Source organism: Lactuca sativa, chromosome 8 (genome assembly GCF_002870075.4).
Source record: "Lactuca sativa cultivar Salinas chromosome 8, Lsat_Salinas_v11, whole genome shotgun sequence".
Taxonomy (NCBI): Eukaryota; Viridiplantae; Streptophyta; class Magnoliopsida; order Asterales; family Asteraceae; genus Lactuca; species Lactuca sativa.
Window position 1 is genome coordinate 107,615,226 of NC_056630.2, and position 144,179 is coordinate 107,759,404.

Below are 144,179 nucleotides of genomic sequence, written 5' to 3' on the forward strand. Positions count from 1 at the left end.
ATAATAGCAATATGAAATAAGAATTAGAAGTTTACCTTGAATCACTTGCTTGATCTTCTTGTCCTTGGAGCTTTAGAGTCACAATTATCACTCCTCTAATGGCTTACAAACACCAACTAGAAAGAGGATGATTTGAGAGAGAGGAGAGGGGATCAAAATCGGCCAGGGTTTCTTTCTAAAGCACAAGTGCCGATTTTCCTTCACCCTTGGGGTCTATTTATACTTGTAAGGCTCCTAGGGTTTCACCCTTAAACCCTAATTGGATAACTTAGGCCCTAAGCAATCCAATCCCCTTCATGATAAGCCTTTGGACAATTTTCAAGGTCTATCCAAAGTCCTTAAAACCGTCCACCATTATCCATAAGGTATTTACAACCCAAAGTACAACTATCATACAATTGACAGTTTATGCCCCTTTATTCAATTAATCTCTTTAAGTCACCAAATTAATTCTTAATTAATTTATGACTTATATTAATCAAATAATAATATTATTATTCCTTATATTATTCTTATAATATATTAATAATATTTCTTCTCTCATAATAAATCATCCTGTCAAGTTGCTATAGTGAAGGCAACCCAAAAGGACCATGCACAACCGGGTCAAACACTTGCCTAATATAGTTGCAGCCTTAGACACTATTCCAACAGAGCAACCATGGGAACTTCGCCTAGTGGTGTTGGTGTCATAAGGGATGATAAGCAAGAAACTATAGCAAGGAGGTTTATTCAAAAACCCGACATATATGTGGGATGTGTCAATTCTAGTGATCTTGACTCCATTGCCTTTGCTTTAGCAACTAGAGAAGAAATTGACATTAAGGAGCCTTAATCATACAATGAAACTATGGTGAGTAAAGAAGCAAATGACTGGTTGATGGCCATGAACGAATAAATGCAATCATTATATAAGAATGAGAGATGGGATCTAGTTCCATTGCCAAACGGAGAAAAACCAATGGGATGAAAATGGATATTTAAGAAGAAGGAAGGGATACTAGGAGTTGAACCAGCTAGGTTCAAGGCAAGGTTGGTGCTGAAAAGGTTTTCTCACAAAGAAGGAAATGACTAGCACGTGGTATTCTCACCGATCGTAAAGTACAAGACAATCCAGGTTCTTTTGGCCACGGTGAGTGCATTTGATCTGGAGCTTGAACAACTTGACGTGAAAACTATATTTCTTCATGGGAAATTAGAAGAGAAGATTTATATGTCCTAGCTAGAAGGGTTCCTTGATTCTAATAAGGATCATGTATGTTTGCTGAAGAAATATTTGTATGGTTTGAATTAGTCTCCAAGAAAATGGTACAAGAAATTTGTTTCTTTCATGATCTCACATGGCTACACTCGAAACCAGTTTAACAATTGTGTTTACTCAAAGGACTTCTCACCAAATTCCTACATATATTTGTTGTTATATGTTGATGATATGATCATCGCAGCGAAGGACATGGCTGGAATAAATGACTTGAAGGTGACCCTGAAGAATGAGTTTGAGATGAAGGATTTTGGGAGCAGCAAAAGCAGGGCAGTTGTGAATTTCTAAAAGAAAGTGTGTTGAGAAAGTTTTGTAGTCATTCTATTGTGATCAGTCCAAACTAGTTGGAACTCCTTTAAGAACTCACTTTAAACTTGGTCATGATGCTATACCTACAACAAATAAAGAGAGGAAGTACATGAGTAGGGTTCCTTACTCTAATGCTTTTGGAAGTATCATCTAAATAATGGTCTGTACCAGACCTAATTTGGCTCATTCAATTAGCATGGTAAGTAGGTTTATGAGCAACCCAGGGAAAACTCATTGGGAGGCAGTCAAGTGGATCTTGCGATACTTGAAGGGAATGAAAAATGTTTTCTTGGTGTATGGAGCTAATATGGAAAGTGACTTGGTTGGATATGTTGAATTTGATCATGGTGGTAATTTGTTGAAGCACAGGTCATAGACATGTTATATTTTCACTTTTTTTGGATGTGCCATTAGTTGGTAGTCAAGGTTACAAGATATTGTTGCTTTACTTACAATTGAATACGAGTACATTTCCCTAACGGAAGGAATAAAGGAGGGGATATGGTTGCACGAGCTTATTCAGAGTCTTAGTCTGAAGGCGGAGAAGCTTGTCTTGTATTGTGATAGTCAAAGTCCTTTGAGTCTTGCTAAGAACTCTGTGTATCACAAGAAGACAAAGCACATTAATTTCAGGCTGAATTTCATTCGGGATATTCTGGAGGAAGACAATTTTTTAATACTGAAGATTGATACCAAGGTGAACCCAACAGATATGTTGACAAAGTCGTTACCCACGGAGAAGTTCAATCTTTGCTTGGACTTGATTGATGTTCGTAGGAGATAAGTCCCTTCGGGGATGAATGACAGGAAGGGAGAGGAAGTTCTTGGTTAAGGTGGAGTTCAAGGATGCTTAAGTCAAGCTAAATGTGAATTGATCATTTGGAGCATTTGAGTTCAATGGAGCACTTAGACTAACTTAGAGCAACTTGAAGCAACTTTGAGCAACTTGGAGCACTTGGATCTGATGGGTATTATGAAAATTTGAACAAAAAATAAGAAACCCTAGGAAATATAGCATATTTTCGAAAATTACTAATGAGGGTTAGGAGAAACATACCTTAAATGTTATTGACTAATAACAAATATCCTTGTGTCATTGAAGCCTTGAGAGCAAGCACCACACATGTCGTGTCTCTAGTGGTTCACACCCAACACTAGCAAAAGGAAGAAGATTGAGAGAGATGATGGAGGTCAGAAATTCGGCTATCTCTTGAAAAGAACAGGTGGCCGAAATTTCTAGGGTTGAGGTTCTTTTTATAGGGTGTAGTCAGGAAACCTTAGATAAACCCCAATCCAACATTATATTGAACCAGGTAATTATCCACCTTCCTGATTATCCACCAGTGATAATTCTAGAAATCATAAGGCTCCTTGAAACCGTCCAAGCCTTATGGAAGGTTCTAGAATGCCTCTTACTTAACTATTGAACAATTACACTTCAGGCCCTGCACTTTTAATTAATTCTTTTAATCCCAAAATTAATTCCAATTAATTTTTGATTAAATATTAATTAAATATTACTATTTCTAATTAATACATTATTTCCATAAAATATTAAAAAATTATTTATTTCAATTTATTAATCAAATAATAAATCAACATCTCTCTCAAAAAATCACCCTGTCAAGTTGCTAGTTTGAGGGCAACCCAAATGGACTATGCTATTATCAATTCAAGTATATGCTAATTATAGTTATAGGATTAGACACCTAATCTAACAATCTCCTACTTGTATAAGTCTAATAACTATAATTTCCAGTATATTCTTCTAAACTGATCAACAAATTATAGTTCTCAAAAGCGGTTGTCGAACTCTGACCTAGTCAGTTACGTGTCCTAAGATAAGTGATCATATAATCCTCCGTTCTACAAGATATCATTCAGACATGAGACATGGAACATAATATTTCATTGTCCAATACTTTGTTTCTGAATTTCTGATTTGCAAATGAAATAGAATTTCAAATCGAACACATCAATCAAGTCCTAGTCGGGCCCGACACTTTAAGTCAACAAAAAAACACCAAGGGGCCCAAAGATATCGCTTTTCCCGTTAAGAAAAAAGGAACGTATAAGCTTTGACTTATATGCTTGCACTATTTACTTATCAAATTATGCACAACAATATATTTTATAACATCAAGTTACTGATGTGTTTAATTATCATCAACGCACAATCAATTTGTAAACAACAATTCATATTTAAAGATTATAAGATATTATCGTCTCAGAATTACTCGTAACAAATTCCATGAAGTAATTCTATGAGCGTGGGTTAATCCAATACTTAAATCTCCATTTCAAAGCACTCATGAATATTACAACAACACTATTTCCATGTCCAAAACTCTTTTGATAATCTACAATTCAATTCATGATAGTCTTGATTCACTACTTACTTCAAAAAGTATGATTGAGTGTGGATGTTTGAACAATCTAATTATTCTGGAAGTAAAACATGCAAAATGAAACACAAAATAAATAACAGACAGAAGGTAGTAATCCAACTCATAAATAAATCTCCATTATGTAATCACCAAAAGTCAATTACATTTATTTTGCTACAAGTTTCAAAACTAACCATCTAAAACTACTAAAACTAATATCATCTTTCATACCAATGCTCCTAACATGTTGAACGTGCTTGACCCTACTCAGACCCTTTTTGAGGGGATATGTTGGGTTCTCTTCTAACGATACCCTATTCACAATGAGGTGATCTTCTTCTACCTTATGTCTGAATAAATGGTATATTTTTGTCGATATGTCTCGATCTGCCATGATCTCTTGGTTCCTTTGTTAAGGCAACCACCCCTTCATTATCACAGAAAATCTCCATTGCCTCCTTAATGGTTGTAACAAATCCAAAGTCTGTGATGAAGTTTTTCAACCAAATAGCCTCATTCGATTCTTCGCTTGCTGCTATGTACTCTGATTTACAAGTAGAATCAGGCACCATCTCTTTTTTTGGAACTTTTTAGGTTACCGCTCCTCCATTAAGGGTAAACACACAACCAGATTAAGAACGTAAGTTTTCTCTATCTGTTTGAAAGCTGGTGTCACTATACCCGGTTACTCTCAATGTATCACTGCCACCAAGCACAAGGGCCTAGTCCTTAGTTTTTCGCAGATACTTGATAATATTCTTAACAACTGTCCAGTGAGTTCCACCTGGATTTCCATCATAACGAATGACCATGCTCAAAGAAAAAGTCACATCATGGCGAGTACATGTCATAACATACATGATAGTTCTCCTTTCTTGGAATTCTCCATACTAAAACGATTTAGCACCTTTTCCAAGTATATACTTTGAATAATTCCAATTAGCCTTTTACCCATGTCTCTCAAAATCCTTATTCCCAGAATATAAGTAGCCTCTCCCAGATTCTTCATGGCGAAACACTTTCCAAGCCAAGACTTAACCTCTTGCAAAGTTGAAATGTCGTTTCCTATAAGAAGTATGTCATCAACATACAATACCGGGAAAGTTACTACACTCCCACTAGCTTTGACATATATAGAAGATTTATCTTCACTTCTAGAGAAGCCAAACTCTTTGACCTTCTCGTCATAACAAAGATTCCGTCTTCTAGAAGCTTGTTTCAATTCTTAGATTGTTTTCTCAAGCTTACACACTCTATCTGGATACTTTGCATCAACAAAACCCTCTAGCTGGCTCATTTAAACATCCTTAGCCAACATCCCATTAAGGAAAGAAGTTTTGACATCCATCTGCTAAACTTCATAGTCATGAAACGCAGCCATGGCGAGCATTATCCTAATAGATTTAATCTTAGCTGTTGGTGAGAAGGTCTCATCACAGTCAACCAATGGGGTTTGAGTAAATCCATTCACTACTAGTTGATCCTTGAAAGTGTGTATCTTTCCATCCATGTCAGTTTTCTTCTTGATGATCCATTTGCACCAAAATGTCTTTCGACCTAGTACATTATCAAACAAATTTCAAACTTGGTTGTCATGCATGAACTTGATCTCGCTGTCCATTGCCTCTTGCCATTTGGAAGCCTTAGGGCCTACCATTTCTTCCTTGTAGTTAGAAGGTTCATCCAAATTTACCAGTATACTATCACTGAGAAACATATCACCCTCCATAGTAATATGGAAACCATAAAACTCAGGTGGAATTCTAACTCTACTGGAACGCCTAAGAGGTAATGACTCGTTAATTGATTCAACTAGAATTTCTTCCTCAGGTTGAGCCCTAGTGTATTCAGAGGTTCCTTCATCGTTTGATTCCTGAATCTCTTCAATATTAATTGTACTCCCATTTTCCTCTTTGCATATGAGCTCTCTCCCGAAAGACTCCCCTTCGTGCTACACAAACAACATTTTCACTAGGTCTGTAGAACAAATATCTAAAAGAATTTTGTGGATAGCCGATGAAAATACATCTCTCACTTCGAGGTTAAGCTTTTTGTGAGTCTTTCATCTAACGAAAGTTTCGCAACCCCAAACCTTGATATGTGCTGACGAGGGAACCTTACTTGTCCATATTTGGTGAAGTGTTTTGACAACCTTCTTGGTTGGGACAAGATTAAGAATGTGGGCGGCAATCTCTAAGGCATACCGCCATAATGAGATTGGAAGTGAAACTCAACTCATCATGGAATGAACCATGTCTAAAAAGGTTCGATTACGCCTCTCAGCCACACCATTAAGTTGTGGTGTCCTAGGAGGTGTCAGTTGTGAAACTATTCCACGTTCCTTGAGGTAGGCGTACAACTCGATACTAAGATACTTACCGCCTCTATTGGATCTAAGCATCTTTATCTTCCTGCCTAATTGATTCTCAACTTCACGTTTAAACTCTTTGAACTTTTCAAAGGTTTCTGACTTATGTGTAATCAAGTAAATATAGCCATATCTTTTATAATCATCAGTGAAAGTCACATAGAATCAATTTGCATCCCTTGTGGTAGATCTGAAGGGCACATACACATCTGTGTGTATGAGATCCAAAAATCCTTCACTTCTTTCACAAGAACTAGTGAAAGGTGATTTTTTCATATTTCCCAATAAACAATGCTGGCATGTATCTTCTGACCTTAAGTCAAATGATTCCAACACTCCATCCTTTTAGAGTTGGGCATTGTATTTCTTGTTAATTTCTCCAAGACGACAATGCCACACGTACGCTTTTTCTATACCATTATACGAATCAATTTTAAAAACACTATTACCTAAATTGTCTACAATCATCACAGTTTCATACACACCATCACAAGGTAAAGCTTTAAAATAAAAAACACCATTTTTATAAGCAGAAATAGAACCATTCTCACCATTAAAAGAATATCTAAAACCTTGCTTAAATAAAGCATTAAATGAAATGATGTTTCGTATCATCTCTGATGATTAGCAACAATTTATTAAATCTAATCCCAACCTACTAGTAAGCATTAAGCCATAAAATCAAATCTTGGTGACATGTGAAGATCGCATATTCCCCATGATCAAGTTCATCCTTCCATGCTCCCCATCCTCAGTTCTTTTTAGCCCCTGCAAATTAGAACAAATGTGAAACCCACATTGTGTATCAAGGACCCAAGAACAAGAATATGATGAGTTATTAGATAAGATAGTGTAAATACCTATCGAGGTTGGCTTCACCTTGCCATCCTTGATATCCTGCAAGTATTTTGGGCAGCTTCGTTTCTAATGCCCCTTGTCATTGCAATAGAAGCAAGTGGCCTCTTTGGGATTAGAAACAGGGGAGCATTAGAACTAGATTTTCCTTTGGGTCCTGTGCTTGATGATCCAACTTGGGACTTTCCCTTCCAGTTTTATTTAGGAGGACCTTTTCTCTTCCTCCCTTTCCCTTGCCCTATGGCTAGAATATGAGCACTACTATGAGTGGAGGCAATAACTTTTCCCTTCATTCGTGCTTCAACTATTCGCACGAGGTTGTGCAATTGAGACAAAGTAATTTCATTGTTGTTCAAATGATAGGTCAATATAAACTGGTCATAGCAACTTGGCAGAGAGTTTAACACTATGTCGATTGACAACTCTTCATCAAAATTCACATTGAGCTTGATTAGTCTGTCCACGTATCGTTGCATTTTCTGAACGTGGCTACTAACAAACTCACTCTCCTTCATTTTGCTAGTAATAAGGGACTTTACCACCTTGTACTTTTCCTGACAAGCTCGCTTATGGTATTTCTCCATAAGGTCCTTGTTCATCTCGCACGACCAGTAATCCTCATAGTGCCTTTGCAATTCTGGAGTCATTGTATCCACCATGATGCACACAAATTTTATGGCATGATTATAGTGTTTCTTGTAGGTGACCATTTCATCAGGAGTGGCCTTCTCTTCGTCAATTTCATCCAATGGTTTCTCGAGGACATATTCCTTGTCCTCAAAACGAAGGGCCATTTTAATGTTGCGCATCCAATCGTTGTAGTTGGTGCCATCTAATTGCACCTTTGAGCATATGTTCAACAGAGAGAAGTTGTTGTTGTTGTTGGAGGAGGAGGAACAAGCAGAATCATTAGTTGGAGTAGACATCTGAAAAATAGGAAAAAAGTTTTAGTTAGATAAGAATAATCCTCAATATAACACCCAAAATGAAATATCAAGGCTAGGATCCAACTAGATAATTCACAACTTAGAAAAGGGATGTCGTAATCTAATTGTAAATTATATAAAGGTAGATAAATGACGATTTACCAATTTCACCATCGAAAAACAAAATTCGAACGAATTAAGTTTTTTTAGTGAAGTTCCTAGATCTTTTGAGATTCACTGAAACTCTTCAGTGTCGTGTTTAATCTCGATTATGCTCTTCCGTTTGTGACTGGGATACCGAGGATCACAAACAAGATGTGAATAACCATGCAAATTAGCTTGGTACTCTCGATGTCATTTATCATCTCATTTTAACGTGTCGGTTAGCCACACACGCTCCATTAATCAATGATAATTTCCGAGACACCTATTTCCACTCTTTATTTGTCCCTATTAGTGTTCCGGTTAACCACACGCGCTCCACTAACGACTTATAAAGTACAATGTGCAATTTCATAGGTTAGCATACAAATTCATATTTTTTCCTAAAGTAACTAAGATTGAGAATTTTTTTGAAAAAAAATAAGTTTAGTTACTTTATAATTCATTATACATATTAATGAGGATTAGTTTGTCCTATCAAACCTGTTCGGCTAATGATTCTCCACCAATCAAGGAAGTGGTAGGTGGGAGTGGACACCCATTTAACCGTCATTTCATAAACAGCTTCCTTATACCCCTTATAGATCGGCTTCGTGAATGAGATGTACTAGCAGTTCGAATGACTGTTTTATACATATAGTAATATTAGACTTTTAATGTTATATATAGTATAGGGGTGTATTTTTAAAACTTTTCAAAAATACTAGTTTATATTTTAAATTTCAAAAATTAAGAATTTTTTTTTTTAATTTAAGATTAAACCAATCATGAATTCAAGATAAGGATATCAAATTACTTAGATAATTATTTAGTTTTACATAATTAGAACATTATTTAAGGTAATTATCCTAATAAATTCATGAGATAAGCATTAAAACAGATTTTTTTATGGATTTGTCAGTCCACCACGTCGTGTTAAACAATTACCATGTCGTGGTTGAACAAATCGCAGGTCACTACGTCGTGGTCGAGGTACAAAATGACGATTATGTTTTGCTTCTCCTTGTTCAATTTCAACAATTGTAACAATTTAATATAAAACAAAACCCATTCTCTAATACCACTGATGAGTATTATGCAAAACATAAAATTTCCTGTGTGTGCATGCAACTATATTACTTGATCTGTGTTTTCTCTAATTGAACATACAACTTTGAGCAACAAATAAGAAACCCTAGGACATCTAACATATTTTCGAAAATTGACTATTAGGGTTAGGAGAAACATACCTTGATTGTTATTGACTAATAACAAAGATCCTTGTGTTGTTAAAGCCTTGAGAATAAGCACCACAAATGTCGTGCCTCTAGTTGTTCACACCCAACACTAGCAAAAGGAAGAAGATTGAGAGAGATGATGGAGGCTCAGAAATTCGACTATTTATTCAAATGAAGAGGTGGCCGAAATTTATAGGGTTGAGGTTCTTTTTATATTGTAGTTAGAAAACCCTAAATAAGCCCAAATCCAACATTATCTTGAACTGGGTAATCATCCACTAGGGATAATTCTAGAAACCCTAAGGCTCCCTGAATCCGTCCAAGCCTTATGGAGGGTTCTAGAATGCCTCTTTCTCAACTATTGAACAATTGCACTTTAGTCCCTACACTTTTAATTAATTCTTTTAATCCCAACATTCATTCTAATTAATTTTTGATTAAATATTAATTAAATATTATTATTTCTAATTAATACATTAGTTCCATAACATCTTAAAAAATTATTTATTTTAATTTATTAATCAAATCACAAATCAACCTCTCTCTCAAAAAATCATCTTGTCAATTTACTAGTTTGAGGGCAATCCAAAAGGATTGTGCTACTATCAATTCAAGTATATACTAATTATAGTTATGGGCTTAGACACCTAATCCAACTGGAGCAACATAAAGCAACATGTTGCACCATGCAAGTTGAAGTTGCGCCATCCATGTTGAAGTTGCGCACAGATGATAGATGTCGGGCTAATTGGAAGGATCTTGCGCCACTCTTGATTGATGTTGCACCAAAGTAAATACCTTGCACCACATTGGAAGGATGTCGTGCCAAGTGAAGAAGTTGCACCATCCTTGGGAGCATGTTGCGCCAAAAGGAAGAATCTTGCATCACAAGTGAAAATGTTGCGCCACAAGTGATGGAGATGTGCCATGAGGGAGGATGTTGCGCCATCTTGGTGTTGGATATGTCATCATGAGCCATGTATTTTACAAAGTCTTCTATGATGATCAAAAGTTGAAGATGCTTAAAACACCTTGTTGTGCCACCATGATGGATGTTGGTGTTAGATTATGTGTCTAATCCAATAACTGAATTAGTGTGTGTGTGTGTGTGTGTGTATATATATATATATATATATATATACACACACTTGAAATATTAGCAAACTCCTTTTGGGTTGCCCTCAAACCTAGTAATTGAATCGGATGACTTTTAGAGAAAGAGATACTGATTTACTCCTATTAATTTATGTGATTAATAAATTAATTAAAAATAAAAATGAATTTATTCATATGTTATGAAGATAATATATTAATTAGAAATCATATTATTTAATTAATAATTAATAATAAATTAATTAGAATTAAATTTTGGATTAATTAGATTAATTGAAAGTGCAGTGACTGTTTGGTTATTTATTGAAAGTTGAAGCAGGAAGGCTCTAGAACTCCATGGAATGGGGCAGACAAAAGTTGACTAGATATCATCTAGAATTTTCGTCCAAGGGTGATTGCATAAGAGATAAGGCAGTTTGTTTATTATACTAATTAATCTAGGCCTTATCCCAAAACCGTAGTTTTGGCCCCAAATTCCAGTAAGCTATATAAAGGTCCTATACCTTCATATTTTGACCACTCCTTCTTCCATAAAGAACGTTGAAATTATACTCACCTCTCTCATCTCTCTTCAAGTATTCTAGCTTCTAGGATTGGGTGTGAACCATTAGAGCCACGACACTTGTGGTGCTCGCTTCAAAAAGCTTTGAAGAAAGGATTCTTGATTGTTTACTACAACAATCAAAAAGGTATATATTCTTCCTTATGAATTCAAATTTTATGAGGAAAATTTTGTTTTTTTGATAGTTCATAGTATGTTGTCTTTATGTGAAAGACATAGATCTTTCTTAGGTTGCATGTACCATAATCATTTAACTGTTAAATGTTTTTCTGCTTAGAGCATAGTTTTGTAATCTATGTTTTCGATCAGTGGTATCAGAGCCTATGGCTATCTTTCATGTAATTTCACATTGGTGAATCGGTCCAACAAATTTTTTGATTTTCTGCATCTCATGACTTAGGCACTGATGCTCATGACGTGAGATCTAAATAGATCAATTCTTTCGAGTTTTTCTGGCTAATCTATTTTGGATGCTTTTATTTGGTAATTATCTAATCTAAATATCTGCCAAATCCGAATTTGGTGAATATTTGATGATAAAATAAAAGTCTATAAGTTAGGAGATAAATCTTTGACTTGATTAATTATTTTTATTGATTAATATGATTAATTTTAAATTGTGTAAATAATTAATTTTGATATTAATTGATCCTAATAATTAATGTCAAATATTAATTGGTTTATTTAAATTAAATTAATTATTTAATTTTGAAATTTTAATAAACCTAGTATTTTAGAATCTTTTTTTTAATACATCTTATATATATATATATATATATATATATATATATATATATGTATATATATATATATATATATATATATATATATATAACATTAAAAGTTAATTACTATATGTATAAGACTAAGTCAGTCGGATCGCTAGTATGCTTCATTAATGAGGCCGAACTATAAGGGGAATTTAAGAAAGTGGCTTATAAAATGACCGTCATTTGGTATCGACTCTTACTCACCGCTCTCTTGTTTGGTGGATGGTCGTTAGCAGAACGGATCTGATAGGACATTAACTCTATTAAAAGTATAATGCTATTAAAAAACTACACTATTTTATAAAACCCCACTCTTAGTTATTTTAGGAAAAATGTGAAAAGTATGCTAATCCATAAAATAACACATTATGCTTTATAGTAGTTAGTGGAGTGCGCGTGGTTAACCGGCACACTAATAGTGACTATAAAAGAGTAATAATGGGCATCTTGAAAATTTTGTTGATTAATGGAGTGTGTGTGGTTAACTGGCACACTAAAATGAGATGATAAATGACATCAAGAGTGCCAATCATATTTGTATGATTATTCACATCTTGTTTGTGATCCTCGGTATCCCAGTTACGAATAGAAGATCATAATATGAGATTAAACATGCTATTGATAGTTTCAATGAATCTCAAAAGATCTAGGAATTTCATAGTTCGAAATTGGTAAATTGCTTTTACCCACCTTCATTAATTCGCAATAAGATTACGGTATCCCTCTTCTTAGTTGTGAATTGTTATTTTGGGTCATAGCCTTAAATTTTTTATTATGGGTTAAATATTAAGGAATATTGTCATCTAATTAAAACTTTTTCTCTATAGATGTCTACTCCTGTTAATGCTTTTGCTCCATCATTATCTACCTGTCACTCGGGTTTCTCCCTACTCTCCATCATCTCCAAAGTGACCTTTGATAGCTCTAACTACAATGATTGGATGGGCAACATCAGAATGGATCTTCGCTTCGAGGGAAAGGAATATGTCCTTGAGGAAAAGCTCGTTGAAGTCGATGAAGCCATTGTTAGTCCTAAACAACTAGCCTCTTAATAGAAAACACTACGATGATGCAATAAAAATTGCTTGCATCATGGTCGCCATAATGAATCCTGAGTTGTAAAGGTTCTATGAGGACTATTGGCCGTTTTATATGAAGAATGAACTTGTGGAAAAGTACCACAAGAGATCTCATCAAGAAAAGCTTGAAGTGGTCAGGTCCCTCATGGCTTGCAAGATGAAAGAGGGAGAGTGTGTCTGCAGCCATGTGTAGAGAATGCAAAGATACGTGGAGCGCCTTATTAAGCTCAATGTGTACTTTGAAGAGGATTTGGTCATATGCATGGTATTAAACTCTTTGCCAATCTGTGATGATTAGTTTATATTAGCTTATCATTTGAACAAACCACATTAACACAACTCCATAACTGGCTACAGATTGCTGAGTCAGGAATGAAGGGTAAGAGTCAAGCCCCTACCAATACTGCTAGTGCTCCTATTCTTGCCATTGGTAAAGGCAAAGGGAAGAAGAGAAAAGCTTCTCCTAAATCTAACTAGAAGAATAAGGCCCAAGTTGGGTCTTCAAGCAAATGGCCAAAGGCGAAGCCCAACTTAGACATTCCAGCTATTAGTGATCCCAAAGAGGCCACTTTTTACTATTCCAATGAAAAGGGTCATTGGAAGAGGCTCCGCCCCAAATACTTGCAAGACATCAAGGATAGAAAGGTGAAGCCATCATCGGCGGGTATATACACTATTCAAACTAATAACTCACTATCTACTCAATAATTCTTGGGTCCTTGATACAGGAAGTGGATGTCACATTTGTTCTGATTTGTAAAGGTTAAGAGAAAGTGAAGAGGTGGAACATGGGAAGATGAATATGATCATGGCAATATGCTATCTTCTCCTGTGACCAAGATTAGGACTTATCATCTATGCTTAGTAGTGACGTTAGTTTAGATTTGATTAATTGTTGCTATTCAACAAAAATGACACATAACATTATTTCTTTTCATGCATTGTTTAGACAAGGATTTTGCTACATTTTTAATGATTTGAATGGTTCAATTATAGTTTATAAAAATAACGTTTTTTTTTATATTTGAAGATTTACCTTGTAATGGAGTGTATGAAACTGTGACTTGTGTTGATAGCTTATGCAATAGTGTATTTCACATTGATTCCTCTAATGGTTTAAACAAGACATGATTATGGCATTGTCATCTTGGGCACATTAACAAGAAACGCATCGCCCAAATCCAAAAGGATGGAGTGTTGAAATCATTTGACCTAAGCCCAGATGATGAGTGTGAATCTTGTCTTTTGGGAAAATGACAAAATCATCTTTCAGTGGATCTTGTGAAAAAGGTGAAGTTTGTTGGACCTTATACACATAGATGTGTATGGGCCCTTCAGATCCACCACAAGAGATGCCAATCGGTTTTATGTAACGTTTACGGATGATTATAGTAGATATGGCTATATTCAATTAGTCAAACATAAATTAGAAACCTTTGAAAAGTTCAAAGAGTTTAAACATGAAGTCGATAATCAATTAGGCAGGAAGATAAAGATGCTCCGATCTGATAGAGGAAAAGAGTATCTTAATATCGAGTTCCACGCCTACATCAAGGAATGTGGAATAACTTCACAATTGACTCTTCCTAGGACACCAAAACTTAATGGTGTGGCTGAAAGGCGCAATCGGACCTTGTTGGACATGGTTCGTTCCATGATGAGCGATCCACTCTTCCTATTTCCTTCTGGGGGTATGCGTTAGAGACGGCTGCCTACATCCTCAATCTTGTCACTAATAAAAAGGTTGCTCAAACACCTCACGAAATGTGGACAAGGAAAGTTCCCTCGTTAGCACATATCAAAGTCTGGGATTGTGTAGCTTTCGTTACACGAGAGACTCAAGAAAAGTTAGAACATAGAAGCGAGAGGTGTATTTTCATTGGTTACCCACAAAATTCCTTTGGATATTTGTTCTATAGGCCTAGTAAGAATGTGGTCTTTGTAGCACGAATATGAGTCTTTCATAAGAGAGAGCTCATATACAAAGAGGATAGTGGGAGCACAATTGACCTTGAAGAGATTTAAGAGTCGATAAATGAAGGAACTTTATAAAACATTAGCACTCAACCAGAGGAAGAAATTCCAGTTGAGCTAGTTGACAATTCATTACCTCTTATTCGTTCCAATAGAGTTAACGTGTCACCTAAGTTCTATGATTTCCATACAACTACAGAAGGTGATATGTTATATCAGTAATCAAACAGTGGTAAATTTGGATGAGCCAGCTAACTACAAGGAAGAAATGGTAGGCCATGAGGTAGCCAAATGGAAAAAGTCAATGGACAACAAGATCAAGTCCATGTATGATAACCAAGTTTGGAATCTGGGTGATCAAGAACCTGGTCGAAAGACAGTTGGTTGGAAATGGATCTTCAACAAGAAGATAGACATGAATGGAAATGTACACGCATTTAAGGCACAACTAGTTGTGAAGGGCTTTACACAAACCCCAAGGACTGACTATGATGAGACCTTCTCACCAGTGGCTAAGACAAAATCTATTAGGATATTGCCCGCCATATTTGCTTTTCATGATTATGAAATTTGGAAAATGGATGTCAAAACCGCTTTCCTTAATAGGAATTTGGTTGAGGATGTTTACATGAATTAGCCAGAGGGTTTTGTTGATGCAAAGTTTCCCAATAGAGTGTGCAAGCTTGAGAAATCCGTTTATGGATTGAAACAAGCATCTCGCAGGTGAAATATTTGTTTCCATGAGAAAGTCAAAGAATTTGGTTTATCTAGAAGTGAGGATGAGTCATGTGTGTATGTCACAGCTAGTGGGTGTATAGTAACTTTTCTAGTGTTGTATGTTGATGACATACTACTTATAGGAAATGAAGTCCCAACCTTGCAAGAAGTAAAGTCTTGGCTTAGAAAGTGTTTCACTATGAAGGATCTAGGAGAGGTTGCATATATTCTCGTGATAAGGATTTTGAGAAATAGAAAGAGAAGACTAATTGGAGTTAGTCAAAGTACATACATGGACAAAGTGCTAAGACGGTTTAGAATGGAAAATTACAAGAGAGGAGAGTTACCTATTTAAAGCACTGCCAAATTAAGTAAGACTCAAAGCCCAAGTACAGATGAAGAGATAGTTGATATAAGTCGACTCCCTTATGCTTTGGCTGTAGGATCGATCACGTACGCTATGACATGTACTCGCCTTGATGTGTCCTTAGCTTTAAGCATGGTCGGTCGCTATCAGGGAAATCCTGACAGAGGTTACTAGACAACAGTAAAGAACATTCTCAAGTATCTACGGAGGACAAAGGATATGATTCTAGTCTTTGGATGTCGTGATACCTTGAGAGTGACTGGGTATTATGACACCAACTTTCAAATAGATAGATATAACTTTCGTTCTCAATCTGGTTGGGTATTTACATTAAATGGAGGAGCAGTTACTTGGAAAAGTTTTAAGCAAAACACAGTGGCTTATTCTACCTGTGAATCAAAGTACATAGTAGCAAGTGATCAAAGGAAGCATCATGGTTGAAGAACTTCATTGGAGATCTTGGAGTTGTCCCAACCATTCAAGGACCAATGGGACTTTTCTGCGATAATGAAGGAGCGGTTTCTTTAACCAAATAACCGAGAGATCATGACAGGTCAAGTATGCTGCCTTTATATGAAAGACATAGATCCTTCTTAGGTTACATGTGTCATACAACAATGAAGGAGTAGTTTCTACAATAATGAAGGAGGGGTTTCTATAACAATCAACAAGGTATGTATTCTTCCTTATGAATGAAGGAGCGGTTTCTACAACAATCAACAAGGTATGTATTCTTCCTTATGCATTCAAATTTTATGAGGACAATTTTGTTGTTTGATAGTTTATAGTATAGTATATTGTCTTTATGTGATAGACATAGATCCTTCTTAGATTACATGTGCCCTAATCATTTAACTATTAAATGTTTTTCTGCTTAGAGCATAGTTTTGTAATCTACGTTTTCCTCATTTGGATCACTAGTGTTCATGATGCGTCACATATGCATCATGATGCTCTACTATGGCACAAGGTGCTCCATCATGTGCGTTGCTGATACTTATGTGTTGTATGTCATGGATGAATGTTCCAGAAGCTACTGCATGGCGGAATGTGATTGGTTGACACCTTTTATGGGCCTATGGGCCAATGGCCTTGGCCCACTAGGGTTTTAGGTTTGATCCCTCAATTATAAATAGGGATGCATGCTAAGTCATTTGTGTGTCTTGTATTCTAGAGTGATAGGAGAATATTTTTGAAAGTGTACTTGTAACCTCTATTTGAGAGCTTTGAAATAAAAAAAATACTCCCTTCCTGCCCGTGAACGTAGGCCGCCTTAACCAAACCACGTAAATACTGTGTCTTGTGTGCTTTTGGTTTTAGTAGTTATCTACTTTACTTCCTAATAGGATGTCATTTGTGCAAAGTATATAACTTAAATTCGCAAAACTGTACTTTTAGGAGATTAGGAGGTTCCAAACGCCATGTGTGGAATTTCATGGCAAACCTACACGCTCCATGTGGAAGCTACTGACAAGATTTTCAACATTTTGAGAACCTTTGCATTCGATCTCTTATTGATCCCAACATTTAAATATAAGCACATACGAAGGAAATAAGCTATTTGAGGATGTGAAATGTGTCAAGAACTCTCTAAAGGTATTTTAGTCATTTTGTAACAAATTGTTGTTAATGATAATAGGTGGTGTTTAAGAGGTGTACAAGCTTAAGGATAGAAGAATAGTTTGAATTTCCTTTGAGGTGGGTAATATCGAATACATGTTCCATAAAAACAAGATTATGATGTTTTTATAAAGAGAATGAGTAGAGAATTTTGTTAATTAAAATTTATGTGTTTATTTATATGCTCATATACTTTTGCCTTTTGTGAAAATGATGTCATGAAAGAGTTTAATAAGATTAAAGAGTTAAGATGCTTTGAAAAGAGTTTTTAGCATGAATATTTATGCATTCATGTAAAAATGGGGAATGACTTGTGTGTCCTTTCAAAGTCCATGATAAACGAGATTAAGAGACCAATGAGTAGTGTGATATTTTAGACTTGCCCACTTGTCTATGAGGCTAGCTACCTTTTGTATGAAACCGATGATTTGTTAGCTCACTCGTACCCATTACAAGGCTAAGAGAAATGAGAAAAGTCGTGACATGGGGTGCTTTGTGCTAACTATGACATAGTCTTCAATGCTATCACAATGAGTAGGACTATGAGATGAATGATAATGAGTGTAGTTCCATATTTCATTGCATTCTTTCTATTTACATTGCATTTAAATGCTTTTATACACACACACACACACACACACACACACACACACATATATATATATATATATATATATATATATATATATATATATAATGAATTGAAGAATTATGAGTAGTGAGTTTCAAAACTTTAAATATTTTATGGAAAGATATTTAAAATGATTTTTGAATTTAAAAATATTTTAGACAATCACTATTGGTTAAAGATTGAGTTAATCCTTGACTATAAACGTGGTGAAGTCTCGATACTACTCACTAGACATTTTTAATGCGTAACCTATTATTTTTAACATGTATTCAGATTTCGAAGGCCCCTCTGATGTAGTTGTTACTTTATCTTATGTATTATATTTGAATTGTGAACCAACTTCTACATTTTTTCTAAAACTTTTTTTTTGCTAAAGTCTTTAAGACCTTTGGGACCGAATTCCATAGATGAATTTTAAAAATTAAGTTAACGGGTTTCAAAAAGTGAATATGACTTATTAATGTAATTAACTTTTCGATTTGTTCATATTTGGGTAACTATTTTTTTTGTATATATCTAGGTAACAAACTTGTTGGAAGTGTTCACATATGACCATTATGACCTGCTGTAACAGGTTACATCCGGCTACAACAGGTGATAATGGTCATATGTGAACAATTTCAACAAGTTCATTACCTAGATGTGTACAAAAAAGTAGTTACCCAAATATGAACAAAACGAAAAGTAAGAGTAAATTACACGAATGGTCCCTGTGGTTTGGGAGAATTTGTGCTTTTGGTCACTAACTTAATAAGTCATATTTCGTATTCGAAAATATAAAATCAAAAGAAATGTGTTTCATTTTCCACAGATTTGTGCATCTCCTTTAAGGGGGTGTTTGGATTAGTTTATTATCTTATTGCTTATTAGCTTATTTGTGGTGGAAATAAACAATAAACAATAAGCAAAGGAGGAGATGCTTATTAAAATTAGTTTATTTAGCTTATTTCTAACACAATAAGCTGATTTTTAAGGATTTTATCAAAACACTTAAACTTAGGTTGTGTTTTTTTTAAATCCTCTTCTAACCTCTTAGTGCTGCGCGGCGCAGCACACACGCAACACTTTTAAGTTCGCAGCAGTTTGATTTTTAGAAGGCTTCGGGCTCAAAAACCTCTTCCCGTCCTCTTCCCCACGCATCATTGGGCTTGCCTCTTCTCACCAGTTCTAAACCTAATAACAAAAAAAAAGACACGGACAAAAGCAGCCGCAATGTCCTCCTTTGTTCTCCCTTCGTTCTCTCTTGGCGTCGACGCTGTTGAAGACCGGAAGAAATCCCAGCGCCGCTCACCGCTGCTGGTCGCCGCTCGCTGCTGCTGTTGCCCATCGGTTGTTGCTGCTGGTCGCCGATTTCGCTGCCCGATCCTCCATCTGCCATCGTCTTCAACCTCACATCAACAAGTTCGTTTTTTTCCTGATTTCTTAATTGATTACCTAAATATGATGTAGCTGTGAAATAAGCTTTGAAATTGTGAAATAAAATTGAAGTTGTGAAATAAGATTGAAGAGAGAAGCTATGAAACTGTGAAATACTTTGAAACTGTGAAATAACTTTGAAACTTTGTTATTCTGATTTCTTATTTGAGTGACTAAAGATAATCTTTTGAGTTTTCTGATTTCTTATTTGATTGACTAAAGATAACTTTGAAACTGTGAAATAAGATTGAAGAAAAAGATGATAATCTCATGATTTTAATGGTTTCATAAGGGCATAATTGGTTGTTTTTCATATTATCCACCATGATCTATAAGAAAGAAGTTTGTGTTTTGTTATAATTCTAGCACTTAGAGATATTAGAGCCATAAATTGAGTTAAAATTCAGCTTTAGTGCTTTGTTATAATTCTAGGAGTTTGTGTTTTGTTCTTTAGTTAGAGCCATGATTTATGTTTAGGGCCGTGAATTTTTTTGTTGAATTGTTATGAATGTTGAGTAAAATCATAATCCTTGCTGAAATCATATGCTAAACGTATTTGTTCATTATGTTGAAATATGATTAATCTTTGTTGCTGAAGTATGTATTCTATAATTTTTTTTGTTATTAGCAATGGGAGATAAACATACATGGACCAATGAGCAAACAAAATGCTTATTGCTCACTTGTATTGAAGAAGTACAACCCGTGGGTAGAAAAGGTTTGAGTTTTCACAGACAATCATGGCACAAGTTAGGAACAACCATTAAGGAAAAGTATGGCGTGGATTTGAATCAACGACAATTAAAAAACGCCTATGATAACCTTAAAGCCAAATACACAGGATGGTTATACTTAAAAAACAAAACTGGAAACCTTTACAATCCACAAACAAATACTTTTAACTTAACAAATGAGGAGTGGGAGGACTTTAAAAAGGTATATATACACACACATATTTATATGTATTTTTTTTTATATAGTTGCCATTTATTCTTATATTACTTTTGTTACATTGATTGCGTTTAGGGACATCCGAAAGCCGCTTCTTTGAAAACCGTCCCATTATTGTTTCCAGAGCTTTGTGCAGAACTCTTTGATGGAAACAGTGCCTCTGGTAATCTCAGCTATGCCACATCCCAAACACCATCAGGACATGTATCATCTTCTTTCCATGTCGCACAACTACATCTTATGGACGTCCCTTCCATTAACATAGATGAGGATGATTTCTTCTCCAATCATACTAGTGAACATTTTACTCAGCCTCCACCTTCTGCTGATTCACCTTCTGCTGCTTCACCTTCTGGTAACCCTAACAAAAGGGCTAAACCCTCAACTCCTAGACCTCGAGCTCATAGTGCCTCACCTGATCCACCTTCTTCTTCCTCGCCTAAAGCTTCTATTACTGCTGATGATTTAGCACTGGAGATGCAAAAGGCTCTACGCCATTTGACTCAAGGGCCAACAATTCCCCAATGTTTAGAGAAGCTTGAGTTGCTCGAGTTAGACCCAATAGACCCTCTACGATTTGCTGCGTATCACATTTTTGGAGGGACCATGAATATGAGAGAGATGTGGGTAAATTTGCCTAATGATCCACGAATATTAAGAGGATGGATCGAGATGACAGCTACAAGTTTGGGAGTTTTAAAGGATGGAAAGATTGTTCGTTAACTTTATATGTTTGAGTTGTTTAGGTTTTAATTGCATGTTTTGGAACTATATGGTTATGTTTTTTGGTTATTTGCTACTTGAATGTTATTTTTAGTATTTGGTACTTGGATGTTATGTTATTTGGTACTTGAGATTTATGTTATGTTAATTGGTACTTGAAATTTATGTTATGTTTTTTGGTACTTGAGATTTATGTTATGTTTTTTGGCACTTGAAATTTATTTTATGTTTTTTTGTACTTGAAATTTATGTTATGTTTTTATCTTATGTTATGTTATGTTTTGTTGATTAATAGGTTTGTTATGGATCACGACAAAAAGATACTACTCATAATTCTTATGTATTTGTACGTCCGCTACTTTTGGAAGAGGGGTGTCAAACGAGTGCGGGACAACGATTCGGAAATGACGGGACATGAATTTACGTTAGAGTTACTTCACCGTAATCCTTTACAATGTCTTGAAGTGCTACGCATGTCTCGTGAATCATTTGTTCGGCTATGTGCTCATTTTAGAGTAAACTACGCATTAAAGGATAGCAAACATGTGTCGGTTGAGGAGAAGATGGCTATGTTTTTTATGATGATCGGTCATAACCAACGTTATGTGATTATCAAGCGGAGATTTCAACACTCAAAGCAAACAATTCATAAGTTTTTTCATGAAGTGTTGGACAAAATGTTGCTTTTCGCACATGACATTATAGTGCCAACTTCTTTTAATCCGAATCCAAACATTCCGGGACATAATAGGAGGCTACGGCGGGTGTTCAAGGGAGCAGTTGGTGCACTTGATGGCACTTTGATACACGCTGTTGTCCCTGCAAACAAACGGGATTTATATAGAAGTAGGGGAAAATGCGATTGTTACCAAAACGTATTGGCAATATGTGACTTCAACATGAAGTTTACGTTTGTTGTGGCCGGTTGGGAAGGGATAGCACACGATTCTAGAATTTTATCAGAAGCATTAGCAAATCCGCATGCACCATTCCCACTTCCACCACCGGGTAAATTTATGGTTATTTAAATAGTTTTATCTTAGCTTGAAAAAATAAATGATTTTTTTTTTGTTTTTTTTACAGATAAATATTATCTTTGTGATGCCGCTTATGCAAACATTCGAGGTTTTATGGCACCGTACCGTAATGTGAGGTATTGGCTTGGAGATTTCCGTCGAAGACGTGCATTAACAAATAAAGAAAAATTTAACCATGCACACGCAAAACTTCGGAATGTCATTGAGCATGCTTTTGGTGTCTTGAAAGCACGATTCCCTATATTGAAGAGGATGACACCATTCTCGTTGGTTACACAACGAAACATTACCCTAGCATGTTTTGCGCTTCATAATTTTATAAGAAGAGAGGGACTACGTGATGAATATTTTGCACGATATGATGAACCAAATGTCTCGGTTCGGAATAACAATACAGTCGTTGATAATGATGAAAATGAGATTCCAACACATGGTACTGCAGCGGACCGTGAATATATAACTCAGTTACGAGATGAAATTGCCGAACAATTGATGCAAAATATTGAATGAGAATTATTAAAGTTTGGTTGTATGAATTTTATTTAAAAATGTTATTGTAAGACTAATTTGGTTGTTTGAATTTTATTTCAATGTTTTAATACTACAATTATTAAATTTTTGGTATTAAAAAACTATTTTCGGTTTATTAAATTATTTTATCTTAAATTTTTTAATATCTGCAGCGGTAAAAAAAAACATGCTTCTCATTACAGTCTGCAGCACTTTGGTCCACCTTTTCTGCTGCAGAGGGCTGCAGAGGTGGTCCGCAGACTTCAGACAGTTTCACTTCGGAAAAACAAACAACACCTTAGCTTATTGTGATGGAAATAAACAATAAGCACCATCTTTTCTTCCTATCAAAAACACTGCTAAAATTACAAAAAAAAAATCCTGTTAAAAGTAGTATACATGTAGTTGTAGTTACCCATCGCTTCAACCGGACCCGTACCCAGAAGGTGGAGTGCCAACCATATTGCATACATACACATGCACAGAGAAGAGAAAAACATCGTCGTCAATCTACAACTGTACGCGAAGCAAACTATAGAAATTACGTAATCATCACCCTGCCATGGCGGTAAAGATTCTATTTTCAAGATACCCTTTTGACATTTTCATCATTTCATGTAAAGTTATTTGAGTTCCCAAAATCAAAATAATTGATTGGGAAGTTGTATAATTTCAATTTATTTTTCAGCTGCCTTTTACAGGACTCCTCCGGGAAGGTTTTGATGGATCTGATAAGCTCCGATCCGAAGTCATCATCCCCATCTTCTTCCAAAACGGCACAAGTTTCATCCCCGTCGATTCAGTCGCCTCGGAGCCCTTTTAAGAAATCGGCAACACCAGTGACGATGGGGGATCGGAAGTCCAAGAGATCTTTGACGCATACTCAAAACGCTCCCGTATCTTCTGGTAAAATTGCTGTTCATGTTCCTGATGGGAAAAAGGTAAAATTTTTGTATTACATTCTTTTGATTTCTTCAACTACAATACAATTATATATCAATTCAATGTAGGTGTGTGAATCGTTATTAGCAAAAACGGTAACGACTTTAGTAATTCTCCAGTAATAGCTACACATTTATCGTAGAAACTGATCTCATATCATAATAGCTATTGTAACTTACCCTATGAGAAATATCATATCATACCTAAATTTCACTGGATTAAATAAAGATTTAGTTTATTGAGTAAAGCGATTTCTGTTTTGATGTTTTCTTACATTTACTTGTATACAGCCAGTTTCTTATGCACTACTTGCAAGGAGTATCCATGAGCTAGCTGCTACATCCGACCAAGTATATAGGAGTCCTTAACCAATTTCTATTGCATTTATTAATCATGTTCTACCTCTTAACATATCTGATTGGATATAATCACTTACTAATTTTTCAGTTTCTTTGACTTTGTACAGAAAAAGTCTCAAAGGCAGTTAGTGTATTATGTGTTCCCCAAACTTGCAATCTACAACTCTGTTGATCCATCTCTGGCACCTTCTCTTCTCATGGTGCGAATTTGTATATATTTATTTTCTCATTTCAAATGCACTTTGTTTATAATCATGATCTATCATATCTATACTATAATGTGAACAAGTGAAAGTTTAATACTTGATTATATATGTAGCTTGGTCAGCAATGCAAGGATAGAACTATTCTCCGTTATGTATATTATTACTTGGCAAGAATATTGTCAGATAGTGGTGCTCAAGGGCTAACTTCAGGTGGTGTGATTCCTACACCTAATTGGGATGCTTTAGCTGACATTGATGCTCTTGGTGGTGTTACTCGAGCAGATGTTGTACCTAGAATAATAGATCGGCTCGCTACTGAAGCCCTAAATGATGATGTTGAATGTAAGTAGTTCCCTAATTCAAATCACAAGTTTCTAGTCCTTTAAATCTTTTTTGATCTGAAGTGTAATTGTTAAAAAAGAACTAGCTAGATACTTTCATCAATATCCGAGTAATGAGTGATGAGTGATGATGATGATTCAATATCTTTTTGAAGTTCATTCACGGAGATTGCAAGTAGTTAAAGCTCTTACATATGCACCTACAACTAATCCTGTGATCTTGTCCAAGTTGTACGAAATTGTCTTTGGTATTCTTGACAAGGTTTGTCCATATCAATCTCTCTTTTTAATTCTTGTTAGTTTTCACATGATATAATATTTCTCATGTATGTATGTTTTCATATTCTAGGAAACTTAACGTGCATGTTTCGGACGCATTTTTATTTTTTTTCCTCTTTGACATTTTCATGTATTGATCAGGTTGCTGATGCACCTGATATGCGTAAGAAGGGCATCTTTGGGGCAAGTAAGGAGGTAAGTGTGAAAAAATGTAGCTTGTATTGCTAGGGCATTTATTGTCATTCATAATAGTTAAATAAAAGTACAATAAATGTTGCTTTCTTGAATGATCAGTCTATAATTGGGAGTAATCTGCAATATGCTGCTCTAAGTGCCTTGCGAAGACTTCCTCTGGATCCAGGAAATCCTCTTTTTCTTCATCGTGCTGTGCATGGGTTGGTTTGTCACTATTGGTTTTGAAATGTTTTATTTTTAAAATAGCCTCAAGGATAATAATAATGATGTGCTTTTAGAAATAGTTTTTTATACCAATTAATGATCAGAGAGTGATACAACTTTGTGAAAATAATGTAGCATGGAGCCCACTCCACCTTCTTACTCTCTACCAGTGTAGGATAAAATCCTCATTTGATATTAGCCAACAAATATCAACATGTTTTTTTTGGCAATTTGTCAATTTAGTATAAGGTCATGCAATTCTATATTCTATGTAGAAGCAATTCATCGATTTAGTATATTGGGCCATGCGATTCTATAGTCTAGGTAGATGTAATTGATATATGAAAACAAAATACACCTTTTAAGAAACACGACTTCCGTATTGCTAACACCATTAAAATAATTAACTTCATGATTTCATATTTACTGCAGAATTTCATTTGCTGATCCAGTGGCTGTTAGGCATGCATTGGAATTGACTTCTGAGCTAGCTACAAAAGATCCGTATGCTGTTGCCATGGCTTTAGGTAATATCATAAATAGAATAATTTATTAAAAACTTCATTTTGATAACTCCAATAATGTTTCCTATTGCAACCTGTAGATTTATTCTTGTGTTTCTGAAGCTTCATTGTTTATTCATCTAATGCAGGGAAGTTCGTCCAACCTGGTGGTATATATTGATACTTCTCTCCATTATCATCATTATCGTTTTAGTTTTTTATTTTTAAAATATTTACACTTCCTTTATTTTCTTGCTGAACTTTATTATAAATTTAGGAGCTCTACACGATGTTTTGCGTTCTCCTGATGTTCTTGCTAGGGTTGCTCTGGCAAGGTTATGTCATACAATATCTCGAGCCAAGTCATTAAATGGTCTGTATATGCGTTTATTACTTACTTCCACTCATATCACTGTAAAAAGCTAATAGTAGAATGTTCTTTTTATAGAAAGGGCAGACATTAAATCTCAGTTTAATGATTTGCTGTATCAACTCATTATTGATCGGAGTGCCACTGTTTGTTTTGAGGCCATCGCTTGTGCACTGGGAAAATCAGATAATGCAGACAGGTAAATACATGAATTACAACCTAATCACATAAATAACAATTAAATATTATCTTCACAAACAATGAACTACATTTATAAAGTCATGTATGCCATTTGATCAGCTGTGCGTCCACTTCAATTCCATAGTAAAAGGTAATGTGGCATTTCTTTTCGATTTATAATCTAATCAAAAGCTGAAATGAATATTGCACAGCAGATTTAAAAGATGGTGTGGTACTAAAAGTTTTTTCTTTATATTATTATTGCTGAGTTGGAAACAAAGTAATACTCTAAAGAGAATTTTCATATTCTACATTGTAAGTGAGCCCAGCTAATAGCTCCACTCTAATAATCTCGGACTCCTTTTGTTGGAGATAGGATAGATCAGATGGTATGCTAGGTAACTACTTTGGGGCTGAAATTAGTGCACAAAAGTAAGTGTTTTTCTGTTGAAGAAACAGTGGACAGATGAGTGGGCCCAAAGAAGGTTTTTTCTTGGTAAAGAAAATACAAATTATAAGGATAAAATAGAGACAGATAGCTGCTACTTAGGCTTGAGGGAGTGGTGCCACAGATACCACACTCCCTTCACTGCTACGTTAGTGCCACATCAACTTTTACCACAAAAGTGTGGTTCCTTGCCACACCCAAGGAGTGGTGTCACACTTTTTTTTTTTCTTTTTTTAATAATTTGATTTTTTTAAAAAACTTCAGTTTTATTAAAAAAACATAAAATTTCATTACTTCAAAATAATAAAAAAAAACATTACATTGCATTGAATTACTTAAAATTAAAACAAATAAACATGAAATTAAAAAAAAACCTACAAACTTAAAACACACACACACACACATCAAACGATTAAAAACTTAGAAAAAAAACTAGAAATCTTAAGACCTATTAGCATAATGTTTTTTGAGACCGACTTTCATCGCCAAAGCAATTCTAAGCTCCTCTTTGGTCATTTGTGATGTGTCCATCGTTAATATCCTCATGTCACTATCTTTGTTTCTAAAGCTCTCTTTCAGAAACAAGTTGCGAAATGTCCATTCTATCTTTTATACCCTATTTTAGAAAAAAATCAATGGCTTATCAAATTATCGATTGAGCTGTGAAAAAGATTTAACAAAAGACAGAAACAAATCCACTATCTGTTTTACGTCAAGCAATACATGGAGTAACTTCAGGCATAACAGTAAAAGCAAGACGTGTAGGTGGATTGAATCATCAAGTTCCCATTGAAATAGGACCCACACAAGGAAAAGCACTTGCCATTCGTTGGTTATTAGCAGCATCCCGAAAACGTTTGGGTCAAAATATGGGTTTTATATTAAGTTCCAAATTAGTGGATGCTGCCAAAGGGAGTGGCGATGCCAAACATATCAATCCCCATTTCTTTCAACTCATCCGAATCCGACGCTTTGCTTTTGCTTTTTCTTTTTTTTTCTTTGTCCCTTCCCATTGGTCGGGAAGGTGGTGAAACTTGAACAGGATCATCATCGTTGATTTCGAAACCAACACGAGCGTCTGCTGTAGTGTGGTCGTTTTCGGATGTTTTGAACCACAATCGATATGCTCATCGGATGTTTTGCTAGTTTACCATTTTTTGTTATCTTTCACAAGATTCTAAACTTCAAGAAACTTCAAAGTCTTCTTGTTTTCTTTTGGTACACTTTCAGTGCTTTCTGCAAAATCACATCATCACTTTCTCCGCTTTTCCATTGACGTTTCATGTTGTTATGCAAATCATTAAACAACATGACTTTCTTGTTCATCTTCCTCCATTTCGAGTATACTTGGTGTTTGAACGATAATCTTCATGGTTCATTCCTTTGTGGAAACTATGTCCAACCCGAATCCAAAAATGGTCATGTTTTTTTTTTTTTTTTTTTTTTTTTCCTTTCGTCACATCTTCTGAAATATTGATCCATGATTGTGCTAATACCAACACTTCTTTGAGTTCCCATCCTTTAGCCTCCGCCTTTTCTTTTCTTTTAGTCGGTGCTCGAGTGGGTTGAGTTTCTTGAACGAATTCGGGTTTGGAATCAGAAATGGGTGTTCATGATTGTGATTGAGTTTGTTGAACAAACTTAGGGTGAGACAAAAAATCAAACGGATTAAAATCCGGGTCTGTTTGTGGTTGTGTTTGTGGAAGTGGTTGTGCTTGTCGTTGTGGTTGTGAGAATTGTTGTGGATAATAAGGTAGCATACCGCCATAGTGATATAACAGGGGTGAATAAATCGGTTGATCATATAAAGGTCTTGGGGTTGTGTTTCTAGTGGGTGTTTTTTGGTTGTTTGGATTGTTAGAAGAAGACATCTTGAAAATTTTGAAGAAAAAAGATGGTAAAAGATGAAGAAATTTGAGTGAGGTCTAATAAAAAAAGATGGGTTATATATATATATATATATATATATATATATATATATATATATATATATATATATATATATATATATATATATATATATAGGGGGGGGGGGGGGGTCAAACAAAACCCAAGACGACATAGGGGGGTGTTCCCCTTCCTATGTGGCAAAGAGTGCTCCCAAACCACATCTTGGTTTAAAAAAATGCCAACTAGGCGCACTTAATGCGCTAGGCGCCCAAGCGGTGACCGAAAGCGCATCAAGTAATGAGATGCAATGCGATTCCGTTAGTCGGTCGCCTTTTCCGCTTTTTACCGCATTGCGCTTCAGCGCTTAATACCGCTGAAGGTAATTCATAGAGAATTGGCTTTTAATTAAGTTAGACAGGCCAATAGGTTTATATAAATAAAGGAAAGGGATGTAGAATCAATATTGTTAGAGGCGGTAAACACAATTACACAAACAGAGCAAATCATATCATCGCTCCAAATCATCTTCTCCAAGTAATCAGAAATCAACTCTGCCAATGTTTTCTACTTCCATTCCATTATACTAATCTACATTTCTATTCTCTTCTCAAGTCTAAAACTCTAAAGTCTGATCGTCTGAAGTATGAAACTTGGTCGTTATATTTATACGTATTCTAGTAAGTTGTTTACTATTAACGTGTGTTACCTAACTCTAGTATCAGTACTTAGGCTTTAATATGATACTACTATGATTTCTAGTATCAGTACTTAGGATTTAATATGATACTACTATGATTTCTTAAGTTATTTGTTATCATGCATGGTAGTTTAGATGATTTCTAGTATCAATACTTAGGATTTAATATGATATTACTATGATTTTACGAGATTTTTAAGTATTTCTAAGTATTTCCATATATTTTTTTATTTTTTTCAAGTTGGGGCGCATTGTGTGCTCTAGGCGAGCGCTTTCGCTTAGCGCTTAGTGCATCGGTTCCCAAAGGCTTTAGCGCTTTACGCTTTTTAAAACCAAGAACCACATATCGCTCCCCTTGGTCTTAGCTGCTGTTTTCCAGCTTCTATTCTACATCAAAAGAGCCTAAAACAACCAAAATTTAATGGAAAAAATGTAATCATACATATCCAAACTCACAACCTTAATTGTGGCCGGTGGGAGAGATACGTGGGAGAGATATGGGGTGTAATCCCACAAAAGAAGAAAAGCTTGACCTACAATATTAAAGAGGTATAATCTTTTGACTTGTAAACATATAGAAGGAATGTGTTGTCACATTTAAGTTTAATCATCACGTTCTCCCTCTTAAACCCAACTAAGCTCGGTATTCATTACGCCGGACATGTTTCACATTTCATTGTGCTTCAAATGTGCCACAATTTTGGTAAAGATGTTTGCTCATTGATCCTTTGAATTTACATATTCCTTTACAATTTGTCCATGTTTAACACACTCTTGTATGAAATGAAAGCGGATGTCAGTGTGTTTGCTTTGACCATATAATACGAGATTCTTCATTAAGGTAATTTCAAACTTAACGCATGATATGATGTCTCGTTAGCTTCTTCACAAGATTCCCAAGCCAAATGGCTTGACTTGCCGCCGCCGTGGCTACCATGAACTCGGCTTCTCATGTGGAAAAAAACAACGGTCTTTTTTGTTTAAGTTTACCATGTGACTGTATTCCTTCCAAGATAGAAATCATTCAACTTGTACCCTTGCTACCAACAAGATCACTTCTAAGGTCACTATCAATAAACCTATCCAAATATTCAATCTCACAACCCTTTCCATAGTTAATGGTCCCTTTTACATACGGTAAAATATGCTTTACAACTTGAAAATGCAAAGTTGTCGGTTGCTCCATGAAATGACTTGTAATTCCAAGCGAAATGACAAGTTCGGTCGAGTGTGAGTCAAGTAACTCAAGCAACCCACTGCTTACCTAAATTCAATGGGATCAAAATTTTCACATTCATCATCCTTCTTGACCTCCAACTTCGTTCCATTGGTGATTTTGCCAAGTTGCAATCATTCAAGCCAAGTTGTTCCAAAACCTTCTTTATATAAGCTTTTTGTTGCAAAGCTATACCTAACTTCATTTCCAACAATCAATTCCAAGATAGCAAAAAAGTAGTCCTAAGTCACTCATTTCAAATTCCTTCTTCATTTGTTTCTTGATATATATACCTCCTCAACATTTCTACTAAGAAAATCCAACTTGACATACAAATGGTGGACAGCTTACCCATGTTGAACTCGTAAGGTAAGAACGAGCCTTACAATCAAGTCGTACTACTTGTGAAAAACTTTATTAAAGTCAACTTCCTGGATTTGTACAAATCCATTTGCGATTTACTGTCATTTCAAACTGATTGCGTTGTGACTTGGTTGAAAATCGGTATGTTGTCATGTCTTGTTCTTATTGATTGTATCCAACTCCGCTTGCATAGCCTCCCAACATGTCTTGGAGTTTATGATTTTTAAAATTCAAAGGTTGATCCATTGCAATCATCATTAATTCTTTTGGTTCAAGGGTTACACTTTTGGCATCGACTTAGATTTCGGCTAGCAAACGGAACCACTTGGGTCCAACCTCAATTAAGGGGCTTTTCATGAGTGTTGAACTTTAAGAAAACGGGTGTGAAACAGGGGTGCATGGGCGGTTTTGGGCTAAGTAGACTCAACATAGCTTTTAACTACCGTTTTGTCTTTCTTGCTTGTCTTTTTACTAATTCTAACATTCTTTTTCACTAAAATAATATCGCAAAAAATCTACAACTTCTGGTCTTGTGGATCAAATAAACAGTTGCTTCTCGTTCCATCTTCCACACCAAAATATACCATATTTTTGCTTCTACCAATAAATGTCTTTAAGTGACCACCTACAAATTTAGCAAAAACAACACAACTAAAAACATATAGATGTTCGTGGCTTATTGTTTTTGCCAAACCAAGCTTCAAACGGGGTGATGTTGGAAAGTGATTTTGTTGGTAAATGTTAAGGAGGTAAGCCATATATCTAACAACTTCACCCCCAAAATCCCCCAGAATATTTCATCCTTTATGAAGGCTTCTTGCCTTGTCCATTAGGTTCGATTTTGCCTCTTTACAACTCCACTTTTTTAGGCGAATGTTGTCTCATAAAATACCTCTTAACACCATTTTATTCACAAAATGATGTGAATTCTTTTGAAGTGAACACCTCTTGCTCCATTCGAAGTGTTTTTCTTTTTTAACTTAATTTCTTAATCATCAAATTTAACTGTTTGAAGTACTTGAGTCTTGAAACTTTCTGGACAAAACCCATATCCAATAATGGTTTATAGGGAACGACCCATACAGGAGCAGGTCAGCAAAGGACGATACTAAAATAAACGAAAAACCCAAACACACAATGCAGGCCGGAAGCCAACTTACCAGGCCAAGCCAATAATTTGCATGATGAATCTTCCGAATAAGATTTTCTAAAAAGCATCCCAAGAAACACGGAAAGGGTAGGATTATTTTATTAAAGGGTTCTACACTTGTGACATATGGATCATTGCAAGGCACGGATGGGAAAGCTTTGGACTAGACTGGGCTTCACTTATAAAAAAGGTAATCCCGTCTCTCAAAGAGGCATTTCCGAGCAACATATTTCTAGAATTTGCAAAGCAATAAACTTAGGCATCAGAGAACAATATCGGGGTCCATTCTTTGGTATGGCTTTCTAACCAAGTGTTTGTTCATTTTATGTAGCATGATTTCCTGATTGTTCATTAGACAAAGTCCCAGAAGGATAACTAACAACACACCAGAAATTCCACATAGCAAAAATCTTCTACTAAAAGGAGAAAAATACTTACTTCTTCAATCGATAATGGTGTAATCGGATCACACAAGTCTGCATGAATAAGTTCGAGAGATTTTTGAGTTCGAAAAACCGCTTGATCCAGAAATGGAATTCGGGTTTGTTTGGCAAGTTCACACCCTTCACATATTTAGTTAGATGTCAAATGTTAGGGACTTTAGTTGCCATATTTTATTAGAAAACCTATTTATGCAGGAAGTTAACATGACCTTGTCTAAAATGCCATATCCAAAAACGGTTCGTCTTTTATTGCTGAAAGACAAGTCGGTTTACCGATCCTTAAAAGAGTTTTAATCAGTTTGGGGATCTTTTGACTCTTAAAAATTAAGTTTTATTTCTATCAAACATTGACACGTCCTTTATGACCCAACTCCCTCTTGCGTGATTTTTCCAAGACTAGTAATATTATTTTTACGACTTGGAATGAAATATACTCTTTTGTAGTCTTTGGTCACCATTTTTACAATCAAATGAAAACAACCCTTTTTATAAAATAGTGTTGGTCGAACCATCCCTAATCTCGCATGACCATTAATGTGTTCATCTAGCTCATGGAACTTTGAGCGATATTTAGTCATATGGTTGTTTGCACTGTTGTCAAGATATCATACCTCATATTCGAATTGATTTTCTCCCTAAGCATGAAAATTAACACAAATGTTATTTTTTAGTGACACCTTGCCTAGTTTGTCTTCTTGTGAGATCGCCATCATCCAAACACACTCTTCTTCATTGGTTTGAGTGAGGTTTGCCTCATAGTATTTCTTGTTCGGGAACTCCGGCGCATAACGACTAAATTTTCAAAATTAAAACATTTTTTGCTACTTTTATCCCTTTGGGGAGGACTATTCTCATTCCAGTTTGCATTGGACTTACAATTTCCTTCTCGGCCACATGCATGACCTCGGCCTCAGCCTCAGCCCTAACCTTTATGTCCTCATCTTCCCCTCGAAGTATTTGATGAGTCTCGCTCATTGGTTTACTTAGATCGTGATGCCCAATTGACATGTCTAAGAAATAGAGAAGGTCCTCGTTCTCCATAACCTTGAAATCTCTCTTCACTGGTCTTAACATCACCAACAACTTCGTACACCGTCATGTTTTTTACGTCCCTAAATTGTTTGATTGATGTCACAATTTGCAAAATCATATTAGGACCGCTTGAAAAAACTTCATCACTGTAATCTCCTTGTTCTCTACACCTACAAATCATATACAATATTCAATCTCATGGAAAAATCATTCATCGATTCACCGTATTCTATATGGACCACCTCAAAAGCATGTCTCAAGGTTTGATCATTAGCCTCTATCCGATCGTTCGTGTTAAGGTTTTATAATGCCTCTTTAGTTGTGTCTTTCTTGGCTAACATTGCATGTCCTCTGGACTTGCTTGGTAAATGGCCACAAGAGCCATCCGATCTTTCCGTTCCTCCACTTCAGTGTTTTGAATTTCATTCCACCCTCCTGTTCTTCCAAACCCTCTTTATTTTATAGCCCATACAACATAGTTCATCTTCATAAGCATAAGACAGTTTGATGTAATAGTACCATCTTTCCCGGTTCTTTGAGCGCATTCACCTTCAAGTTTGGCCATTTTTGGCTATACTTGGTGTTAGATTTGTGGAGCTTGATCTCTCCTTTGAGCTTTTCTTGGAGTAGTTCATATAGCAAAATCCAAGGTGTCGGGCGAAGTTGCTGGTGCAAAGCTTCGGCCACAGAGCAAAGTCTTAGGGAAAGCTGCTTGGCGAATTTTTTTGAGTATTGCTTTTTAGCAAAGCTTTAGGAGCGAGATTGGGGATGAGCTCTCAACTGCAAGTAGGAAGTAGAGATTCAAACGAAATTAAGAATAGTTCATGACTTGGCAATGAAGCTATTTCCTTTTATAGTGGTCATCACAAAATATTTTACAGAACATATCTCACAATTTCTTTTTTCTTTTCTTTCCCAAATATGACATTTCCTTAAAAAAAGGATGTGATTTTGGTAAAATAAATAAATTTGCTAAATTTTCTTGTAAGATTTTTCTAGTGGGGCAACTTATATAGGAATTTTGCTAAAAAAATTATTTTGCTATTTAATTAAAATTGAAAAGGTATTTTGTGATATGACATTTCCAAGTCATTTTAGTGATTAGCTTTTTTAAATTACACATGGAGTGCTTACCAAGCCCGGTTTTGAAGGAGGGCAAAGCAGGGAGCGGGGCCTAATTTCTAATTTTTTTAGGGGCCCATTTTTTTTTATATATTATTTATTTAGTGGCCTAATTTTTTTAGCTGTTACAATGTCATTACTCATCAAAATACTATGGTTTTGCTATATTTATTGCTATAAAGTTTATAAAAAACTTTAGTTTATATAATTTAATTCATTACTCATTAATTAGGGTCTCAGGGCCTTTTTTTCCGGCTTGACCTGAGCATTCGAATCCTTAGAACCGACGTGAATGGAAAACTGAAACTGTAACTATGTCAACATGTACTATCAATGTTGGGTGTAACATTGGAGTGCTTTAAATGACTTCTCATAATCAGTTCTTAATTTCAATCACAATTAATATTCTTTTCCCAAAAAAAAAAAAAAAATCCAAGCACAATCTAGGCAACTTTGGCATGCTTATAATTTTTTTTTTTTGTTTTTAATGCAATCAACTATTTTACTTAAGCTTCCATGTATCCTATTTTTTGACTAATATTTGTCCAATACAGGACAGAAGTGCGAGCTCTTGGATGGTACAATTTGACCAGGGTAGTTCTCAATGTACCAGTTAAAAATGACAAATCTTACAACAAAAAATGTCCAGAGCTCCTTATCAAAATTGTCATGAAAAGGTTCACTGCTTATCATGATACATTTATTTCATTTCACTACCACATTTTCTATCCATAGTTGGTGTATACAGTTAAGTTTCTTATAACACAAGCTTTTGATATAAAATATGGTTTCACCTTTTCAGGTTGAAAACTTCTTTTGGTAGTTCATGTCGGCCTGTATTGCATGCAGCTGCCCGAATTGTGCAAGAAATGGGGAAAAGTCGAGCAGCTGCTTTTGCTTTAGGCCTACTGAATATTGAAGAAGATTTAGTCAATACATTTGCCAAAAGCAATGATTGGGATCATGTGTCCTCTGAATCTGAAGGTGATTGTCATGTTCCATAATGGGTATCTTTCTATTATCGTATTGAATCTTATAACTTTGACAAATATGTAACCGTTGTATGGTCTTCCACACAACAATAATAAGAGAAAATTGCAAAGCACAGCAACATACTATACTAACATTAGCAAATACCAATATTGGCAATGGACTTCATTTCTTACTCATAGTGGCTATGTAATTACATTTCTCTACCGATAATAGCAGTATATAGTGTGAAACTTGTAAATTCATTACAAGTTTCATCTTACATATTGCTATTATAGGTAAAGAAATGTAAGTTTATTTCTATAAAGGGTAATCAAGTGTAAGTATGTTGATGTTATGTGTCAAGAAATGTAAGTACGTTGCTATTATGGACTTACATATTGCTAATTGGTTAAAAAAAATCAAGTTGCTAGTATGGGTAATGAAATATATATGTATATTGATATTATCGGTAAAAGTAATGTACATTGCCTATATTGGTAAAACCTAAAAACAATAGTAAAGTAAGAATTCGGCATAGATGTAGAATTTCTCTTGAGTACATATATGTAGAGGGTAAAGGAAGGAAGTTTTTGTAATACTGATCAACAAAACCTTTAAGAAATTTTTTTAATATTAATTTTCTCACTTAGATGAGACTAAAATTTGCTATTCCGTCTGTTCTAAACATTACCTGTTCATTTAATTTATCATATGTGTGATTCATTTTCACACCTTTGAGTTCTCTGATTCTTTTCATCTATGTCGAATGGAAGATGATGATGACACAATTGGGAGTTTGTTAGCTTCATTAATGGAGGTTGTCCGAACCACTGCTGCATGTGAATGTGTTTATGTACGTGCTATGGTGATTAAGGCACTGATATGGATGCAAAGTCCTGAAGAATCTTCCAGTGAACTTAAGCTATTGATTGCATCAGAGATTTCTGATCCTTCTTGGTCAGCCACTTTGTTAAACGATATTTTGCTCACTTTGCATGCTCGTTTTAAGGTGCGTATTTGATTACAAGCTGTAACTATTTCTTTCTAAATGTTATATAATCTCCTTATATTTATATTTTTTTTACCCTTTATAGGCTACTCCTGATATGGCGGTTATCCTTCTTGAATTAGCAAGAGTATTTGCTACTAAAGTCCCTGGAAAAATTGATGCGGATGTGCTGCAACTCTTATGGAAGGTGGTTTTTTTTTTCTCTCTTTTTATGATAAGACTTATTTTTGTAGTTATTTGAAATGAAATTCCCTTCATCATCATCATATTATTAGCTATATACATCTGATAATGATTTCCTTGCAGACATGTCTTGTTGGAGCTGGTCCAAAGGGAAAGCATACAGCTCTTGAAGCTGTGACAGTAGTTCTTGATCTGCCACCACCACAACCAGGCTCCATGTCTGGGATTACATCAATCGATAGGGTTTCTGCATCTGATCCAAAGTCAGCTTTAGCTTTACAGAGATTAGTTCAAGCAGCAGTAAGAATCAAATATTATTAATTAGTAAGAAAGTCAAGGAGTATTTTGTGATTCATATATATTTTGGTTGAAAAACACTTGTAGGTGTGGTTTGTTGGAGAAAATGCAAATTATGCTGCTTCTGAGTATGCTTGGGAGTCAGAAACCCCTCCAGGGACTGCATTGATGATGTTAGATGCAGATAAAATGGTTGCAGCAGCTAGTTCTCGTAATCCAACTCTAGCTAGTGCATTGACTCGACTTCAAAGAGTTTCTTTCAGTGGCAGCTGGGAGGTACATCCATGGTTGAGAATTCAAATTTTCAAATTTCTATACAGTTTTTGTTTGTAATTAATAAGTGAAGCGGATAAAAGATAAAGAAATGTTATAAAAACAAATTCCTCTGGTAAAGCTTCTAACTTCACAAGCAAAATGAAACAGCTGTTCAAATGAAAAACCTTAATAAAGAGATCCGGATTTACTAAACTTATTTGACCCAAAAACCTTATGAAAAACGTAAATTGGAATCTATTAATATTAGAGCATCCATACCGGTGTTTTTTCCATTTTCTTTATAGTTTTGAAAAACATTAACTTACCATTCTTAGAACTTTTTCATTTTGGCTTTTCCACTGTTTGCTGAGCGAGTGCGTGCAAATTTGCAAGCACTCTTCAAATTGCTTTTTAATTGTACCGGTTTGTATGTTTTTATCTCCATAAAACATCTATAAAGGTGTAGATAGCTAGAATTGTTGTAACAGTTCAATTTTTAAAAAATTTCTGAAGTTTATAAAAATAAAAATATAAATCTGTTAGAAATAGATATATAAAAAGATGACAGTAATAGATATATAATAGTATATATTTTAATTTATTATAAAAAAATTATAACAACAATACCCAAGTCCCGATGGTGGGAAGACAGCCTTCATTGATGACCTCCACCATAAGAAAAACAAATGTGATGATCTTTTTTCTCTTACATATAAAACGTCAACCCACAATTAAGAATAAATAGTGGTGTGAAAGAGAAGCAAGGTAACCTCAAGAATATTGATTTATATAAAAAAATAAGTGATATAAAATTAATATCGGTGGCAATATCACAATTAAGCTGATCTTGTGCATGGAGGATATGATGAGGTTTTTGGATTGTTGAGTTGGGGATAAGATGGCCCCAAAAGACTGAAAATTCTGTAACAAAAAAGCTCCTCCATTGTGTAGAAAGCTTGTTCTTCTAGACATATCTTTCTCTTATATTACGAAAGAATAATTTTGAGATTTGACAAACTTATGCGCTTGAAATGATTGACATGGTTGTTGATATATTTGAGTATTGTCTTTATATGCATGATTAATATTTTTTTTCTCAGGTACGTATCATTGCTGCTCAAGCTCTTGCCACCCTGGCAATCCGATCAGGTGAGCCATATAGGCTACAGATATACGAATTTCTACATGGCTTAGCACAAGGCGGGGTCCAGTCTAAGTTTTCAGACATGCATATCAGTAATGGTGAAGATCAAGGAGCTAGTGGTACTGGTCTTGGCTCTTTGCTAAGTCCAATTTTGAAAATCCTCGATGAAATGTATAGTGCACAAGATGAACTCATAAAGTAGGTACCAATGATCATTTTTCTAATTTTCTTCAAGTTTCTCAATGATAATATAATAACAAAGACAGTTATCCACCTTGTGTAATGACTTATTATGTATTTGAATGTCCAGAGATATGCGTAACCATGACAATGCCAAAAAGGAGTGGACTGATGAAGAACTTAAGAAGCTGTATGAAACTCATGAAAGGCTCCTCAATCTTGTTTCATTATTTTGTTATGTTCCACGAGCAAAATACCTACCTCTGGGGCCTATTAGGTATGAATATTTTTTCATTCATCCTTGATGAGAGCTTAGTCATCCATAGAGTTTTTTTTTCCCTTCTTTTATTAAATATTTTTGCATATTTTCCTTAATTTAAAAAAAAAAAAAAGATCAAATTCACTAGCTGATTTAACCTGCCCTTTTCAAATGGAAGCTAAATTAATAAACGTTTCAATTGTATAGTGCGCTCATAATTACTCCCTCTATAAGTAATTAGTAATAGTATGACTCTTTTACAGATCTATGTTTATGCCCTTTATGAATTCAGATGTCTTATGAGTTATGACCTAATTTTTTATTTTACCACTATACAACAGTGCCAAACTTATTGACAACTATCGTGATGAGCATGATATTAGTGCATTCAGTGTCATGAGTGATCCAGTTCATGTAGCCACAGGAATTTCTGAACTTATATATGAAGCAACTAAACCATCACCATCTTTGGAGGCTGAAACTTTTGATGATGATCTTGTAAATGCTTGGGCAACTGGACTTGCTGATGATGATGGCTTGTGGGGAAACAATGCTCTTGCTATGAATAGGGTAGTAAACTACAATTTTCATCCTTGTGGTCTATTGATTTTTACAGAGATATGGTCCCTGAAAAATATTTTAAACCTTTCATGTCCCAAAAAAAATTGTCATGCTTTCTACCCTATCCAAAAACGTCTATGTTTGCTTTCTATTTCTGATCAATATCATGATCTTGTGTTTGATAGGTCAATGAGTTTCTTTCTGGCTCTGGTACTGATGCTCCTGACTTTGAGGATGAGAATATTTTTGCCAGATCTTCGAATGATGATATGTGGGCAAAAACTCTTTTAGAACCATCAGAACTTGATGTAAGAATCCTTTCATCATGTCGCCAAGTTTATCCACCATTTCTTGTCTTAACACAATCATAACATATTTTCACTTTCTGCAGTATGATGAGTCATCTACCTCTTCTTCCCCAGACTCAGTAGGATCAGCTGAGACATCCATTTCGTCTCAATTTGGTGGAATGAATTATCCATCATTATTTAGCTCAAAGTCAAAACCCAAGGTTTGTAACTAATGGAAATCTGGCAATGCACTTTACCTTTTTGCACTGAAAAGGGAAATATCAAATATACTTTATTTTTTATCCATAAAAACTGATAATTAAATTGATCAACTTTAGATAATGGGTCAAAAATTCTACATCTTCTTATTTAAATAAATAATATTATTACTTTAATACTATACTGGTACAAGAAAAAAAACACGTGTTTCTATATTTATTCATGATAATGAGTTTGGTTTGTCTTTTAAGTTTAATTAAGTTCATGAAGTTTAATGAAAAAGAAATAGTACATAAAATGAAACCAACTATAGAGTACTCTGACATTATAAATCAAACAAACATAAAAATTTAACAGTTACTGGTTTATTAGAGCTAAACAAATGCTAGGTAGCTTAAATGGTATACTAGTTGCTTTTCATGTGAGAGGTACAGGGGTTGAATCCTTACATTTCAATAAGTTTTTTCTTCATTTATTGGCTATGATTGGATGTTGATTTGGCCTTTATATCTTGACATCTGCATTTGCTGGATGCCATGTAAGCAAAAAGGTCAAGTGGTAACCAGTTACTGGTTTCTTGAGTTTTTTCATGTTAAAAATTCTATAATTGGTAAATTTGAAGCACGTTCATATATATTTTTCCGCAATTTGCCCATATGTTTGAATAGGAAGTACACTGCTATTTTCCTACCACTGATTCCTTGTGATATGGTTCTCTGGTGAGGTCCTTAATTAATCTTTATCAGGAAGAATTTCACTTTATCATCTGTCGACAGTTGCAAACAAATTCACTTTTTTTTTTTTTTTTTTTTTTCAGGTTAGAGAAGATCCAACTCCATACTCATCCCCTTTCCACAAAAGTGACACTTCATTTGAGAATCCGATAGCTGGTACTGAAATTGAGTATAATTACCATGATGATGACCAATCCTCCTCTGGGAATATAGACTTTGGAACAGCACTTTACGACTTTACCCCTGGTGGCGATGATGAGGTATATAGGATGACTTTCAGTGGAGTTCTTTTTTATTCTACAATGTGGACAGCTGCTTGACCTTAATTGTCTGTGATACCAGTTGAGCCTGGTTGCTGGAGAAGAGCTTGAGATTGAATATGAAGTTGATGGATGGTTCTATGTAAGAATGTTACAATTTTATATAACTTAATTTCTATCTAGTCATCCTATTTTTTTAGCTGATGATTTTATTTGTCAAATATAATACAGGTGAAGAAATTACGCCCTGGCTTGGACGGGAAAACAGCTGGACTTGTCCCTGTTCTGTATGTCAGCAAATCTTGAAGCTCATGATTTATTCTTCAGTTCTCCATATAATAACAATAAACTGAATCCATCTTTGGGCTTCAGTTAGTGGATTTTTTTGTCAAGAGTCGCCAACTTGGCAACTTCTTTGACCTCCTTCCCTTTATCTGGAGACCTATGTCTTGGCACCCATTATTCTGGAGCTATCACACATTTTTTTTTCTGAGTTTCTAGCTACAACAAATCTTTTCTTATAAGGGAGGCCCCTTAATGGGAGCCTAGCCGTTGGCATGCCGGGGTTCGTCCAAAGATATTGTTGGTGCTTGTGATTTACCCCATAACAGGCCTAAGATTTGGCGTGAACTGCCATCAGGTTATATATTTCCCCTTATCAATGAGAGATTAACATAGGTTGTGATGATTTAATATCCGTTATTTTTTTGTTACTATATATAAATAGACCTCATCTCTACATAATCTTGAAAAATCAATTGTTGGTGAATTTGAAGATAAATAATGAGAATAAAGTTGTTAAATATGCTTTAGAACGACCTATGTTTATGTTGGATACTTCATGAACCAATTTCTTTTAAGTATGTGACAGCTTCGTCTGAGATTTTATGATATGTGAATATTAATTTGGTTAAGCAAATTTTTGGTTGTGCATATCTTGAAAACCACGTTTTGTTGGGTTTTTATTTAAAAATAGTATAATTTTAGTGATAAAATTGGTATAATTAGCAATGGAAGCATTTTATAATTTGAATAAACTAAAACCATTTAAACCTACAAATGATCATTTTGCAACACTTGCAAAGATTAAAACATAACCAAAGAAAAGACAAAGCTTACAACCTTTGAAGATTTTGGTTTCTTTTGGCAATTAGGAAGTTGATGAAGACGACATTAAAACTCCAAGAAGAAATCCTCTATAAGGTATCCACCAAAGTAAGAATAAAACCATTTCAAGATGCTAGTCTTCACTTGTATATATGCTCTTAAGTTTTAAGGCATATACCAAAATATGCTTAAAGAGAAGCAACATATGAGCATTTAATTCTAACACTTTTTGCAAGAACAAAAGGAGGGGGAGAGAAACCATGAAAATAGCAGCCAAATGTGATGAATAACTCCTCCAAAAACTTCTCATGTTTCTTTTATACTCCCTGATCTATTAAAGCTAGACATAAAATAAAGAGAGCGTGGGGCTTTCTTACAAGCATGGTATAAGGCAATAAACAAATCAAAATCAAGTGTCCTTCATCATGCAAGAACCCATGGTTCTTCATGGCTAGGGGACAAGGTTGAAGTGTTCTTTATTTTACCCATAACTAACTAGTTAGATGACAACTTAATGGTTACTCAAAGCGATCAAAATATTATACACAACAATAATAATCATACCTTATGATATTTAGACATAAAATAAAGAGAGCTTGGGGCTTTCTTACAAGCATGGTCTAAGGCAATAAACAAATCAAAATCAAGTGTCCTTCATCATGCAAGAACCCATGGTTCTTCATGGCTAGGGGACAAGGTTGAAGTGTTCTTTATTTTACCCATAACTAACTAGTTAGATGACAACTTAATGGTTACTCAAAGTGATCAAAATATTATACACAACAATAATAATCATACCTTATGATAAATACATTTCAATATGTTCAACATATCATTTTAATAAAATAATGTTTTCCAATTAAATACACGTGTTGATAACATTTATTAATAATCAAATTATACTAATAAATAATCAGTTAGCAGTAACTTGCTATAAGGTGTGACCATGTAGAATCATATGTCATTAGCAATATCATTCTATAATGACTCTTGGGCATACAAGATCTTTCAATCTCCCAATTGCACAAGACTCATCATAGATTGATATAGACAGTGGTGAACGTCTAACAACATTTCAATGTCCCTAATAACACACAACAAAGAATGTCATTCATCAACATCCAATTCTCAAAAGCTCAAAACTTCAATTGATGCATAATATAAGTTTATCAGTTATCCTTTTGTTACAAACATCATATTGAACATGAGACTGAGATCACAATCAATCTCATTTGGAGTTCAACTTTAGGTAACATGCGTTAGATGTCTAACTCTCAATACATAACAGGAACAATTTCATCTTGACTACATAAGCCTCTTGCATAATTCATACCATACCTGAAAATGGCTTTTAGATTTGCCCGTTTAAGGATCAACATTTGACCATATCTAAGCACAACACTCCATATAATTAATTCGCACTATGTAAATTAGGTGCTAAGGATACAAAGATAGTAACTTTTAATCAAGTATCACCCACAACAACAATCTATGAAGCGACCTTGATGTGGGTTTGTTCAGTACCAGTTCTCTGACAAGTACCTATGAAACTTGGTTACAACCACTTGACTACGTTCATCTGGTGAGAGTCAACTAATCCTATTCATATTAGTCTTACTTCATAATTGTTTCCACAATTATAACCGAATATGAACTTTTATAATAATGAGATTATTCATGGATTAAACATGTTCATGTAGAACACAACAAATATTGATGTGATGACCATATCCCAATATATCAAAACAATATAATAGTTGTTGTATTAATGTTCTAATATCCAAATACTAAATTCATATCAAAATGTCACTTCTAAAATAATGAAGTCATATAGCTAAAGTGTGACCTTTCATACTTAACTTTAAAGAGGGACTTTATTATTGGGCGTGACTAAATTTTAATTTGTGTGAATTATGTGAATACTATCATCTCCATATTTGAATTTACTCTAAGTATAGTTCAATATCTTGGAGAATATGATTATTGTTCTGATATGACATAGATTCTCTTAGCTTGATTAAGTATACTCTTTATGTCAAAAAAGATTTCTAGGTTATCACTAAATGGAAGAATTCAACCTAGTTTTTCAATGATCTAGTTCAACCAATCATATTTGATTTCAAATTCTTAAGTAGAAATGTGTTCTTATTTAGTATACTATGTAATTTTGGTTTGATTGGACCTCATTCCAACAGAACTTACACTTCATTCCATAATATAGTCATAATCCAATTATAATTCATAGTTATACATATATTTTTTGAAGTTAGCGTCGTGTGTATCTCTTTACATGAAGATCATATTCTAAACTAATTATTTCATATACACTCTCTTAGTTCTTCTTAAGTACTCTCAGAATGTTTTCAAATTCATCCAGTGACTTACCCATGTATCCATTTGGTATCTCATGATATGTTTATAGCATAATCATATACCCATTCTTATGCATGATATTGCATAAATGATGGATTCATTTGCCAAGAAAACTGAATATAAATCATTTCATTTTGCTCAAACTTATGTGTTAGGTCCTTTTAAGGCTAGCTCAAAATGGTGATGTGTGACAATGCCAAGAATCCTCCAAAGGAATATTATATCTTGATCTCTTTCAAGTTGTTGTCAATTTATGGATAGAGACTTTAAAACTTTAACATTAATCTTCATCCATCTCTATAGATTTTACATTCCATGAATGTATCTTGTCTTTCCTAAGTCTTTCATTTTAGAAACACTTTCCAAGTCAAGGTGAAACGAACTTGCATAGTTGAAATGTAATTTCAAATGATTAAGTATGTCTCACTCATACAAGATTAGGAATATCACTATCATCCAACTATTTCTTAGTAAATAAAAATGTTATCTTCATTTTGATATAAAAGCACACCTTGTATTTATCTATTAAAATAAGGATTCTAACCTTGTGATGTTTTCTTTGTATCCACAAATGGATCTTAATGGCTCACATATTTTGTTAGGATAACTAGGATTAAGAAAACATTTAGGCTATGGTATATAAACATCTTCAAGTAGGTGTCTATTAATAAAAACAGTTTTTTAATCAATTTTTCATATCTCATATTAAGAATATGTAGTTATAGTAAATAATATTCTTGTTGATCTAATCATAGTTACTTGTGAAAAGGTTTCATTATAGTCAATGTCATGAGTATGATAAGGACCCTAGTCAAAGAAACGAGTATGAGAAAATCCTTTTATAACAAGTCTTGCTAAATGTGTATAAATGTCCATGTATGTATTCTTTCTAAAAGAATCACTTATTCCTTTTAGCCTTTATATAGGGAGTAAGATTAATCAAACCTATACTTGATTATTATACATGGATTACATCTCAATGTTCATGGTTCTTAGTCATTAATTAGATTCAAGATCTGATACAAGATCTGATATGGCATTTTGGTAGATGATGGATTTGCTAGAAACCATCAAGAAGAACTCGTCAATGAGATATTCCTTATTTCTTAAGCCATAGATGATTTTTACCATCAATACGAATTGTTTGTGTTTATGAATAGCTATTATTCAAGTTTAACAATTTATTGTTAAAACTAGTGCCATCTTATGCTACATCGGGTTATGGTTCTTGAGTTGCTTCAAGTTCCATGTGCCTCCCACTTTTTTGTCATTAGAAGCTTGTTTTCTGCTGGCTTAGCTTTCAGAGGAATAGGTAAACTTATTATGGGTGGGTTTGTATATAATAATCTAGATACTTATTTAGAATATTCTACAAATATGTAATTATTAGATTTTGGGTTTAGAAGCTTTAGTTTAACATAGGCTTAAAATCCATAAAACATTAAGTAAGATAACGATGAAGCTTTTCTATACTAAATATTATAAATTGTTTTGTATACTTATTAGTTGATGTTTGTATTCAAAGTACAATTGATTAGTAATTAAATCACAATCCCAAAATAATAAAGAAAGATAATTTCTACCGATTAAAAAATATACTATATCATGTAAAGTTTGATTCATCCTTTATTATCACTAAGGCTTTAGATGGTATTACCGGATTTTATCTCAACTTTATATTTGAAAATTTCAACAATATTTTCACAATTATGTTTTAACATATAAAATATAATTACAATGGCTATAGTTGTTAATAAAGTTGATTTGGTATCTTTTGCCAAATCTTAGACATTCATTAGAAAGAAAGTCATACATCATAGTGTATAGCTCCTTAATAATTATTTTCTATATAGTTTAGTATTAGTATCATTAGGAATCTTATATATATATATATATATATATATATATATATATATATGTATATATATATATAGGCTTAGGTTATTTTGTGTTTACTAACTATTGTGTGCCAGAATGCACAGATCTGGACCACCGGATGAATAGAATCAACAGTCATGAACTGAGGGTCTATGATATTACAATAGGGTAGCATGTATTATATAATCACACAATTTTCAGCAAAAGGGTATTTTGGTCAATTAACCTACTTTAAAAAAGGAAATTTTCGGATTTTAAGGGAACATTAATTCCCTTACTTTTAAAAAATCTGAATTTTTTAAATTAATTCTAATTAAAATTTAATATTATTTTTAATAATAACCGACTTTATTCTGTCAGAATAACAAAAAGTCAACAATAAACTAATAAATAAATTTGCTGTTTTATTCTGGCAGAATATTGTTTAATTCAAGATACTTTCTATATTAAACATACTTAAACAATTATACAACATATTATTAAGAATAACATTTTCTAAAGAATACAAATTTTATTCTTTACGAATCACTATTTACATTCATCCGTAAAGAAAAAAACTATAAACAAATATTACATTCATTCTAAAAAAATTATGACTAATAATGGTTTAAGGATTACATTTATTCTTAAAGATTAAAACTAAAAATATTTAAAAAAGAAAAAAAAAACCCCGCAAAATCTAACAAAAACACTAATACATTCCGAAAGAATAACAATTTATAAATTCTGAAAGAATACATTCTGCTAGAATACAATATTGTTCTCCATGTTTTCTTCATTTTCCATGTTAATAACAACCTCTTCAAAACCTAAATTCACAAAGAAAACATAATCAACATTCAAATATTAAAAATTTTAGTGCATTAAATAGAATAAAACAATAAATTCTGATAGAATGTGATATACATTCAAATAGAATATAACTATAGTTTCTACAAACCAACATTAACAATCATCCCTAAACCTGCAATGTATATTATTCTGAAAGAATGTAATGTTTTATTATTTAGGATTTCATTCTATAAGAATCGAGACCAATAACAAGAATGGAAACCAATTTTATTCTGACAGAATTAGTTACGGTAATTCACTGCTTAAGTTGACAAGGAATTCAACATTCTATTTTGAAAAAATTAGAATTCGATATTCCATTCTAGAATGGAAACCAATTCTATTATAAACATGAATGGAAACCAATTCTATTATAAACAAGAATGGAAACCAATTCTATTATAAAATTAGAATTCGATATTCCATTCTAGAATTGAGACCAATAACAAGAATGGAAACCAATTCTACTATAAACACGATTTGAGCAAATAAACAGGTTGATTCAATGATAATGAGAAGATTATAGAGATAGATTATGTACCTTGACACAGATTTTCCAATCACTGTGTGGCCTCTTGAACTTCTTGACCCTTTTCTTGAAGATCTTATTATAAAGCTTTGGAATCGTCATTGCTTACTATAAACAAGAGATAAAGAAACTAGGGTCAATTTTTTTCTTGTAGCTTTAAAGAAGCATCAATCAGCTTCAAATTCAGATAACAGAAGTAATAATATGAGAGCTCAAAAACATTAATCAAATCTACAACCGTATTAAGATCTAAAAGAAAATATTTTCATGTACTTCAACAAATTATCAAGATCAAAATGTTATGGAATTATTCAATATGAACCAAATATACATACACATATCTCATTACAGTAACATATCTACAACATCGCGTCGCCGATTAAAACATCGATAACTAAAAAAAATTGATTGCGTACACTGGGTTAAAACAATTAAAAGTTGTTGAAATTTAGATTCAATGAATCAACAGAGAACAAGTAATGAATGTATATCTTTTTCAGAAATGCTTCCAATTTGTTACAAGATCTACAAACAGCAAGTAGAGATACAATATTTCGTTTATAGTTAGATGCAGCAGGAGATAACGAAGGGTAAATAAGGAAAAGTGAACCTGATGGACTTCTTTAACAAATAGCCTGGAAAGAAAGATCCCGATCTCGATGAAACGTGAAACTGACCGCCAACCTCCTCTGCCTGCAACTGTCAGCGCTTCTTGGGGTCTGCGAGTGAAATTACGACGACGATTGCTGCGACCGAGCCACCTCCAATGACTGCCAGTGTTGTTCCGTCAAATGTGTCGGCTCCTAGAGTGGATACAGTTAAGGTTCTTCGATTGTTTAGTTTTTAGGATTTAAGATTAAGATTGGAGAAATGTGTGGTGGTGAAAGAGACATTGTGGGAGAAAAGGGCGGAGGAGACGAAGGGGAAAGATGATCTACAAAATGTAATAAACATATAATTGATACTAAATCATCCCCTGTCTTCAAATTTAACCCCTTCCTCTTCAAATCGATGACACCAGACGGAAATGATGGCATGAAACGAAGGTAAAGAACTAGGTCAAATATATTTACTTTATTTCCATAACTAGGCGTATGCCCGCGCGTTGCGCAGAAACATATATATAGCTAAAATATTTACCAATATATGTTTTGTTAGATATAGCAATTATGTGGTTATTAAATTTGATATAATAATTCGTATACTAAATTGATATAATATATTGATTAATTTGAATTATATGATAATATATATACATCTATTAAAACCGCATAATCTCAATCTTTTGATTGGTCTCTACCCGTGGGTTATTCATGAATAAAATTAAATATAATATATAGTTTAATGTTATTTATAGTTGTTGTTATTATTAATTATTTTTTTTAAATTTATTTGATTAACATTTTAATTTCTATCATTGTAATTATTTAAAACATCAAACAATTTTTTTTTATTTTAAAGGTAACAATATAATTATTTATATAGGGTTATTTTTAACTATTATTATTGTAAGTTATTTTAAGTTACTTATTTGAAAACTTTTAACGATTATAAGATTATCTTTAGGAAATATTTTAGTTAAAGTGATACTACAATTTAGTTTTTGCATTTAGCACTACAATTTTTCATTTTTAACTATTTACAAAATATTCTTTCAGTTTTTAAGTGGAACTGAAATTTATATTGAAGTTGATTTTGGAATGTTATATTTAAATTAACAATTTAAGTATTTTGTCGAAACTGTTCAAAAGTTGTAGCTTTAAATTGAGAATGATTTACATATAACAACATATTAAATCTAATAAATTAAGTATAATATGTTAAAAGTTAAAGAAAAAACTTTCTAAGTAGATTTAATATTGAAATTTAGTTTATTTATGATTACACTTTAGGTTTGATACTTATTTAACCTTATTAGCCAACTTATAACCATTATTAGAAAGACACTACAATTTATCACTTTTAACTATTTACAAAATATTCTTTAGGTTGTTTAAGTTAAACTAAAATTTATACTTAAATTTGATCTTGTAAGGTTATATTTAAAATAATAATTTAAGTGTTTTATACAAATTGTTCAAAAGTTGTAGCTTTAAAATGATAATGATTTACATACAACAACATATTAAACCTAATAAATTAAGTATAATATGTTAAATGTTAAAAACATAACTTCATAAGTAGACGAAAATATATTCTTTTAATATTGAAATTTAGTTTATATATGATTACACTTTAGGTTTTATATTTATTTAAGCTTATTAACCAACTTATAATCATTATTAGAAAGAAATTGAAAAGTCATGGGAGTTTCAAATGAATGTGGTTAAAGGAAAAATGAATGGGAGTTTCAAATGCATGAGATTCAAGAAAAAATGCTAGCTTTATAAGTATGTATGATTGTAGGATTTCAATTAAATGATTTCCTTAATTAAAAGTACAAAAGGTCCAAAATACCCTTTATTGATTTATTTATTAAATGATTGTAGGATTTCAATTAAATGATTTCCTTATTATTTCTTGAATTCTCATTGGTGCCTTTAGGCATACACTATTTGTTGAAAACATTTGAACCTATCTCTCTCTCTCTCTCTCTCTATATATATATATATATATATATATATATATATATATATATATATATATGTATATATATATAAAGCTAGCATTTTTTCTTAAATCTCATGCATTTGAAACCCCATTTTTTAACTTTCTCAAACCACATTCATTTGAAACCCCATTTTTTAACTTTCTCAAACCACATTCATTTGAAACCCCGTTTTTTAACTAATGCAACTCAAAAGTTTTCGTAATTATGATTTAACACTCAAAAGTTTTATAACTTATATTATGTTTAATTAGCATTTAGTGAAAAGTTTACTATAAAAAGGCTAATCTTTTTATGTCTTTTGTGTTATATAAAATCTTACATGTAAGAAGGATTTGAAGATATTGTGATTCAAAAGTTTTCATAGAGTTGATGCATTCACGATCTAAATATGATGATTTGAAGAAATGGGTTATGCCGCATCTATGGTAATTGTAATATTTTTTTCTTTCAACCAAAACAAATGAAGCTTTTCTATTCTTTCTTTATATTCAGTTTCTCATTTAATCTTTATATGTGATTTGTGTGTATTACTCAATCTTGAATGTGACTCTCCAAAGATCAATGTTTTGCTTGGAATATCTTTCTGATTCTTCTTTTTCAAAAAAAATATTTTGATTTCAGGTTAGTGAAGAATTGTCATCAGGTTTCTATGGTTGTATGGTGTTAAATGAAGAAAGAAGATTCATAAAATGGATATAGGTTTTTTTGTTTTAGCAAAGTTGAAGAATGTTAGTTTTTTCTTTTGATTTAAATGTATCTTTATGTAAAATATTTATTTATATATATTCAACCACCCCATGCTCTTATTTATTTGATTGTAGTTTTTCTATTTTAATTATGTTTATTTTCTATTATTTTTTTTGTTGGGTTATCCTACACAACATATTTAAAAGACAATATTTAAAAGATAACATAATTTTGAACCTTTGATATGTAATTATGATAGACTTATTATGATATGTTCTTCATATAAAAGTAATTTATCCATATTACTACGACAAGAATTACATATGGCATTTATGAATATATATATATATATATATATATATATATATATATATATATATATATATATATATATATATATATTATGTGATTTGTTTAACATGTATATGCACCTATGTATGTTATAAATTTATAATTAAATATCTTTATGTTTAATAATTGAAGGGATTAAAATGATGCATCAAAACCAATTATTTAGAAGAATATAATAATAATAATAATAATAATAATAATAATAATAATAATAATAATAATAATAATAATAATAAATATACATTTCCAGGTACCCAATTCATTTGAAACTCACACTACAACTCAATAGTTTTCTAATTTATGTATATTTATTAGTTAAAACTCAAGAGTTTTTAACTTATGATTATTAATTAGTAATCACTAATAACTTTTTATTTTCCTTTCTTTTATAAGGTTGTAAAGTTTTGCTCATTAAAAACATTAATGTATTTGAAGAGATTTATGATTTAAATATGAAGAGTTAATATAAATGTTATAATAGATGTTTTAGTGTTTTTATGTTATTAAAACTTATAATGTTTATTTTTCATATTTTTTTTATTATTCGTTGTATATATATATATATATATATATATATATATATATATATATATATATATATATATATATATATATATATATATATATATATATATATATATATATTTTAATACAAATGTTATAATAGATGTTTTTCTATTTTTATGTTACTAAAAGTTGCAGTTCATATTTTTGTTCATACGTTTTGTTATCCGTTATATTATCATTCATTTGATATATAATTTACACAATTTTAAACGGTTTATAAAATGATCAAATAATTATATATATCACAATGACTTAAAAGTTAAACTATAATTTTTAATAAAACTAATATGTTAGCTATATGTTTTCTTTACTACTAAAATTTTGTTTCAAAGTAGAAATATTAAATAATAATTTGGTAAAAGTTATTATTTTAACTATATAATTCTATTCTCGCACAACGCGCGGGGATTCGCCTAGTATATATATATATCCCTTTCCCTATACAAGCTTCGCACATGTTGAACCCCGCATAAGGTTAATACATTGTATGTTTTTTCTTAATTTTTAATTAAATCTCATATATATATATATATATATATATATATATATATATATATATATTAAAAAATTAAAAAATTAAAAAAAAAACTCTTAGCTTTTAATTCCCTAAATAGAGTATAATATTGATATATTTATATATATTTCAATATTAAAAAAAAATGAAGGGATTGGGAAGATAAGTGTCTACGTCTAGAGCTATAAACCAAAATGTGTATTATTTCTAAGATATTATTTGATTGGATCAGATCAAACTGATCCATTCAAACAAACACTCTTATCCAAATGTGATTATGTATTATTTCTAATTGAATATCAATTTTTAAAACAAATTTTTAAAAAAGGTAAATGGTACTCTTGGATATATTATAAGAATTACAAATAAGATTAAAAAAATAAGAGTTGCGGAAAATGTAGGAAGATGTGTGACTAAGATACTAAGGTGTTGTTTGTTTTTTTAGAATAACCATTTCTGATCACTTCATGTTGTGCAGGTTTTGTTTTTTGGAAAACTTCTAACTTAAAAACTGTTGTACATGTGTTGTGTGACATATCACTAAATCATCATCTTCAAACCACTCATCAGTTACTTTAAGTTATATTATTCAACTTAGATTTGTTTTATTTTTTTTTTCCAACAAGATGTTTATTATTGTAATAATATTTGAAGAATATGTAAACATTTGGAGTATATTTTACATAATTTCAAAATTGTTTGTTAAATTTCATATAAATATTTTTTGTGTTATATTGTCTATAATCAAATAATAATCAATTATAAATTTAATCATTAAAATTACCAAATTTATTGAAGTTTACCAGAAAAATAATCGTCTTCAAAATTTTAAACAAAAATGAACATGTTTTTAGCTAAATTAACAATTTTATTTATTGTTATTTAACAAATATTATTTTTAATTCTTTTATATAAACCTCTTTAAAAATCATATGATCACATTGATCTTTATATTTGATTTGTATATGATTAAACTAAATAAAATTTTTACTTATATTTATTTTTAACCATTGTATAGTGAATATCAGTTTATTGTAACAGACTACAGAGGTTAAAAAACAAACTTCTTGTTACAGGTTGCAGCCGTTTGGATCACATATTCTACTACAGAGGGTTTCAGATGTGTTCCACAGACTTCAACCGTTTTCGTTTCGAAAAAGCAAAAAGCACCTAAGTAAGTCCAAAGCTAAACGAGACTTGTAGTAGAATTAATAATGTTGTCCGCTTGGTGTGACTAGATATTTAAGTTAGTTATTACATGAAATATGGTGGAGGATAAAAAATATGAAGCTCTTGACGTAAAAAAGATCGGTTTAAGATTATCAATGGTAAAACAATGAACTAGGCTCATTTTAAACACTAATCGATCATAGAGGTAGGGATGAAAGTGGGTCCAAACTCGGACCGGATGGACCCGGACCCGGAACCGGTTAACAGGATTTTGTAGAACCAGAAACTGGACCGGTATATACAAACCGGTTCCGGTTGGTTCCGGGTAAAGTGGGTCTAGAACCGGAAAACCCGAAAACATCAAAGTGGGTAGGTTGGAACCGGATAAAGTGGGTTTAGAATCGGAAAACCCGGAAAAACCGGAATTTTTTGGTAATTACTTACTACTTAGTGGGTTGAACTTTGAAAATTTTCATATTAATATCCCGACTTTAGGGGATTGTAACTCACTGAATATAAAACCAAAATTAACAAAAATATAGTCTAAAATCATGTACAAACTCTAAAATAAACTCTAGAAAAAACCGCATGTTAATCCGACTTTAAACGAATGTGATATGCATGTGTTAACATTTTCACATAATACAAAGTACAAAAACAAATAGCTGAAAAGTTGAAAATTTTCAGTTTTGATATCTTGACTTCGGAGGACTGTAAATCTTTGAATGTTAAACCAAAAATGACAAAATTATAGTCTAAAATCATGTACAAACTGTAAACTACAAGTTGGAAAAAAACACACGTCAATCCGACTTCAAACGAATTAGATATGCATGTTCCGGTTGGGGGACTGTAAGTCGATGAATATAAAACTAAAAATGGCAAATTTATAGTCTAAAATCATGTACAAACTCTAAACTACATATTGGAAAAAACCGTATATCAATCCGTGATGAAACAAATGAGATATGCATCTTTTAAACGCTTCACAAAAAACCGGTTCGGGCCCTAAAAGTGGTTCCGATTCCAAAAACCGATTCCGGTTTTTAGACCCGGTTTACCCGGACCCAATGGACCCAAACCCGGATTACCCGGAACCCGGATAAACCCATTTTTAAACCCGAAACCGGAACTGGTTCTATATATGCCGGTTCTAACGGTTCCGGTTCCAGTCCGATTCTGGTTCCGGTCCGGTTTTCCGGTTCTAAATCTAATCCCTACATAGAGGACACAATAATGGGCCTAACCAAACCTTTAATTGGTTCTTGGCCTAATTCTAAACTCCTTAACCGATGATTCTTAGACATAAGTTTCACTTAATCGGTTCAGGCATCTGGATTTTTCTTTTCTTAAAGAAACTAAGTAAACTTATCACTTTTTAATACGTATTTAAAAAAATAAAAAAATAACAAAAATTACTATTTAATTTGGATTGGATATTCGGGACCAAGAAAAAACATTTTTTTACTGATTCCGGAACGACTTTTCGGATTCCAGAAAAACATTTTCGATTCTGAACTAAAATTTCGGATTTCGGTAAAACAAAAAACCTTTGGATTTTCAAAAACAATTTCGGAATTTCGAGAAAAAAATTGTTTTTTTACTTAAATTTAACAAAAAATTGAACAAAACATAGTAATGTGAACTATATACGATATTAGTATATAAAATTAGACATTTTATTAAAAAAAACAGTGACATTAAGCATTTCAAAATGTATCATTCGGAATCCCAAAAAAAAAAAAAAGGATATCTTTGTAAAAATAAAAGGTCGAAATATGAACACTACTTCGGAATGGTGGCTAAGACTCTAAGGTGTTTTTTTGTTTATTTAGAAAAACCATTTCTAATCACTTCATGTTGTGTATGTTTTGTTTTTTTAAAAAACTTCTAACTTAAAAACTGTTGCGAATGTGTTGAGTGGCACAACACTAAGGCTCCGTTTGAAACCCGTCTGACCGGCAACGATTTTGGCTGACTCGGTCAGCCGGGATGCTGTTTGATGTGTGCTGATTCGGTCAGCATGTATGGGTGAATGGGCTGAATAGGTCAGCTTGCAAGGTCCATCTGACCGGAAAAAAGACCTCCTTACCCCCAATCTATTCTTCCTTCGTGACCTAGAAAAAAAAAACGGCAGCCTCATCTATTCTTTTTCCCTTCAGCAGATTCAATCACCGCAAGATCGCCACTTTTTTCCTTCGGTCGCTGTCTTCTTCCTTCAGCCGGAAATCTGCCCTCCTCCCGTCCAAGCTCCGTCCATCTTTTTCGGCCAGAATCGTCCCATATTCTCCGGGTAGAATCTTCAACACAGGTAAGCTATGAAATCCAAAAATCTCTTAAATAGTTTAGAAAATCAGAAAATGCTTGTGATATAACAAATACCTTATGGATAATGGTTCCAAAGAAGGAACTGATTGTGATCAAAATCAATGTCTTCGTTCCCAAATAAATAGTTCTTAAGCATTTTGGACTTTGGCTCTAGAAACATGTATCTGTTATGCTATTCACCCCAAGTTTCCATTAGAATTTTTGTTATTTAAATGACAAATTAATTAGAATTGTGATGGGTTTAAGAATTTTTGTTATTTAAATGAGAAATTAATTAAGAATTGGTTCCTGTTTCAACATAAACTCCTTTTTCTTAACATTTTCTAATTTCCTTAAATGTTATGAAATCAATTTTTTTTTGTATGTAATCTATGCTTCAATGTTATGAAATCAAAAATTATTTTATATAATCTTATATTCTTGTTTCAACATGAATTTTTGTTATTTATGCTTGGGAAATGTTATGAAATTAGAATCTCTTTTGTATATAATCTATGCTTCAATGTTATGAAATCAAATTATTTTTTTGTATACTCTTATATTCTAATATTATGAAATCTCAAATTGTATATGTATAAGCTATTAAATCAAAAAGTTGTTGACTTTGATTATGCTATTGTTATTTAGGATTATGTTGATCTCATTGGTATAGAATTGTTTTAAGTTTAGATATTTATGTTAGCTTGTTATTTATGTTTTAGGATGTTGGTTTGGACCGAGAGTGAGGATAAAACCTTTCTTGATGCATGTATCCATGAACTAACCACTCATGGTCGTGAGGGTTCTAGGCTTAAGGCAAGTTCATGGAAGACAATACGCAAAAAATTGATAAACGAGCATGGTAAAGAGGTTGATCAGAAGCAAATGAGAAACCACTTTGACTACTACAAATCAAAATATGTTGCTTGGGTGAAACTGAAAAACAAAACCGGCAATATATATGATCCTATAAAAAGTAAATTTAATTTGACCGATGAACAATGGAAGGAAGAGAGAAAGGTAATACTTTTTATAACAAATACTAGTATGATTATTTTTATAACAAATACTAATATTTACAAAAATTGTAAACAGTTGAACAAGTTCGTGATGTCATTAAAAACGAAACCTCTGATGTTCCCTGATCTTTACACCCAACTATTTGAAGGCTCGACCTCAACCGGCTTTCAAAGTTGGGGGCCATCTTCTATACTCCCTCGTCCTGTAGAAGACTTTAGTGCCCATGATTTTGATGATGATGTTCCAATGGAAACCTCAACACAACACGTAGGTGCAAGTGAAGAATCTTCGGGGCGTTCAAAAAATAAGGAAGTTGGTGGAAACAAAAGAGTTGGTGGAAAAAAAAAGAGATGCAAGGGCATTAGAAGTTGAGGATGAGATTGTCAAGCTTGCAAGGTCGTTAGTGGAAAAAAATGAAAGAATTGAAAAAAGTGAAATGGATAAGGATGTTGATGCATGTATGGAGAAATTTAACAAAATGGAATGGGGAGAAGAAGATGAAAGACACAAGACCGCTCTTTTGCTATTTGGTGAAAGTGCCAATGTTAGGAAAGTTTGGTTACAACTTTCACATACTAGTTGTGAGTCATGGGTAATGGGTGCGGGTAGGAAGTATGGTTACCTTTGATGATGTTTTCTAGATTTTTGTTGCATGACTTTTAGTTACCTTTGGATGATGTGTACTTTGGTTACTTTTGATGATATTTGGATATTGAATATGACTTTTTTTATGTGACTTTTGTTACTTTGGATGATATTTGGATATTGAATATGACTTTTGTTATTTACTAGTTTTTTGTTATATGACGTTTGTTAGATGACTTTTGTTACTTTAACATGTTACCTAATTGTTTGTAACAGGTCAAGTATGGTTTCCGATGGTGAAGTTGTAGCTTTTATTTTACTTGTGTTTTATTGGTTGAGGTCAAACCGACGTAGGCTAATCAGAAATCATAGAATTTGTAACATCCCGAATTTTAGAAGTATGATTTAAGGGTTTAAAGTGTAATTTCGAAGAAGGGACTCAATGAGTAGGTATGCTTACTCGCCGAGTCGGAGTGGGTTTTAGGTCGCAAATTAAGTGACCAACTCGCCGAGTCGGAAGCTGGACTCGACGAGTTGGTGCTGGAATGAGAAAAACCCTAATCTAGAGCGTTGCACCTTATTTAAAGGACTTTATGTCCTTCTCTCAGCCTCCTTGTTGCCATTGAGAACCAGAAAACACTAAGCTCGTGTGTGTGAGGCCTTTGGAGAGAGATTGAAGCTTTGGAAGTTGTTTCTAGTGGAAGAAACTTGAAGATCAAAAGGGCTTGCATCAAGAGAGTGGTGTAGATCTCGAATCTATTTCAGTTTGGGCACATCTTGGAGGTAATAAGTTGTTACCTTCACTCTTTTGCATTTAGATCTATTCATGGATGAGATTTAGGGCCATTTTGGTATGTTTGAGATCTATTTCGGGTTTGGAGTTCAAATATGAAGTTGCTACTCCAGATCTAGACTTGTGTTGGTCTAGATTGTCATAAAGCATCAGTCAATGAGTTTTCGGTGAAGCCCCTTTGTCTTAAATCCTAGTCCTAGAGTGATTTAGACCTTTAACTCCTTGGTTTCACGTAAAGTTTGCAACTTTACGTGAGAATCATGCCCTAGAAGGGTGGATCTACAATTTGGAGCCCCTGCATGGCTCAAAAAGCCTCTGTATGGATGAAGGACTGAAGAGACTCGGTGAGTTCCTTGGGTGGACTCGGCAAGTCATATGAAGATAGGCATGAACACGACGAGTTGGAAGAACAACTCGGCGAGTCTGTTGAAGATTGCCTTGGACTCGGCGAGTCTGTTCTTGGACTCGGCAAGTCAGGTCGCAGAACCCCAATCTCTTTTGGTTAAAGCTTCGGATCAGTGAGTCGGTTGGCGACTCAGTAAGTTGGACAGGATGGAATTCAGAGATCGTTGGACTCAACGAGTCTTGGGGTGAATCGGCGAGTTGAGTCGTGCTATGAGAGTTTTCTGAGTTTGAGAACTCAGCGAGTCGACGGGTTGACTCGGCGAGTAGAGTCAATCAGGAAGGTTGACTTTGGCCAGGACTTTGACTTTGACCTGTTTGACCTTTAGAGGTGTTATGGTAATTTTGGATATTTATGTCAATGGATCATTGATGGCTATAGGTGTTGGAGCTTGGGGCAGTGCTTCGGGATTGTGCTTTTGTGGTTCGGTTCGGTAGTTGCAAGGTGAGTTATCCTCAATATACTAAGGGGTCTAAGGCACCAAGACCGGCCCATTAGATTCAATATCTTAGTAGTTACTCATATGTTGAGTTGAGTTAGTAATGTATGCCAATTGTTATGCTAGTTTGGTAGGTCGGTGGGACTACCTGTGATACTGATTGATTACCTGTATGTGCATTTATCTGTTACATGTCGACATGTTATGTGGGATGGGTTGTGGTTGTACTGCTTTGTGCGGTAGCCAACAAAACCTAGGAGCATTCTAGTTACGGGCTAAGGGAGACTCATACCGTGGGCTTGGGAGCATTCTAGTTATGGGCTGAGGGAGACTCGTATTGTGGGCTCATGGGTATTACAGTCTGTAGAGTTGTGGATCCGTTATGTGCTGTTCTGTTTAGTTTGTTATGATATGTTATTGCTGGCATGGTTATTGGGACTGTATGTGTATCGGTATTTTAGGGGTAACTCACTAAGCTTTCGGGCAGTTTCAGTTTATTGTTTCAGGTACTTCAGGGGATCGTGGCAAGGCAAAGGCATGATCGTACAACTCGTCACCTTTTATGACTTTGTTTTTGGGATACTCTGATATGATACATTTTGAAAACAAGTTTGTAATAGTAATGGATTTGAAATGTTTTTAAAAGTTTAAATTGGCTTGAATTTTTAGGGTGTTACAAGTTGGTATCAGAGCCTTGGTTTGAGTGAATTGGAGGAACACTTGTGTGAATCCAGTCTCAAATCAAGGAAAATATTTTTAAATGATTTTAAAAGGTTTTCAAAATAAGTAAAACAGGATGCAGAGTGTACGATCAGCCGGAGCCAGTAAGTAGACCCCAAAATACCATACCGTTATTGGATATTGTGATATATTAGGACAACATGCTAGTACTAAGATAGGGATCCTCAGGAACCATATGATAGAATTGCCTGATCTTTGATGCCTTATCTTATGTAGAGTACCTCAATGATTGTTGTATGACTCTTTCGCGTGTGAACTAACTATTGGGTGAATACTCCAAATCACATGCTACATGGGTTAAATGGTCTTAGGGTAAGGGATTTGGTCCTGCTGCGAAGCTCTTGTCTGAGTCCAACCATTGTGGGATTAAATCTTTTAGTCTAAGATTGTTTAAGCCATGCGGTATGTGATTGTATTCATGCAATAGTTAACTAGCACCAATGGAGGGTCGTGTGGCAGTTGCTGGAATGGTGGGTAGTGAGGGGTCGGGAGGCCAGTTATGAGATATTTAGCGTTCCTCTAGGAGTGAGGATGGATCGATTGCTATGTTTATGAATATTGTTAGGGTGTTGTAGTGATACTTGAGACACATATGGGTAGGTGTGGAAGGTAGTATGGGCCCGTACTACTGAAAGCACAGAACCCATATGCGTAGCAAGGAAGTCACAACCCCTAGGGTTTGGTTGGGAGTAGGTTCCCCGTCGTGTATGTGGATTATCTGATATCTTCCTGGTATATGTTCAGTATGGTGATGGCGAATCAATTTGAGGCGGGATCCGGATCAGGATCAAAAGCGAGTGGCCAGGATAGGCCGGTATTATCCGTCGATCAGTTACGGGAGATGATTTCTGTGGAGGTTTCTCAGATTTTTCGATAAGAATTGTTCGGTGTCATGGACCGGGTCACCACCAGGGTGATCGCCAAGTTCGAGGAGCATGTTGCAGCGTTGCAATCTGTGAGAGATGTTGCTTCCCGGTTGACTTCTAGGGGAGTGTCGGTGGTGGGGTCACAACTAGGAAAGAGGAGGAGGGACTTTTCAGCATATGACGAAGAGTTGGAGACAGCTAACCTAAGTACTGGAAGTCAGGAGGTGTGTGGTAAGTGTGGGGGAAACCACATATTTGCTTGTCACAAATTCAGGTGTTACAAGTGCGAGGAGAGAGGGCATGTGCAACGGGATTGCAAGAAGGATCATATATGCTTCCACTGTCACTAGCCAGGTCATTTCAGTTCTATCTGTCCTGCATTGAGGACGGAAGGAATTAAGATTCTAGCAGTCATCGTTCCTCGGGAGTTCAAGGTCGAGCCGCAAGAAGTCGTTGGTATGTAATTGGAAAGCCCCCATTCTGTAATAATATTGTGGTCAAATCGTCCGCGATCGGTTTTTATTTTGTCTTGGAATATTTTTGAATGTGGACAAGCTGTAATTTCGGGTTAGTTGCCTGTTCTGTCTGATTTATGTGTCGCGAAGTTTAATGAGTGGTTAGGCCATTGGAGGTGTCAGGAGAAATTTATTATCAAAGGATTGTAAGTGATTAGAGTTCAGGGATTCATTAAAGAAAGGGAGGGGGTATTATGTGGGAGGTTTTCGGATAGGGTTCCATAGGATGGTTATTCAGCATTGTTAAGATTCAGTGGTTGTAGCAACCATTAGTGATTGACGGACTAAAGTGCCAAGAGAAGTTACTCGTTGCCGAGGTATTAGTTGGAGCATCTATCTTATGGTCTTCAGGACGTGAGTGTAGGGTCATTCAAGCATTAGTGGCTGTCAGGTTCACTGGGATTCAGGAAGTGTTCATCTGGTTCTTAGAAGTGTGTGATCAATTGTGACTAACTAGTAATGGAGCACTAGTGGGAAAGAATTGGTTGTCATCAGATGGATCGTTGGGAAGTGAGAAGGATTGGGAATCCTCCAATTTTCATGTATTATGAGGGTTGGTCGAATCTAAGTGGGGGAGTGTTACCCCGAGATGCGGAAGTGGGAGAGGTTTTGAAACGGGGATAAGTTTCACAACCCGATAGGGAGAATGGAGGCCCTAGTGGCTGCTTGGGTTGAGGGCTGTGTTGATTGGGGGTTTGGCAAAACTGCTGGGTTTTGAGCAATCCAACACTCCTAAGTGTACATGCAACCCTAAATACCTTGGATTTATGTTTTCTCTATTATACATGCAAATATCAACTTTCCAAGGTATTGTTCTATTCTAGCATACAAAACTTTGAATAACACAAGTTAGAATAACATACCTTTTGTTGGTGCTTGTCTTCATGAAGCTTGAGTGCCTAGTGCCCCAAGTGTGACACCTCAAATGGTTCACACAACACCATAAGCACTTGGAATAACTTAGAGAGAAATTAAAACACTTCAAGAATCGGCTTGCCCTCCATGCATATCATAGTCGCCGATTTCTCACATCAATAAGATGCTTATATAGTTGTTACAATTAGGGTAAACCCTAATTGTCATGGCTTTCCATTTCCTTGGATCCATGGGTTCAAATACACCATGGAGCATCCAATGGGTTTGAGCCTAACTTGATAATCCATGGAGCGTCAGCCCACCATATAAGTATGGATGATTTACACAATCAACCCATATATTTAATTAGTCTTCTTTTGATCACATAATTAATTCTAAATCAATTATTGATCAATACTAATTAAATAATCTTATTAATATATTAGAACTTATAATATATTAATAAACCTTAAGTGTTATTTCTCTCATTTTAGTCTATCAAAGTGCATGATGCCATGCAACCCAAATGGACCATGCCGGGTCGGGTCAAGTCTTACCAATTATAGTTATGGACTTAGACATTAATCCAACAGTATCCCACTTGGATAAGTCTAAAACTATTATTGCAAGTATGAATTCAGAACCCGACTAGCAATCGTAGCTCTCAAAAGCTTCTGTCGATCTCTGACCTTGTCGATGAACTCTGACCTCTGTCAATGACTTGTCCATTAGATAAGTGATCATATATTCCTCCATTCAAGATATCATATGGACTGAGAGATGGATTATAATCATTCTCTCTGTCCATTTGTTGTTTCCCGATTTCTGATTTATGACGTCTAACTAATTGAACAAATCAAATCAGTCCAGGCCCGGCCGAGCACTTACTTTTGTCATCACTAAATCATCGAGGGGCCCACAGATATCGCTTTTATCCCGAAGGTAAAAGGAATGGATAAACTTCGACTCATATGCTTGTACTAACTATTTGTTGAATCATACACAAAGGCACGTTTTATAACATCGAGTTACCAATGCGTTTACGTGCAATCAATGTATAACCAACTCATAGTCAACAAGTCATATCTCTAGGTTTGAAGAATATAAGATATTATCGTCTCATGATTCACTCGTGATAAAATCCATGAAGTGAATCCAAATGAGCGTGGGTTGAATCCAATACTCAGCCCTTATGAGTACTCATGAATGTTGTAGCAACTATTGCATTGTCTAAAGCACTTTAGACAAATCATACAAGCCAAATTCACGACAGTCTTGATTCATATCTACTTCCAACATATGACCGACTGTGGATGGTTTGAATAACTTGGTCATTCAGGAGAATGACCTAGTTATTTTGGAAGTCAAAACATGCAAAGTGAAACACAAAATAATACTAGTCATATATGGCCTCAACACTTTGAGCGTAAATAAAACACCTTTTATCTAAGCACCATATTGATCACTCATTATTCATGTTTCGATTAATCAACTTAATACTTGAATTGAAATAGTAGTGATGCCATGCTCCACGCATGCATACTATGTTTCTCTAAACAATAGCTATGTCATACTCCAAGTATGCACACTATGTTTACATGTGGTCATCTCTTTGTGAAATGTATATCAATTGAACATGACTTCAATGATTCTCATTTCACAATCCCAATCCTTATTGTAAATGTAAGAATACCAAGTTCTTGTCATTTACCGTAATCTATGCAATGATCCTTTTGTAATGATATTCACACTAGTCACAAAGACTTGGCAACAAACATCACAAAGTATTTCAATGGAAAGCAATTCCATGGAGATGAAGTCTCAAATTCAAAGTACAATCCTTTGAACATCCTTCTTTGCATTAAGTTCTTTAATCTTACACATATTCAAAGAATAACTTCCACCTATGGAAACAATTCCATATTCCCATCTCGACCATCACTTTTGAACAAGAGTTGCCTCTTTCCAAAATATGTCAATATGATCCTTACTCTATACTTCCAATTGTCCATGAGTAACCAAACTTTGGAAAACCCCAAATTGTTCTCGACAATTGCTTAATCATCTTAGTCATATCCAGTTCTAATCCCTTTTCCCTTCTTAACTCCCTAAGCATTAGGAAAACTTAGAATGGATAAATATTATAACACATGCAATCGATCCTATATCCGAAGCATATGGGATACGATTCATGCTATAAAATTTTTATTTGCCATGTTCTCATAATTCGAACTATGAAGAGGGATGCCGTAATCATAATCGAATTTTCAGAAAGCAACATATATAGAAATTCCTTATGTTGAACCATTCCAACATAACATTCATATATATTCTTGACTAAAGTTGATTAAAATCTCAATCTAAGCTTGTAGAATTGGAATGAAGTATAAATTTCTCTCCCTTAATTATAGTAAAACAACTTTTTCAAAGCGAGTTGAAACTTTTGTTTTTCTATAATTAACATTGCTAACTTGCAACATAATCATCATGCTCCCACAAGCAGAATGATTATTATCTAACTAGCATAACACTTTATGCTCCCACTAGCTTTGACATGTACCTAGAAATCAGTCAGATTTTTGATACTAGATTGCCTTGATAAGACTTTATCACATCATACACCTGGAGTCTAAACCTTTCCTTAGATAGCTCATATGTGAGTCTAAACCTTTTCCGTTCTCATTAGTTAGTGTGCCGGTTAACCACGCACGCTCCACTAACGACATGAGAATGCAAACTTCACACTTGCTATCCACTTAAATCTACTTAGTGAAAGAGTTTCCTCACTATCATTTTCATGAATCGGAGAGAAACCTTATGACACTTAGATTTCGATGGTGTATGTGTTCCTATCCATGTAAATTTGACATAACCATAATCACACGACAAGGTTAATGACAAATCCAAATTCATATGGACTGAACATGTGCAGTCTTAATTTCTTGCCACCTGGTAGCACAAGGGTCTGCCATTGCTTCCAAGTTGTTATGCAACCAGTTGAGAACTCTCAGAACTCCAATGCAAAACCAACCTTAACTGGAATGGGCACAGAATATGTCAACACGATAGGTTACAAACCTCAAGTCGTGGTCTAGTGATTAACAAAACTCTTGATTAGTTCTTGAATCTATCTTAAGATCCTTTTAAGACTCCCACTGACCTCTTGACATATAAGATTCTCTTTGTCAAGAACCATTCCTTGACAAAAACGAATATTCAAGAGTTAGTGCAGATTCTTATCAAGTTAAACACTTCTCACAATTGGTCTTAGTTGGTCTTTGTTTTATCCAAAACATCACAACTTACCAATGTCAAATGTACAAGAGTAAGAACACATTTTACTCTACATTTAACAAGTGTTTTAAACCTTTCTTATGATTATGTCACTCAAGGCTTAATCTTGGAGTATGACTCTAAGATTTAATTTTGGAACGAAGTATAATTTATCTTTTGATCTAACCATTTCAACAATTCACGATTCCTCTCCTTAGCCAAACAAAATGAACTAAGGTGTCCTTAGAGGATCAATTGTGACATGGTTTCATAATCACTAAGATAATCATAAAACAAGATACTCAAGTACTCTCCCATCTCTTCAGATTAGAGAAAATTTTATCTTTCTGCCTTATTTGATTCTTCTTACTCATTATGTCTATCATTGAAACTTATCCAATGATCCAAAACTATACTTAAACTTGTAAGTATAACCATATTTACTAACCTTTAGTAAATCATAATGAATAATCTTATCAACTTTGTTGTGGACCTGATCAGCGCACACCCAGGTGTATCCGATCCCTTTATCCTTCACTTGATTCACATATACATGTGAACAAGGAATTAGACTTAATTTCCCAAATATATAAAAAAATTCTCATGATCATACAATACAAGTTGCATGATTCCAAGTTTCTATCCAACTGAAACTTGGGTGATGAGAATCTTTCCTTATTTGGTAAATTATGACACTTCCACTAATGAAAGAATCAAATCCATTTACCCATATTGCTTATCAATGGAAACATATAATCAACAATTTTTCACAAATGCCATTGTAAGGATACTTAAAATAAATAAAATCAAAACCATTTTTCTTTTTATTTTAAAACTTTGCGGAAAAATTTATCCTTACGATCCATATGGAAAACTTGTTGTTATCTATTCCTAAGCAATATATCATAACTCTTAAGTAACAACTCAAAATTCTGATCACCGAACCATGTGATCGAAATCCATCTTCACGATTAGAATCAACATTTACTTCCTTTAAGTTTCTTCACCTTTTCTTTGATTCTTAAAACATCAACATGTGACCTCGTCACATTATGCAATAAGAATCTCAGAATAGAAACTTAATAGAGTTAGACAATGGACTTTACCTGAAGTAGAGTCAAACCTATTGACTTTACCATCCTTAAGATGTTTCAGGTAAATTTAGCAGCTTCGCAACCAATGTCTTTCCTTTGGCAACAGAATCTTATGGACTCTTTGGAAACAGTACATGGGACTATCACAGGCTTAACCTTTCTCTATACCATTTGGTCAACCGAGTTGACTATGGCCGATCCCTTTCCATTGGGAAGAGAAAGTTTTTCCTGGACCTCCAATGTCACCATTTTCAATGTCCAAATAGGTTTGGAAAGTAGATCTTCCAATCCAATTTGCTTTACTAATGCTCCAAATCACTGTTGATTTAGCATCATCAAGCAAATAGGTAAGATCATTAAGGGTCTTGTCGCGACCTGTCATCAGGGAGTGACTGAAGAACCAAGTCAGCAGCCAGCTACCTCGAGACTTTGACACCCGACTCTCCCGACTTGTCAATATGTGGCTTAATCCCCAAGATCTAAGCACATATAGACTTTGCTTGCCAATAGGGATTGAGTGACTTAGAACTTATCAAGTCTTAAAACTTGTAGGATAGGGAGATTTATCGGAGGAGGTGGATGAAGTGAAGTATGATTTCTAGTCCCACAAATGCCCAACAAAGGGATTGATCTTTCACCTTGATTGCCATTTGGGATATCATCTTCATTAGGAAGCTTGTTCCTAAAGATTTGGGAAGACCATAGCTGTCTAAACTAGACATCTATAATGGGAGAAATTCAAGTTAGTTGATTTAAAGTCCTTAATATAACACCCAATATGAAATATTAAGGCTAGGACCCAACAACCTATTTATAACTGGAAGAGGGATGCCGTAATCCAAATTATAAAATAGTTGAAGGTAGGTAAATGACGATTTACCAATTTCCACCATGAAAACGAAATATTTTATTACTAGGTTTTATTGGTTTTGAAACTCCTAGATATTTTGAGATACATTGAACTTTTCAATGGCATGTTTGAATCTCGATTGTGCCCTCTCAAATTTGTGACTGGGATGCCGAGGATCACAAACAAGGTGTGAATAACCATACAAATTGACTTGGTACCCTTAACAATATTACATAATCGATGTGCCGGTTAACCACACACGCTCCACCGATCTATAATAAAGTCAAGTTACCCTTTGCCACTCTTACTAGTCCATGTTAGTGTGCCGGTTAACCACACACGCTCCACTAACGACTTGGTAAGGTACAAAGTGTAATTTTATGGGCTAGCACCTTTTCACATTTTCCTAAATAACTAAGATTGGGAATTTTTAAGTGTTTAGTTACTTAGTATTTTTCATTATACTTTTAATGAAGGGAGAATTATAGTCCATTCCTACCCGTTCGGCTAACGACCCTCCACCAGTCAAGGAAGCGGTGGGTGAGAGTGGACACCCATTAAACTGCCATTTTATAGGCAGTAACCTTATACCCCCCTTATAGACCGGCTTCGTGAATGAGGCCTACTAACGGTAAGATTGACTTCCTCTTATACATATCTATATAATTAAAATTATAATAATAGTATAAGGGTTGAATTTTAAACTTTTTTAAAATTTCAATGTTCAATTTGGAATTAAAGTATACATGAGGAGTAACTTTTCAAATTCCAAAACTTGAGGGCAAGTTTTGAAACTATTTCAAGACTCTTTAAATCATAACTTATGAGTTTAATGGTTCATTAAAAGGAAGACTCTTCATTTTAATGTAACCCCTTATTCTTTAAAAACACTTTAAAGAAGTGTCTCTTCAACATCCATAACTTGAGGACAAGTTATGGAGTCATTAAACTATTTAATGGAAAAAACTCTTACATTTTATGTAACCTACAAAACTTTTATGAGTTTTTAAGATTCATAAATATGACTTTTCACATAACTTGAAGACAAGTTACAAAAACCTATTTTATGAACTTCTTTTAGACTAATATGGATTGAAAACAACTAAAACATAATTTTTTCATTATCAATCTAAACTAAATCATAAATCAAGGAAACATAAAATTCTTGAAAATTCATAACTTGAGGACAAGTTATGAACTCCATACAATTTTCAACAAGATCATGAATTATACCAACAAACAATTTGCACACAATTCCTATGATCTAGCAAAACTCATAAGCATGATCATTCATAATCAACAATTTTCAAGAATAACATGAACACATATAAACTTGAAACTTTTATTATAGCATTGAAATTGGTTTAACATAATCATTACCACATTCAAAACAAGTTTTATAAGCCCAAAACAGTCAAAGGTAATGATTCTAGACCAATTCCAGCACCAAAACTCGAAAATATGTTGTCTGGGGGTCCAACTCATCGAGTGCATAAACAAACTCGACGAGTTGGATGCATTTTTCCTTGGACTCGTCGAGTCCCTTCATGGACTCGGCGAGTCTGTTGGGCAGACAACACCAAAAGTCGATTTTTAAGCAGTTTAAGCAAGTACAACAAGAAAACAAGCCTAGGCTCTGATACCACTGTTGGGTTTTGAGCAATCCAACACTCCTAAGTGTACATGCAACCCTAAATACCTTGGATCTATGTTTTCTCTATTATACATGCAAATATCAACTTTCCAAGGTATTGTTCTATTCTAGCATACAAAACTTTGAATAACACAAGTTAGAATAACATACCTTTTGTTGGTGCTTGTCTTCATGAAGCTTGAGTGCCTAGTGCCCCAAGTGTGACACCTCAAATGGTTCACACAACACCATAAGCACTTGGAATAACTTAGAGAGAAATTAGAACACTTCAAGAATCGGCTTGCCCTCCATGCATATCATAGTCGCCGATTTCTCACATCAATAAGATGCTTATATAGTTGTTACAATTAGGGTAAACCCTAATTGTCATGGCTTTCCATTTCCTTGGATCCATGGGTTCAAATACACCATGGAGCATCCATGGAGCATCCAATGGGTTTGAGCCCAACTTGATAATCCATGGAGCATTAGCCCACCATATAAGTATGGATGATTTACACAATCAACCCATATATTTAATTAGTCTTCTTTTGATGACATAATTAATTCTAAATCAATTATTGATCAATACTAATTAAATAATCTTATTAATATATTAAAACTTATAATATATTAATAAACCTTAAGTGTTATTTCTCTCATTTTAGTCTATCCAAGTGCATGATGCCATGCAACCCAAATGGACCATGCCGTGTCGGGTCAAGTCTTACCAATTATAGTTATGGACTTAGACATTAATCCAACAAAAACTCCCCAGCATAAGAACACGTCTTCTGGATGCCTGATAGCAGAAGTTGGGGAATCAGGTTGGGATTCTAGCCATGAATTGAGTTCACTTGTGTGTTAGCTTGGGTGCGTGTTCGGCCAGCATGGAAAGTGTTGTAAGACTACGGGGGTAGCCGTAGCAAACACTATCAATCAGTGGGTCTGTCCCCAAGTATTGAACATGTTGCTGGAATAGGCGAAGACTCCAGTGTAATTTGGTTTGATCGGAAGTTGTTGTGAGAGATCATATGGAGTGCAAATGATCTTGGTGATCCCATCAGTTCGGAGTGTCTCCGAGGTTTCATCTTCTTGGATTAAGTAATACTCCAGTTGGGGACTGAGAGTGGATCCGAATGGGTATTAGTCAGTTTTGGGAAGGTTTGGGATTAGAATATCCTGTCATTCAGGTTCTGGGAACCAGGTTAGATCTTTCTAATGATCGTCTATGGCATTCGGATTGGGTTGAGGCAGTCCTGCTCTATGTAGTAGGCCAAGATACCCGGTGCGGGCCGACTGTAAGTCGTAGGCACGAAGGCTCGAAGGAAGCGGTAGGGTTGAGGCGGTAGGCCAACAAACCCTGAGAATTTCGACTCGATAGTTGAATTGATTAGACATGTTGGTATTCTAACCCTAAGGAGGTGATATGGGTTACATATGAGTGCCGTGCTGGTTGGCCGGTAGTGGTAGGCATGTTGATGATGGTTTGAGTTATGATGATGTGTCTTGGGATTTGTGTGTGGTAGAAGTTTTTGTATCGTATGTTGTTCGTTGAAGAGAGAAGGCACCAAGGCCGGCCCATTGGATTCGATATCTTAGTAGTTACTGATATGTTGAGTTGAGTTAGTAATGTATGGCAGTTGTTATGCTAGTTTGGTAGGTCGGTGGGACTACCTGTGATACTGATTGATTACATGTATGTGCATTTATCTGTTACATGTCGACATGTTATGTGGGATGGGTTGAGGTTGTACTGCTTTGTGCAGTAGCCAACAAACCCTAGGAGCATTCCAGTTACAGGCTAAGGGAGACTCATACTGTGGGCTCGGGAGCATTCCAGTTACGGGCTGAGGGAGACTCGTATTGTGGGCTCGTGGGTATTACAGTCTGTAGAGCTGTGGATCCGTTATGTGCTGTTCTGTTCAGTTTGTTATGATATGTTATTACTGACATGGTTATTGGGATTGTATGTGTATCGGTATTTTGGGGGTAACTCACTAAGCTTTCGGGCTTACAATTTCAGTTTATTGTTTCAGGTACTTTAGGGGATCGTGGCAAGGCAAAGGCGTGATCATACAGTTCCTCACCTTTTATGACTTTGTTTCTGGGATAATCTAATATGATACATTTTGAAAACAAGTTTGTAATAGTAATGGATTTGAAATGTTTTTAAAAGTTTAAATTGGCTTGAATTTTTAGGGTGTTACAGAATTAGAGATAACGATTCAAGCGGATATGCGTATACGCAAGATTTGATGTATGGAGACCCTACACAATGTTTTGATATGATGCGTCTTACACAAGAGGCATTTGTTTTATTATGCAACCACTTTACCCAAAAAAAAGTGGTTACAAGCTAGTAGGACAATTAGCATTGAAGAGAAGATGACTATATTCTTACATGTTATAGGACATAATGAACGTTTTTCGCGCGGTTAAGTGATGATTTCATCACTCCACACAAACGATTCATCAATGTTTTCACAAGGCCCTAACAACAATGATGTGTTTTGAAAAAGAAATTATGGTACCAATAACTCCTAATCCAACAAGACATAACTCAGAACGACATAGACGGTTAAAAGTTATTTTTTCCGGAGCAATAGGTGCATTAGATGGAACTCTTGTCCATGCGGTTGTACCCGTTAATCAACAAACTCGTTATAGAGGAAGAGGAAAAGAAGAATGTTTTCAAAATATAATAGGAATTTGTGATTTTGATATGATATTCACCTTTGTTTGGGCTGGATGGGAGGACAACACATGATTCAAGAGTTTTAAAAGAAGTTGCATTCAATTCGACTTCTGGATTTCCATTTCATCCACCAGGTTTGTAATCTTTATATAATTTTAATAATCTATAATCAAATATTAATAAACTATAAATTTAATCATTAAAAAATTACCCAATTTATTGAAGTTTACCGGAAAAATATTCCTCTTCAAAATTTTAACAAAAATGAACATGTTTTTAGCTAAATTAACAATTTGATTTATTGTTAAATATTATGTTTAATTCTTTTATATAAACCTCTTTAAATCATATCATCACAATGATCTTTATATTTGATTTGCATATGATTAAACTAACTAAATTTTTTATTTATATTTATTTTTAACTATTATATAGTGAATTTCAGTTTATTGTAACAGTCTGTAGAGGTTAAAAACTAACTTCTTGTTACAGGTTGCATCCATTTGGTTTATTTCTTCTACTACAGAGGGTTGCAGATGTGCTCTGCAGACTTCAGCCGTTTTCGTTTTGAAAAAGCAAAAAACACCTAAGTCAAAAGGTAAACGAGACTTGTAGTAGAATTAATAATGTTGTCCGGTTGGTGTGAATAGATATTCAAGTTAGTTATTACATGAAATATGGTGGAGAATAAAAAATGTGAAGCTCTTGACGTAAAAAAGATCGGTTTAAGAATATCAATGGCAAAACAATGAACTAGGCTCATTTTAAACACTAATGGGTCATAGAGGGCACAATAATGGGCCTAACCAAGCCTTTAACTGGTTCTTGGCCTAATTCTGAACTCTTTAACCTATTGATGATTCTTAGCCGTAAGTTCCAAATGTTGGATCTTCCTTACTTAATCGGTTGAGGAATTTTCTTTTCTTAAGGAAACTAAGTAAACTTATCACTTTTTACTACGTGTTTAAAGAAAATAAAAAAAATTAACAAAAATAACTATTTGATTTGGATATTCGGACCAAGAAAAAACATTTTTTTACTGATTCCGGAACGGCTTTTCGGATTCCAAAAAAACATTTCGGATTCTGAACTAAAATTTCGGATTTCGGAAAAACAAAAAACCTTTGGATTTTCAAAAACAATTTCGAAATCCGAAAAACAATTTCGGAATTTCGAGAAAAAATTGTTTTCTTACTTAAATTTAACAAAAAATTGAACAAAAATAGTAATGTGAACTATATACGATATTAGTATATAAAATTAGACATTTTATTAAAAAACATTGACATTAAGCTTTTTAAAATGTATCATTCGGAATCCCAAAAAAAAATTAAAAAGATTTCTTTGTAAAAATAATCGGAATATGAACACGACTTCAGAATGAGTGGCTAAAACTCTAAGGTGCTGTTTGTTTATTTAGAAAAACCATTTCTGATCACTTCATGTTGTGTAGATTTTATTTTTTGTAAAGCTTCTAACTTAAAAACTGTTGTGCGTGTGTTGCGTGACACAACACAAAATCATCCTCTTCAAACAACTCCTCAGTTACTTTAAGTTATATTATTCAATTTAGATTTGTTTTAAATTTTTTTTCCAACAAGATGTTTATTATTGTAATAATACTTGAAAAACATGTAAACAATTGGAGTATATTTTACATAATTTCAAAATTGTTTGTTAAACTCATATAAATATTTTTTGTGTTATATTGTCTATAATCAAATATTAATAAATTAAAATTTTAATCATTAAAATTACCAAATTTATTGAAGTTTACCGGAAAAATAATCGTCTTCAAAATTTTAACAGAAATGAACATGTTTTTAGCTAAATTAACAATTTTATTTTTTGTTATTAAGCAAATATTATGTTTAATTATTTTATATAAACGTCTTTAAAAATCATATTATCAGAATGATTTTTATATTTGATTTGCATATGATTAAATTAAATAATTTTTTTACTTAGATTTATTTTTAACTATTGTATAGTGAATTTCAGTTTATTGCAACAGTCTGCAGAGGTTAAAAAACAAACTTCTTGTTACATGATGCAGCCGTTTGGTTCACCTTTTCTACTACAGATGTTAAAAAACAAACCTCTTGCTAACAAGCGTTTATCAACTTTTCTAAGAAGTTTTTTTTTGATCATTTGTCAAACACTAAAAAACGTTTATCAACTTATAGCGTTTTGACATTCGATACGTTAATTCAAACATTTTTTTAAAAAACTCAGTTTTAACAACGTTATAATCTAGTAAGCTATTAGTTAAAAAAGTTTATCATTTTAAATAAGTTTAGCCAAACACCTTCTTTAGTGTCACTAACACTGTAAGTAAGGTTTACAAAAATACCCAAAAAGATCTTTATCGATCAATTTGTCAAGTGTAAAATACTGGCCGGTCCAACAATGATCTTTTATATTTTAATATGTATGTTTCCATTACTATGTAATCAATGGTGGCCCAGGATTTTACATGTACATTGCAAGGTCTTTACATTTATGTTCATGCATTTTAGTAATGAAATATCCAACTTGAGGCTAGTCCATTTGACTAACATGGAGGTTCTAAACTAACAACTAATTAGGAGGTAGTAACGAAAGATCTAACTTTTTGTTTTTGACTATATTGATCTTTGAAAAACGTTAGGTACACATGAATTTGTTTAATAGTTTGTGGCCCTTTGCTTTGTTCCAAAGGAGAATGAAGATGGGTTTTCCAATTTTGGAGGGAATGGTAGCACAATAATGGTAGTACAATTCGTTTGTTTGATAACTCTAGAGCTTCAAAAAAAACTTCTCATAATACATTTACATTAGTACTTATTTGTTAAGGTTTTATTCATTACACATAAAACATCAATTTATCAATTTATAAATCTCAAAAAATCGACGCTTTTTCATCAACTTACATTTATGGGTCCATCAGTTTTATTTATATCATTTGCCTAAGTTATATATTTAGTATTTACTTTTGGTTGGAAATCTATATAACTATCCAAAATCATTTATTTATTTTAGAAAGCTATCTACTAAATAATCTCCTGTAAAACTCATATTGTAGATGTTCGAAGTTGTTTTTTTTTTTTTTTTTTTTTTTTTTTTTGAAATTTTTTGAAATTTTTTTTAATTACAAACCTATCAGATTAACAAATCAAAAACCTCATGGCGTATTATTTACGTGTCAATCTAACTGAAACTAAAATTATATCCGTCTATTGATCGAATTGACCGATGTAAAAAAAATATGCTAGTATTTTAAATCTATTTAAATAAAAACTATAATAAAATTACTATCAGGGAACACTTGAATCCTTGTCTATTCATGGGGCCATCAAACCTTAAAGTTTGTAAAACAACACAATTAAATTATAATATAACTTAACTTTTGAAAAATTGGGTTGGATTGCAGAAAATCACAACTCCTAAAGATTTGGGCGGTTTTGGGATCACAAGCGTGTAAAGTCTAAATATTGCTTTACTAACAAAATGGCGGTGGAGAATTAAATTCGACAAAAAAATGTTTCTTGTCAAAGGTGATTTGTGCCATACATGGATATAACCCGACATGATAATTGTTTAAAACTATCCACATTCATAACCAAACAAATCAAATTATTTATTAATAAATTTTTTTTCCACCTAAACATCCCAATTAAAATCAAATTTTCATTACCATTACCAATCCAAACCAACTTAATATTTCATTTACTTTTTGTAATTTAAATTTAATTTCTATTACATTTTAGATTATGAAAAACATAAACCTATGATTTATTATTATTTTATATTTAAAGTCATATATATATATATATATATATATATATATATATATATATATATATATATATATATATATATATATATATATATATATATATATATATATATATATATATATATATATATATATACACATTACAGCCCCACCTAAGCTTAGGTACTAAATCTCTTGAAAATACATTGTTTTACTATATAAAGATTGCGGTTAATGGATTCACGATTAATACTTCAAGATGTAAATTCAAGATCGACACAATAGGGTTTAGGGTTAGGGTTTAGGGTTTCGGGTTTAGATTTAGGGTTTAGTATTTAGGTTTTAGGTTTAAGGTTTAGGGTTTAAATTTAGGGTTTAGGGTTTAGATTTAGGGTTTAGGGTTTAGGATTTAAATTTAGGGTTTATGGTTTAGGTTTAGGGTTTAGTAATATTCACTTGGGTGAAGTAATAAACGATAATTGACGAAAGAAAACAGGGATGGTAAAACGATAATGAAAGAAAGAAATGTTGTGGAGGATGATATATTTACCAAGTGAAACCAAACCGGGTATGTCTAGCATGTTAAAACGACATATTTTAGAAGTTTAGTACCTAAGCTTAGGTGGGGTTGTAATATATATTCCCTATCCCCATATATATATATATATATATATATATATATATATATATATATATATATATATATATATATATATATATATATATATATATATATATATATATATATATATATATATATATATATATATATATATATATATATATATATATACACCCTAATAATGCTCTTCATTTGTAGAGAAAAAAAATCACGTGCTTTTGTTTGTATTTTTAGTAGTTATAAAATGTATTTTGTAACAAACTAAGTTATATATAAGAAATTAATTATAGTTTCAATTAAAAAAAAAAAAAGACAAGTGAGGAGAGTTTTGCACAACTAGTCGGTCAGTGGGTAAACCCAGCTGTTCGTTTTAAACGAATTTTTATTTTTCTTTTTTAATACTTTGCCAATCGACTTAAGTTTTAGTTACCAATTGTGGTAGTTTAATGGCTAAAAAAGCTAACATCGGAATTTGGTATTGTGACATCCCCTAATTTCTCGGCCAGAAAAGACCGATTTAATTTATGCTTTTTAAAATAAAATCAGAGAAATCTTTTTAAAAGATGTTGCGGAATTGGTCCCCAAACAAAATATGATAAAAGTTTATCAAAACCCTTCATTAAGAAGGTATATGTTTTCCATATATATATCAAAACCTCGGGATGTCATGTTCCGATACAGATTAAAAGCATAAACAAGACATTATAAGCCTTTCAACAGTTATTTACAACTACTGGCCTATAATCCAAAAAATCTCTCGTTGTCCTCCGACTATGCTCGGGGTCCACTACCTGTAACATAAAAAGCTGAGTGGGTCAGGCTTGGGAGCCTGGTGAGCATATAGGGTTTTCAACCCACAATAATAATAAACTTACTAAGTTCATCAATCAACAATAACCCTGATTACCCGTTCCCGTTATCCTCACTTTATGTCCCTAAACACTTGTCATAAGGGACCTAGCCTAAAGAATATCATCGTGATGGACACTACTGCTAAGGGGTTTCCTCAGCCATACATGCCCTAAAGGCAACCATGAGGGGGATGGAGTACAACGAATGAACACTCTTAGTTCATTAACACCTACAGGTTGCGAACCTGCTAATGTTTCCCACTGGACTGTCTAGAAAGTCCGTGGTCGTCATCCAAACTCCGTTAGATGACTGGATCTCAAAACACATCGAGGCCTCTCATCAATTTTATTTTATCACACATCACAATCTACCCATGTTCTACCCAACATATTTGTAGATAAAAATACTTATACAGTTTAAAACTTGTATAAAACATCAACACAACAATCACCTCAAATAAATAATTAATATATTTACACATAGCACGTATTATAAGGTAAATACTTCATATCTATGTGTAAAATGAAAGTGACTATACACTCACATGATTTGATGATAATCGGGCAGCAATTCGTTTCCTAAAACGATCGTTTCTAATAAAACCGGGAGTTTTATTGAGAAACCTGGCTTTGTAAAAGTCGGGCTTCGAAACCGAAAAGATAAATTTTCCGGGCTTCTCGGGCACTTCGTGGGGTATTCCGGGCTTTACAATTGATACCGGGGCTTTGCGGGATGTTAAGATGAAGAAAATATGGAGAGAGGGGCTAAAAATGGCTAAATTCCAAAAGTAACTGGAAACCCTCGCAGGTACCCTTCTATTTATAGGGTCCGAAGTTTGATCCAACGGCTGAGAAGTCTCCTGATCCGACGGCTAAGAGGCTTCGCAGGGGGGGTCTCGCACATGGCTCGCATGGCTCGCACATGCGAGGGCTCACTGTCGGCTTCTAAGTGGACCGCGGCTTGCTGGCGCACCTGCGAGGCTCGGAGCTAGGCTATGCGAGGCTCGGACACACGCGACAGCTGGGCGAAGCTTCGGCTGGGGAGCTGGCTGCTTCGGATTGGGCCTCCTCCTCGGTCGAATCAGAAGAGGACACGTGGCTCGCATGACTCAGCAGCCTCGGTGACTCAGCAGCCTAATGACTCAGCAGCCAGGTGACTCAGCAGGACACGTGTCACTTTCTAAGCGAGGGTGACGTGGCAATTGTGACTATGCGAAATTTCTCAGTTTTCGCGCTAAAACTTCTAAAATCCATAACTTTCGCATACGAGCTCCGTTTTTGACGTTCTTTATATGCACGCGTAGGTAAAATTAAGATCTACAACTTCCATTTAGACTTCGTCGGCTAATTTTGACTTTAAATTTTATATTATTATTTTTAACAGACCGGGACAGGAAATCCGTTAAAAATTCATAACTTCTTCATCCAACGTCCGTTTTCGTCAGACTTTTTACCGTTGTGCTCCTAATGACGAGACCTTCAATTCTCGTTTAGGTTGTATCGGCTAAAAATCGCTCGATCTAAAATTCGAGTTTTTAGTTGTCTACTGCTACGCTGAAACTTCGAAAAATCATAACTTCTTCATACGAAGTCAGATTTGGGCGTTCTTTTTATCGAACTTCTCGGTTTAACGAATACTACAACTTTCGTTTAGATTACTAAGGCTAAAAAGTAGTTTATCAAAAACTCACTTTTTACGACATTCAGCACCGTGCCGGTTTTGTCGCGAAACTTCGATAGGTCATAACTTCTTCGTTATAACTCGGATTTTGGTATTCTTTATATCCTCAAAATCCTTGTTTCGACCACTACAACTTTATGTAAAGATATCGGGCTTATCTCACACTTTAAGTTTGACGCTTATTTTTATTCTTAATTAATTAAGCCCTAATAATTAAGCATAAAACACATAATTCACATAATATTCACATAACTCCTTTTCATTTCTTCAAAATGAGTTACAAAGGTTAACCTAGACTATCAACTCAATATAAATGCCTAGGCTAGAAACACGAGTGTTACAATTCTCTCCCCCTTAGGATGATTCCGTCCCCGGAATCACATATCACCAAACAACTGCGGGTAGCGACTCATCATGTCACTCTCCGTTTCCCAAGTGAGATTTGGTCCATTCGTATGTTTCCAGCGCACAAGCACTAAATTGACCATCTTGCGTCGTAACTTCGTAGTCTTACGGTCAACGATTGCCTCAGGTTCTTCGATTAACCTCTTGTTTTCATCCAACCTTAACTCAGAAATCAGAATTATGTCGGGCACATCTCCTGTGAACTTTCTCAAATAACACACATGAAAGGTGTTATGAATACCCTCTAGTTCTTCCGGTAACTCTAGCCTGTAAGCTTGATTCCCGATTCTCTGAAGAACTTTAAATGGTCCAATAAACCTTGGACTCAACTTCCCTCTCTTACCAAATCTTATAAGTCCCTTCCACGGCGAGACTTTAAGTAAAACCGAATCTCCAACATCGAAGGATATCGGTTGTCTTTTCTTGTCAGCATAACTCTTTTGTTGATCTTGAGCAGCTAACATCCTTTCCCTTATCACTTTCAACTTTTCAGCAGTGTCATGGACTATTTCAGGTCCCATAAACTGCTTTTCCCCAGCTTCCAGCCAACATGATGGCGTTCGACACTTCTCCCCATACAAAGCGTGATAAGGTGCCATCTTAATGCTTGAGTGGAAACTATTATTATAGGAGAATTCTACTAAAGGTAAGTGTTCATCCCAGTTACCTTGGAATTCTAGGGTACATGCTCTCAGCATATCCTCCAATGTTTGAATCCTTCGCTCGCTCTGACCATCGGTTTGCGGATGGTAAGCTGTACTCAAACACAACTTGATACCCAATTCCTCTTGTAGACTCCTCCAAAACCTTGAGGTAAAACGACTATCACGATCGGACACAATCGTTAACGGAACACCATGAAGCCTCACAATTTCCTTCACATAAGAATTCGCAAGTTTATCCATAGACCACTTCTCTTTGGCTGCTATGAAATGCGCACTCTTAGTGAAGCGATCAACGACCACCCAAATCATGTCGTGACCGTTCCTTGTTCTAGGCAGTTTAGTCACAAAATCCATGGTGATGTCTTCCCATTTACCCATGGGTACGGGTAAAGGTTCTAAACTCCCATACGGTTTCTGATGTTGTGCCTTAACCCTAGCACAAGTTACACACTCGGCCACATACTTAGCAACATCGAGCTTCATCGTCGGCCACCAATAATAGGGTTTTAGATCCCTATACATTTTCGTACTGCCAGGATGAATCGAGTACATGGTCTTGTGAGCTTCTTCCATCAGAAGATCTCTTATTCCACCCGTCTTAGGTACCCAAATTCTATCTTGAAATACCTTCAACCCTTGGTTGTTTGTACCGAACACTAACGTTTTGCCTAAACGTTCTTCCTTTCGGTCATTTTTCTCTAAAGCTTCCTCTTGAGCTTTCTTTATACTTTCCACAATTGTCGATACAACTTCAATTCTCAATGCTCTTGGCCTTTTCTTTTCAAGGTTTACCTTCCGACTGAGAGCATCGGTAAGGTTGAAGTCATCTCGACGATGTCTGAAGCTCCAAAACAAGTGCTGAAACATCCATCCGATTAAACAAGAAAATGGTTAAACCTGACTATAGATGGGTACCAAAAGTTTCAACTCCCAAATCACCTAAAATGCTAACATCTCTTCATTTTTTGTGTTTGATAAACAAGATATGACTTGAGAACACGTATCATGCGTAGATGCCAAAGGTCAACCTAGTTTCAAAATGGATTGGATTCCTAAAACTAACTAATCCCGCACTCTGTGTCGGAGCAGCTATGGAGGAATATCATCAGATTTCGGTTTGTTGATAGTGGTTGTTCCAAGCGCAAGATAGGAGACATCTCTCATCTCCATGACATTCAGAATTTTAGTGAAGAGCATGTGTCCTTTGTGGGAAAAGGAGGAAAGAAAAGATCACACAAATGGGGACCGTATTTAACGGCATGATGAATTTTGAATAGCTTAACTTCGTTCCGGAATTGTAACACAGCTGAGGCTGAATACGTTGCTGCATCTGCTTGCTGTTTTCAGGTCATCTGGATGCAATATCAACTGCGAGATTATGGTTGAATTTTGTTGACACTCCTATCTTCTGTGATAATGATGCTAATATTCAAATTGTTAAAAATCTAGTTCAACACTCTAAAACCAAGCACATAGATATTTAAGTTCATTTTATACGAGAATGTTTTGAGCACAAACTTCTTCATTTGGAACAAATCCACACCGATAATAATGTGGCCGATTTGTTTACAAAACCTTTTAGAAAAGCTCTTTTTAACGTGCTTGTCAGTTTTCTTAAAATGATTTGTTTTGAAGACTAACGTTTTTTGTTTTGTACATTTTGTATTTTTATTTTTGTTTTCGTTAAATTTGTTCATATTTTTTTCCCTCTATGCACAAATTTAGGGGGAGAATTAAAACCAAACAAAAATCATAAAATTCAAAAATCTAAAAAATATGTTCATTTCTGTTTTTATTTCTTTTTCAGAAAAATCAAAAATCCAAAAATATTGTACTGTTTTTTAGCATATTTTAGTTTTTTTTGTCTTAGTTATTTTTATTTTTTATTTATTTTTATCTAAAAAAATTCATTTGTCTTAAAATGGAAATTCATAAGAAGAAGAGACTCAAGGAGACTGTATCAGAATTTTCTGTGCAAGAAGAGATCTTGAAAGGAATTGACGGAATTACACTTCACACTACTTTCACAAGGAATTGAAGGCATGAAACCGTACAAATTGTCGGTTAGGCAGTTTCTCTTTAAAGAACTGTCATATTCAAGGAATTGAAAGCATGAAACTGTATAAACTGTCAGTTAGGCAGTATCTTTCTAAGAACTATCATATTTAAGGAATTGAAAGTTTGAAACTGTACAGATTGTCAAAATTGGTCTTGTCAGTTATCTTTACCTAATAACTGTCACGACACCAGGGCGATTCACCTAACCGGAGTCTGAGAAATAGATATCGTTGAACATCCCACCCAAGGTCTTGACATTCTTTTTGTCATGCAAAACTGCGGAGACTCAAATGTATTCTCGGATACGTTCTCCGCAGGTAAGGAATTAACGGTTATTGAAAGTCAAGATCAAAGAGAAGATTGAAAAGAAAGAAAGCTATAAACCAAAGGGGAGATTGTTAGGACATGATTTGTGGTTTATACTTTACTTTACATAGCTTTTAGAGTTCCCGGTCTAGGACCGAAAACACCATGAATTCGATGGTGTTTGGACTGAAATCAGCATGTGACTTCGGTGGGCTTAATGATGCTTTCGGTTGGGTTTTGGCTTGGGCCATTGTAATTAGGTCTAGGTATATATATAGTATTATTTAAGCCGTGTTTAAGGTTGGTAATTATTATTAGCGGATCTCAAGTTTAGAGAGAGGCATAGAGAACCGAGAGATGTAGAGATCTTATGAATTAGACTAATGATCAATATAGTGTCCATTGAAGATTCAATATTGTGTTCTTAATTCGTTATAACTATTTTGCGTTAATCATTAGATTGGGATTCCACATCAACTCTAGTGACTTCGATTGATACATTAGATCGGGTTTTACATGAGTATTTGTTGTGGATATGTTGGTTTAATTTTCTTTCTTGTTTCTATGTTATGATGTTGAATGTAACATCCCAAAAGTCAACCCTATTTTTTTTAAATCAGAGTGAAGGTTTTACCAAAAGGTTTTATTCATAATTATTAATAATTCTATAAAATCCGAAAAACACTAAGAAAATTTTTGTTTTTAAAACACTCAAATCATTCATTCATTACTTTTTCAACGATAGTCATAGTATCAAAAGAGTATCAGAATAGCATTAGAGTAATGATAAAATCATAAGTGAAAAATCTCTAGTGGATGTGATGCAATAATGTGGGACCCTTCCCCTTAGAACTGGAACTACCTGAAACATTTGAAACATAAACTGTAAGCACAAAGCTTAGTAAGTTCCGCAAAATACCACATAACTATACATACATTTTCTAAGGGCTATCCTCATGTTCTTTCCCGGCTACCCCCATGGTCTTACATCCAAGTGTCATGGGCTATCCCCATGGTCTTACCCTAAAATGTCATGGGCTATCCCCATGGTCTTACATTCAAGTGTCATGGGTTACCCCTATGGTTTTTCCTTTCAATGTTGAGGGTCAAATCCCGGTCTTACATATAAGCATCATTGGCTACCTCCATGGTCTTTCATACAAATGTCATGGGCCACCCCCATAGTTTCCCATGCAAGTATCACAAAGACAACTAGCATCCTACATAGTATAAAGAGAAGACTTACCTCATACTTGCAGTCAATCGAATACAGTTCGAAAAGTCTAGAAACATGTGCTACAACCCACCTATCGAAACGCCCAAGGTCAAACCTTTAACCACACTCTAAAAAAAGCAATTTGATCAACAATCAACTAGGTCCAAAAAGTCAATGGTCAGTTGATCTTCATGCCTTGACCTTCCTAAGGTCACATCATGGCCATAGGATTCAGTCCCAATCAGGACTCAGTCACGGTCCAAATCAATCGCGTATAGAACCATTGCCATATTGTGGCAAACCTTCCACCACATCGTGGGAGAGTCCATCCAAAACATTTGCGAGTCCCTCTATTTCCCCACATTGTGATAGCCAATCTGTTACGTCGGGGGTTAAGCACATGTAAAGCTTAATGGATTTTGTCCTTAATCCATTAATACCTTAAACCATAATCTCCAGAAATCTATTAGGGACCCTAATGGTCCATAAAAATTGACGCGTGCAAATAGCTACACCAAATTTCACCTACTATTCTACTGGCTATTCGACCTAGGGTTGACACAGGGTAGTGTACCCTTTTGAAAATAGTATAACACAAAAGTTGAGTATCGATCTTAGGGAACAAAATTTAATTATTTAGCCTATTTACTATTAAATTAACCTAAAATTCTAAGCAAAACTAAAATAATTTTTATCTAATTTTGCAAGTTTAGACAAATTTAAATTCTCAACAACTAAACAATCAAATATTAAAAACACTTCTGTTAGTTTGAATCCACCTTCCCTCAATGGTTTGGCTAGTAATTATGACAATTCCAGTTGGTTACCAAATATTTTATTGTTAGCAATTCAAGTCTAAATATACTAATATTGAATTAATTCATGTAGAGTTATGCATGATCACACATAAATTATTAGATAGGATTGGAGCTATGTAAGATTGAGTTAACAAACACAATTATGGTCATAACATGAGTTCTCCTGCACAACCAAATTCAATACTATAATTACTTATCTAAGATTGGTTCGATCTTAGCTCTAATAAACTAATGTTCACTAAATTACTAGGTAATCAAATTCATGCGGATTAATGGTCACTAACTACACAGAATATGAATTTAAGCAATCTAGTATCAAATTAAGCATGCTAGGTATAAACAATCAAACACAAGACATTAACCAACTAGAAAGTCTAAATTAACACAACCAAACCAAGAGTTCCAGCTTCATCTAGCTAACAGAAGCAACTAGATTTAGCTACTCATAGAATCAATCAAACAAGTAAACTTCATAATAAACGACATAGTAATGTACCAAATTAAAAACTAAATATGATCTTCTTCTTCCTCCTTGGTTTCTGCCTTAATTTTCCTCTGAAAAACGTCTCTGGAAACACTTAATTCTCTCCAGCCAACTTCCCAAAATCGTGAGGATCAAGGATATATATATATATATATATATATATATATATATATATATATATATATATATATATATATATATATATGTATTTCCGAATTGACTCTCCTCACATCGTGAGATCGATAGTAATTCGTATCCAACACGACTTCTTACTTCTAGATGTTTATCTTCTAGAATCACCGTGCTCACGCCGTGAGAACGTTTTTAGCCGAAATCTTTATCTTTTAAGCTTTTAACCTCCAAAGTTCCAATCCTTATCGCTTTCAGTCCTTATTCTTTAAGATGACTTCTTTTGGCTGCAAAATGTAATTTAATCTTATAAGTACATTTTATCTATGCAAATAACCAAAATGTTAATCAAAATGTAAATATTGCCTAAAAGTATGTATAAATATGGCAATATCAAATACCCCACACTTATCTTTTGCTTGCCCTCAAGCAAAACTAATTATTTTTAAATTCAAACATTCATCACTAGCATCACAAAAGACAATCCATTTTAAACTCATCCATTATACTTAGACCTCAATGCGCATATTTGTGTCTAAACCTAACAACCTCCCAATCCTAAATACTCACAATCCTTATGAACCTTCACCACTTATTTTATATGACACTCATTTCTGCAACCCTCCGAATCAATCCTCAGAAAAAATATAAAAAAATAAAAAATAAATTGCTCACTAAAAATTACCTTGGAATTCTTCTCTAGCTGTTGGCAAGTGTCAAGTAGATCTTGCAAGAATTTGGCATATTCAAGAACCTTAGATAATGAATCAATAAAAGGAGTATTTATTGGAATACACTTCACTTGTTGCATAAACTTCAAATGCTCCTGCTCCAGTCGATGAATATGACCTCATGATGGAAATGGAAGCGTGGACGATAAGCTTGAACATCACCATAATTTTTCTGATCAGACTCTGCTCACGTCGTGAGCCTTTGATGCTCACGACGTGAGTTTGATGTTTCAGCAACTCTATTTTCTTCTAGTCGTGACTTCTTCGAGCTTGGTCCGGTCTGAGATGGGTCGACTTCTAGTGCTTGAAGGAACTCAGAGATGGTATCCTCTTCAGTTTCTATTACCATTACATGTGATTGAGGTTTTGTCTTGGAAATCTTTGGAGATAATTTTTCTTTTACAAAAGTAGTTAGGTGACCTAGTTGGAGTTCAATATTTTGGATCGATGCTTGGTTATTTCTTAGCAAAGCTTGTTGGTCCTTCATAATATTTTGATGTTCCCTTATCACTGCATCAGTCTCATCGTGTCTTTTCTCGGAAGCCTCCATAGATCTATGTAGCATAGACTCAAGATCAACTTTCTTTTTAGGAGGTGGTTGTTCTTTTTGGTATAAGACTCAGCCAGTCTGCCTATATTTTTCTTCTTTCAGCTTCTTATATTCGTCATAAGGTAACCACTCCTTCTTTGGTTTCCTCCAATTTTCATCATACTTATCTCCACTCGAGTAGCAAACTTGCACCTTTTTATTTCTATTTTCATCAAAGTGGCAATCTGTTGTTAAGTGTGGACCATTACATCTTTCACAACCAACTCTAATCGCATGAATTGACTGGTCCATCTTGGTTATTCTTTGGTCCAGAGTATTTAGCATGGCTAGTACAATATCCATGTCTTCAAAATTTCCTCCCCCAATTCCTTTAACTCCATCATGTCTTGGATTGTGGTACTAACGAGAATGCTTTGAGAACTCTTCAATTAACTCCTTGATTTCAGCCAGAATTTTCTTCGTAAGTGGTCTTTAAGAATCAAGGGTTTGCCTTGTCATGGCATTCAGCCCGTCATAAAAGATAGACACTTCTTGTTGTATGTTAAGGTCATCTTTAAGGTAGTTTCTTAGTAACCCTTTATACCGCTCCCATGCCTCATAAAGTGACTCACCCGAATATTGCTTAAAGTTGGCTATTGCCTTCTTGAGTTTAGATATCTTTGATGGTGGGCATAATTGTTCTAGAAATTTCTATCGCATTTGTGCCCAAGTAGTAATTGCACTGGGTGGTAGTGCCTTCAACCAATCTTTGGCAGCTCCCTTAAAAGTAACGGGAAGCATCGTTAACAAAACTGAATCTCTAGGAACATTCGGGACATTGAAATAGTCTGCAATATCATTGACCTGATCTAGGTGCTTGTAAGCATCCTCATGATCCTTCCCAGAAAATGGTACATCCTTAAGTGCAGTAAGAATGTGTCCTTTCAACTCGAATGTTGCAGCAGCGGGAATTGCAGGTTGTATTAAACCGGGATCGGTGTCCTCTCGGATTCTCTTCTTGTATGCTCCCATGGACATATTCGCACTGTTTTCCATCTCGTTTTCTGGATCGTCTTCGGGTTCACTCTTTTCTAGTTCAAATTCGGGTTCGGTCTCGTATTCAGATTCTTGTGGATTAGGATTTTGTTCAAAGCTTCCAAACTTGCTTTCGTCCTTCTTTTGATTGCTCTACACTCCCACGTTCTTCCCTTTCTTCTTTCCAAAAACTAATTTAAGGTCTTTGAAAGGCGACTTCTTTGGTGGTTGATTTTTTTTTCTACATCTTTATCCGTATTTTTGTGAAGGGCCGACTCTGGATCTTCAAGCGGTTGTACCAAAGGTGTGTTGGATCCTCGGGTCATGAACTACTGCTAGATAAACAAAAATAAAAACATAAAAACGAACAAAAACTGCCTAAAAATGCCTACTGATTGCTTACCACGACGTGGTAAGGGCACCACCTTGTGTTGTCGCAACTAATCTAAACAGAAACGAAAAACGAGAAAAGAAAAAAAAAACAAAATGATTGACCTCACATCGTGAGCTTAAGGCTCACGTCGTGAGTTTAGTACTTAAATAAAAAACTAATGCAAAAATTTAACTTTTTGCAAGTTTTAACCCACAAAAGGGATCGATTAACCTAAAGCAAATAAATTTAACAATCAAATAAGCCGTTCCCCGGCAACGGCGACAAAAACTTTGGTGCGTGCAAATAGCTACACCCAGTTTTACTAGGGCTGTCAAATCGGACAGTCGTGTCGTGTTTTTGTCTGGCACGACACGACACGACAAGGTTTTGTATAACACGAACACGACACGACACGATGTTGTGTTGTTTTCATTAACATGAAAACGAACCAATTAAAACACGACAACACGACACGACACGACAAAGATAATATTCCATAACTATTAGTGTATTTCGTTCATACCTAATGATATATAACACGACAAAAACGACAAACACGAAAAACATGACAACCACATGCTTAATCGTGTCAATTTCATGTCGATTTATGAACACGAAAACGAAACAAACACGAATTAGAATTTTGATTTCGTTTCGTGTATTTTTTTCGTGTCGTGTCATAAATTAACACCCCTAAGTTTTACCTAATATTCTACTAGCTATTCGACACAGGGCAGTGTACCCTTTCGCAAATAGTATAACACAAAAGTCTGGTATCGATCTTAGGGAACATGATTAATTATTTAACATATTATTAATATTAAATTAACCTAAAATTCTAAGCAAAAGTAAAATGTTTTTTTTTATCTAATTTTGCAAGTTTAGACAAACATAAATTCTAAACAACTATCCAATCAAATATTAAAAATACTTATGTTAGTTTGAATCCATCTTCCTCAACGGTTTAGCTAGTAATCATGACAATTCCAGTTGGTTACCAAATATTTTATTATTAGCAATTCAAGTCCAAATATACTAATATTGAATTAATTCATGTAGAGCTATGCATGATCACACATAATTTATTAGATAGGATTGGAGCTACATAAGATTGAGTTAACAAACACAATTATGGTCATAATATGAGTTCTCCAGCACAACCATATTCAATACAATAATTACTTATCTAAGATTGGTTCGATCTTAGCTCTAATAAACTAATGTACACTAAATTACTAGGTAATCAAGTTCATGCAGATTAATGGTCACTAACTACACATAATATGAATTTAAGCAATCTAGTATTAAATTAAGCATGCTATGTATAAACAATAAATCACAATACATTAACCAACTAGAAAAGTCTAAATTAACACAACCAAACCAAGAGTTCCAGCTTCATCTAGCTAACAGAAGCAACTAGATTTAGCTACTCATAGAAGCAATCAAACAAGTAGACTTCATAATAAAAGACATAGTAATGTACCAAATTAAAAACTAAATATGATCTCCTTCTCCCTCCTTGGTTTTTGCATTAATTTTCCTCTGAAAAACGTCTCCAGAAACACTTAATTCTCTCCAGCCAACTTCCCAAAATCGTGAGGATCAAGGATATATATATATATATATATATATATATATATATATATATATATATATATATTCTGAATTGAGTCTCCTCATGTCGTGAGAAAGGTATCTCATGTTGTGAGCTCGATAGTAATCTGTATCCAACACGACTTCTTACTTTCGGGTGTTTATCTTCTAGAATCACCATGCTCACGTCATGAGCCTTCACTCCTTACGTCGTGAGAACCTTTTTAGCTAAAATCTTTATCTTATAAGCTTTTAACCTCCAAAGTTCCAATCCTTGTCGCTTTCAGTCCTTATTCTTCAAGATGACTTCTTTTGGCTGCAAAATGTAATTTAATCTTTTAAGTACCATTTATCTATGAAAATAATCAAAATGTTAATTAAAATGTATTCAAATATTGCCTAAAAGTATGTATAAATATGGAAATATCAAAAATCCAATCTTTATTAGACATGCATGACTCATGTATGTCTTCCAATTTTCTAGGTCACAAGGTTAAGAAGATGATTCATTTTCATGCAAAACTCCAAATAATCCTTCAAACTCTAGATCCACAAGGTATGATGCTCCTGGGACAATTAATAGCCATAAAGTTTCAAGAAGTCCAGAAGATGCACACTAGGAATGAGGATGGATTGCTTGTTGGATCTATGCACCAAATTCCTTTCTTTTTCCTTCAAGAACACCAAAAATTGAAAAATGAGCTCCAAAAGCTTTAAGGAGGCTAGGGTTTTCTTAAGGGTATATTTAGGAGGTGATGGAGGCTGAGGTTGGAGGAAAACCTAGCCATCACTTCCTTCAAATAGGGCATAAGCTCAAAAATTAGGGGTTTGCTCATCAACTACACCTACTGATGGGTTTTGGTCATAGGACATCCTATGTGCTCATACAAACCCTAATGCTTGGATCTAGGTTTCTCTATTGTACATGCTTTGAATCCAAGACTATAAACCCTAATTCTAGCATATGGAAATCAATATTAACATATAATTGGGTTTATGATATTACCTTGATTGTTATGTAGCAATAACAATCCCAATTCCTCCTTGAATTGACTTTGGAATGCTTAGAGTCACAAGTGTCACTCCTTTAATGGCTTACAAACACCAAGAGCAAATGGAGAAGGTATAAAGAGAGAGGAGAGAGGTAGGAATTCGTCCTTAGGACTTCTTGGGAAGGGTTAGACGAATTCATGAGCCTTAGGGGGTTTATATAGGTGTAAAGATTAGGGTTTTAGTCCTTATCCTTATCTAGTTGCTTGCCCACCAAGCAACCATAAGATAAGTCTTAGAAACCCTTATCCTAGTCGAATTCTAAGGCATTATCTCCTTAAATTCGTTCACCCTATATTTAAGATAATCCTTACCTTATTTTGTAACTATCACATAATTACAATTCAACCCCTCTAGTTTAATTAATTACACTTGATCACAAAATTAATTCTTAATTAACTATTGACCAATATTAATTAAACAAATATGATTTCTCCTTTAATATATTATTCTTATAACATATTAATAAATCATAATAACCTCTCTCTTTATTTATTTCTCCAATCAAGTTGCTTTGGTGAAGGCAACCCAAAAGGACCATGCACCATCAGGTCAAGTACATACCAAAATAGTTATGGACTTAGACACTAATCCAACAGTCTCCCACTTGGATAAGTCTAACAACTATTCTGCGTATGAATTCGGATTCCGATCTGCAATCGTAGCTTTCCAAAGCCGCTGTCAACTCTGATCCTATCAGATACGCGTGTCCTTAGATAAGGGATCATATATTCCTCCATTCTAGATATCGTATGAGATATGATTTCAAATCATTCTCTTTGTACTATATCTCAATTCCCGATTTATGACGACAGACTAATTGAACAAATCAAATTAGCCCTAGCCCGGCCGAGCATTTACGTTTGTCATCACTAAATCATCGAGGGGCCCAAAGATATCGCTTTTATCCTACTTTGGATAAAAGGAATGAATAAACTTTGATACAATGCTCGCTTGCACTCAGGCACCAAATCACACACAACAATATGTTTTATAACACCAAGTTACTAGTGCGTTTACATATTATCAATGTGCAACCGATTCGCAAGATACAACTCACACATCTCGGTTTCAAGAATATAAGATGTTATCGTCTCACCAATCACTCGTGATACAATTCATGGAGCGATCCAAGTGAGCGTGGGTTTAATCCAATGCTCAAATCATATTCATAAGCACTCATGAACGTTGCAGCAAACATTTGCTTATGTCTAATACCTTATAGACAATCTACACACCAATTCATGACAGTCTTCATTCATATCTACTTCCAACATATGAACGACTGTGGCCCATTTGAATAATTCAATTATTCTTAATAAACTCAATTATTCTGGAAGTCAAAACATGCAAATGTGAAACACAAGAATAATACTAATCCCATATGGCCTCAAACCTTTGAGTATAAATAAAACCCCTTTTATTTATCACCATATCGATTACTCATTATTTGTCGTTTTGGGTAATCAACTTCTTACTTGAATTATTACACTTGTCCCATGCTCCTAGCATGCACACAATGTTTACCTATGGTTCTTACTTTGTGAAGTAGATCAAATTGAACACATTTCCAATCATTCTCATTTCACAACTCCAAATCCTTTTTCATAAGTGTGAGAATATCAAATTCTTGTTACTTATAAAATATGCTAGATTCTAACATTCTATTCAATGATCATTTCGTAATGTCACTGCACCAAAGTCACAAAGACTATTGCCAATGATATTACAAAGTACTCTATCGGACATTGTTACAAGACAATTCCTTAGATATGATGTCTCTCACTCAAAGTACATTCCTTTGAACATCCTTTTGCATAAAAGTTCCTAATCTAGACATAGATTTTCAATATTTAATTCCCCATATGGACACGTTTCCATATTTTCCATATGACAACTCATTATTAATAGAATCTTATCTATTCATAATGATGTCGATATGGTCCATCCAATACGGAAAAATTTCCAAATTTTCCAATATAACCACTTATTCTTAATAGAATTTTTTCTATTCATAATAATGTCGATATGGTCCATTCAATAACATGCTTCCAACTACTCACAAGCAACCAATCCTCGTCGAACTTTGGATTGTCCTTTGATAGTTGTTTAATTATTTTAGTCAAAACCGATTCTAGTCCCTTTTTCCTTTAAATGCGCTAGACATTTGGAAAATCTTAGAATGGTCCAACATTAAAGCATTTGCAATCAATCCTTTACCCGAAGCGTATGGGACACGACGCATAATGTTTTATTTGCTATGTTCTCAAAATTCGAATTGTGAAGAGGAATGCCGTAATCATAATCGAAATTTTAAGAACACACTATGTACCCTAGACTAAATTTATTAACATTTCTCAACCTAAACCTTTAGATTTGAAATGAAGCATAATATTCTCAACCATTGCGACTTTGCAAAGTATGACTCTTGTTTCCTTAATGATCATACAATCATAACTTTTATGCTCCCACTATCATGATGATTATTATAAAACATAACACTTATGCTCCCACTAGCTTCGACATGTATTCTTAAACATCTTAACTTCCAGAAAGACAATACCTATTGAATTTCTTAAGTCCATGTTTCTAATACTTAGTGCTTTGATAATCTTTTATCAAGGCTTCTTGAACTTATACACCTTTGCCTTTGATAGTTTATATGTGTGTCTAAACACTTAAGACTAATTGCCAAACCTCACAATTCAAATTATGGAAAGGGATACCGTAACCATGATTGAATTCGAGAATGCAATTTTACAGTTACTATCTTCTTAAAATCTTTCTTAGTGAAAGCATTTCCTCACAATCATTTTCATGAAGGAGGAAATCTTATGACACTTAGATTTAAACGGTGTATGTGTTCCTATCCATGCAATTCAAACTCATATGGACCGAACTTTCTTAATCTTGATTTCTTGCCTTATGGTAGCACAACTGCCCACCATGTCTTCCAAGTAGTTAAGCAGCTCACCTTTTCCTATCAATGTACCTTTCATTGATTAAGGTGCTTTGCCTCTTATGCATTCAAAATGAGAACTCATAGAACTCACATGCATAATTAACTCGATTGGATTGGCACAGAAACAAAATGATGTCAACACGATAGGTTGTAAACCTCAACTCGTGTGCTAGTGATGATCGTTAAGGTTTATTTGATTTGTTCTTGAAACCTTTCAAGACCATGAAGACTCCCACTGACTCCTTGTCATATAAGATTGTCTTGTCAATAAACATTTCTTGACAAACAAATATTCAAGAGTTAGTGTAGTTTTTATCAAACCACTTCATAAATTGGTCCTAGTTGGTCTTTGTCTTATCCAAGACATCACAACTTTCCACATTTAATGAAAGTTATAAACCTTCTTTATACTTATCACTCATTGTCACAATCTTAACTCTAAGACTTGTTTTGGAACGAAGTATGATTGACTTTTTGATTTAACCATTTCTTCAATTCTTGATTCCTCTTCTTAAACATACAATTGTACTAAGACTCACTTAGAGGATCAATTGGGATATGGTTCTTAATCATTAAGACCTATCATAAAGCATAAAAGGTACTCTCCATTCTTCTTAGAACGGAGAAACTTTTATCTTTCTGCCTACTTGATTCTTCTTATTCGTTCTACTATTGATTTAAACCTTTTTCAATCAATCTAGAATTACACTTAATCTTGTAAGTATAATCATATTTACTAAACCTTTAGTAAATCATGACAAATATCTTTGTTACTCTTATGGTGGATTTGATCAACACGCAACTTTGTGTAATCGATCTCCTAATCCTTCACTTGACACCTTGTCAACGAATTAGTCTAATTTCCAAATATGAAATTTCTCATTCATCGTGCAACTAAGTTGCATGATTCCAAATTTCTGTCCAATTGAAACTTGGGCGTTGAGACACTCTCCCTATTTGGTAAATTCTCGACTTTCCATAAATAACGTAATAAGAACCAAATCCATTATTGCTAATAATAGAAACATTTTAACATCAATTTTTTCATACACGCCATTGTAAGGATAAATAAATAAAATTTAAAATCAAAATTTATTTTATTGCGGAAAAATTTATTCCTTACAATGCAACTCATTGAAAAACTTATGCTAATACATCTTTCTTAGCAATCTAATTCTAACTCTAAGTAGTAGCTCAAGAATCTAATCTTCGAGAAATGCGATCGAAATCCATTCCTTCACGGTTAGATTCTGCTCACTTCTTCCCTTAAGCTTCCTTTTTTTTTCTTCGATCTTACAAAACATCAATTGTAATCCTATCACATTATGTATTAAGAATTTAGATTAGAAGCTTTAAAAGAGTTAGTCAATGGATTTTACCTAAAGCAAAGTCATACGTTTTGACTCTCCCATCTCTTAGATCTCTTAGGTAAATAGGGCAACTTCGTCTCTAATGCTCCTTCTATTGGCAATAAAAGCAAATTGACTCTATTGGAACAGGACATGGAACTACTTCAGACATCGCCTTTCTTTTATGATCAAACTTTTCGATCATTGCATGTCTTTCGTTGCCATTGTCTACATCCATAGAGCTCTCGAAGGCAGATTCACCAATCAACATTGCTTTTCTATTGCGCCAAACCATTGCTGATTTAGCAGCGATAAGCATATAGGTGAGATCTATAAGGGTCACGTCGCGGTTCATCGTATAGTACTCTCTTACGAACTCACTATACGAGTTAGGAAGTGACTGAAGAACCCAATCAACAGCCATTTCCTCACAGACAACGGATCCCAACATTCTTAACCTATCAATGTATGACTTCATCCCTAGGACGTGTGCACACACCAGCTTTCCTTCTTTATGTTTATTTTCCAAAAGGGCTTGAGTGATCTTGAACTTTTCAAGCCTTTGGGTTAGGGAGAATAATTGGAGGAGGAGGAGGATGTGAAGCATGATCTCTTGTTCCTCGATCGAATCGTGGAATATCATCTTCATGTGGAATGCTTGTTCCACGGGATTTGGGAAGACTATAGTTGTCAAACTTTGACATCTACAATACGGGAGAAAAACGAATTAAAGTTAGTTGATAGATTGAGTCCTTAGTAAATCACCCAAATGAGATACTAAGGCTAGGACCCAACACAATATTCTACAACTCGGGAGAGGGATGCCGTAACCCTAATTGCAGAATATTTGAAGGTAAGTGAATGACGATTCACTTATTTTCCACCATCAAAACGAAAAGAAAATTTAGGTTTTAAATCTATGAAAACTCCTAGATCCTTTGAGATTCATTGAACTTTCAATGGCATGTTTAAATCTCGATATGCCCCTCTTGTTTGTGACTGGGATGCCGAGGATCACAAAGCGGGTGTGAATAACCATGCAAACTTACATGGTGCCCTCACATGTTACAGTCACCTATCCGATGTGCCAGTAAACCACACACGCTCCACCGAACTATGACAAACATTGAGTCACCCTTTTCTACCTTTGCTTAGAACCATTTAGTGTGCCGGTAAACCACACACGCTCCACTAACGTCTTCGCAAGGGCACAAAGTGTAATTTCATGGAATTGCATCAATTCACTTTTGCCTAAGTAACTAAGATTGGGAATTTTATGAAAACATTTAGTTACTTTTATACTACATTATACTTATAATGGAAGGTTTTGTCCTATCCTACCCGTTCGGCTAACGACCCTCCACTAGTCAAGAGTGCGGTGGGTAAGAGTGGATACCCATTCAATCGCCATTTTATAGGCAATTTCCTTAAACACCCCTTATAGACCAGCTTCGTGAATGAGGCCTACTAACGGTAAGACTGACTTTTACTCATACATATATATATATATATATAATGTTAGACTTTTAATGTTATATATAGTATAGGGTGTATTTTATACTTTCAAAATACTAGGTGATCTAATTTAACAATTATACTTTTAATTCAATTAAATTGTAAACCTAAACTTTTATGGATTTATTAAACTTCTTTTAATTGTACACCTTAATTAATTAATAAAACCATAAGGGTGTGATTTGAACTTTTTCAAAACTATACTAGAGTTTTAGAATTTAACATTCCTAATTAAACTTTTTTTAATCAACTTTTAAATTCCAAAATTTGAGGGCAAATTTTGAAACATTTCAACACATTAGGGTTTAGAATTTAAATATACATCAAAATTAAACCATTTAATCAAAATTTAAATTCCAAAACTTGAGGGCAAGTTTTGAAACCTTTTTCAAAACATTAGGTTTTCAAATATTTAAATTTCAAAACAACAAAACTTTTGGGTTCAAATTTAAACTATAAAACCTAAAGGGCAAAATATGAAACTTTTCATAACAATAAGGATCAAATAACAAATAATCTAAATTAACAATTAATCACATAATTATCCATATTTGATTTATTTAATGATTTCTTGCAAAACAATTTATCAATTTACTCAAAATAATTAATCAAATATCACATAAGGAAACAATTATCTTATTTATTGATAAATATCTTCAATTAGATCAAAATTATAGTCAAATATATCATATAATCGGATTAATATTGATCTAACATGATAAGGTAACTATCCATAAGCAAAAACAGCAAGAAATCCCGAAGTACCCTCCATCTGACGGGTTGACTCGTCGAGCTAGGCTTGGACTCGGCGAGTTCATCTATGGACTCGGCGAGTCCAGCCTCCAGAAACCCAAAAAATGAATTTTCCAGTTATTCAATGCATCAATACAATTGAAACCAAGCTAGGCTCTGATACCACTGATGAGTTTTGGTCATAAGACATCCTATGTGCTCATACAAACCCTAATGCTTGGATCTAGGTTTCTCTATTGTACATGCTTTGAATCCAAGACTATAAACCCTAATTCTAGCATATGGAAATCAATATTAACATATAATTGGGTTTATGATATTACCTTGATTGTTATGTAGCAATAACAATCCCAATTCCTCCTTGAATTGACTTTGGAATGCTTAGAGTCACAAGTGTCACTCCTCTAATGGCTTACAAACACCAAGAGCAAATGGAGATGGTATAAAGAGAGAGGAGAGAGGTAGGAATTCGTCCTTAGGACTTCTTGGGAAGGGTTAGACGAATTCATGAGCCTTAGGGGGTTTATATAGGTGTAAAGATTAGGGTTTTAGTCCTTATCCTTATCTAGTTGCTTGCCCACCAAGCAACCATAAGATAAGTCTTAGAAACCCTTATCCTAGTCGAATTCTAAGGCATTATCTCCTTAAATTCGTTCACCCTATATTTAAGATAATCCTTACCTTATTTTGTAACTATCACATAATTACAATTCAACCCCTCTAGTTTAATTAATTACACTTGATCACAAAATTAATTCTTAATTAATTATTGACCAATATTAATTAAACAAATATGATTTCTCCTTTAATATATTATTCTTATAAAATATTAATAAATCATAATAACCTCTCTCTTTATTTATTTCTCCAATCAAGTTGCTTTGGTGAAGGCCACCCAAAAGGACCATGCACCATCGGGTCAAGTACATACCAAAATAGTTATGGACTTAGACACTAATCCAACAGTCTCCCACTTGGATAAGTCTAACAACTATTCTGCGTATGACTTCGGATTCCGATCTGCAATCGTAGCTTTCCAAAGCCGCTGTCAACTCTGATCCTATCAGATACGCGTGTCCTTAGATAAGGGATCATATATTCCTCCATTCTAGATATCGTATGAGATATGATTTCAAATCATTCTCTTTGTACTATATTGTGACAACCCCAAATCTATTTCCGTTACAAATCCCATCTTCACTAACGGAATGCGTCGCTATATGTTACTTTCTATAATATTTGGAGTCGTCAATAAACGAACATCTAGTTATTTACATGTCTTGATATTATCATAAGTAAATATAACTTGTATGTGTTAACCCCGTTTAACCAAATAGAGTTATATTATTTTTCAACCACTTCACCCGGGTAAAAAGTTTTAACCCCGTTAAACTTTAACATCGGGTATCCGTGTATCGGGTGCAATACCCGAGACATATATAAACAAATGGACACCAATTTTAAGCTCTTTTACCACACATTCACTCTCTCTCACTACTTTCTCTCTCTAGACCCGAACCCGACTCCAAAACCACGAATTCCGGCTTCCAAACGTAAGGACTTATTCCCTATCTTATTCTAAACATACTTCATTGTATTTAGAGGCTAAAAATCATAGAAATTAGAGGATCAAGTGGAGTTTACGGCCAAGGCTATGCTTGGGCCGTAAACTCCCCAATTTTTATGCCAAAATGTCCCAAAACTTCATCTAAGGCCTTCTAGTATTTATCTAAGATGAAGGGAAGTGTGTTGTACCATTTAAACATCCATTTTGAGGGATTAAATGGAGTTTACGGCCCAAGAACAAGCCTTGGCCGTAAAATCCCCAAAATGTCACCAAATGAGGGTTTAAACCCTCCATATTAGTTCAAGACACTTGCTTATAAATTAGGGAAGTGAAATAAGGCCCTAAACTTGCATTTTGGAGGACCACATGAGTTTACGGCCAAGCCTAGGGGGCTTACGGCCGTAAACTCCCAAGGAGTGGCCTTTGGGCCGTAAACTCCAAGGGAGTGAACTCATGGACCCTCCCGTAAATCATTCTTGGCCTTGTACCACTTTCGGGAACCCCTTCTAGGCCCTAAAACCCCGAAACGATGCTAGAATGCCCAAATACTATAATGAAAAGCATAAGATGATTAACTTCTTGTAAAATACATATTTCATATGACATTAGGGTCCTAAAAAGGTGCTCAAGTCGTTATTTGTTACCAAACGCTCAACCGACACTTTTACCCGATTTACCCGATCCACCCGATTTACGCGATTTCAGGTGAGTTCATACCCCTTTAATGAACCTTTCAAATGTTTTATATGTTTTAGGGGGGGGGGATACAAGTCAATTATACATGTTTATGGAAATTCATACAAGTCATTTATTCATGTTACGGAAATTAATCACATGTGATTCACTATCCGTAGTTCAAATCACATGTGATTTACCACTATGCTTTATAAAAAGGATTTTTGTTTTCAAAACCCTTTCGGATAAAAGATCAATTTTCTAAATATTCCCTTTTGACAAGATTTTTATTAAATAAATTCCTTATAAAATGTAACCACACCAATATATTTATATAAATAAGGCTTGAAGGACTTAGGACCGATAGCTCGCCTTAATTCCTGTTCTTGTTTGATTGTGGGCTTAGGGTAGTTGGTATCCGTCTGACTGTCGTTGATTTCTTACTTATATATCATATATATTTGTGTTGGATACGAGTATTTCCATTTCATTAAATGTTTAAACCACTAGATTGACAAGAATCATACGCACTAAGTTAACTATAATAGGTATAGTTAAGGCCACTATTACTCGCTATAGCTACTACTCTACACACCATAATACACTCTATAATGAAACTATATACCAATACGAGGACATACTAAGAGTATACAAAAGAATAATACGCTATAATACAAGAGAAACCACTAATCAAGAGATAACACACTAACCCACTACGAAATACTCTATTCGCTACGCACTACGCCCAGAGTCTTCTGGCAGGAAGACGACGCTATATGTATAGATCTATACGGGGCAGACGCTATTACTTCCCGACTGATAACTTTAGTCCGAGCCGTACAGGCCCAGGGATGCCGCTACTTCACTACACTGTGCATGACCGGGAAGGTTATGGGGACCTCTATTACTCACACTATCGGTAACATACAAGAAATACACTATAACCACACTAAAATACTAGACAACAGTTAAAGTTAATATCCCGAAGTGAATAAGTATTTAATACTAAAGAAAGTCTGCACCACTATTATGGACTTCAGGCATAACCTACCATATTGCATTACTTGTGGAAAACCCACTATTATACTGTTACAATGAATGTTTTTCTTCAATGATGAAAATTACATGTCTCTTAAAGGTTTTCACTTACAAAGTATTTCTGGAAAATACAAGATTTTCTAGGTTTTTCTACTACTTATGAACGTAAATTATAGCTTTTCATACTATCGATTCTAATGTTTTTTTTATATAAAAACGCACACTAAGCTCTTATGAACTCACCAGCTTTATGCTGATATTCGTTTTCAAAATAACTTGTATCCTCAGGTCAAAGATAGACAGGTACAGGTGCAACATTTTGGAGAAGGTGGAGCATATAAGACCCATCTCTTATTTTTGATTTACTTTCGGTGATTGTTAAACATTACAAAACACACTTGTAATTAAATTCACTATGTAAATGCAATAGTTGTATGTTTCTTGTTTTTACTATTATGCAATTGTGATGATACTGTACATGACGTCCTCCACCCTGAAACGTATTCCGCCGTTATCGGTCTTGGGGTGTGACAGATTGGTATCAGAGCATTGTTTATAGTGAATCAAGTATATCAACCTATAAAAGATATACGAACTATAAACACTTCGGGACTAAAACACTCTGACCAAGAATATATACTGTTAAGTATCTAAAAGATCTAACTAAGTATATATATATATATATATATATATATATATATACACACACACATCACTGTAAAACACCGAAGTCAGTATCATCCTAGAACAAAACGAAAGTATTAAGATTGTTGGGCAGCACAATTGGGTTTAGAGACATATAGTCACATTCAGGGTGATGTAGCTTGATCAACTACGTTTTCCTGAGAGTGACTAGCATGTGCCTAATTTTGGTTGTGATGTTGCAACAAGTCTAAAACTTACCAACAATACCATAATAACGCTACCATAATAATACTATAAGAGTATTCTGTATCTCTAGATTATACGTATGTGATAACAAAAAGGGTCGTTACTAGTAGGACAATAGTTGCTAAGTGGATACACCACGATTACATGTGATTAGGGCGCTATAGACTCAGAATCTGCAGCCTTTGCTTCATTCCCTGTTCTTGTTTGATTGGGGGTCTGAAGTTAGGGTGGTTTATTCGAAGGACTATCTTGCTTCGATTACATGTAATTGGTATGCACTATGCAAGTATTGGGTCGACTAATAACGATTCATCCTATAAGGATCTTAGAATAGTACGTCTATTAATCTTCTTTTCCCCCCTTTCTCGCGTAGATAGCATGGCTGGCTTCCACCTACCTGGCAATCCGTACTACCCGAACCAGGGCAATGGAGGATGCCTTGAAGAAGAGTCGGACAATGATCACCAGATCCCTCTGGACGACCACCGAGCTGAAGGCTTTTCGCATAGCTCCGACTCCAAGCCAGAAGTGAACAACCAACCTCCTGAAGCCCCGAACCCAAACCCCCGTCCGATATTTCAGGGTCCCACTCCTATGTGGGCCATATCCTTTCACCGATGGAGCGAGGAACAGGGGCAACCCTTGCCTTACAATGGAGACCGAAGTTTCTACAACATAAGCGAAGGAGGATCAGCGGATCGGGTTCTGCCCATCATGATCTGAAGGATTGCCAGGAACGTTGAGCAAGGTCAAGCTGCTATTGGTCGAGCTGTAGAAGTAGATGCCAACTCGAATCTCAACACTGTTCATATCCGCCAACTCGAGGAAGCCATGGACAGGACAAGGAGGACCAATGAGGCTCTGCAGCATCAGCTGGCTGCATCCCGAGCCGAAGTTAGGGAACTCCGAGCACACCAAAGGACTCATGATCGACACCTTCAAGAAGTAATGCGTCAGCTAGCGGATCTGAGGATTCGCCCAACAAGTAACTTTCGCCAGTAGAAGACGTCTAGCTACCTCACTCTTTTGCTTAAAGGACTAGCCTTTTTATCTCTATGTTCCGTAGGTCTCTTGTCTATAAACATTCCTAGCTTAAAAGTACTCTAGTTAAACCTCTAAACTGCCAACATTTTCTCTATGGTATGATGTAAGACCTACTGTTAGGTCAATTTTCATGAACTTATGTTGCATCATCAATACCAGTATATTGGCAGTTGATTACTCTATTGCTATGACTCTCATTCTGATCTTGGATTATGTTGATTTAATCCACGAAACACTTTAGTCATTTTCACAATAGGCTCTTACTATTGCTATCATTTCTATGATCTTCCAGTGAAGGATGCCTCCATGAAAGCGTCCAGGTAGAGGAAGACCAGCAACTCAAACCCCTCCTCCACCACCTCCTCCTCGTCAGTTCGATCCGGTGTTGTTCCAAACGGCTGTGACTGCGGCTGTAACAGCAGCCATGGCCCAAATGAACTCGGGTGATGCGAGCGGTGGGAATTCTAGATTTGGTGAAGTCCACCAACGAGTGCAGGGATGCACTTATAAGGACTTCATGAATTGTAAACCTGCTTTCTTTGATGGTACCGGAGGAATTCTGGCATTGTCCCAATGGTTCGAAAGAACCGAAGCTGTATTTGAGATGTGCTCTTGCCCCGAAGAGAGCAAAATCAAGTTCGCTACTGCTACCCTCACTAACAGGGCCTTGTCATGGTGGAACGGCCATGTCAACGCACTCTCCTTGGTCACAGCCAATGCCATGGGCTGGGACACTCTAAAAGATCTTATGAGAGGAGAGTACTGCCCTAGGGGCGAAGTTCAGAAGCTTGAGGAAGAACTCTGGAACCTCAAGATGAAGGGGACCGACATAACGGCTTATACGGCCAGGTTTTGCGACTTGGCGGCTATGTGTCCCAACATGATCCCCTCCGAAAGCAAGAAAATTGAACGATACATCTGGGATTTAGTGCCCCCGTATCGAGGAAATGTTCTAGCCTCACGCCCTACCACTTTTGATAGCGCCAAGGAATTGGCCCAGAGCCTGATCAACCACAAAATCTCCTCCACTCCAGCCACAACAACCACAACAACCACTGCACCACCCGGATCATCTGACAGAAAAAGGAAATGATGGGATAAGAAGAAAGGCAAGAAAACTTAAACCGCCTCCAAGGACCAGCAAATTGTGGCGGTCCATGCTGCCACCACCCCAGCCACACCAGCTGCACCAGCCCCGCCAAAGGTTACAGTGGAAACTTGCCCAAGTGTCCCAAGTGCCCATTTCACCACAACGGCCCCTGCCGTGAATTGCAGTGTTCCAACTGCGGGTGGAAGGGCCATACGGTGCGATTCTACAAGGCCCCTCCCAAACCTATCACACAGATTCCTGGTGCGGGAGTGACCCCTACTTGTTATGACTGTGGAGAAGCGGGACATTTCAAGAGGAACTGTCCGAAGGCTGCAAATGCTGGGGGAACTGGAAGGTTACTCGCTATCGGTCACAATGAAGCGGTAGCGGATCCCACAGTAGTCACGGATACATTTCTTCTCAACAACTCTTATGCCTGTGTCTTATTCGATAGTGGTGCAGAAAGAAGCTTCATAAATCAAAACTTTAAACACTTACTCAAACAAACCCCTCAACCACTAAAAGAAACATTCGTCGTAGAAATGGCTAATGGGAAGACAAAAAGCTCTAATGAAATCTATATAGGTTGTACTCTCACATTAGACGATCACCCATTTTCAATCGATCTCGTACCAGTCTCAATCAAAAATTTTGATGTCATTGTTGGTATGGACTGGTTGAGTCTTCATCGCACCGATATCCTATGCTCCGACAAAGCCATTCGCCTGAATCTTCCAAATCACGAAACCCTATTGATCTATGGAGATAAACCGGGTCCGAGTCTTCGTATCATCTCTAGTATCCAGGCTCAGAAATACTTGCGCAAGGAATATTGCGCCTTTCTTGCTCACGTTGTCGACACTAACCAGAAATCGAAAGATCCAAAAGACATTCCCGTAGTATGCGATTTCCCTGATGTCTTCCCGGAGGATCTTCCAGGCCTACCTCCCAAACAACAGGTTGAATTCAGAATCGACCTAATCCCAGGAGCTACCCCCGTAGCTAAGTCGCCCTACCGTCTAGCGCCCGCCGAAATGCAAGAACTATCCGGTCAACTCAACGAACTGCTCAGCAAGGGCTTTATAAGACCGAGCTTCTCACCTTGGGGAGCTCCGGTCTTGTTCGTGAAGAAAAAGGATGGATCGTTCCGGATGTGCATCGATTATAGGGAACTCAATAAACTCACGGTCAAAAATCGTTACCCTCTCCCTCGTATCGATGATCTATTCGACCAACTGCAAGGGGCAAGTTACTTCTCCAAGATTGATCTTAGATCCGGGTATCATCAGTTACGGGTGCTTGAGGAAGATGTTCCGAAGACAGCTTTCCGAACCCGCTACGGGCATATTGAGTTCGTAGTGATGCCCTTTGGACTGACTAACGCCCCCGCAGTATTCATGGACTTGATGAATAGGGTGTGTCGTCCATATCTAGATCAATTCGTGATCGTCTTTATTGATGATATACTCGTCTACTCTCGGAGTGAGGAAGAGCACGGAGATCATTTACGACGAGTCCTGGAAACGCTGCGATCTGAGAAGTTGTATGCGAAGTTCTCTAAGTGCGAGTTTTGGATCCGAAGAGTTGAATTCTTAGGGCACGTGGTCAGTGAAGACGGAATCCACGTGGACCCCTCCAAAATTAAAGCTATTAAGAACTGGTCAGCATCGAAGACGCCTACGGAAATTCGTCAATTTCTAGGCCTCGCTGGCTACTACCGCAGATTCATCCAAAATTTCTCTCGGATTGCGAAGCCTCTCACTATGCTAACCTAGAAAGGTGTATCATTCGACTGGGAGGAGAAACAGGAGAAGGCATTTCAGACCCTGAAGCGAGCCCTATGCACCGCACCGGTATTATCCCTTCCCGAAGGGACAAAAGATTTCGTTGTATACTGTGATGCATCCAATCAGGGGCTCGGTTGTGTCTTGATGCAGCGAGGCAGGGTTATCGCCTATGCCTCGAGGCAACTAAAGACCCATGAAGTAAACTACACTACTCACGACCTCGAGTTAGGAACGGTCATCTTCGCACTAAAAATCTGGAGACACTACTTGTATGGGACGAAGAGCGTAGTGTACACTGATCATAAAAGCCTCCAACATATACTGAACCGAAAAGAACTCAACATGAGGCAACGTCGATGGGTCGAACTACTTAACGATTACGACTGTGAAATTAGATATCACCCGGGGAAACCCAACGTAGTGGCAGACGCCTTGAGTAGGAAGGAGTATTCTGGTCGAAGGACCAAGTCATTGACGATGACCATACATTCACATCTATCCACGCAGATCAAAGAGGCTCAGCTGGAAGCCTTAAAGCCTGGAAACATGATGGGAGAATCCCTGTGCGGAATGGATAAAAATTTGGAGGATAAGGGTGATGGAGCCTACTACTTCATGGACCGAATCTGGACTCCACGCCATGGAGGTTTCAGAGACTTAGTCATGAGGGAAGCACACAACACTCGCTACTCCGTCCACCCGGGTTCAGATAAGATGTATCTGGATCTCAAAAGGCTATACTGGTGGCCGAACATGAAAGCAGAGATCGCTACCTTTGTGAGTAAGTGCCTTACTTGCGCAAAGGTCAAAGTTGAATATCAAAAGCCATCAGGACTCCTCCAACAACCTGAAATACCGGAATGGAAGTGGGAGCGGATCACGATGGACTTTATAACCAAACTGCCAAAGACTGCGGGTGGATTGGATACCATTTGGGTCATCGTTGACAGGTTGACCAAGTCCGCACACTTCCTGCCCATCAAGGAGACGGACAAGATAGAGAAGCTCACTAGAACATACATAAAAGAAATAGTGCGACTGCATGGCGTCCCTATATCTATTATATCAGACAGAGATAGTAGATTCACCTCTAGATTTTGGCAATCATTGCAAAAGGCACTAGGGACGAGGCTGGACATGAGTACAGCCTACCATCCGCAGACTGACGGACAAAGTGAGAGGACGATACAAACCTTAGAAGATATGCTGCGAGCTTGTGTGATCGACTTCGGGAAATCGTGGGATACACACTTGCCTCTTGTGGAGTTTTCCTACAACAATAGTTATCATACGAGCATCAAGGCAGCTCCATTCGAAGCCCTCTACGGCCGAAAGTGCAGATCCCCTTTGTGTTGGGCTGAGGTGGGTGACACGCAGTTAGCTAAAGGACGAGTTCCTGACAGCGCCCTCACTGGTCCGGAGATCATTCGAGAGACGACCGAGAAGATAGTACAGATACGTGAACGACTAAAAGCCGTTAGGGATCGGCAGAAAAGCTACGCCGACAAACGAAGAAAACCCTTGGAATTCCAGGTGGGACACCGAGTCCTTTTGAAGGTCTCGCCCTGGAAAGGCACGATACGCTTCGGAAAGCGTCGAAAGTTAAACCCAAGGTACAAAGGGCCTTTCGAGATTCTCGCCAGAATCGGCCCCGTAGCTTATAAACTCAACTTACCCCACGAGCTAAGTAACATACATTCTACTTTCCACGTCTCAAACTTGAAGAAATGTCTGTCTGACGAGACTCTCGTGATCCCCCTCGACGAGATTGAGGTCAATGAGAGCCTCAACTTCGTGGAGGAGCCTGCGAAGATTATGGATCGGGAAGTAAAACGAACGAAAAAAAGCCGCATCCCAATTGTGAAAATTTGTTGGAACGCCAAGCGAGGACCCGAATTTACTTGGGAGCGCGAAGACCAAATGAAACTCAAATATCCCCATCTCTTCACTTAGTAGTATTGTAATTCTTATCTGTATAAATTCTAAATTTCAGGACGAAATTCCCCTAACGGGGGGATGATGTGACAACCCCAAATCTATTTCCGTTACAAATCCCATCTTCACTAACGGAATGCGTCGCTATATGTTATTTTCTGTAATATTTGGAGTCGTCAATAAACGAATATCTAGTTATTTACATATCTTGATATTATCATAAGTAAATATAACTTGTATGTGTTAACCCCGTTTAACCAAATAGAGTTATATTATTTTTCAACCACTTCACCCGGGTAAAAAGTTTTAACCCCGTTAAACTTTAGCATCGGGTAGCCGTGTATCGGGTGCAATACCCGAGACATATATAAACAAATGGACACCACTTTTAAGATCTTTTACCACACATTCACTCTCTCTCACTACTTTCTCTCTCTAGACCCGAACCTGACTCCAAAACCGCGAATTCCGGCTTCCAAACGTAAGGACTTATTCCCTATCTTATTCTAAACATACTTCATTGTATTTAGAGGCTAAAAATCATAGAAATTAGAGGATCAAGTGGAGTTTACGGCCTAAGAAGCCCCTTAGGCCGTAAACACCTAAAAACTTGCCAAAAGCCCCGTTTTTCCTTCCTTTAAGCTCATATACTAATTAAGGGATTTACCTAGGGGACTTTGGACATTAAAGCATAAAGAATTGAGGCCTAAAAAGGAGTTTACGGCCCAAGCTTATGCTTAGGCCGTAAACACCCAAAAATCTTGGATTTAAGTCCCAAAAACTCATCTAGGGTGTGTAGTAATTTAGTCTTGACACTAGGAAATGTTTAAGTGCATTAAACAACACCATTTGAGGACAAAAAGAGGAGTTTACGGACAAGCCTAAGCTTGGGCTGTAAACACCCAAATTTTATGTCAAACAAGTCCCAAAAACTTATCTAGGGCATGTAAGGAAATTAGCTACGACCATAGGAAGTGTGTTGTACCATTTAACATCTCATTTTGAAGCCAAAAGAAGAGTTTACGGCCAAGGCTATGCTTGGGCCGTAAACTCCCCAATTTTTATGCCAAAATGTCCCAAACTTCATATAAGGCCTTCTAGTATTTATCTAAGATGAAGGGAAGTGTGTTGTACCATTTAAACATCCATTTTGAGGGATTAAATGGAGTTTACGGCCCAAGAACAAGCCTTGGCCATAAACTCCCCAAAATGTCACCAAATGAGGGTTTAAACCCTCCATATTAGTTCAAGACACTTGCTTGTAAATTAGGGAAGTGAAATAAGGCCCTAAACTTGCATTTTGGAGGACCACATGAGTTTACGGCCAAGCCTAGGGGGCTTACGGCCGTAAACTCCCAAGGAGTGGCCTTTGGGCCGTAAACTCCAAGGGAGTGAACTCATGGACCCTCTCGTAAATCATTCTTGGCCTTGTACCACTTTCGGGAACCCCTTCTAGGCCCTAAAACCCCGAAACGATGCTAGAATGCCCAAATACTATAATGAAAAGCATAAGATGATTAACTTCTTGTAAAATACATATTTCATATGACATTAGGGTCCTAAAAAGGTGCTCAAGTCGTTATTTGTTACCAAACGCTCAACCGACACTTTTACCCGATTTACCCGATCCACCCGATTTACGCGATTTCAGGTGAGTTCATACCCCTTTAATGAACCTTTCAAATGTTTTATATGTTTTAGGGGGGGGGGGGGGATACAAGTCAATTATACATGTTTATGGAAATTCATACAAGTCATTTATTCATGTTACGGAAATTAATCACATGTGATTCACTATCCGTAGTTCAAATCACATGTGATTTACCACTATGCTTTATAAAAAGGATTTTTGTTTTCAAAACCCTTTCGGATAAAAGATCAATTTTCTAAATATTCCCTTTTGACAAGATTTTTATTAAATAAATTCCGTATAAAATGTAACCACACCAATATATTTATATAAATAAGGCTTGAAGGACTTAGGACCGATAGCTCGCCTTAATTCCTGTTCTTGTTTGATTGTGGGCTTAGGGTAGTTGGTATCCGTCTGACTGTCGTTGATTTCTTACTTATATATCATATATATTTGTGTTGGATACGAGTATTTCCATTTCATTAAATGTTTAAACCACTAGATTGACAAGAATCATACGCACTAAGTTAACTATAATAGGTATAGTTAAGGCCACTATTACTCGCTATAGCTACTACTCTACACACCATAATACACTCTATAATGAAACTATATACCAATACGAGGACATACTAAGAGTATACAAAAGAATAATACGCTATAATACAAGAGAAACCACTAATCAAGAGATAACACACTAACCCACTACGAAATACTCTATTCGCTACGCACTACGCCCAGAGTCTTCTGGCAGGAAGACGACGCTATATGTATAGATCTATACGGGGCAGACGCTATTACTTCCCGACTGATAACTTTAGTCCGAGCCGTACAGGCCCAGGGATGCCGCTACTTCACTACACTGTGCATGACCGGGAAGGTTATGGGGACCTCTATTACTCACACTATCGGTAACATACAAGAAATACACTATAACCACACTAAAATACTAGACAACAGTTAAAGTTAATATCCCGAAGTGAATAAGTATCTAATACTAAAGAAAGTCTGCACCACTATTATGGACTTCAGGCATAACCTACCATATTGCATTACTTGTGGAAAACCCACTATTATACTGTTACAATGAATGTTTTTCTTCAATGATGAAAATTACATGTCTCTTAAAGGTTTTCACTTACAAAGTATTTCTGGAAAATACAAGATTTTCTAGGTTTTTCTACTACTTATGAACGTAAATTATAGCTTTTCATACTATCGATTCTAATGTTTTTTTTATATAAAAACGCACACTAAGCTCTTATGAACTCACCAGCTTTATGCTGATATTCGTTTTCAAAATAACTTGTATCCTCAGGTCAAAGATAGACAGGTACAGGTGCAACATTTTGGAGAAGGTGGAGCATATAAGACCCATCTCTTATTTTTGATTTACTTTCGGTGATTGTTAAACATTACAAAACACACTTGTAATTAAATTCACTATGTAAATGCAATGGTTGTATGTTTCTTGTTTTTACTATTATGCAATTGTGATGATACTGTACATGACGTCCTCCACCCCGAAACGTATTCCGCCGTTATCGGTCTTGGGGTGTGACATATATATCGATTCCCGATTTATGACGACAAACTAATTGAACAAATCAAATTAGCCCTAGCCCGGCCGAGCATTTACGTTTGTTATCACTAAATCATCGAGGGGCCCAAAGATATCGCTTTTATCCTACTTTGGATAAAAGGAATGGATAAACTTTGATACAATGCTCGCTTGCACTCAGGCACCAAATCACACACAACAATATGTTTTATAACACCAAGTTACTAGTGCGTTTACATATTATCAATGTGCAATCGATTCGCAAGATACAACTCACACATCTCGGTTTCAAGAATATAAGATGTTATCGTCTCACCAATCACTCGTGATACAATTCATGGAGCGATCCAAGTGAGCGTGGGTTTAATCCAATGCTCAAATCATATTCATAAGCACTCATGAACGTTGCAGCAAACATTTGCTTATGTCTAATACCTTATAGACAATCCACACACCAATTCATGACAGTCTTCATTCATATCTACTTCCAACATATGAACGACTGTGGCCCATTTGAATAATTCAATTATTCTTAATAAACTCAATTATTCTGGAAGTCAAAACATGCAAATGTGAAACACAAGAATAATACTAATCCCATATGGCCTCAAACCTTTGAGTATAAATAAAACCCCTTTTATTTATCACCATATCGATAACTCATTATTTGTCGTTTCGGGTAATCAACTTCTTACTTGAATTATTACACTTGTCCCATGCTCCTAGCATGCACACAATGTTTACCTATGGTTCTTACTTTGTGAAGTAGATCAAATTGGACACATTTCCAATCATTCTCATTTCACAACTCCAAATCCTTTTTCATAAGTGTGAGAATATCAAATTCTTGTTACTTATAAAATATGCTAGATTCTAACATTCTATGCAATGATCATTTCGTAATGTCACTGCACCAAAGTCACAAAGACTATTGCCAATGATATTACAAAGTCCTCTATCGGACATTGTTACAAGACAATTCCTTAGATATGATGTCTCTCACTCAAAGTACATTCCTTTGAACATCCTTTTGCATAAAAGTTCCTAATCTAGACATAGATTTTCAATATTTAATTCCCCATATGGACACGTTTCCATATTTTCCATATGACAACTCATTATTAATAGAATCTTATCTATTCGTAATGATGTCGATATGGTCCATCCAATACGGAAAAATTTCCAAATTTTCCAATATAACCACTTATTCTTAATAGAATTTTTTCTATTCATAATAATGTCGATATGGTCCATTCAATACCATGCTTCCAACTACTCACAAGCAACCAATCCTCGTCGAACTTTGGATTGTCCTTTGATAGTTGTTTAATTATTTTAGTCAAAACCGATTCTAGTCCCTTTTTCCTTTAAATGCGCTAGACATTTGGAAAATCTTAGAATGGTCCAACATTAAATCATTTGCAATCGATCCTTTACCCGAAGCGTATGGGACACGACGCATAATGTTTTATTTGCTATGTTCTCAAAATTCGAATTGTGAAGAGGAATGTCGTAATCATAATCGAAATTTTAAGAACACACTATGTACCCTAGACTAAATTTATTAACATTTCTCAACCTAAACCTTTAGATTTGAAATGAAGCATAATATTCTCAACCATTGCGACTTTGCAAAGTATGACTCTTGTTTCCTTAATGATCATACAATCATAACTTTTATGCTCCCACTATCATGATGATTATTATAAAACATAACACTTATGCTCCCACTAGCTTCGACATGTATTCTTAAACATCTTAACTTCCAGAAAGACAATACCTATTGAATTTCTTAAGTCCATGTTTCTAATACTTAGTGCTTTGATAATCTTTTATCAAGGCTTCTTGAACTTATACACCTTTGCCTTCGATAGTTTATATGTGTGTCTAAACACTTAAGACTAATTGCCAAACCTCACAATTCAAATTATGGAAAGGGATACCGTAACCATGATTGAATTCGAGAATGCCATTTTACAATTACTATCTTCTTAAAATCTTTCTTAGTGAAATCATTTCCTCACAATCATTTTCATGAAGGAGGAAATCTTATGACACTTAGATTTAAACGGTGTATGTGTTCCTATCCATGTGAATTTGTCAAAACTAAAGTTTACGACAAATTCAAACTCATGTGGACCAAACTTTCTTCATCTTGATTTCTTGCCTTATGGTAGCACAGCTGCCCACCATGTCTTCCAAGTAGTTAAGCAGCTCACATTTTCCTATCAATGTACATTTCATTGATTAAGGTGCTTTGCCTCTTATGCGTTCAAAATGAGAACTCATAGAACTCACATGCATAATTAACTCGATTGGATTGGGACAGAAACAAAATGATGTCAACACGATAGGTTGTAAACCTCAACTCGTGTGCTAGTGATGATCGTTAAGGTTTATTTGATTTGTTCTTGAAACCTTTCAAGACCATTAAGACTCCCACTGACTCCTTGTCATATAATATTCTCTTGTCAATAAACATTTCTTGACAAACAAATATTCAAGAGTTAGTGTAGTTTTTATCAAACCACTTCATAAATTGGTCCTAGTTGGTCTTTGTCTTATCCAAGACATCACAACTTTCCACATTTAATGAAAGTTATAAACCTTCTTTATACTTATCACTCATTGTCACAATCTTAACTCTAAGACTTGTTTTGGAACGAAGTATGATTGACTTTTTGATTTAACCATTTCTTCAATTCTTGATTCCTCTTCTTAAACATACAATTGTACTAAGACTCACTTAGAGGATCAATTGGGATATGGTTCTTAATCATTAAGACCTATCATAAAGCATAAAAGGTACTCTCCCTTCTTCTTAGAATGGAGAAACTTTTATCTTTCTGCCTAATTGATTCTTCTTATTCGTTCTACTATTGATTTAAACCTTTTTCAATCAATCTTTAATTACACTTAATCTTGTAAGTATAATCATATTTACTAAACCTTTAGTAAATCATGACGAATATCTTTGTTACTCTTATGGTGGATTTGATCAACACACAACTTTGTGTACTCGACCTCCTAATCCTTCACTTGACACCTTGTCAACGAATTAGTCTAATTTCCAAATATGAAATTTCTCATTCATCGTGCAACTAAGTTGCATGATTCCAAATTTCTGTCCAATTGAAACTTGGGCGTTGAGACACTCTCCCTATTTGGTAAATTCTCGACTTTCCATAAATAACATAATAAGAACCAAATCCATTATTGCTAATAATAGATACATTTTAACATCAATTTTTTCATACACGCCATTGTAACGATAAATAAATAAAATTTAAAATCAAAATTTATTTTATTGCGGAAAAATTTTGTCCTTACAATGCAACTCATTGAAAAACTTATGCTAATACATCTTTCTTAGCAATCTAATTCTAACTCTAAGTAGTAGCTCAAGAATCTAATCTTCGAGAAATGCTATCGAAATCCATTCCTGCACGGTTAGATTCTGCTCATTTCTTCCCTTAAGCTTCCTTTCTTTTCTTCGATCTTACAAAACATCAATTGTAATCCTATCACATTATGTATTAAGAATTTAGAATAGAAGCTTTAAAAGAGTTAGTCAATGGATTTTACCTAAAGCAAAGTCATACGTTTTGACTATCCCATCTCTTAGATCTCTTAGGTAAATAGGGCAACTTCGTCTCTAATGCTCCTTCTATTGGCAATAAAAGCAAATTGACTCTATTGGAACAGGACATGGAACTACTTCAGACATCGCCTTTCTTTTATGATCAAACTTTTCGATCATTGCATGTCTTTCGTTGCCATTGTCTACATCCATAGAGCTCTCGAAGGCAGATTCACCAATCAACATTGCTTTTCTATTGCGCCAAACCATTGCTGATTTAGCAGCAATAAGAATATAGGTGAGATCTATAAGGGTCACGTCGCGGTTCATCGTATAGTACTCTCTTACGAACTCACTATACGAGTTAGGAAGTGACTGAAGAACCCAATCAACAGCCATTTCCTCACAGACAACGGATCCCAACATTCTTAACCTATCAACGTGTGACTTCATCCCTAGGACGTGTGCACACACCGACTTTCTTTATTTATGTTTATTTGCCAAAAGGGCTTGAGTGATCTTGAACTTTTCAAGCCTTTGGGTTAGGGAGAATAATTGGAGGAGGAGGAGGAAGTGAAACATGATCTCTTGTTCCTCGATTGATCGGTGGTGACATGGCGGTGTTATGGTGGCACTACTGTCAAAACCCTCTCACCAAACCAAATCTAAAGAATAATGTAACTAGGACTTGAGGAATGCATCATAAAACCAAATGGACCAAAGACTTGTACTCAAAGGACCTCACCACTAACTAAATGACATCAAGATGGTGGTGGTGGGGTATTTTCCGGCAACAACAACCACGATTGGTGGTGGTGGCGATTATGGATGTTGTTCGGGTTGGAAACTGACTGAACCGACCCGAACTCGAATAATGCTAATTAGAGGAAGCAAAATCCAGAATGATTAATGTAATACGGGTTTATTTTGGGTCGGTCGGATATTATCCGAATAACATTCATAGATTATGATTAACGACCTAATATAATTGACAAGAACCAAATAAATCGTATTATGATTCCATAACCTGAATTTGTTGATTAAAAACCTTTAATGAAAGTATTTTTTATTACTTTTCTAGCTTATGATTTCATAACAAAACCTTTAAAAAACAAATTTGTGATTAAAAAGAATGAAAGTATATATAATTGTTTCAAATGTGCGAAAAAATATCATAATTTTTATAACACCCATTTTCCAGGACGAATAGAATTAGGGTTTTGAGGAGTCAAAAGGTTGGATTTTGGAAGAAAGAAGTCTCATGATGTGTGATTGGAGGCTCACGACATGAGAGTTGATGTAGCCTAAGCCCATGATCATTTTTGGGCATCCTTCATATTTAAGCATCTCTAAACTCATTTTAGGGTTTCTTTATCAGCCCTAATCCCTATTTCACCTCAGAAAAAACCTAGTCTTCATCCTTGCTTGATCTTTGGTCATTTCGGATATTTTCTTGGTTTGGAAGAAGGAGAAAAGAAGAAGAAGAAGGTGATCTTGAGTTGAGGCTTGCAAGGAATCTTCTTCATCATCATCTTACATTGTTTCTAGATCATTATAAGTATCAAAGATTGTCACACCCCCAAACCTGAATGGCGGAAACGTTCGGGGGCGGATGACTTCATGTGGTAACGTAACAAATGAATACATAGTAAAGAAAGCAATACAACCATCATATATATAATTGAAAGTTTACATTTGTCAAAAGTTACATGTTCAAAACTCAATTACAATATGATGTCAAAATACGAGATTTAACTGGCGCCGCAGCATCCCTTCATCAAAAGCGAAATGAATACCTGAAATTACTGATTTCCTGGGACATACAAGTAATTTTGAAAGAGTAGATCAGCATTTAAGCTGGTGAATTTCATAAGTATTTAAGTGACAAAGTTTGAATGAAATGAAATGTTTTATCCTTGTTTGTTTGTGTTTAGAAAATCCTATATTTTCTACTAGTATAAAAGTAGCCTTCACTCAAGACCAATGTTTGTTTCCAAAATGTATGTAAGTGTAAAATAACCAATATGTTTGAAAACCTCGTAAATCAATGTGTTTTTAATACCCCTTGTGAGTTTTATAACCATACTATTGACTCTGAATGCCTATACACAACGTTTTTCAGGCGTTGGAATGTTATGACGTTTGTCACCCCAAACGGTGGACTGCAGCTAACAGTCAGGGCGCGGGTTGTCAAGCCCGTATAGATCTATACACAAACACCATGCTCCCCTCCAAGGGATTCTGGTATATAATACAGGACTTGAAATGTGTACTCGAACGTACATGAAGTTAGCGTCTCACAAATCCGTGGTATAAAAACATATCTACTTGTTAAAATGTTACGTTTGTTCTTGTATACGAAAGTAAACTTCTTGAAATGTATGTTTCTAGTATATAAGAGTTAGAAATCTGTTCGTAAAACTATACCTATTATAGTTTTCAAAAAGTGTGTCTTGTTTGTTTAAAAATACTTAGAAAAAGAATCACTTGTTTATGAAAGCATAGATTTTTGGTGTAGAGTCTAAGATAGACAAGAATAATCTAAGAACAGTTTAGTTTATACATGCATTACAACAACGTTATATTTTAAAGGATAGAATGCTATTGTAACATATGTTATATATATATATATATATATATATATATATATATATATATATATATATATATATATATATATATATATATATATATATATATATATATAAAAGTTCCTTAAAGGTTTATAAATCGCATGTGATTTGAAATTATAACAGCATATAAAAGAGTTTCATTATGTAACAAACGATAATACTCGTGTGTTTTACTTGTAATCCCCCCCTTGAAAGCATATAAAAGTATTTAGAGTAATTAAAACGGTTGATTAAGGGGTATGAAACTCACTTGAAAGTTTTGGAGATAGCGAGATGGAAAACCGGGCAGAGTTTCATCTCGGGAAACGGATTTTCCTCGGGATTCTCGGGAATCTCGGGAGTATAATCGACCTTCGGGACTTGAGCCAAAAAGACCAGAGCTTCAGGTTTGAACGGACACGGAAAACGAGGCAAAGTAGAGAGAGAGAGGAGAGAAATGGGCCCTTTCTTTGGAAACCCTCGCATCCTATTTATAGTAAGGCTGGTCTGCCTCGGTACGCGGGGCGTACGCTCGTACGTAGCGCGTACGCGTACGTCATGCATGACCGAAGCCTCGACTGCCTCGGCTTCGGATGGGACGGGTTGCTGGGTACGCGGGTCGGATGGGACGGCGGGTCGGACGGGTCGGGGCTTCGGACGGGTCGGACGGGTCGGTTTCTTCGGATAGCGCGACGTGGACGATCAGAGGCCAATCCTCTCGGTTACGCAGGGCGTACAGGAGTACGCAGCGCGTACCTCGGATGAGGACGCTGACTCCCCTTCGGATAATATCCGAATTTTGATTAAAATAAATAATTAATTTATTTAATAAACTTCAAAAATTCATATCTTCTTCATACGAACTCCGTTTTCGATGGTCTTTATATCCTCGCGTAGGTGAGACTACGCTCTACAACTTTCGTTTAGACTCCGTCGGCAAATTCCGAATTTTTTTTTTATTATTTATTAAAAACCCATCGTGTTTAAGGAATTTCTTTGAAAATTCATAACTTCTTTATCTGATGTCGGTTTTTGCCAGACTTTTTACCGCTGGAATACCATTGTCGAGACCTTCGATTCTCGTTTAGGTCATTCCGGCCAAAAGTCGCTCGATCTCCGATTCGAGTTTTTAGCTGTCTGTTGCTAAGCCGAACTTGGAAAAATCATAACTTCGCTATATGAAGTCAGATTTGGGCGTTCTTTTCACGTACGATCATGGTTCAAAGACATTTAATCATAGAAGGAAATTAAATAAAACTTATTTGTACATTTTATTATGAAAGTAATTTATTACTCAGAAGTGGTTACAATACTTGACCCATTTTGGTCGTTACAAAGAGTTGAAATATCGGGTTGTCACAAAGATTCCTCCTTTATTTTTCTATGAGGCTAGATCTATGTTTTGTCCCACTTTTCTTCTTGATTGTGCAAGTTTGATGAATGGAAACCATAGAGTTGGCAACTTTATGTATTATTAAGGTCTTAGGAATGCCTTGAGTTCAGATCTAGAGAATGGTTGAGTTTTGGAACATTGCATGAAAGTTAGATGTCTTTTTTTCAACTTTTGACCTAAATGAGATCTAGACATGTATTGGACATATATGTCTTAAAAGCATCAACTTTCTAGTGTATTAAGAAGTTATAAGACCTTATGGAAAGTTGGAGTGCAAGGATTAATGGATTAAGGACTTAAAAGGTTGGACTTTTGCTTTAAACTGTTCTCATGACGTGAGACATGGGGATCTCACGATGTGAGGTCAGCTCCATTGACCTTTCTTGACTGAGTTGGCCTGGGTGAGTTAGAATTAGACCAGTGAGATCTCACGACATGACCAAGGTCTGGTCACGACGTAAGGGTGGATAGTTGACATTTGGGTTGTTGACTTTGACTTTGACCGTTAACTTTTGGCTTGGTTTTAATTTTGGTCAGAATTCTATTTTCAGAAGTTAAACTTAAGGTTTACCTTGTGTGGATTGATAGGAGGTGTCGAGCACCCATCTTTTGGTAGGAGAGCAGTTAGTTGAGGTCAACTTTGTGATTCAGGTGAGTCTCCTTACTATACCCGTGGGTCAAAGGAACCAATGTCGGCCCACTAGGATATGTTATACTAATTGTCTTTGTGACTCTTGCATGGTATGTTGGGATAGGCCCATTGTATGATGGTCTTGGCCCATTTGTATGCTGGGCTAGGCCCATTAATCAGGAAGGGATAGGCCTAATGTATGTTATGTAGGATGCTAGCTATCTTTGTGGCTCTTGCATGATATGTTAGGTTGGGCCCATTGTATGAGGGCTAGGCCCATTATGGTGGGTTGGGCCCAATGTGTGGGCTAAGCCCAATTACATCTATGGCATGTGGTATTGTTAGGAACTCACTAAGGTTGGTGCTTACAGTTTTATGTTTATGGTTTCAGGTACTTCCGGTACAAAAGGGAAGGGCCCGACGTGACTACACTGCATCCACCCATGTTTTCGCACCTTTATGATTTTGGGATTGTACTCTGATAACTATTTTTACTCTAATATACTTTTGAATGCTTAAAAAAAATCTAAATGGTGTTCTTGGTTGAATTAAAAATGAAATTTTACTTTACAATTTTTGGGATGTTACAAGTTAGTAGCAGAGCCTTGGTTTGAGGGATTCGGACACACTTCCAGGTGTGTTTGAACTTAAACCGAGGAATTGATAATATTTTTCAAAGAACATGAATTTTCTAAAACGATTTTAAAGAAGAAGGGCGTGTGATGCGTGCAATCGACCGAGCTCAAGTAAGTGATTCCCAGAATACTCATACATATTGATATGTTTTATGATATGAATGTTTGCATGCTAGGATAAGGCTAGGGATACTTTCAGGAATTGCATGATAGATTGGTCTAATATGTGATGCCTTTTAGCCTATGAAGCATTGGATGCTATGATTGGGAATATGTATTCGTAGAAGTAATTGCTAAGTGTATGATTTAAAAATTGTATATGATTAGGATCATATAGCCTTAGAATAACTGGTTTGGCCTTATTTCCTGTTCCTCATTTCGTTATATTCCTAGGGTAGAGTATTTTATTCGACAATCTACTTGATCTTGTATTGTGTATAATTTGCATGCATAAGGCAACCGATAGTGAGAATGGAAGTTCCTAGCATGGATTGTAGTAAGTGAGCTTTGTATGTTCTTTGTTTGTTTAGTGGCTTGGAGTGTTACTGCACGAATGTTGCTTGTTTTGTGCTCTGTGGTACTCTTATTGATGTAAGTTAAATATTGAGTGGATATCTTAAGTCACATGTTGCAAAGGTTAAATAGTCTTAGAGTGATGGATTCGACTCTATTACGCAACTCGTGTTTGACTCTAACCATTGTAGGGTTGAGGTTTTTACTCAAAGGATTATCTAAGCTTTGTGGCATGTGATTATATTCATGAACTAGTTAGTTGGAATTAGTGAGAGTTCTTCAACAGCTAATGGCGGGGTGAGGTTAGAACCTAAGAGAGCCTAGGAAGTGTTTTTAGCAGGTTTGGAATCGCTGTTCAGCGAGTACTTGGATTACCAGTTTGAGTAGGTTTCTTAGAGGATTCAGGATGATTCATGGGTAAAGTATGGATAGGTGTAGAAGGTAGTATTGGGCCTGTACTACTAAAAGAATTGGATTCATACTCAAATCGAGGAGAGTCATGGAGAATATAGGAAGCCTATGTTGAATTAAGTGTCTAAGCCCATGACTATAATTGGTATGTACTTGACCCGAGAGTTGCATGGTCCATTTGGATTGCATATCACCAGGACAATTTGATAGGATGGACTTTTGAGAAGATGTTATTTATGATTTATTAATATATTATAAGTTCTAATATATTAATATGAAATCATATTATTTAATTAGTATTGATCAAGAATTAATTTGGAATTAATTCTATGATCAAAAGAGAGTAATTAAATATATGGGGATTGATTTGGTAAATCATTCATTCTTATGGTATGGGCCAATGATCCATGATTCTTTAGGATGGGCTAAACCAATGTTACAACCCATGGATGATCCATAGGGGTTTAAACCCATGGATCCAAAGGAATATGGAAGGTCATACACATTAGGGTTTACATGGTGTAACCCTAATCTTGTCACACTATATAAGAAGCCCCTCAGCATCCAAATTTGGCTATTAGATGCACTACATACACTAGTGAGCCTTGGAGTTCCATGAGTCAATTTTGGTGCAATAAATACTCTCTTATAAGTCTCCTTTGTTCTAGGTGTGTCGTGATTCCATTTGAGGGGAAACACTTGGGGCGCTAAGTTCTTAAATGCCAAACTCAAGAAGTTATACAAGCTACAACAAATAGGTAATTCTATCGCTCCCTTTTATGTTGATTATGTCATTTCCATGCTAGTCATAGGCTTAATGCTTTGGAAACAATATTGCATGTATAATTAGAGAAAACATAGATCCAAAGCATTTAGGGTTATATGTGCACCATAGGAGGTTGTAGTATACAAAAACCCTTTAGTGGTATCAGAGACTATGATTGTTTTTCATTATACTTGATGTTTAATTGGTTTTCAAAGAAAAAAAAACCGAATTTTCTGCTTTCTGGACAGTGAACTCGACGAGTCCACTAGGGGACGCGCCGAGTCCACTTAGAAAAGGTCCAACTCGACGAGTCCAGTTCATGTACTCACCGGGTTGGTGCTCTAGTGGGAAATTTTTCGAGTTTTTTTGGCCTGTTTTGGATTAGAATCATTACCACAAAATGTTATAATTCATAAAATCTGATTTTGTTGATATGGTAATGATTATTCTCATCCAAATAAAAGATAATTGTCAAAGTTTCATGATTTGTATTAGTTTATATGATTAGGCTAATTTCTTGAAACTTGTTTGACATTAATTATCTTAACTTATGAGATTAATTAGATCATAGACATATTGTTTGATTTTGTTAGTTACAATTTTTTGATCTAAATGTTTTGATGACTCCATAACTTGTCCTCAAGTTATGGAAAATGAAAGTCTCATTTTTAAATGTCATCATAAAATGGTTTTAAGTCTTCCATAATTTGTCCTCAAGTTATGGAACTTAAAGAGTCTTTTACATAAATGTTTTTATGAACTCCATAACTTGTCCTCAAGTTATGGAATGTCAAGAGTCTTTTCATAAAACCTATATTAAACTCATAATTTATGGATACCAAAAGCTTTTGAATAGTTCAAAACTTGCCCTTAAGTTTTCGAATTTGTAAATGCAAAGTCTCACTTTGAAACATTTAGTTCCAAACCCTAGAATTTTAAAAGTTTAAAATTCAACCCTTATACTATTATAATATTATAGGTTTAATATATATATATATATATATATATATATATATATATATATATATATATATATATATATATATATAAGAGTAAAGTCAGTCTTAGCGTTAGTAGGCCTCATTCATGAATCCGGTCTATAAGGGTGGTATAAGGTTATTGCCTATAAAATGGCAGTTTAATGGGTGTCTACTCTCACCCACCGCTTCCTTGACTGGTGGAGGGTCGTTAGCCGAACGGGTTTGACAGGATATTTAAATTCTCATTAGAAGTATAATGAAATACTAAGTAACTAAACACTTATAAATTCCTAATCTTAGTTACTTAGGAAAACAATTTGGTGCTAACCTATGAAATTGCACTTTGCACCTTGTTAAGTCGTTAGTGGAGCATGTGTGGTTAACCGGAACACTAACCTAGGACTGACAGTGCATGGAAAAGGGTAGCTTGATGTTAATCATTGATCAATGGAGCGTATGTGGTTAACCGGCACATTGATTAAGTGGTTGTAACATTGGGTGTACCAAGCTAATTTACATGGTTATTCACACCTTGTTTGTCATCCTTGGCATCCTAGTCACAAACTTGAAGGGCACAATCGAGATTTAAACATGCCATTGAATTGTTCAATGAATCTCAAAGGATCTAGGAGTTTCAATCCATTTAAAACCTAATGATAAATTTTGTTTTTCATGGTGGGAATTGGTAAATCGTCATTTACCTACCTTTAAATTGTTAGGATGTAAATCCTTAAAGATCGATTAGATTCAACATGTAAATAAAGAACACAAATGCAATCAAAATGATGCTGAATGATTAAAAGTCACACCCCAGATGAACTCGGTGAAGAATTTAAACTATAGAGGTGTGCTAGGATTTACAAGAATATCTATTTCAAAAGGGTTAACTATCTACGATGCATGCATGCACTATTAATAATCAAACCCTAATAAATGTGGCGATATGGACAAGCCCTTCACCTTATACAAAATGGACTAACTAAACAAGCCCAATGACGCAACATATAACACCTAATAATCTCCCCCTTTGCGTCAATTGAGGCGAGAGATGCTTCACTGCTGTGTCTTCTTAATTGTCTTGAAGAGCTTGGGAATCACAATGAGCAAAGTCCTACGAAATAGGATATACCACCAAATCATGTGATTAAAGTTCTTCTTCGCATCATCATCATTCAAGGTACACTTGTTGACAATCTCCAAAATATGTTCAAGGCAAGTTGTGGAGAACAAGTGTTTGTCAGGTAAAGCGAAAAGGCATTTTTGATAAACTCCGGAAACATCAGTCCCATGTTGAAACATTATAGTCAAGTGAACTGTATTGATTTTTCCTATACTCATTTCACTCATATCGCTGGCTTTCCCAATCGGATTCACGATAGGTTTTCGCTTCAGAACTTTAGCATTCTCAATATCGAGCTTCGCCACTTCGTATATATAAGAAACCAACATTTGCTTTAGATGAGCCAGAATGGGTTTGTATTTTTGTTCTTCAGTCAAAATTAGGTTGAGCAACAAGATCCAATCATGTGAAATAAGGTTGGGAAAATCAGCAAGAGTGAACTCATGCAAAGTGTTTTCAGATCCACTTGTCGCTTTGAACTTTGCATTCACGAAGCTTCCAGTAGCGATTGACCCTGTGACCTTGACTGTGGTTAGTTTCTAAGAACTCCAAGTCTAGTACTGAGGTTTGCCATAAGTGATATAAAATTTAATCAAGGCTTTATCCACTTTTGCATCAGGTGAGGGAATATCTGCAATCGAGTCAAAACAGTGAAAAACGAAGGCCCTTTTTGTTATTGGCATATCAAATTGAGAATCCATCGTGTTAGTCAGATTAAACGAAATCACCGGCTCCAACTAATGAACACTGGGAAATTCAACTACTTCATACATCAATCGCTCCAACGTCCACAATGGAAAGTGTTTTCCTACATTCCAAGGTGTCGTGATCATCCTTCTCTTTTCGTTCCTTTTCCTCAATTTCTCTCGCAATGCGAGCACTTTCATTAATCTCATGTTTGCATGATTTTTGTTTCATTTGATCCTCTTCACTATCGTCTTCTTCTTCATCAACACCCATTGGATCTTTTCCTTTTGAACCCGAAGCTACATTAACCTTCGGTTTGTTTTTCTTTGGTTTCTCACCTGCCTTAGCAGCTTTCTCTTCTCCCCCTTGTTTTGGAAGGACAGGGCCTCAGGAACACCTTCAAGCCTATTTAGAAGAGCGAAGGCAGGATGAAGCTTATCAGCTAAGTGTCTGCGAATGGTGATGGTCAAAGTCGGATCATATGCTTCAACAAGATTAGACAGTAAGGAATTGACGTCATTGATGCATGAATTCATAACCATGCGTTCAGACTTGAGGACATCGATTTTGGACTTTGCGTGCTTTAGCTTGATTGTTTGAGCATAAAGTTGAGTAGTGCGAAGAGCGATCTCGTCCATGATTTTGCTTTCAACAGCCAAATCATCTTGGAAACTTGGTGAGCCTTGTAGAAATCAAAGAGTGAAAAGTGGCGTTGTCATCAGAGATATCGGAGCAAAGCTTTTCCAGTTTCTCGCATTCAGACTTCAGCAAAGTGCTAAGCTTTGAAATGACCTCATTCGCCTTGACAGCATTCGCTTCAGCTGCAGTATTAAGGTCTGTCATAAACACCTTCGTTTCTGAGATTAGTTTATCGACTTTTTCGGTCGCTTGCTGATTAGAAAGTGTGGATTTCTCAACGACTTTGTTCTCCTAAGCAAGGTTCGCTGCATGCTCCTTTACCATAGTATCAAGCATACCCTTAACTGCGGCTTCAGAATAAGCTTGGCTCGTAAAAGCAGTAACAGATGCGAGAAGAGTATCTAGGTTAGTATTCATATCTTTAAGATGCCTCTGAGTGAGAATGGACTATAATGGAAAGTATCAAAGTCCAGTCCATCGACACCAAGAGGGTCTTCCGAACCATGTTGAGGCTAAGGGGAAACGGGAGATATGGTGGAGGTAGTGACAAAACCTGAAGTCTTTGCCCCCGTATCAGATGCGTTGACACTGACAGGAGGTTCGCCTATGATGGTGGTTGTAGTGGTTTCAATGTAAATGGGTGGTGGCGGAATAGTAGAAGTAGGTGGTTTAGAAGTCACAATGGTGGTTGAGATGTAATTGGTGGTGATTGAGTAGTGATAGGTGGTGGACAAGGTGATATGGTCATTGGAATAAAAGTAGAGGTAGGTGTTGGTGGAGGAGATGGAACGAAATTTACCTCTTGTTCATTTCTGTGGACATCATCGTCAGATTAGTCTCGATGAGCATCTTCCAATTCGATTTCTGAGGAGGTTGAGGAGGGGATGCGAACCTTATGAACAAGTTTCTTCACACGCTTTCGCTTTGGGGATGAAGGAGTAGCTTTTGACGAATCACCTTCCGTCTTTCGCTTTTCGGATGGCAAATGTAGGGTAGAATGATGTAACGCTGGCAGATCTGAGCTAGTCAATTTAGAGACAATGCGCATCAAAAATGAGTTTTTGATGGAAGATTATTTATAAGGATTAATCTTAACCAAGTTATATTATATGCTACAAGTGTTTCGTACATATATAGAACGCCGAAATCCAAGTTATAACGAAGAAATTATGGCCCATCGAAGTTTTACGGTGAAACCAGCACGACATCGCGTAACGTAAAAAATGAATTTTTGATAAACTAATTTTTAGTCTTAGATATCTAAATGAAAGTTGTAATATACGTTAAGCCAAGAGTGTGCATAAAAATAACGTCAAAATCTGACTTCATATGAAGAAGTTATGATTTTTCTAAGATTTGGCATAGTAGTGTTCAACCTGAAATTCGAATTTTAGATCGGTCGATTTTTGGCCAACGCAACCTAAATGGGAATTGAAGATCTCATTAATAGTAGCGGACTTTTCCTTTTTTGAATTTTTAACGGACTTTTCCTGTTTTGACCTGTTAAAAATATAACTTTAAAAATAAAGTTAAAATTAGTCGACGGAGTCTAAATGAAAGTTGTAGAGTACGTCTCCGCCTACGTGTGGATATAAAGAGCGTCAAAAAAACAGAGTTCGTATGAACGAGTTACAAATTATAATAGCATATTTACATATTAAAATAAAGTATAAATCATATATATATATATATATATATATATATATATATATATATATATATATATATATATATATATATATATATATATACACACACACACATATGTATATATCGTTAGAAAGGTATCGACGATGCGGTCATTATAAGACTAATGTTGAATACTTTCGACATTAGTTTAGTACAAATATCGTTAAATCTATTTAAATTAGTATTATAAATGGGTGTTTAGTTGTTTATATAACTATAAGGTCATTAAGAAACTATGAGGGTAGTTTTTGAGAATTCAATCACTATAAATAAGAGCCTTGGGCTCTCATCTTTCTTGCACCATTCTCTTGATTCAAGAGTCTTTCTCTTCTTATCCCCTGACCATTTCGGTCCCTCGTGATTTGACTTCTCTTTATGTGGTTTTACTATAGTAAGGTGAGCGTTGAAACACTGCACGAATCTTTCTTAGAAAGATTCAACGACAAAGTTTTGCCCCTGCAGAGCTCGGCTCCTAGCTAAAACCCCCTTGTAAGTAAGTTATGCTTAATCTATTTTAAATATAACTTATATTTAAAATTAGTATTGTTCTTATAAACTTATAATAAATATTTGGGCTATTATTATGACTTATATAAGTGTCGTTATAATATATTTTTAACTACTCGCGGTACGGAGAATCTGGTTTAAAGGGCCGCATAGGGTTGTTGGATTTCAGAAGTGCTATATGCCAAAATGGTCATTCCCTCCGATGTTTTATGTATGGCCCTGTCTGTACATAGTGGTTGGAAAATATTGTTTAAATGCTTATATAATAATAATAATAATAATAATAATAATAATAATAATAATAATAATAATAATAATAATAATAATAATAATAAGTCACGATAATATTAGACTAAAATCTAGTGGTAATAATACTAGGTTTCGTCAAAGGAAATTATTTTTAACAAGCAAAGCGTTGTCTGAGTTCGGAATCATCACTTTAACAAGTGAGTGTATAGTCCCTTTTATGAACATGGTTTTAATACAAGTTTTGAATAATGTATTAATTGTTTGTTGGTGTGTAAAATATTTGATATTGCCTAAAATACATGTTAAAGAACATACCTTATAATATACGATGATTTAGGATATAGAGTAAACCTAAATCAATTATGAGGAATATTGGGTAGTATCTCTTTATGAGAACGAGTGAGATATACATGGAGAACAAAACTTTAAATTATTTCAATTATCCGGGAGCATGGATTAGACAAATTCATTATCCCTAGTCCGAGAGTATGGATTCGGCATAGTCAATTGTCATTAATCTGGAAGTGTAGATTAAGACATAGTCAGTTGTCCTTTGTCCGGGAGTACGGATAGGACATAGTTATTTGTCATTAATCCGGGAGTATGGATTTAGACATAGACATTTTCACACCCCCGAACAAAGGATGGTGGAAGCATCCGGGGTTGGAGGACTTCTTGTATAGTATCAGAACAAGAGTATAATAGTGCTCAAAGTAAACACAACCATCATAAATATAATTGAAAAAGTTACACCATAGTATGAGTTTACATGTTTCAAATTCAATTACACAATGATGACAAAAATGAAATGTTTGACGATTTAATATCCCATCCTCAAAAGTTGTTAATTTCTTGTTTCACTAATTCCCTGAGAATACAAGTAATTTCGAAAAAGTGTCAACAATTAAGTTGGTGAGTTCATAAGCTTTTGGATGAAGAGTTTGAAATCCTTTGTTTGTAAATGTAATGTATACCCAAGAAAAATCCCTTATTTTCCTTAATAAATGTTATTTAGTCTTAAATCCCAAGACCGAGTGTATGTGTGTTTCGTACTTATAACAATGTATGCAGTTTTAAATAGATAAACCCCCTTTTTAAAGTAGAAGTTCCCATGAACTACAAGTGTCGTTATCACCCTATATGAGTCGCTATAACCATACTATAACATAGATTCCTGCCGCGATGTTCTTCAAGCGTCGGAAATGAAATGACACTTGTCACCCCCGATCGGCCGATCGGACTGTCTTAGCAGCATTGGTGTGGGTTGTCAACCCCAATATAGATCTATACATAATTATCACACTCTCCATAGAGGAGACTCTGGTTATAACTATTTCAGGAATTTTAAACAATACTCTAAGAGTATAATGAAGACGTGTCTAACAATTTACGATAACGAGTTTATGTGTAGTATGCGTGTAAAACCTTTTCTATGGTGGAAATTGAAATCCCATTTTTGTGTAGTATGTTTGAAATTTGAAATCCATAAACTATACCATATAGTGATTGAAAATCCGTTTGTATTGTGGTAAGACCCTTCACGTGTATGTGATAGTTTAACAAATACATAACTATACTTATTATATTTTCTATTATATAAATATATCACAACAGAAAAACACATGCCAAATATGAAGTCATCAAAGATTACATTTTGCTCAACATGTTACAAAGTGTTATGAATATTGTAAGCTGTTAACTCATTTTTAACTTTTCTGCATTGTTTTAGAAAAATCATAGAAACATTATACAAAGTCAAAAACCAAATCCGTAAACTCTGAGAGTTTAGAAAATGTGTCTAGTTTGTTCATAAATTTTATTATGATTTTTAGAAGTGTCTAACTTGTGTGAAAATGTTCATATTCACAGACTGGTCCGAATTCGTTTTTGAAATGATAGGAAGTTTTGTAAAAATCACCATAAATTGTAGAAAAATCTTATGGATATGTGCAAGTACTCATTTTAAAGGTATAAACCTGAACTATTTGCAGCTAGAACATTTTTGAAAACAAAAATGCTTACGATGTTCAAAACAATCCGTGAATAGGACTCAACTTTTCTGTGAAGAGTTGAAGTATGAGTTTGAGTTGTTTTAAGGTGGTTTAACTTGTATTCCCCCATAAAACTTGAAGAAAACATGAAAATGTAGGGGTATGAACTCACCTTGAGTGATTTTCTGAGATGAATGTGGAAGAAAAGAGGTTGCCAAGGCAAGAACATTTGGTAAATGCTTGGAGAGTTGAAGATCTAAGAACAAATATGGTGATATTTGTTATAATAGAGATCCATAATTTGAGTGAAGGTGTGAAGAATGTTCAAATGTAGGATGAAAATACTTACCAAAAGTGAAGGAGAATGCTCAAGAACAACCTTGAAATCTCGAGTTTAGAGAGAGAAAGTGAGAGAGAAATGGGTTTGATTTTTAGTGAGAGAGTGAGGAATGTGGAAGGAAAGGTAAGGGTTTTCCAGCCCTTGTCCGATACATCTTGCTGGAGGGGAGTTTGTGAGAGGACAAATAGTGACTAGGTAGGGATGAATAGTGACTCGAGGTTGTCATACGGTGGTATGGGAGGTAGCTTGTGTCATAGATTTATAGAAAAGTCAACACTCCAACTCAAAAGCTTACACAATAGATATTATTCTTAGACTAAGATATTCCCCCAAAATGTGATTAAAATATGAATATATAGGGTCTCATATGCCAACATATGAGTCTGGGTGAAAATCCCACGCTAAAATCATAAAAAAACGAGCTTAAAACGAAGTTGGGGTCGAAAACCGGGTGAAAAGGAGCAATCTGCGAAGTTTCTCGGATTGGGCCGAAGGTTCGGTCCCAACAGCTAAAACCGCAGGTAGGTTTGGTTGCTTGATGAGAACCGAAGCTGAAATTGGTCGAGTAGGGAACCGAATGCGAAATGGAGTGAACCGAACTGAATAGAACCAAAAGGGAGGGTTCGGTCTGAAGGGACATTCGGTCCTCCGAGGTAGAGGTGGCAATCGTGTCGTGCCGTGTCGAAACACTAAACGGGTTGAAAGTGCTTGACCCTAACCCGACCCATTTAATTAACGTGTCGTGTCGTGTCAACCCGTTTATTTTCGTGTTGAGTTCGTGTCGGGTTTCGGGTTAGGGCTATACCTCGAAATATGTCGTGTCATGTGAGGTTAAAAGATTGAGCATGTTGGAAGAGTAGGAGTTGGGTAGGCGGAAAGGAAAAACTAATAGTTTGGAGGCAGAATGGATGAAGTCATAGGAAGTTCAGATGACAAAATTAAAAGAGTGGGAGTTGGGAAGGCGGATGACAAAGGTCATGAGGATGCAATAGTGGTGAAAGAGACTGGGTAGTTTAGGAGAGAATGGAAAAATTGAAATGAAGTCTTGATATAAACGGCTAAGTCATTTCAATATTATAAAACAATTCAATTCGAAGGCTATCTTTTACTTATGGTTTTGATTTTGTATCTTTCTAGTTTATTTAAATAATTCAAAATACTTGCATATGAATAAACGGTTCATTTTCAAGTTGAAATTCTCAACCCTAACCTTACCCATTTAATTTTCGTGTCGTGTCGTGTCAACCCGTTTATTTAAACGGGTTAAAATATCTTACCCAAACCCGTTTATTTCGTGTCGGGTTTCGTGTCGTTTCAATTTTTTCCACCTCTACTCCGAGGTTCGGCTTCGGCCTATGGTAGCTTCGGTCCAAATGAGGTGTTTCGGTCTTAGCAGGGTTCGGTCCTTCGAGGGTTCGGATCTAAGAGGTTCAGCCTTAAATAACTGTTTTTCAAATAAACTTCCCGTTTCGAGTGGTTTTTGGCTCCGTTAAGGGTCGGGATGCCCCAAATGATTATAAAAAGTTTTGAGAGAGATTTAGGAGAGATTAGAGAGAGATAGAGATTGATAAAGAGAGATTTAGAGAGACTTCGTTTGTGACCTTTTTGGATGTTTAGCTTCACAACGCAAGGTTTGTAAACCCCGTTAAGCCTCGTTATGAATGTTATATGCCCCCGAGGGGTACGGAATAATGTTTTACCAAGTAGTTTCATCACGTACCCTGATTAAGGTTTAAGAATTTTGAACATACGAACTTTCCAAGTGATAACTTCTTATTATAATAGCGAGTTGTATAGTAGTTACATAATGTAACCCTAATATACAAGGATTAGTTGAGTTGACCAGTTTGAATTGTTGACTTTATTTGACTTTGACTTGACTAGAAATTGACGGTTGTCATAACATTTGTCCCTAGTCCTAGAGTATGGAAAGGGCACATTCATTGATCTGAGAGCACATGATCACCCACTAAACACCGCAAAATATTACCAAGGGATCGATTGACAACCTCTGTTTGGCCATCCGTTTGAGGATGATATGCACTACTAAAATTGAGCTGAGTGTTCACCATTTTCCATAGGCTACGCCAAAAATGACTCAAAAACCTAGTGTCTCGATCTGATACAATAGAAGACGGTAATCCATGCAAACGGTAGACGTCTCGAAAGAATAACTGGGCCACATTAACTGCATCCGTCGTCTTTTTGCATGGAATAAAGTGCACCATCTTAGAAAAACGATCAACAACCACAAATATTGAATCATTTCCCCCGTTGAGTACGTGGTAAACCCAACACAAAATCCATACTGATGTCTACCCAAGGTTGTGATGGAACAGGCAAAGGCATATAGAGTCCTGCATTGGTAGATGTGCCCTTTGACACCTGACAGATTCGACACTGTTTAACATATCTATCCACCTCTTTGCGCATTGTAGGCCAAAAATAAGATGATTGTACCAACTGTAAAGTGCGATCTCGGCCGACATGCCCTTCACCATGCAGCTCCCTAATGATTTGAAGGCGGAGACTTGAATCAGGGATACACAATTGATTGCCTTTGAAAAGAAAACCTTCATGCAGTAGAAAATCAGACATCTGTCCAGATTGTATACCCTGCAGAACAACAGAAAAATAAGGATCAACCGTTAGCTGCTCCATGAGGACATCCATCCCCGGCACACCAACCCTCATGGAAACTAGCAAATTACTCCTCCGACTCAATGCATCAGCCACCCGATTTGACATCCCAGACTTGTGTTTAACCACGAAAGTGAATTTTTCCAAGAACGACATCCACCTCCCATGTTTGTGTGACACCTTATCTTGACTGCGAATATGTCTTAATGAATCATGATCTGTGAACAAAACAAATTCCTTATGAAATAGATAATGGCGCCAATGCTTTACAGCTTGGACCACTGCATAGAACTCAACATCGTAAGTTCTATAACGCAGCTTTGGCCCCGTCAACTTCTCACTAAAATAGGCAACCGATCGTCCTCCTTGAGTTAGAACTGCTCCTATCCCAACCTTGGAAGCATCCGTGTGTAATTCAAACACTTGAGAAAAGTCTGGCAATACAAGAATCGGTGATGTAGTAAGCTTCTCTTTTACTAATTGGAAAGCTGATTCTGCTGCTGCGGTCCAAGTAAAGGTCTTCCCTTTCATACAATCAGTCACCGGTGCCATAATAGAACTAAAGTTTGGAATAAACCTCCTATAGAATGAAGCAAGGCCATGAAAGCTTCGAACTTCAGTGATGGTAGTTGGACTTGGCCATTGTCTGACAGCTGCTACTTTAGACTCGTCCACCTGTATTCCTTCCCCAGAAACAACGTACCCCAAGAACAAGACTTTAGGAACCATAAACACACATTTCTTCATAGTTGCGTACAAACTATCCCATCAAAGTACAGTCAAAATCTGCTTCACATGGTTGACATGCTCACCAAAAGTAGCACTGTAAATAAGTATGTCATCAAAATAAACGACTACAAATTTACCAATAAAGGGCCTAAACAACTGGTTCATCACACGCATAAATGTACTAGGAGCGTTTGATAAACCGAAAGGCATCACCAACCACTCATACAATCCTTCACGAGTCTTGAAGGCAGTCTTCCACTCATCCCCAAGCCTAAGTCGAATCTGATAGTACCCGCTCTTCAAGTCCAGTTTCGTAAAGATAGAGGCACCACTAATCTGGTCAAGTAGGTCATCAAGTTGAGGAATTGGAAATCTATACCTCACCGTGATCTTGTTGATGGCGCGACTATCAACACACATACGCCAAGTACCATCCTTTTTAGGAGTCAACAAAGCAGGAACAGCACACGGGCTCATGCTCTCTCGAACATGACCTTTTGAAATCAAATCCTCCACCTGTCGTCGCAACTCCTCATGCTCTCCGGGACTCATTCTGTAATGTGGCCTATTAGGCAACTGAGCTCCTGGTTGTAAATCAATATGATGTTGGATGTCACGTAAAGGTGGCAAACCATCAGGTAATTCATTAGTGAAAACATCAGCGAATTCCTTGAGTAGAGGAACCATAGCCTCAGGAATTTCAACCTCCTTAGCAACTTCCTTCCCGAGCAATACAAAAATTTCACCTTCCGCCTCCAACTCGTCTTCAAACTGATTAAGGGTTAGTAGAGTACCCGAAGTTCTCAGAACTGGCTCATTTGGCTTACTGGGAACCAATGTTATCTTCACACCACCAAACAAGAAACTATAAGTGTTAGTCCGCCCGTTATGATCTATGTTACGATCATACTCCCAAGGTCTGCCCAACAACAAATGACATGCATCCATAGCAACCACATCACACCACACATCATCTTTATACGTGGTACCAACAGAAAAATGAACAAGGGCTCGTTTAGATACAGTGACCTCGCCACCCTTCTTAAGCCACTGTAGCTTGTAAGGCTTAGGGCGATTTTCTGTTTTCAAAGCCAACTTTTGAACTGCTTCTTCAGATATAAGGTTATCACAACTTCCTGAATCAATAACAAAAGTACAAACCTTTCCCAAAATAGTACATGTCGACTGAAAGATGTTGTGTTTGAGCTAATCATCACCAACAACTTTTGGTGTAAAACAAGACCGCCTTACCACCAAATTTACCCCCACATCTCCAGTTACAACTTCCTCCTCGCATTGATGCTCTTCGTCATACACAGGGGGATCTTCGTAATTTTCACCGGCATCATCATTTTGCCAATCATCTTGCTCAGCAAACAAATGACGTTTTCCGACCTTCTTGCACTATGATTGTCGGTGACCTGTCTCCCCACAACTAAAACACTTCAAGATGCTACTAACAGTTGTCCTAGGGTTTGGTCCAACACTTTTAGATGTCGGTCTTTGTTGATTAGGCACAACACGGGGTACCATACCACCCGTCCTGGGACTTCCTCCAATATTGGCAGTTGAAGACGAACCGCCCACCCGACGACTTTGTTTCTCAAAAGCCAACGCCCGTTGGTGCGCTTCAGAAATAGATACCGGGTCAAACATATTTACAGAGTCCATGATTTGGACCCGTAGACCCCCAATATATCGAGCAACGAGTTGTTCCTCTGTCTCCTGGATATCGTTTCGGGCAATCAATTGGTAGAACTCAGTTGTGTAATCGTCAACTGATTTGGCACCCTGCTTCAGATTTTGCAACCGTTGGTACATCAACCTTTGAAAATTATGGGGTAGGAAGTTGGATCGTAAACACTTCTTCATCTTCCTCCAAGTCACGACCTTTGACTTTCCGAGCCTGTCTCGTGTCAGTTTCAGTTGTTGCCACCATGCAGATGCCCTACCACGTAGCCTGGTAGCAATCAATGACACTCTTTTGTTTTCAGGGACTTCTTTGAACTCAAAAACTTCCTCAACAGTAGCCAACCAGTCGATGAACCCCTCTGGATTCAAACTGACCCCGTCGAATTCTGGGATATCAATTCTCATTCCGGCCTCCCAACGCCTATTGTCACCTCTATGATCACGCCTTGGCCGCCTTTCTAGATCATCTTCAGAATATGAACCGTCACTGCCACCGAACGGGTTCCCAAATTCACCATCTTCCACTTGAGAATGTGTTCGAGACCTTTGCCCTCCTCGATTCATCAGTTCGACCATCCTATCAGTCAGTTGGTCAACCATTTGATCCATCCTCTCCTCCATTCGTGCCATAATACGTTCTTCTAGTTCTTGCTCATGAACATTAGCGGGCGTCCTGTTTCTCCTCGGAGGCATTTTGAACCAGGAATTCGGCTCTGATACCAACTGATGCAGCGCAAAAAAAACAACACAAAGATAACCAAGAATGAACCTGTTGATTCTAAAAGAATAGCCAAGACAATCTCTTCAAAACCACGTTGATTCTACGAATATCGTGGGATTGGCTTCAAAATCTGGGTTAACACACAGAATTTGGGAGAAAATCGAAAGTTCATAAAATTGATGATTGACCATCCAAATTACATCAAAAACAGTTAAATAAGAAGCAGAAATTAAAATGAAACCCTAAAAGTCCATGGGCCAAATACAAACCCAAAAACAAAACCCAAAAATTAAGGAAAAATAACAAAAATTGCTCATAACTCCATTTAGAAAGCGATTTATGGACTCAAAAATGGGTAAGTCCCCTTTGGGAACTTATCTAGACGTGCTCCTTGCTCCAAGCTTCGATTTGACTGGTCGTAGGCCCAAAACGGAGATTCGTAGCCAAAGTTATGGCCATTTTCGTGAAGCCCCTTTAGTCACACGATCGTGGGCCTCTAGGAACGCAAGGGCCCGATCCTCCACACTAGGGCCCGCATCAGTAATACACTTGAATAGACACAAGTGATCGGATCTATGGTCTGTTGCCGACCGGATCTATGTGATAAATGATTTATTATATGCATTATGTGATCGGATCTATGGTCTGTTGCCGACCGGATCTGGAAACTTTATGTGTTCAGATTTCTAAACGTTTAATTATGATATTAGAACTGGCATATGTAACTTTTCAGATTGATAGGGAGATTTACACGATGATCATAAATAAAATCTTTCCTATCTTAATTCTCTTCATTACACACCGAACGTCTGAATTGGTTTATAGATCGAACCCGAAGCAGAGTCAGAAATGCGAATGGAAATAGGAATCAACATACTCAACCTCAAGTGATTGAGTAAGTACCTATTGTAGCAGCTATACCTGAGTTAATCACGATGGCTGGGGTTCAAGCGATGATCTAGATGATGTTGGATCGTTAAATGGAGGAAACTAGGCGATTACTGCTACAAGAGAGGGATGAACCTCTGATGCCTGTTGAGCAGCTTGAATTGAATGATGGGCAGTCTGAAGAGGGAAACTATAGCATGACCATTGGTCAAGCTGATCCGCCGGTGATTAGGAGGAACAACCATGATGACAGAGTCGAGAGGAATGGATGCAAGTACAAAGATTTTCTAACTTGCAATCCATCGACTTTCACTGGGAAGGAAGATCCGATGGGAGTTATGGATTGGATCTCGGAGATGGAATTAGCCTTCATGACATGTGGTTGCAAGGGTACGCTACAAACCACGTTTGCAGTGCGTCAGTTCAGAGGAGGCGTTGTTCGCTGGTGGAACACCCTAGGGAAGACTCTAAGCCCCCAATGAGCCCCTACAACTGACTTGGGCAGAGTTTTTGGTGCATTTCAAGCGCAAGTATTGCTCAGCCCAAAATCTGCTCGACCTAGAAAACCAATTCCCGACTTTGAAGAAAGGAAGCATGTCCATTGATGAATACAACAATAACTTCACAGAAAAAATGGAGTTTGCTTTGCGCCTTGTCCCAGACGAGCCGACAAAAATTGACAAGTACGCAAAGGGACTTCCCTGGGAGTATGTGGTGTCGGTACGTCAGAAACCTACTCTAGAGGCAGCTATCTGGGCTGCCAATTTTGTTGAAGATATGATCAAGGGAAGAGCCGCCAACAAGGTTGAAGTTGGCGATAAGAGAAAGTTTGAAGGATCCACAAGGTCCGACGAGAAGAGAAAATTCTTGAAGTCTGGAGAAGTAGCACAATGGTGTGACAAGTGCAGAAGGAAGCACATTGGGAGATGCTCTAAAGAGATGACCTGCTTCAAATGTGGAAAGACTGGTCATTATGCCAACGAATGCACAACCAAGAGATAAATCGTCTTTAAGTGTGGTGAAGAAATACACTTCAAGCAAGACTTCCCAAGGAGAGAAGAATCCGCAAAGTCAAATGTGCTGCCAAAACCAAAGGCAAGAGCATTTTAATTGATCCTTGATGAAGAAGATAACAATGCAAGGAATCATGAATAAGGATTTTATATCCAAAGATCAAGTTAAAGTAGCCGTACATATATTATCATATGATGTAGCCTATTAGAGGCATAGTCTAGGGTGAACTTGAACACCTATGTAATCGTTTCAAGGAATAATATAAAACCTTCATTTTGTTATCTGATGTGTTAAGATGTTGTGCAATATTCTTGTATGGTGACTTGGAAAACTGCGAGACAATACTTGGGACAAGTATGAGTAGGTGTGAATGGTAGTAGAGGTCTATATTGCCGGAAGCACATGGCTCGCACTTGGATCAGGGAAAGTCACAAGGTTACCAAGAAGCTAGTAATTGATTTTTTTATTCAAGTATGTCATTACCATTTTTTGGTAATGATTAAGAAGATGATTTTTATTTCGACCCTAGCGGTCATATCAAATCGAGTCTGGCTAAGATGAGTATATTACGTGGTTCAGAAAAATAAGTTCGATGTCACATCTAACTTAAGTCGGAAGATTGAAATAATACATAATCAAAGCGATCAGTAGAGTTATCGTGATAATTGCTTGTAGCTAGAAAAGCTACCTTTTAAGGTGTGATTATATCACATTAGAGCATGAAGGAAGGTATAATCTGTTCTGTAAATTTGACTCTAAGAGACCTAAGTATAAGCATTGCAACATACGATGATAGGTCACTAGAATATGACACATCGGTCTATTGTAGTAATAAAATAACTTATCTTAAGTTAGTCTCCATTAAGGATCAAGATTGTGACTGGAAGGTCATAATTTGGAGTCTAACATGAGATAGAGAGCAAATGCAAGATCGATCACTACTTGTAGTCAAGAAAACTAGGAGTTAGATACTCATTCAAAGAAACATAGAGTTATTATTATTACCTAGTATAACGTATGGAGTCATTAAACAAGCCCTATTTTATTGATGATTATGGGACGTAATCATCCTAAGGGGAGATAATTGTAACGCCCGCAGATCTGGGCTAGTCAATTTAGAGACAATGAGCATCAAAAATGAGTTTTTGATGGAAGATTATTTATAAGGAATAATCTTAGCCAAGTTATATTATATGTTACAAGGGTTCTATACATATAAAGAACGTCGAAATCCGAGTTATAACGAAGAAGTTATGGTCTGTCGAAGTTTTACGGCGAAACCAACACGACATCGCATAACGTAAAAAATAAATTTTTGATAAACTAATTTTTAGCCTTAGATATCTAAATAAAAGTTGTAATATACATTAAACCAAGAGTGTGCATAAAAAGAACGCCAAAATCTGACTTCGTATGAGGAATATATGATTTTTCTTAGATTTGGCATAACAGTGAACAATCCGAAATTCGAATTTTAGATCGATCGATTTTTGGCCAACGCAACCTAAATGAGAATTGAATATCTCATTAGTAGTAGCGCAACGGTAAAAAGACAGACAAAAACAGACATTAGATGAAGAAGTTATGAATTTTTAATGGACATTTCATGTCCATGATTGTTAAAAATATAACTTTAAAAATAAAGTCAAAATTAGCCGACGGAGTCTAAATGAAAGTTGTAGAGTACGTCTCCGAATATGCGTGGATATAAATAGCGTCAAAAACAGAATTCGTATGAACGAGTTACAAATTATAATAGCATATTTACGTATTAAAATAAAGTATAAATCATATATACATATGTATCTGATGAGATTTGTAATCGAGTTTAAAGATCAATTTATGTACGAATTAAGAAAGAAGAATCACGATGAACAAGAGAGTAAATATAATCTTTGATCAGCTCATATTATGCTTTCTGATTTACAGAGTATAACAGAATTCTCTGTAAAGTGTGTTAAAAAGTTTTTTTCTCACATCGTACAGACTCCTATTTATAGGCGTACAAAAGCATAATAAAATACTAAGGACTAGACATTAAAGCTTCGTTAAAATGCCTTAGTAAATATAACGTTACATTCGAAGACACAACTTACGAAGACTAACAACCCTTCGTAACAAAAACAATACTTCGACATATTACAATACAAACCCTAACAATCTCCCCCTTTGGAATAAAGGTCGAAGTCTTCATGAAGTAAGTAGTTGTACAACATACATCAGTACTCTTCGAATTTCCATGTACCAAGAGATAACTTTCTTTATCTCCTTCTGAATTCTTCTTGCAATGATTCATACGAACAATTAAGTTCGTATATTGCAAGTTTGTATATCTTTCCACTTCAGAGGTTTGAAACAAGAATCTCTTGGCCCTTCCAGCTTTGTCTTTTCCAGCGAAGATTATCCCCAACGGCTTTAAACAAATTTCTCCGTCTTCGTATTTCTTCAATTCCACCTGCTTCTTTGTAAGAGCCATTGGAGCAGTGATGTCGATGCCTTTGACAGTAGCAAGCTCGATATCAGTTTGAGCTAGGCATTCGAAATAGTTTTCCAAGAAAACTTTTATATGCCTACACCCAAGACTGAAGACATTAGGTTCTGTTTCTTCGAGATAAGAAAAGGACTTGTCTTTGAGAATCAGTGCAACATTGATGAGATCATACGTGTTCATCAATGGAAAGTCAGCTATTGTGAACTCTTGTATCTTCCCACTTGCCCTTGTCACCACATACTTCAAGTTTTGAAATTTTCCTTCGAAAATGACATCCCTTTTTATGGATATCACTTTCTTAATCTTCTCCAAGTACCATACTTCTTCTTGAACTTTAGCTAACACAGCATGAAATCGAATTTTCATCTTCTTTCCTTCTTCGACATCCATATTCTTTGACTCTGCTTTAAACTGTGGCATGATGAACATCATCTCATTAATCAGAAAGTCGAGTTGCCCATAATCAGTGTTTGTCACCACATAACTCTTCTTAGGAATCTTCTCAAAAGAGTATATATGCTCAAACATCACTCTTGATTCGATAGTTTCATAGTTGAAAACTTTCGAAGGATCTCCCTTGTTGACATTCGAACCTTCAAGAGCTCTTTGTCGCATAATGCTCTCCACATGCCTCATTCGTTCCACTTCAGCTGCCACCTCAGCTTTCTTTTCTTTGTTTGTCTTCTCAATCAAGACTCCTTTTCCTTTGTCTTTCACATTCGAAGGATCTGCACCCTTTGATGAAGAAACATTCGAAGAAACAACATTCCCAATTACAATACCTTTTGTACTAGGTCTTGGAATCGGAACCGTTGTAGTCACAGTCGAAATGACTGGAGCAGCTGAAACAATTGTTGGTTTGACTGGAGTTTTCGAAGGATTAACAACTGTTGGTTTGACTGGAGCCTTCGAATCTTCTGGTTTCATCTCATGCTCCCCAGCCTTTGCTTGAATACTCTTTTCTCCCCCTTGCACCCCTGTGACAGCAGGTGGGGGCATCTGATACACTTGGCAATAGGCTTGAGATTCGAAGTAGCGGAGTAAGATGCTTTTGAAGAATGGCTTCGAAATGAAGAAATTTCTGAGATAGAAATTCTTGAGAGATAATCGAATAAGAGGATTTCGAAGAGATTTCTTTGAGTTCCTTCATTAGATTCACCAACTCTCCGAAATGTTGAACTTCATTGGCTGAAAGAGAGACCATTTGAGGATTGAGTTGTTCAAACATCTTGACACACTGAACAACTGCATCACAAATGATGTCAATCTTCTGATGTGCTGATTCAAACCCCTGATGAATATTTTGAACTTCTTTCGTCATTTCTTCCCGAAGTTCTCTAATCTGCATATTCACATCCTCTCTAACCTTCTTCACCTCCTGTACGAAGAGCACATGACGCTCCTTCGTAACCATCTTCAAATCGTTCACTTCCTTCAGGAAACCAGTTCTAAGAGAATTGATTCTATTCTCAGTAGAACTATCAGACTGATCAGTCTTCTCTAAAATCCGGCTTTCTGAATCACGAATGAGCCCTGAAGTCTTCGATAGCAACCTGTTTTCCATCTCCTTCATCAATGAATCAACTTGTGAAAGATTGATTCCAGCACTTCCGACATCTGCTTGAGATTGCAAGATTGAATTCAATTTAGAATTCAAAATCTTGAACTGCTTCATCGTCATTAGCATATGATCCGGAAAATCTTCTTCTGTTTTATCAAAAGAAAGGTCTTCGAAAGTTCCTCCAAACCCTTCATTGTCGGTTTCTTCATCAATTGCCATTGTGTCAGCAATAGGTGAGGAGGGATTTGGTGGTTCAGTAGATTGTGTTGAGAAGATGGTGGTGAAAGGTTGATCCATGATAGATTGGAATGTAGAAGAATCGGTGGTAGAAGTAACCTGTGGTAGAGTCGTTGATTCAAGAATCTTGACGTCAGCAGGTTTCAAAATCTCAGTAGATTGAAAGATTTCGACTTCTTTTGGAATATTATCTTCAGGAGTCTCAGGCACACGCTCTTCTTCTTCGACATGTTTAGTTTTCTTTAAAAACTTAGCCATTTCTTCAGCCCTTCTCTCTTTCGAAGATGGAGACACAGGAGCTGGAACTTCACGAACTGTAACCCCTTGGTGAGTAACCTGCGTCTTCTTCACCAATTGAGATTTTCGCTTTATCTTGATTCTTCGAAAAACCCCTGTCTTCGAAGGAATCGTTTCCTTTGATGGAGAGGCTTCAATTACCGGTGTATCAGCAACTGATGTCAAGACCGGAGACACCTCTTCGACATTTGTAGAAGAAACAATTAGTGCCTGATGCTGTTATTCATCTTTCACCCCTTTTCCGAAGAGTCCCCTTCCGTCTTTTTGGACTTCTTCGACTTCTTCTTTGCTTCTTGTTGTAACATCCCAATCACAACTGTTGTGTCAATTGATTGTAAGTATGACACCAACACTTTGTTCGTAGGATCCACCTTCTTTAACATTGCATCTGGAATTCTGGCTACTGATGTAAAAATTTCCGGATCGTCATGTACTTCCTTCGGACTCCCGAACATGTGGAATACTACCTTCTCTTCGTAATCTGGTACCTCGATCTTTTCCTTCTGATATACATATTGGACAATCAAACTCCAATATCTGGCACACAAAATTCCCTGTTTGGCACTCGTCTTCGAAATGCTTGTAATAAACTCTGTCCACAACTGCTCAGAGTAATCCACTTGTAAGTCATAGTATAGCCCTGCAACCATTGCGTATACCTCCATTCTACCTTTATCTAACCCCACCGTTCTTCCAGTAAGACATCTGAGGAAGATTCCAAATAAAAAGTTCTAAATAGTTGGTAGCCCTGACTTCTTGAAATCACTTATACGTGTCAATGGAGGTTGGTGACCCATCTCATTGAACATGTATACCACTTGCGAAGACGTGACTTCATCGTATGGACCAGAATTTGGAATTCCCAAAATCTTGCAAAACAATCTTTTGGAAACCCTAATTCGCGTATCAGTAACCATGGTGAATTCCACGCACCCGGTTTCTTTGTTTTAGGAAGCTGTAGAACCGGCCTTCGATAACCATGACATTGGTGCAGCAAATGATTGGAACATGGCTTTAGACATAACAGAGTTCTGTAAAGCAACCACCAGCATCTGTAGTTCTTCCGGATATTTCGACAAATACGATTCCACTTGATAGTTTGAACCCTGATCTTCAAGATTGGAACACTGATGACCTCGTCCGTGGTTGGTGATGAAGTACCTGCCATTGTAGATGAGTTGAAGAAAAGAACTGTGTGAAGAAGATGATTTGCAGAGAAATTTTTTTGTTTTTCTGAAAGTTTGATCGCGTAAAGGATGCTGAAGTTATAACTTGTCCTTTTATATGTAACCCTAGAATTTTTGAATTTGAAGCGGGATGCATTAAATGCTTGCTGACATGGCACCTTGAAACCCGGAATGCACTCATCAAAAAGTAACAATCGTAACTGTCAATACGCCTTACACGCTTATCCTACATCATGCGTCATCAAGAGATAGGACCGTTTGGTGTTCCCCAAAAGAATTGTAACCATCGGATGCCTTCGGAATTGAGGTCAGGCTCTTTCCCTTTGGGGTTTAAAAAGCGAAGTCATTTGCCAGAGTTTCGAAATCATCAGTTTAAGTTGGTGTTACTCAAACCTCAAGGATTTCGTGTGTGTTGTGTGACAAAAGAAATTAGATGAGAAGCAAGAAAAAAAACTTTTGAAAACTTGTGATGTCAATAAATTCTTTGACATAAAAACAATGTTATCCCAGGCAAAGATATCTTCGAAAATTATCAAGAGAGATAATTAACAACTTGTGTGATTTCCCGTGAAATACAATCGATAACTTGTAAAGAAGTTTCGAAGGGTTTCTTTTATTGGACACATTGGGTGGCTTTCCAAAATTTTGTTACATATCAACCTTAAAATAAGGTGAGTAATTGTAAACAAAATTAGTTGTTTAACCAGTGTAGTCAGTGACAACTTGGTTGCGAATGATATTCAAAGTAACAAAGATTTTGAAAATATACTCACATAGAAATCATATTCATAAAAAACATTTAGGCTGGATCTTTTTTAGGAACAAACATCGTAGTTTTCGAATGTTTGATTAAGATCACTCAAAAGAAATGAATATGATTTGGAGTATAAAAGGTACTGAAGCAAAAGCTTCGTAAGATCTGGAACATTGTTCCCCATCAATTCCTTAAGGTTTATGAAATTTTGGGTTTCACTTCTATCACGGACTCATGATATTAGATCATAAACACAGAGTTGTGATTTATCTAGGTTTTGATTGGTTTGATCAAAAACCTCTAGGACAAATCTTTTCAAAAAAAATTTGGAGTGTAAGAACTGTTTGGTTTAAAAAGATTGGTTAAGAATCGAAGTGTACCTCTGTTATATTTGGACAAAACAGAAAACTTTTAACTCATTTGAGAAGAGTAAGGTAGCTCGTTTTGACTTATGTGAATATAAGACTTTTTTGGGAAGAAATTTTCTTGAGATAATTTCATTAAGTCTTTCTTGTCACACATAGAGTCATGTTGAGGCTTTTGGTCGACATATAGCAGCATGCTTCTAGGGACCCCCTAACTAGTTTGTAAAAAAAAATTTAATACCTTCCCACAGAAACACAAATGTATGACCTCTTCGCATTGTTGCCTTGTATTAAATTCTCAACACTCACAGTTTAATGAACAAAGAAAACAAAAATATTTTTGTGATTTTTGAATTTTTTTTCAAAATGAAAGAAAAAAAAATTAAAATCTTTTTGTAGTTTTGATTTTTCAAAATTAAAGAACAAAAATAAAATCTTTTTGGATTTTTGATTTTTCAATAAAAGAAAATATTTTTGATTTTTCAGGTTTTTCAAACAAAACATAAAAAATCTAACCTTAGTTGGAATGTGTTAAAAATGTTTCGAATACGAAGCGTTCGAAGCGTTGACCTGAACAGTAACCTTTGATGATTTAAAAACTTTCGAATACGAAGCGTTCGAAGCGTTGACCATGAACAGTAACCTCTGAACACTTCAATCATTCTTTCCACCCATTCACCAAATGATTCAGACTATCATTCTTCGTTTTTAACGGTCTGAAGAGAATTTCCATCAATCATTCCCAATCCATCTAATATCCGAAGAAACGCTTTTTCATCCAAAGCCTTTGTAAAAATATCTGCCAA

At 35.5% G+C, this 144,179-nt stretch overlaps 3 protein-coding genes, 1 long non-coding RNA gene and 1 other non-coding gene across 5 annotated transcripts; all 5 read left to right on the forward strand.

Moving 5' to 3' along the window:
• Positions 1 to 21,812: 21,812 nt before the first annotated feature.
• LOC111880220 (uncharacterized) lies at positions 21,813 to 22,955 on the forward strand. Its single transcript, XM_023876628.2, has 2 exons — positions 21,813 to 22,416; positions 22,492 to 22,955. Exons 1-2 carry the CDS (start codon positions 21,813 to 21,815, stop codon positions 22,953 to 22,955), a joined length of 1,068 nt encoding a protein of 355 aa, XP_023732396.2.
• Positions 22,956 to 23,517: 562 nt separating this feature from the next.
• LOC111880221 (uncharacterized) lies at positions 23,518 to 42,093 on the forward strand. Its single transcript, XM_052766511.1, has 27 exons — positions 23,518 to 23,523; positions 23,657 to 23,896; positions 24,188 to 24,247; positions 24,364 to 24,456; positions 24,576 to 24,804; positions 24,959 to 25,065; positions 25,224 to 25,277; positions 25,377 to 25,477; positions 25,914 to 26,008; positions 26,134 to 26,154; positions 26,262 to 26,357; positions 26,433 to 26,553; positions 35,450 to 35,572; positions 35,698 to 35,885; positions 36,641 to 36,876; positions 36,962 to 37,063; positions 37,183 to 37,359; positions 37,444 to 37,632; positions 38,712 to 38,953; positions 39,066 to 39,212; positions 39,536 to 39,764; positions 39,941 to 40,063; positions 40,147 to 40,266; positions 40,808 to 40,874; positions 41,011 to 41,258; positions 41,341 to 41,400; positions 41,490 to 42,093. The coding sequence occupies exons 1-27, from the start codon at positions 23,518 to 23,520 to the stop codon at positions 41,562 to 41,564; spliced, it is 3,549 nt and encodes a 1,182-aa protein (XP_052622471.1). The 3' UTR covers positions 41,565 to 42,093.
• Positions 42,094 to 55,965: 13,872 nt separating this feature from the next.
• LOC111880222 (L10-interacting MYB domain-containing protein) lies at positions 55,966 to 57,934 on the forward strand. Its single transcript, XM_023876631.3, has 3 exons — positions 55,966 to 56,187; positions 56,906 to 57,203; positions 57,279 to 57,934. The coding sequence occupies exons 2-3, from the start codon at positions 56,907 to 56,909 to the stop codon at positions 57,573 to 57,575; spliced, it is 594 nt and encodes a 197-aa protein (XP_023732399.1). The 5' UTR covers positions 55,966 to 56,187; position 56,906; the 3' UTR covers positions 57,576 to 57,934.
• A 643-nt stretch (positions 57,935 to 58,577) lies between these two features.
• LOC122195588 (uncharacterized) lies at positions 58,578 to 72,681 on the forward strand. Its single transcript, XR_006185972.2, has 3 exons — positions 58,578 to 59,428; positions 71,290 to 72,082; positions 72,441 to 72,681. It is a non-coding gene; the product is annotated as an uncharacterized LOC122195588 (long non-coding RNA).
• Positions 72,682 to 86,765: 14,084 nt separating this feature from the next.
• LOC111880225 (small nucleolar RNA R71) lies at positions 86,766 to 86,872 on the forward strand. The gene has a single exon (XR_002846424.1). It is a non-coding gene; the product is annotated as a small nucleolar RNA R71 (small nucleolar RNA).
• Positions 86,873 to 144,179: the final 57,307 nt, after the last annotated feature.

Excerpts from the sequence above, each read along its gene's own strand:
- LOC111880220 (XM_023876628.2), top strand. The coding sequence starts at position 21,813 with ATGACGGGACATGAATTTACGTTAGAGTTACTTCACCGTAATCCTTTA. Across the intron at positions 22,417-22,491 it reads ATTCCCACTTCCACCACCGG|ATAAATATTATCTTTGTGAT; the intron begins GTAAATTTATGG and ends TTTTTTTTACAG.
- LOC111880221 (XM_052766511.1), top strand. Across the intron at positions 24,457-24,575 it reads TGGCACCTTCTCTTCTCATG|CTTGGTCAGCAATGCAAGGA; the intron begins GTGCGAATTTGT and ends TTATATATGTAG. Across the intron at positions 40,267-40,807 it reads GCTCAAAGTCAAAACCCAAG|CAAAAAGGTCAAGTGGTAAC; the intron begins GTTTGTAACTAA and ends ATGCCATGTAAG.
- LOC111880222 (XM_023876631.3), top strand. The coding sequence starts at position 56,907 with ATGTTGGTTTGGACCGAGAGTGAGGATAAAACCTTTCTTGATGCATGT. Across the intron at positions 57,204-57,278 it reads AATGGAAGGAAGAGAGAAAG|TTGAACAAGTTCGTGATGTC; the intron begins GTAATACTTTTT and ends AATTGTAAACAG.